This window comes from Gopherus flavomarginatus, chromosome 7, assembly GCF_025201925.1.
Source record: "Gopherus flavomarginatus isolate rGopFla2 chromosome 7, rGopFla2.mat.asm, whole genome shotgun sequence".
NCBI lineage: Eukaryota > Metazoa > Chordata > Testudines > Testudinidae > Gopherus > Gopherus flavomarginatus.
In genome coordinates this window covers 4,990,914-5,132,862 of record NC_066623.1, presented here as the reverse complement: position 1 = coordinate 5,132,862, position 141,949 = coordinate 4,990,914, and the positions used below count along the sequence as shown (strand labels likewise).

Genomic DNA, 141,949 nt, shown 5'->3' with positions numbered 1-141,949 from the left:
ACGTTTTGACTATTAAGGGAGGGCAGATGCCAGATATCTCTGCTGAGAAAAAGGATGCTGGAAAATGGGGGTGAGAGGAGGCCTGAGGGAATGGAATCTGGAAGGCCAGAGGGGACAACAGGGCACCCCCATAATGAAAAGTCCCCTCCCCCCCAACACAACCTAATCCCCTCTGCTGCTTGTCAAATCCCCACACAACAGCAGACAAGCCTCCCACCGCCTCAACCACCCAAATCCTGCTGTTTTCCCCAGCACAATTGGTCCTATCCCCTCAGCCTCAGGGTGCATTTCTTGCCCTCAGCGATCACCCTTCTGCGCCCTTAAGCAAAATCCATGTACTGAAGAGATTCAGACTCCGGGCAACTGCTTGCCAGCTTGGCTCCTCAGTAAGGGGACCACACAGAGCCCAACAGATAATAATTGTTGTGTGTGAATTGCCTGACGCCCTGTCTGGGAAAGGAAACCAGGGGTGCAGCATCATCACCAAGGAGAGGCACAGAATTCAAGAGCCTGCCAAGAGGGTGGCTACCACTGTCCCAAGCCTTTGCACTGAATGCCTGCAGTGCTTACAGAACACCTACCAGGAGTCAGCCAAGGAACAGGGCTAGTGAGAACAAGGGTCACTCTTTCTGGGTATTTGCACATCCCCCCCTGTTTGTGGATTTTGGTTCACAACACACCTGCAAGCTGGGAAGGATCACTACCCCCCTTTTAGAAAGGGGAAACTGAGGCAGAAATACCCTGCAGAATTTACCTGAGGGGAGAGACAGGAACTGAACCTACACCCCACAGTGCTCTCCTGCAGTGTCTTTAGCACAAGACTAGCTATCAGTGAGCAGCTAGTTGCTGCAGTGGGAGTTCACCTGAACCCTCTGGGGGAAATACAGCAGTCATTACTTCCAGGAAGACACATGCTAGTTCATACCAGGAGTCAACCTTCTACTTTAAAGACATTCCTTATACCCTGACTTAATCCATGCAGGCCATAAAGGAGGGAAGTTCCTCCACAGCTAGACTTCAAGTGGACTAGATGCTGGGCTTTGCTTTCCATCCAGACTTCTATTAAGTTACTACAAGAGCTTGAAATGTTTTAAAAAAAGTTGAAAAAAGAAAATGTTATGGGGGGAGGGGGCAGAATCTGTTCCAGCTTAGTGGCTTTGCCTTCACTGAAGTGAAACCAGCCTGCTGGTTCCTTTAATTGGCAAAGAAATCACAACAGCTGTGCTACTTCTGCTCCTTGGAGCAGGCAGAAATGACTTACCAGGACAGAGTTTTCACTTCCATCGTCAAGATGACCCAAGTCCACAAAAGGGGCCTGGCTGGCTATGATGGGTTTATAGACCCTTGCCTGAAGCCTGGCAGACAAAGGGTTACCTCTTTCCCCATGGCTAGAGAAAGGACCACAATTACCTGCCCTGAAGGCAGGGAAGCAAGGCTGGGCCAGCTGTAGCAAATTCACTAAACAACATACACGCTATAAAGGGATGTGCAGTAGGGGAGGAAGGGGCTGAGTTTGGCAGTGAGGATGGGGATGGGGATTTTCATTTTCTCTTCAGCTGGTCAGTGCTGACTGTTACTCTAGCAAAGGGAGCTCCTGGGATGGGCTCTGGAAGGGGCAAGACATTTTTTGCCTTTACTCCCCTGTTCTATCATACAAACCAGCACTTATCTTGCTGTGTGGCCATTCCGTTCTTGCCCCAGCCGCTCTGTCCCCAGGAGCCACTGGGTTTCTTTGTTTGCAGGAAATCCCAGTGCCCCCCACATCCATTCACCCACACTGAGGTACTGCATGCTCCAAACCCAACCGTGCCCCCTCAAGTACCTGCATAGCAGAGCTGGGTGGCAAAGAGCTATTGAAAACTGGCTTTGCTGTTTCTGCTGGTGGTGCACAGAGGTGCTAACAAGGCAAGGGAGCACTCTGCAGGCAGAGGTCTATGCCCCTCTCCACTGTGGTATGTGGGGTTAGAAGCAGAGCAGCAGGCCAGGAGTTGCACCCTGTATACCAGCCCCTGGGGGGTTGTGGCATGTTGGGGTGAACTAAAGCAACCCTGAAGGTGCTCTGACTTCCAGTGTGGGTCAGACAAGCCCCAGGGAACACAAAGGTGCCATATGGTACCTTCCCCTCTCCCCAGCTCTCCTGAGGGCTGGTGCTCCTGGCTGTAATGCCCAACTCAGGGGGCTGTGATGGAAGGGAAATATGGATGGGTTCTTTCTGCTGGAACAGGGGAATAGGGTCTATCAACAAGGGCCTCTTTCCAGCCATTCAAAATTGAGAATCCTGTTGTTTGTATTAGAGCAGCACCCCAGGCCCCAGCTGAGAGCAGGGCCCTATTGTGTGGGGTGCTGTACACACACATAATAAGAAACAGTCCCTGCCCTGAAGAGTTTACAGTCAAAATTCCAGTGGGCTTGCACTTTCTTCAGAGCCGACTTCCTTTATGTTATCTCTGCCCTGCCGCACTGTGCCCTGTCTGACCTAAACGGCAATCCAGGCAGGCCTACTCCTTTCAAAACACGCCTGAGTTCATAACTACCTCAAAGCAGGCACGAGACATGTTGTGCACACAAACCCGTTAAAGCCCCAGGGGGTCTGCCCTGTGCCTTTGATAGGCTCAGGTGCAGGAGAACTTTCTGGAGGTAGGCTCTGCAAACTCTGGATCTGCCACCTTCACTGCTTGCACGCGCGTTACTCTTTGATGGGCCACTCGTCGGGCTAGAAAAGCGGCTGTGTGACTAAGCGGGAAAGAGGTGGGAGGAGAGCAAGAGATGGGAAGAGGGCAAGGGACAGAGCAAGAAGGGAGAAACAGAAAGACTGATGGATGGGGGTGAGGATGAGCAAGAACTAGTCATGTGGATGACATAACCGGTATAAAGAGCTGTGATGGAACTAGCCCCAGAGCCAACAGCTTAACAAGACACAGCAAAGAAGCATTGCATGTACTGAACATCGCACTAATGCCAACAGAGACGGGGGGAACAAATGCAAAGCGCAGCAGCTACTTATAGAGGTTGCAGGGGCTATTTTTCTGATTCTAATGAGCTTTGGTTGCTTCCTCTGAGTATGCAGTTTCCCTTTGGAGGTGCCAATAATGTAATTCTGGAGCAAAACTCTTCTCTGGCTCCCATTGTTAGTGATCCTCGAAGACAAGAAAGCAGTTGCATGCTTACCAGCTCCCCTGGCTTGAAGAAGCTCAGTGCTGAGAACAATACTCATTGTAAATACGGTGCTGAGAGTTGCTGCATTCAGACTGAGCCTTCTCTTGGTAGAAACACAGGGAAGCAGGCTTAAACCCTCTAATTTGTATGGAAGTAAGAAGGTGGTGCCTAGAGATTTTATACCAATCAGCTCTGAAGCAATTAAGCATGATTGGGAAAACATTACAGCTTGTTTAATGGGGTTGTCAGCTCTCCAGCAGAGCCTGGCTTAGAACGATATCTCTTCAATGTGAAGGCTTCCTTCAAGCGATAAAGAGTCAATAGTGTGTTACTTATGAGAATGCCTTGATAGCTAAATTCCATACTAATAACTTACAAGGCATTTACACTACTGAACTACTTTGGCACGTTAACGGCCTTCGGTGACCTTTCTGAAATGAATTGGTCTCACTCCAGTTCCCAGTGGCCATGTGTCCACATGGCTTACGCCTCTTAGGCTCATGACTTGAAAGTATCATAAAGGAACACTCCTTGACTCTGTAGTGCACAACAATCTCAAGGCAGAGTCTTGTTCTCCATGGTGCCCCGTGGATTTCCTGTTTCGCACCTTGGAGTTAAGAATGAGTGAACCTCAAAAAGTCCAACTGGCTTCGAAAGCACCTGAAATCTTGGATGCTTATTTACAGCTTATTTCCACACTCCAGATTTTTCTGAGGTTCTCCCACCTCCATCTTTCCCTATCCAATCCACTCACCTTCAGTGATTTCCAGAGTAGGGAAAAGATCTGGGGCTTTCCTCCCCTGCTGTAGGCGACAGTATACATTGAGGGAGGGGTCTAAAGCTTTACTCTCCCCACTCTGTGGGTGCTGGAAAACATTTGAGTGCCAGTTTTGGCTAAACAAAAGGTGCAGCAGATGAGTCACCATGAAAACTTTCTTATGCCAAGTATCCACTTTCAGCGGTTGCTAAGGGAGAAAGGTGCCCTCCTTTCTGGGCCTGAACCATCACTGAGTGTTGTTCTATTGATGCCATATTCCTCTCTTGTTTCTCATTGGTGGAGGGTCTTGGCCCTGCCAGAATTCTCCTGGAGGGATGGAGTTTTTCTAATGTGGAATGACCTCTCTTCCACTTGCTCCTCCAGTTGCATTTAAGTCTTCAAAAAATAAAGATGATATTTCTGCTCTGGATTCTCACATACTTTTACAGCAAGCACAGTAAAAGGGAAGCCTCTAATTCAGTAGTAAATATCGCAACCTGTCATGTTCAGGACAACATGTGCTCAGAGCACAGCATGTTCCCTTAGGCGCCCCCAAATCAATCTGTTCAAAGAATAGAGGAAGGGAAAACTCTTTCAGCTGTTTTCAGACAGACCTCCTTGTGCGTACCGTCCTTGCCAAAGGCTCCGGAAAAGTTCCCTCGCTTTAATTTGTAACTGCAGTCATAGAGTACTGTATCTTTAAAGTTCAAAGCCGGGAGACCAAGAGGCTGGGAGATGGGAACCGAAGGAAAGATTCAGATGATATAAACTCTTCTTGCTTGTGAACTTAAATAAAAGGCAGCTGTTGAACCAGCTTAATGTGTCCTGCTTCCTTACATAGCAAGGGCCAAACCGTTGTGGTAATTGCTTTCCCAGCAATAAATTCACTATGTACATTTAGGTTTCAATTAATTTGCTTGCTCTAAATGAACTGCCTCCTAGTGCTTTCAGCAATCAAACCTCGTTAACTGAACAGTGTTTGCCCTCTCTGCTTGAAAAAGGCTGGATAAAAGTAGGGCAGTGAAATCCAGTGGGATGGCAGCACAGAACAAAGGAAGCCGAGGGAGAAGAGACACAAAGCACAGACAGCACCCTGCATGCAGGAGACATTCCATTCCTTCCCACGTAGCCAAGGGAGAAACTGGGTGTGGGCCTGATCCAAAACCTATTGGAGCTCTCTGTGGTTCCAGTGGCATTTGGATCAGGTCCTAAATCCTCAGCGGCAGAAGGCAGAGTGGAGCGTGGAGTGGCAAGCCAAGAAGGCCTTCCAGGGCCTCTCCCTCCTGAGCTGGACAGCTCCTTCCAGGAGGGTCTAGGAAGTGGCAGGGATTTAAGGCATATGGTAACTTTGGAATTGCACCACCTCTAAATCCATCTTCTGAAATAAAGATTTACAAAATGTGAACCTAGAGAAGACGGAAAGGAGGTGGGGTGAGGGTACAGCTTCAACTCCAGTGGAGAGGCAGGTGCTGGCTGCTTCAGGATGCAAGCCAGCAGCAGCCAAGCAGAAGAAGAAATCCCCAGGTAATGAATTTGCTGATGTTTCTGAGTCCCCAGACTAGGCAGGGTGGGAGGATCTGGAGAGGGGGAATGAGCCCATCAAAGTACACTTCCCCCCGATGTGCTGGGCACATGCCGACACTCACAAAGGACAGTGCTTGCTCTGAGGAGCTCACAGTCTAAGGACAGATGAGCAGCAAAGGGCTAGGAGAAAGAGAACTGTGGGTAGTTAATAGACAAGGCAGCTAGATTCACTGCAAGCAGCATGGCAGAAGTGAGCCTTTAAGAGGACTTATGTGTGGACAGAGGAGAGATTGTGCCATGCATAGAGGGCCACATGGAAAATAGAGGATGGAATCATGTTGATGCAAAAATCATGTGACACCAGCCTCTTTCTGTCCCTGTTGTCCTTTTTCTTTCTGCAACTCTTCAGGTGTCTGAGGCCTTCCCTGTCACTCCCACCCCTTTCCCAGCACTTGGATCAACTCTTTTTTGGCCAGCACCTTCTCTCTGATGCCAGAAATGTTGCTGTTTCGGCCTGAGATGATGTAACTAGTGTTGGGGTGAAGGAGGGAGGAAGCAGATTACTCTTACTTTCAGCTCTGACATCCAAATCTGGGGGTGCCCTTACCTTACCCTGCCCAGTGAAAACAAGCCCCTCTTAAATGCAGTTCTGACATCTACCCTGGAAGGGAGGGTGCAGGCCCAACTCTGCCATGGTGCTGATATAAGCCAGACCTCTTCGAACCCACCCTTCATAAATGCAGCCAGTCGTCTTTTCTCACTGGGTCTGCTCATCATACAAGAAAGGCTAGATCCCTTTCCATAGCCGATTTCCAACATTGTTTCTATGATACAGTGTGGAAAATGCCCAAGGCCAGTCTAACCTAATACACCATTGCTAGCACTGGCATGGCTGCTCCTATGCTGAAAAACGTTTGTAGGGTAGAGGCACCTTTACAGTCTAATAATCTTCTCATCCCTCCATCTCCTGGCTGAGGCAACGGTTCCAGGGCTCTCTTCAAAGCCAATCAATGACACTTCTTTGTCATCCAAAGAAGAAGACTATGGGTCAGTGTGATTCAAGGCCTACCTCCTGGGCTCTCCCACTCCCTACCACCCCGGAGAGTGAGTGGCAAGGTTTAGGAGTAAAGCCCAGGTTTCCCACAAACCTTGTGGCTGGCATTCTTGTAATGTTTTCCTCTTCCTTTGTATTGTGTGGGACTGATCAGTTAGTGATTCAAGAGGAGAAAAGTACCATTAAACCAAAGGAAGGGAGCCGTCCATGTCCTTCAGTTAGAACAAGCAGCTGTTGGAAATGTGCATATGTGGAGCAATAATGCCAAATGAAACAGAGACTTCTCAATTATGATCATTTAGGCTTCATTTAGCAGGCTGAAAAGAAAGCATAGGGCTTAATTGCATGAGAGAGAGAGAGAGAACCTCTAAAGCAGTCAGGCACAAACAAATGGCCCTGAGGAATAGCGCAGTATCTGCTCTGGGGCAGTTCACTCTGGGTCCAAAATACAGACTGGGCCTCTCCACGCTGGCCGATCTGACTAGTGTGCAGGGTGAGTATTTGAGAACGACAGAGCCCAGAATCATATCCCCTCTCCTCCTGATTTTTAGGTGTCTCTCAGGATCAGGGCTAATAAAGTTCTAGATCGTTTTAGATACCTTTCACCATTGCCAGCATGGAAAGGACAGTCTGGGATTGGGATTCTTTCCCACGGCCATTGGTAATTCATGGTGTTTCCCTCTGGACCTACCTAGAGAGAGAGGGGGTGGAGGACATCAGGAAAGAAAAGGAGAGAGAAAGATGCTAGGAAGAAGAGCAAAGGAGAGAGTGAAGTATCCGAGGGGTGAGGATGAGGGGAACAGAGAGACCCACAAATGGCGTGTGAGTTGGGAAGACCACAAAAAGAGGGAGAGAAGAGGGATGGACAACAGAGCTGGAGTGGCAAATAAGTAAGTGACAAAGCAAATGAAAGGAGATGGGCTGCTGCTCTTCAGTGGAAGTCCAGGAGATATAGTCCAGGGGAGGGAGAGTAACATCAACAGAAGACACAACAATACAGAGACAAGAGACAAGGGGAAGAAGATGGATAGAATAGGCCGGAGCTAGAAGGAGGGAGGAAAGAGGCTAAAGACATGGAAGGAGGAGGGCAAAGGAGCAGAAGACACACAGAACGTTCATTTTAGTGAATTTAGAGTAATTGTGTTCCACTTAATTATTATGAGTTATATTGTGGTCAAGCCTGGAGGACACCAACTGGTGAGGCTCCTTTTTTTCTCGGCTCTGTATAAGCAAGCGGTAAATGGCAGCCCCTTCCCCAGAGAGCTCTCCCAGTCTGTTTGGGTGGGTGATAAACTGCCCTGTGACTGTAGGTTTAGAGGTCAGCCATGGGAAGACTCTCTCATTCTATTAATATTGCGGGGTGCTCTGGAATCTGTAGTTAAGTACTTCAGGGGTGAGGAAGGCAATGAGATAGAGGGGGGGAAATCATACCTCTGGCCCTCCTAAAAGCCCTAAGTCTGGCCTTGCTCCTACCCAGATATCCATCTCCAACTCCCTCCCCTGCACCACAAAGTGGACATGGGCCTTCTCCCAGTGGTCACAACCCCATCAATCCGACCCCTTGTGGCTAGAAGACATTGCATCTCATCTACACATCTCTCCTGTGCCCTTCCCCAAGTAGACCTTTGCACCCCCATAGAGAAGTGCACCCCACACTAGGAAATGCTGGCATAGAGTTTAGGAAGATATTTAGGACCCAAGTTGCAGAGCTACCTTTTCTAAGGTGCCTTCTGAATTTCCCCAGTGGCATTGGCCAACATATATCCATAGGCCCATGGCTGCAGGTACAGGATAGCTCGCTGTACAATAGCTCCCCCAAATTCAGAGTTTTGCGCATACCAACTGGCCAGTTCACAGATGCTGACAGTTTGCAGTTCAGGCGACGCCTGTGAAAATTTGGCCGTAAAAGTTGAAAATCACAAACTAGATTCACTGCACCATACAATGCAATCAATGCAAAAGAGAAGCAGAACCCCCTTCAGTATAAAGCCCCCATTCCCGTCCCTTCCTTCTAAAAGACCCTTTTGTTGGCCATTCAGTTTTGCTGCTTTTTTTAAAAAAAAACCTTCGCCAGCTACGTTTCTCAATGTGAGCATCTAAAAATAAAATGAAAAGCCACCACGTAGGCTGACCAGACAGCAAGTGTGAAAAATCGGGACGGGGTGGGGTAATAGGAGCCTATATAAGAAAAAGACCCCAAAATTGGGACTGTCCCTATAAAATTGGGACATCTGGTCACCCTACCACCACGCCACCTGGCCTTGTTGAAAAGTCCCATGGAAATTATTGTGGTTTCTTGCTGCTGCTACATAATTGTTTAAGAAGTGGAGTGAATTGTTTAAGAGGTGTTTAAAGAGGTGGTTTTGTTGGTTTTTTTCTTTCCTTTGGTCTGATTATTTTAAGCCTTCTGCGAGTCCCCCACTGATTGAACCTAACGTTATCTCATGCACACAGTTGTCGTCTCATTAAGAGGAAATCAGAGAAACTGACTTTAATAAATGTTAACACCCTCTGTGAAAAATCCAGCAATTAAATCTTCCTGACCCTAGACCTTTGAAAATGACACAAGGCAAATCTCTTTTGGTTTTAATAAATCCAGCCCATCAAAGGATGGTAGCCCTGGGGGAGGAGGGAAGAACGTGGGGGAGAGAGAGAAAGGGGGAGATTAATACTTTAAAAGAGTAAAAGACAAAGAATAACTCTGCCATTTTCCATTATCCACACCAAAAAGCAGAACAGAATGAGCATCATTAGAATCAGAATGATAAGATGAGCTCACTCCAAGCAACATGGGTGGGGTAATGGGATGTGGGGGAGAGCAGCATGAGAATGGTGACTAGACCTACCATTGAGGGCACAGCATGCCTCATTAGACAGATTTCCAAGGACGCTTAAAGAATTATATTTACCCTATGGCTATAATTTTGTTTTCATATTAGTCTCAAGCACAGAGGTATTTTGGGCATTGGAAACAACTGAACAGCAGGCGAGGGATTAATTCCACAGAAATGTATTGCCAACTCATAGACAGTAATAATCATAGGACTGGAAGGGACCTCGAGAGGTCATCTAGTCCAGTACCCTGCACTCATGGCAGGACTAAGCATGATCTAGACCATCCCTGACAGGTGTTTGTCTAACCTGCTCTTAAAAATCTCCAATGACGGAGATTCCACAACCTCCCTGGGCAATTTATTCCAGTGCTTAACCACCCTGACTGAAAGTTTTTCCTAATGTCCAACCTGAACCACCCTTGCTGCTATTTAAGGCCATTGCTTTTTGTCCTGTCCTCAGAGGTTAAGGAGAACAATTTTTCTACCTCCTTCTCATAACACCTTTTATGTACTTGAAAATTGTTATCATGTCCCCCTCAGTCTTCTCTTCTTCAGACTAAAAGAACCCAATTCTTCCATTTTTGTTGCTCTGCTCTGGATTTTCTCCAGTTTTTCCACATCTTTCCTGAAATGTGGCACCCAGAATTGGATACAATACTCCATAAGAACATAAGAATGGCCGTACCGGGTCAGACCAAAGGTCCATCTAGTCCAGTATCCTTTCTTCTGACGGTGGCCAATGCTAGGTGCCTCAGAGGGAGTGAAGCTAACAGGCAATGATCAAGTGGTCTCTCTCCTGCCATCCATCTCCATCCTCTGATGAACAGAGCCTCAACTCCAGTTGAGGCTGTATCAGCATGAAGTAGAGTGGAAGAATTACTCCTCGTTTCTTTCTTACAACACTCCTGCCAGTACCTCCCAAAATTATGTTTGCTTTTTTTGCAACAGTGTTACACTGTTGACTCATATTTAGCTTATGATTCACCATGATCCGCAGATCCCTTTCTGTAGTACTCCTTCCTAGGGAGTCATTTCCCATTTCGTATGTGTACAACTGATTGTTCCTTCCTAAGGCCTGGTCTACACTGAGGGCAGGGGGAACAATCTAAGTTAGGCAACTTCAGCTATATGAATAATGTAGCTAAAGTCGACGTATTTAGATCTACTCACTTCAGTGTCTTCATTGTGGTGAGTCTACAGCTGACGCTCCCCTGTTGACTCCGCCTGCTCCTCTCGCTCTGGTGGAGTACCAGAGTCAACGAGAGAGTGCTTGGTGTCGATTTATAGCATCTAGCCTAGATGCGATAAACCAACCCCCGCTGGATCTATCACTTCCTGTCGATCTTGTGGGTAATGCAGACAAGCCCTAAGTGAAGTGTTTTGCATTTGTCCTTATTGAATTTCATCCTGTATACTTCAGACCATTTCTTCAGTTTGTCCAGATCATTTTGAATTTTAAGTCTATCCTCCAAAGCACTTGGAACCTCTCCCAGTTGGTATTGTCCACAAACTTTATAAGTGTACTCTCTATGCTATTGTCTAAATCATTGATTAAGATATTGAACAGAACCGGACCCAGAACCGATCCCTGTGGGACCTCACTCAATATGTCCTTCCAGCTTGACTGTTGACAGGGAAACGTCGGCCTTCCTGTTGTTTTGGGCCTGAGGTTTTTTCCTGTAGGCCTCAGGCCTTTAGCTAACAGCAAAACTTTTTAGCTAAGAGCAAAACTTAGAGCTTCTCTTTAGCTTGTTTGTCTGTACAAAGGGCATGCAGGAATTGAAAGATAAGAACAGGCCCAAAGAAGGGGAAATGAATATGGGAAAGGGAACTGGGTGATAAAACAGAGGGTCCCCATCCATGCCAACTTGCAACAGCTGTTTTTGCATAACCTGGCCGCAAGGAAGGGGTTGTGAGAACAGTCAAACCGCTGACTTGACTGGCAAAGACAATAACAGGAAAAACCAAATATGGGAAAATTAATCAGTCAGCTTACTTTTGATCAGCATTATATTCCAAAAAAAGCAATTAACATGTGTAACCAGCGTGCTACGTTTTGAGGTTTTAACCTTTATAATCATGGTAAAATTTGTAGTAGGCAGAGCAGCCTGCCTCTTGCGTGGGGCTATGCTGTCTCTCCCTGCATATATGCTTGTATCAAAATAAAGGAGCCTCAGGCTGTCTGATCTAAAATCAACCGTGTGGTCAATTTTCCACAAAACTGTGAACCACTGATAACTACTCTCTGGGAACAGTTTTCTAACTAGTTATGCACCTACTTACAGTAGCTCCATCTTGGTTGCATTTCCCTAGTTTTTTTATGAGAAGGTCATGCAAGACAGTATCAAAAGCCTTACTAACATCAAGCTATACCACATCTGCTGCTTCCCCCAGCCACAAGGCTTGTTACCCTCTCACGTGGTCCTTTGGCATGGTTGCTTCCAGTGGGAGATAGAACCTGGGAGAGAGAAATAACCAACTGGTGCTACCTGAAGTCAGAACTCCTCAGAAATGGAGAAATTGGGCCTGATTCAAATTTGATGTAAAGGTGTGGGGAAGCCAGCAATTCCTATTGTGTTTGGACCAGGTCTCTCCTTCTTAGACATGAATCCCTGAGTGGAAGGAAATTGTGTGCAGTGGGGTCAGTAATATTTTGTGAAACCTTTAGAAAGCTGTCGGGAAAGGAAGACAGAAGGAAAGATAATTAACTAAGGGAGGAGGGGAAGCCAGAGGAGGAGGATGCTGAAAAACAGAAGAGGATTAAGCCGAGGCAATATGATTCACTTGTAATCAAATAGGGAGTATCTCAAGAGATCTGTGTTTAAAGCATGGTTCTGCTACCAACTGACTCTGTGACCTTGGACAAGCTGCTTGATCTCTCTGAGCATCACTTTGTCCATCTCTTGTCAAGTGGGGATAATACCCTTTTCTCAGAGGCAAGGGGCTTGATTCATGTTGAGTGTGTGTAGCACACTGTGAGATCCGAGGACAAAAGGCACAAAGTGTCATTCGTGGTTCTGATTTACTCTTGCATCTCTGGCTGTCTATTGCCTGACTGCTGTTATTCTTATTACTTAGACCCGACGTTTCTCTTTTCATTCTAGTCCCATTATCCAGCTCTTCCAGCTATGTAATCTGGAGTGGCTGAATTGGGGCATAACTGGGAAATGTCTGTTTTTCTGCACAGCCAGGTGAGACATTGGCATTGATAAATTGCTGATGCACAGGAACTCATTAGCACAAATGTCTAGACAGCCCGATAAGAGTCCTCCAATAAGCCTGCCCAAGCGATAACAGCACTGGAAGAGGAAGAGAAATGGCCAGCCAGGGACTACAGGTTTGACTGGATTGTAACGAACCTTTAATTCAGATGCACTTTTGCCTGTAATAAAGTTTGTTGGGCCAAAAGAACTTTCCTAAGAGTACACGTGATGGATGAGCGCCTGAGACCCAAGGGCCAGGAAAGCTGAGCTGCCGATGTGCAGGTGGGGTAGGTGTGGGACATAGGAACTGTCTCTGGCTGGACTGGGGAACCCAGAAATGACTACGCCCCATTTATAAAGTCAAATGGAAAAGCAAAAGCTAGAAAAGCCTTGGGCAGGAATTGCCATCTCATTTCTACAGGCGAGACCATCCGGTCAGAGTTAAGGTGCATTGCTCAGCTGCAGCATGGAGACACTCGCTCTGCCTGTGCTGTACGTGCCCTGTGGAGCGATGCTGGAGAGGACTTTCATTTTAGGGACTCCCAGTGCCTTTCGCATCTCCTTGGCACAGCGGGTGCTGGCGGGGATCTCTGCTCAGGCTTCCCTCATATTGACCCTATGGCCTTCATCCCTGTTGGCTAGCTTTTTTTGTTGCCCATGTAGAGTGAAATCCTGGTTCTGTGGCCCCTTCCTTATCTGGGGGGTGGGGTTCTCAATCCATGGGTGGCTTCTGAAATCCAGTCCTAGGACTTAAATAGGCTAGTGCTTTTCAGAGCTGTGGGTGCCATCCAGAGTTCTCTGCTTAGTATCCCCTCCCAGGCCCCTAGACTCACTCCCCTTCCTCTTTTGCCCCCTGTACTCAGTTGATCCTTGCGGTCGTCTGTCCCTTCGATCTTAGGGTAAGATCATTACTGCATCTGTAGATGGTGCTTTGGAGGCTCCACCTACCAAAGCGGGAATCAAACAAGCCAGCATCTTTCGCTAGCACAGACAGGCACAAAATTCAGTGTGCGTATGTGTGTGTGTGCGTGTGCGCGTGCGCACCTTGGGTTTTGCTCCCCACAGGGCCCCTGGCTCCCACCTCAGGCCTTACTAAAACCACACAGAACATGGCTCTCTCTCAGCCCTGAGTTTGCCCAGATTCCGTGTGAGCGGGGCTCAGTGAGCAGTCTCACATCCTACGGGGCTAAGTTATACCAAGGCTACTCAGGGCAGGATTAGGACAGTGTCTAACCTCAGCTTTGGAATTTCTTCAGTGGCTCTTGCTAGCTGAAGTCACCCTGCCTACAGCGACTATTAATGCAAAGAGCCCCTCTGCAGTTAGGGCACGAATCTGAGCCAGTCAGCGGAGTCGCGCCACATCCCAGCATGTTGCAAGCATGGTGGGTCTGTCCTCTTATACAAAAGAACTACAGCGTCCAGGGCATTATGTATCCTGCCACCTACCAATGCTGGATTCTTCTTATCAGAGCTAAAATAGGCCACAGGCTTTTTCTCACAGTGACAAGGTCTGCTTGGGCTCTGAGAACTCCGCTTCCTCTGTGGCAAAGGAGCATTTAATTTCCAAGGAAATTTGGCCTTGGGCTAAAAGCAATCTCAGTGTCTCAGCCTGCCGCAGTGTTATCTGCCACATTCCGCGCTGTCCTGCCACTGAGAAACGGCTCTGCTAATCAGCTGTGCTGGGTAAGATGCAACTTAGAGCCGTGGGGCTGAGGGGCCAAGGGAAGTTGGTTTGGTTGAAGTGTTTGTTTTAGTTATTTATTCAGAGTCTTTCTCCGCTGCAGAGCCTCTGTCTGCTGCTGAGCGATAAGCAGCAAGGAGGCCAGGGTCTTGTCCCCGTGTCTCCAGCCCCAGCTGGCTCTCTCAGCCTCCATTTTCTGTGAGGCTCTGTTGCCACTAGCACGCCGGCTGCACGGAGGAGCCCCCGCGTAAGTCTCTGCCAAGCTGCCTTCCTGCCCCGTATCTGGAAGGCTGCGCTGAGCGCCATGGAAACGCTGTCACCCAGCAGACAGATGGGAGGGAAAACTCATGACTTACTCAAATAGAATCCACCAGAACGACTGTGCTGGGACAGAAATACAGCACTGGGGTTATACACCTGCCAGCAGCCGCCCTACGTGTGGCACGCCATGCAAATTGTTTGACCTCAACGCTAGTTGCCTTGCTAAGCAATTTGCATAGGTACCACTAATGTGCATAAGCCCACATACTTCAGCTCAATGTGCCCTGCCCCAAGCCATGGCAGGGGTTAGGACCTTCATCCTGGGCTGTGGAGGGGGCGTGTGCCATTTGGCAGGACGGACCCAACCTCACCTTGGTTCCCCCTCCCAGTGCCCCATGGCTCCCTCATACAGAGCGATTTCCCTTCTTGTGGGCTCTCCTAAAGCTCAGAGCATTGCAAACCATGTGGTGCTGCCTGGCACAGGGAGGGAAAGGAGATGTCTCCTGGTTCCCTGGAATGTCCTGCTTGGGTGTGGGCAGAATGTGGGGGCTAAAATCCGGTTGGAGGAGAAATGACATCTCTCCCCATCCGTTCTGCCAATGCACCTCATTCCCGCTTTGCAAAACCACAGCTGTCTGTCCATCCAGATATTTGCAACACGCCCATCACCATGGTCTTGGGCCATGAAAAGAACTAAGGAAACAAAATCCAGTCAGCAGAACTGGGATCCTCCACTCCTGCCTTTAATGATGCCACTGGAAGAGAGAAAGTAATGAAAACAGCAAATAAATGTGAGGTTGCTGGGCCATTGTGATATAGCCATTGTGAAAGGCAAATGCAAAGAGCTGGGACTGCTCTTCTGCTCTGAAGCTGGTGAGATCCGGGCTCATTCTAAGCTGTTCCAGCCCTGGCAAACCCCCCCCCCCACGCACACACCTCCACACACACACACAGCACTGCTGATGCACCTCAATCCTGACCTGAAGCATTCCTTGCTCTGCCTCTGGTTTGGCATGGAGGTGCCTATGTAACTGAGCTGTCTATGGGAGTCTGATGGAGGGCCCAGACAGGGGAGCAGAATATACACACGTAATTGTCCCAAGTCCCTAGCCAGAGCAGTGACACTTGCTTTGTGTTCTCTGCCCACCGACTACAAGCATCTCAGTTACAAGTTGCTCTGCGGAAGGAAATGAGCAGAGTCTGAGAATCCCACAGCACTACACAGCCTTCCTGCTCCCCCTCCTGGCACGCTAGAGCTAAACAGCCACATGGAGGTAAGATCACAGGCCTGGGGAGAGAGAAGAAAAAATCATACCAATTGCTCTGTTGTGTCTCCAATCTTGAGCCCCAGCAAACCCCTCTGATGGGCTATTAAATTATCCATCACATCCATCAAAGGAACAGCAGCCCAGAGAAACTACTCAGCAGGATTATATGGATTGATTACTTCCCTAGCTTTGGAAGATCCTTTTAGAAGCGTGTAAATATCATTTTTCTTTCTACTGATTTGTTCTTTATTATTTCTATCACAGTAGCACCCAGAAACGCCCGCTGAGCTGAGGGCCCCAGTGTACTGGGTTTGTACAGACATCCTTTAAGCCGGTGGATGTGCCAAAGAGCTCACAGCCCCAGCAGGAAAGATAGATACAGATGTGGGGGAAACAGAGGCTCAGACAAGGGAACTGACTAAGGCCAGGTCTACACTACAGATTTTGATCTGTATAACTATGTCACTCAGAGGTATGAAAAATCCAGACACACATACACACCTCGAGTGATGCAGTTATACCGACCTAACCCCCTGGTGTAGACAGCGCTACGTCAATGGGAGAGCTTCACCCACTGTCATAGCTACTGCCCCTCAGGGAGGTGGATTAACGGCGCCGATGGGAGAAGCTTTCCTGTCCACATAGGAGCATCTTCAGTCAGGTGCTACAGCTGCACCTCTGTAGCGCTGTACGTGAAGACAAGACCTTGGCCAAGTCACACAGCTAGGCCGTGGCAGGGGCAGGAGCCAAACCAGGTCTCCGGAGTCTTAGCCCAGCATCCTACCTATCCCAGCACTGCCCCTTTAGCACTACATCTTTCCTTAGAATTAAAAATAAAAGGTAGGCAAAGTCAGTCTCTGCTTCATTTATTTTCTTTCTGTCCTCCTGCATTATGAGTCATACTAATAATAATAATCATTAATTAATCATTTGTATTGTGGCAGAGCCTAGGAGTCCTGGCAATGGGCCAGGACCCCACTGTGCTAGGGGATGTTCACACACAACCCCACCGAATCTGGTTTCATTAGCTGCTGTGCATTTCCTTTGGCAGCAACAGAGCACTCAGCTTTTTAAGCTGTGACTATTTGTGTCTTTAAGTTCGTGGGGACCCCACTGTGTATTTGCAAAATGCGGAATTAAAAAAGCCAGTAAGAGTATTTTGCCACTTTAGAGACACAAAGTGTTACATTCTGTACTTGTTCTAGGTAAAAGCCCATCACCTTGCGAAGTGTGAGCTGCACTGCTAATTGTGCAATTATTTTGTTTGGTAGCAAAGAAAAACTTGGAGTGCTTTCAGCAAATTCTGGGGTGGAGCAAATGATGACTTATTTAAAAATGACATACCAAAGTAAGCAGCTCTTTGTGAGATTTGTTTTTAGGCTTCAGGCATATTTTATTGCCAGTCCTCTAAAAAACAAAAGCAGTTTGTCTCATTACACGGTGGCCTCACCAGCCATTCCTGCTGATGCAGGCACCTGCATGCACCAAGAAGATCACTGCCATCCACATCTGGAGTTATTTTGCAGCTAAGTACCCATGAGCAATTTGTATTCACAAATGTCAGAGCTATGGGCAGTCTGGGTGTCCCATGGTCTGGACCTGTTTTTCGTTTGTGTACATTTTATTTCCGAGGCTATCTCAGGTTGAGAGGTGAGTCTAGTGGCTATGGTACTGGATTGAGACTTGGGTTCTGTTCCCTATCCTGCTGCTGCCCTGCCGTGTGACCCCATGTCTGTGCCTCTATTTTCCTTCCCACCTTTATCTCTCTAGACAATCACGGTGGGACCCAAAGTCTATCTGAGCCTCTGTTTGGCAAACATGGTTGTTACAGGATTTGATTCTCTCTGTCTCCTACCGCCATTCCCTCCCACCAAAAAAAAGTATCCCCTGGGTCAGAATGAAGTCTCCTGTCCATCTTGGCCCCAGGCTGAGCGTGTACCTGGCGCCATGAAAGAAAAGCAGAGAATAGATGAGAGAGAACAATCCCCCTTCTAAACTCAGCAAGTGATTACAGATTTTAGAAAACAAAAGATGACTGGGTGGCTGGAGGGGAAGAACCTGATAATCTTCAACTATGTTAAAGGCTATTATGAAGAGGATGGTGATCAACTGTTCTCTGTGTCCACTGAAGGTGGGACAAGAAGTAATGGGCAAAGTCTGCAGCAAGGGAGATTCAGGTGAGATATTAGGAAATAATTTCTAACAGTAAGGCTAGTGAAACTCTGGAACAGGCTTCCAAGGAAGGTTGTGGAATCTCCATCCTTGTGGGTTTCTAAGAACAGGTTGGACAAACACCTGTCAGCGATGCTCTAGGTGTAGCTGGTTCTGCCTCAGAGCAGGGGACTGAGTTTGATGACTTCTCGGGGTCCTTCCCAGCCCTACATTTCTATGATTCTTTGCAATTAATGATCTCAATGTGCAAATAAATGTGTGCATTCGGGACAACTTGCACTGCATCTGACTTTGCAAATTACTTCTCTAACTTATGCTGTTGCACAGGAAGTGCCCGATCCTGCTCCCAGCTGAAATCAAGGGCAAAATCCACACTGGCTCAAAGGAGGCAGGCGCAGACTCTATTTCCTTTGCTAAAAGTTCTCTCACTTTTAAAGTGTCTTAAGGGTCTGATCCAAAGCCGGCAGACTCCAATGCAAAGACTCCCATTGACTTCAATGGGCTTTTGACTAGGCCCAAACTTGTGTTCTTCTAGATGCCTCATGGGAAAATGTTGCATATTTTCCAATGCCAGTGTCAGAGGGGGGTCCTGCTTGGGTTACGTCCTCTCTTTGATTTCAAGCCTTCAGTCCTTCTGGGAGCTGATTCTGAGACCCTGAAGCCGGTATCTCTTCCTCACATGACTAGTCTCAATGATTGCAGTGGGGCTGCTCAAGTCAGCAGTCGTTTCAGGAACAGGCTATAAGTTATAGGCATAAGAAAGCTGATTTTTTTTTCTGAGCTGGTTAGTAAGGGGACCCAGTTGCTCTCCTGCTGCAAGATCTTACTGCATCTTCTGAGTGGCTTCACAGATAGAATTGAAGCTTCTAACCGATTGGCTTTATCCCCAGCTGATCAGTTTCACAGAAACTCTTTTGTTTGTGCAAAAACACCTGTTATCCAACAGACCCAGTGTCCCCATCGTGAAAGCCACCGCAACAATTTGCCCATTGGCAGGCTTGTTGAGACAGGCCGAGGGCTAAACAAAGGAAGAGGACTCCACATTGGGGAAACCCTATATGCAAAAAACTCCAGTGGAGATCAGGTCCATGTGGAAAGCAGCTACGGGATCAGACTCAGCACTTGAACTACCTCCTCAGCCAGGGCTGAGGTGCAGAAGCTTGGTGCGCCTGTGTTGGGGTAAGGGGAGCTTGCGTTGCTCCTGGACTGGGAGAACTCATTCTGAGGAGTCACAGAGGGCATCACGCCCCTGGATGGCCAGGCTGGTACTTCTCAAGAGCATTATTTTTTGCAGCTGGATGGGGCTTTGGCACAGGGCTAGGTTCCAATAGCCAGTGTGAACACCCACTGGTGAAGTGAGCTGCAGTTCGAGAGTTTGCAGCCAGCTGTACAGTTCCTCTGCCCTAGCAATTCTTTGTAATGGGAGAGAGTTCCTAGCAGGCCATTTGTCTCCTGCATCTGTACTGTAGTTCCGGAGGGGCTCTTGTGCTGGAGACTAAAGATTCAGCTTGTGTCCTCTTGAAGTGTCTTAAGGGTCTGATCCAAAGTCCACAGACTCCAATGCAAAGACTCCCATTGACTTTTAAGCCTGCTAACCTCTCCTAACAATTTCCTGGCATCTACCTTCCCTTCAGCCCTCCTTAAGGGGATAATGAGTGCCTCTGGTTTTCGTGTTCAAATTTCACTGTGGCCTTTCCTCTCATTATTTCATCTGCCTTCTTAACCAAACATGAACCCACCCCAAATCTGGATGAATAATTCTGTGCTAGTTTCCAAGGTTTCCAGACATCTGGTGCCTCAGAGCAATTAGCCATAGTCTCTACGGGTCTGCTCCAGTGTGGACTGAGGTGAGGAGAGTTTCTCCATTGGCTTCAGTGGGTTTTGGATCAGGCTCCTAAACAGTGTCATTCAGATGCTAAAACTAGAAACACTAAAGCCACATTTCCAGAGGCGGTGGCAGTGGGTGTGCCCACACAACCTCAGGCCTGTTTGCACAAATAGTACTGTGTAATTACATACCAGGTTTCTGTGCACACAAAATGACCAACTGGCAGCAGACACTACAGTTATCAGAACTTTCAGTATCAGCCCCTTTTTTTCACCTGCTTCTGCTTTTGTCATCCCTCTCCTTCTGGTCAGAAGTGCATTTACCAGATATAGGAATTGGGAAGAAACCAAGCCTTGACTCAGGGCCGGATTCTCCCAGCAGGGCACAAGGGATCAGCCTGCTCAAACACATGATACTTTCCCAAACGCCATGCACCCATTGGCATAGCTATTTTTCAGGTTTGGAAATTGTCTATCTGGATGTCGCCTTGGGAGACTCTAGAGTTGTGAACACGGCTTACTGATGAAAGGAGAGCCAAACAGTGCTCTAACTGGAGAGCTAGGTGAATGCCAATAGACCTGTTCACACATGCTTAGAGACGCCCAGAGAGTGGGGCAAGAGGGGCAATTTGCCCCGGGCCCCGCAGGGACCCCCATGAGAGTTTTTCGAGGCCTCTGGAGCGGGATCCTTCACTTGCTCCGGGGACCCCAGAAAACTCTTGTGGGGCCGGGCCCCCAGAGCTTCTTCCGCTCCGGGTCATCATCAGCAATTCGGCTGCAGGGGGTCCTTCCACTCTAGGACCCGCCACCAAAGTGCCCCGAAGACCCACAGCAGGGGGTCCTTCTGGCACTTCGGCGGTGGGTCTTTGGTGGCAATTTGGCGGTGGGGGGTCCTTCCAGCATCCTGCACTTCGGCAGCAATTTGGGGATCTCCGTAGCCGCCCAAGACCCCAGACCCCCTGAATCCTCTGGGCGGCCTTGCACATGCTTTGAGAGGAAGGATGGTCTTGTGAGTAAAGCACTGGACTGGATCCCATTCTTGGGTCTGCTACGGACCCACTATGTGACCTCGAGAAATCATTTAATCCCTGTGGATCTTAGATCCCTATCTATAAAATGTGACAACAATACTTCCTCTCTCACACCCTTTGTCTTGTCTATGTAAATGGGGCTGGATTTGGGGCAGGGACGGTCTCTCACAATGTGTTTATACAGCACTTACCAAAATGGAGCTGCAGTTTCACTGTCTAGGCATTACTGAAAACTACTCACATGGATATAAAATGAATTGGCTTCAGGTGTGCTCCTGTTTGCCTTCTGCAGGCCTCCACGGGACAGCTGTGTTTGGGTAAACCCTTGCATAAAGCCAATTTTAACAGCTCACAGGTGATCTTTCATGGCAGGTGAATTTTAAACTGACCAATAAATAAGCCAATCAAAGATATGCCTGAACCGTTTGGAATTAGGTCAACACATGCACAAGCAATTACTTTCTGAAAATGGTTATGCTGATGACAGAAATCTCCACCGTGAAATGCCTCATTTTCTAAGTTAAATAAAGACATTTAGGATGAATTTTGGTTTTTGATTAATTATGACTGATTATTTATATTAAAGTAGCATCTAGGGGCCCCAGTCATGGATTGCAGCAGGGTCATATTGTGCTAGGCATTGTACAACCATATAACAGAGAGATGATCCCTGCTTCAAACAGTGTACAGTCTACTGTGTGGCATGACTTTCCCCACCCTCCTTTGGTCTCATATGTGTCAGGAGTAGGGCTATATTGTACGGGTGGGTTGACTGACAATCTACACATACTCCATGCATGAACACAGATTGACATCATGCTATACATCAGGGAGAATCACAAAGGTTCTATATATCTCCTGAGGATCTGGCCTTCAGAGTCAAAGATCTCTAATTATAGCAAAAACTGCCGCACTGACATGGACAGGTAAAGGGCCAAATTCAGTCCTGTGTAAGCAATCGCATCTGTAATTCTGCCTGAAGGGTGAAATCCTGGCCACACTGAAGTCAAAAGGAGTTTTGTCCCTGACTCCTATGGGCCCCAAATTTCATCCTCAATGAATTCATTTAGATTAGAGAATTCTGCATTCTTTCTGCTCCATTCCCTCTCTATGGGGACGTCCAGACTACCCGCCGCATCAGCGGGTAGCGATCTAGTTTATCAGGGATCTATATATCATGTCTCATCTAGACGTGATATATCAATCCCTGAATGCCCTCCCATCGACTCCGGAGCGAGCGGTGGTAGTGGAGTCGACGGAGGAAGCCGCGGCCGTTGATCCCACGCAGTGACGATGGGAGGTAAGTCGAAATAAGATACGTCGACTTCAGCTAGAATATTTCTGTAGCTGAAGTTGTGTATCTCACATCGACGCACACACACACTCCAGTGTAGACTAGGCCTGAATGTATGGGGCTCTCCGCTTTTGGGTGCCTGTCTTCAAATTAAGCCAAGCAGCTGCCGTGGCTTTAGCATCAGCTCACTTTGCTGTAGCTGTAAACTCTCTCTCCATTAACTGGAAAGAGTTAAATGACCCCAAGAGCTCCATGCCTTTGCATGTAGGTGTGTACGAGAGAGAGGGCAGGGCAGGAGAATTAAAGGAAAAACACAGTTCCAAATGTTTCTATAATTACTGAGAGTTGATTTTTATCCTGCTTACATTTAACTTTGCATATTCAGTTCATTTCTATGATGTGCAGCCAAGTGCAAAGCAATACCCAAAATCCTGTTAAGAAGAGAGGCTGGAGAAGTTGGGGAGTATTTTGGAGAGAAGGGAAGGACCTTCTGATGGAATTAACACCTGCAGATTTTTCATCCTTGCTAACAATAAATTGTTTGACAAGAAAATCAGTGGGGACTAACTACTGTCAGTTAATCATGCACTTGAGAAAAATAATTGGAATGCAAAATTCAGTCATTTATAGCAATATCCAAAATGTCCTTGCTTCTTGAGTTCTTATCCAGCAGGATCGGCCTCTCAGCAACTTGGCATCCTTCAAAGGTTTTCTTCTGTTCTCTCTATCTCTCTCTGGTGCTAATTGCTGTGTCTCTCCAGAAACACTCATTAAAATTTCAGGATGAAGGAGTCTCAGGAAGACTGGCTGGACTCACTATTGTGTCTGTGACTTTTCAGCTGTCATCAATTCCAGTAGCGCTTTAAATAAAGGAGTTTGATTTAGGAAGATTTGTTGTTAGAATGGAGACAAAGCCCAGCTGATTATTGGAATCGCTTAGTGAAAGCTACCAGCTAATATGATACTTGGCTCTTATGTGGCACATCTCATCCATAGCTTTACAAAAGGAAATTAAGTTTCATTATCCTGACATTACAGACGGGAAGTCTAGGCCCAGAGAGAAGGGACATGCCCAAGATCACACAACATGTCAGTTGCAGAGTCAGGAATAGAACCCAGGTCTCCTGACTATGTATTTGTTAATTATTATTCTTATTATTATTTGTTCCTGCTGTAATGCCTAGGATCCCCAGTCAGGGACCAGAACCCCATGTGCTAGGGGCTGTACAAACACAGAACAGAAAGACAGTCCCTGCCCCACAGACCTTACTGTCTAGGGCCTGGGCTATACTAGGGGGGGAGTTCGAACTAAGATATTCAACTTCAGCTACGCTATTTGCATAGCTGAAGTCGAAGTATCTTAGTTCGACTCACCTGGCTGTCCTCATGGCGGCAAGTCCACTGCCGCGGCTTCCCCATCGACTGCGCTTACCCCTCCTGCCAAGGTGGAGTACGGGCGTCGATTCGGGGATCAATTTATCATGTCCAGACAAGATGCGATAAATCGATCCCCGATCCAGCGGGTAATATAGACGTACCCGAAGCGTGAAACAAAAGACAACAAATGGACATTGACAGACAGATGGAGGAGCACAAGTTCTGATGAGAATGACAGGCACTGGTCTCAATATATGAGCTACCTAACTGGTGACACTTGACAAAGGAGAGTTTGCAGGAGCACAATGAGTTAGCTTTGCGGATAGTTACAGAAAGCTCCTTGTAAACAAGAGGGGCAGAATGGGTGAAAGCAGGAAGTTGTTTATTTGAAAATTCAACAAGTGGGCAATGAAGCCTGCCTGAGATTCCACCTCCACTGAACACCACGACTATTCGGAATTTCACAGTGATAGAGGAGGCAGAGCTTGGATCATTCTGCCTCATAAGCACAGGCTCCTATTACTTCAGCTACAAGAAAATCTCCATTATGTGTTTGCAGTCTAGGGCCTAAGACACATGGCTAATAAATTCTTCTAATCTGATACCAAGTCTATTGTTGCACCAGGTGGTGCCTGCTGTGGCCATGACTTTTGCTGTGCAAGTCGCTGACCACTAGGCAATGGTAAGAGACCCCCTAGGACATTCCAGGTGGGACATCAGATGGTACCAATTTTAAGCCACAAGCAAACTGAGCCAGAGTCAAAGCAGAGGCTTTGTCCTTTGGAAGCATCTTTGGTGCTTTCCTACCCCTTTAGATATTCAAGGACTCTGCTATCTGCAGGCGCTGGCAGCCATTTTGTGCTGAGGCCAGTGCGGATTTACAGAGAAGACACACGTAGCGTGCTCTCTCAGGGAGACTTTACTTTTGTTCTTCCTTTTTGGTTCTTTTAATCCTGGCTAGAAGGACATGATTGCCCCTTTGGGTATAGAATAACAGGATGCTATTTCTGTGTGTTTGTGATGCACCCATCACCACGGCATCTGGGTGCCATCTCGGTTCTTCATAATCCCAGAAATTGCTAAAGAAAGGAAAACCCTGCTTCTGATAAATTATGTAGCTAACAGTGATGTAAATTAGGGCACCCACTCCGATAGTGAAACAGAACCAAGAAACCTAGGATCTTCCTCCTAATGGCTGCTGCCTCTGAAATGCACTCATTTCAGAGATTAAATGACCACCAAAGCATTGGAATCAGTGGTGGGGTGGAGAGAAAAGGTCAGACTGAATGGAGGGACAGTCGTTCTCGTTCTCCTGCAGTTAGTGCCTTAAAAGAATGATCACTGGGTTTATATGTACCTGTATGTATGTACCTGTATGTATGTTCCTCACCTGTGACGAGCAGAGGCCCCTTCACAAAAGTTTGCTTTCACAAACCAATAGGGTATGGAGGAAGGACAGGCTACGTATGTCCCTCCCATTCCAAAATGGCCACTCACCTTTTCCACACATTCCCGGCACCAAGTGCTAAAAGGATGTGCTTGATTTCTTATACTCCTTACCCCCTTGTGGTTGCTATTGTGTTCCTATTGATCACCCACTTCCCAAACCAGGCATCTGTCTTCTTTCCAGCAGTGATTGTGCAAGCAGTGACATGAACGATGGCAAAACAGTGCGGGGGGGAAGCCTCCTTTTCCATCTATTTTCCTTGTCTGGCTGGATTGGCTCTATGCCTGTCATGTGGAAGTGTGTTTTAATAAGCAGCTGGGGTCCCATAGCCTGCTGCTAGCTCCAGAATCATGTTGCTTCTTGAGCCAAAAGAATCAAATTAGAAGTAGAATCATCCCTGGATCCCAACCCCCGTGACCTGCGGAAAGGGAATGAGGCAGGAGACCAGAATCCAAACCCAGATCTGGAGCTGAATTTATAATGGACCAAACTAGATCCTCAGAATCAAACACTTTGAGGAGTTTGAAGCTGAGCTGTATTGAACTGGTGCCTGATTCTGAAATACCAGTAAGAGAAAACTCTACCCCAAGTGCCTGGGATGATCCCTAACAATATCAGTGCAGCCCCAAAGAAAGTCCTACGGGGATCAAGGCGATAAAATCGGTAGAGTTCCAGCTGAGAGTCTGGCCCCCCTGAGTGAATCAGTTGAGTTTCACTGCAGGATCAATTGAAAATCCATGCCAGACCTGGGGAAGCTGAAGCCGCGATGCTAGCCTGCCTTTCCTCTGCAGTAGGCTCTGTTCCACCCATGTAAGACCCAGGTGCAGAAAGCACAAAGACCTTGGAGGAAATAAAGTGACAAAAGAGAGCTCAGCACTCCGTCAAATGAGGCACAGAGCAATGACAAAGTAGAAAGCGAAGAGATGCCCACAGAGGACTCTGACCTTTATGGGAAATGCTAAATCATTGTGGGTTTATTTGTTCTTTAATATTATTCATTGATTTGTTTCTATCTCCCTGAAGGACAGGATTTGACTAAGAACCTACAAAATACCTTCCTCTAGTCTCTGCTGATGCCCCTCAGTCTTGGCTTCCTGCTTTTCGGCCCTGGGCCCTTCTCCCAGCTCTGCCAATGTAGCTCACTTTTGGCTTCCTGCTTTCCAGCCCTGGCTGGCCATCTCTTGAGCAAAGGTGGCCAAACATACTCCAGTATAGAGGTCAGTGAGCACTGCCAAAGAGTATGTGCGGATATTCCTTTAACTTCCAGGGAACTCCATTGTGCTGCCACGTCTGGTCCTGTCTTTGTTTGCTCCTGCACAAACATTCACAAGCATCAGGTTTTGTTCTCAGGATGCTGGAGAAATAAGCTGTTCTTCATGGGAACTTCCTTTTTCTATGTGCAAATGATATTGTTTGCAATGTTTTGCTCATCCAGTCATGGAGCAGAAACAATACTAGGTGACTCAGGTGACCAATCACGTGCAAGGAATAATAAACAATAACAGCCAGAGACTGGTTTTGTCCTCGTGGACACCTATAAAGCCCCAGTACTTTCACTGGGGTTGCACAGGCATCGGTGATCAGAACTTAGAACATAATTCTGTTGTGGCTGCACAAAGAAGAACAGACTCCAGACCAGCCATTCTCACGTGCGCTGGCTCTGAAGGGCTAACAGGAGCAAAAAGCAGCAACCACGTATATTTGTCAGCAGATCTGAGTGTGAATATGTACAAAAGGAGCCTACGAGAAGCTGCTGTCATCAGCTGGTGCTGATTTATTTCATATAACAGGGTGCATAAGTTATACCCTATAACCATTTTCAGCCATGACTATTGTCAGGGAACCAGGAATAAAGTCCAGGTTTTCCCCCTCACTTTCCTGTACACTCGCTTGGTCTGCTGCACATGCAGAGAACTCTTCAACCCAACCATGCATGGGGACGTCCTCTTCCGCCATTCAGACTCTGAGTGATATCTGTCCTTGCACAGACACACACTTCTGTGTGCCACATCTGTACTACAAGGAGCAGAACTGGTGAGCAAAGAGGCATCCATTTTAGAGCCTGTTTAAGGGCGCAGCTCCACAGAGACACATTTAACAGCAACAAAAATAATAATAATAATAATAATAGTAATAATAATAATAATAATCAATAAAAGGCTCATTTCCCCAAAAGAGCAGCCATGACTGGGCAGATTATCTTGCATGGTTAATAATTGCTTGTTCTCCCGATGCTCTTTCCACAAAACTCTCTCTCTCTCTCTCTTCTTTCTGCTGAGTCATATATAGGCCGATTCCCCCCGATTCCCAGCGTAGTTCTCAGTCTCATCACTGTTTTTAAGGCCTTCATTTCCTGGGCCCTGATGAATGCCTTTGGGGATCTCGCTTATGAATTTAATTTTTTCAAAAACTATTTTAATTACTTCCTAATGTTCCAAATGTGGGACCAGCACTCAGCATCTCTTTGGCACTTTGCTTTGTCACTCAGAGGTGCTGTAGGCAGCATTTGCTAAGTGACAGCTAGGGAATACCATCGCTACCCTTTGCTGGAAGACAGCACAACAGGAGATGAGACTTCTCTGAGAAAAAGCCCTCAGAAGTAATCAAAGGCTTCATCCCACCCCATTTCAGGACTGTGGATAAGTGCGCAGTATCTTGCAATAATGCAGCTGAAAATGAGTGACTGTTATGATTCTTTATTACAGTTGAATCTAAAGGCCTCATGTGAGATCAGGGCCCATTTGTGCTAGGCTTTGTGCATCCATGTAGCAAGAGACTGTTCCAGCCCCGAAGAGATTACAACTGAAGTAGACACATGGTGTGAGGGGATTTGCTCAAAATAGTGGCAGAATTAAGACTGGAAGCCAGACCTCTAGATTGCCAGCCCAAAGCCATAGCCACTAGGTTACACTGCCTATCTCTAAGGCAGCATACTGTCCAGTGCCATGCAAGCCTCTTCTCTCTCTCTCTGGTGCTCGGACCCACCTGCAGCATTTCCTCCTGCTATTCCTGTGTAAAGACCAGCTGATTGAGCAGAAGCTTTGGCAGTATCTGTAAATAGATACAAAGAAAAGACCAGCAGATTCTCTTTACCCTTTGAGCTTTGGCTGTTTATTTGAACCTCCCTCCCTAGAGACTAGTTTATTAACCTCTTTGGCCATTTCCTTTCTCCTTGCTAACATGGAACGCCCCGAAAGGCAGAGCTGGCTTGGGAATCCATAAAGCCTGCAGCCGTCCTCCCCATCCACGTCCCAGGACAGTGATGCTGGGGCTAATCTCAACTTTCACTGTCAAACCAGACAGTGTCTAGTCTTTCTCCTCTGGCAGACAACGTTGGTGTCAAGCGATTGCTGGGTCTGAATGTCCGTTACTGATTTTTCAGCGGGTCGTAGGTTAGTCAGTCACCATCTTCACCTCGCCCACACAGGCCTGGCAGTTTGGTTCCATGCCATGGAGCAGGGCCCCATGCTGCACTAATGCAGAATAAAGAGATGGTCCCTGCCCCCAATTGCTTAAGATCTGGGTGTGTAAGTGGCATGGTTCTCTTGATGGGGCTGTCAGCAAAAGCTGAGTGTGACTTCTATTTGGGCTGGTAACCCAGTCACTTTGGAGTGGGAATACTGGTTAAATCACTCAAGTGTGGATAGCCCCCCAGTGCCCCCCACCCCCATGCCCAGAAGTGCAGACAAGTCCTCCCACAATTCACTGGGCAAGCATCATCAAGCAGCTTAGCTTACTGCAGTGCAAAGAACCAGGTGATATGCCCTAGAAGTCTGAGCAACACACGTGGGGGAACACAGGACCAGTCAGGATGCAGTAACTTGGGTAGGGCTTTGTGGGGGAGGTGCTCACACCCGGGCTATGCTAACCCAAGTGCCCAAACTTGGAGCCAATCACCCCAGTTAAGTCTGTACTGAAGACCTACCCATAAACAAGTCAACCTCCTGTTCACTTGGCACCTGGGAGAGATGAGAAAATTCAGCCCAGCTGAGTGGGGGAAGTCGGCACTTTTGGACAGGCCGAGTTCCTCTCTGTGAGCAAATTTTAGGCTTTCTGTGAATCTGTTATTAGCGGGGAGAATGGAAAGCAACTCCCCCCTGTCCCTCGTCTCCAAAACAAATCACTCTTGGACATTCCCTCCCAGATTGCACTGCTTTCTGCTTTTCAATGATTCATTCCCCCATCATGAGCTTTTCTAAGTAGCCAGCGTTCTCAGGAGGCTGTTACACTTATCTCTTGTGTCTCTCATCCCTGCCTGTTCTATACGTGTTATAATACTGTGTTCATTAACAGGAACCGTCAGTCGGCAAGGTTATAAAGCAGCTTCACTCTCTTATATAAGCTCTTATCAAGTGTAAAGAGTAAAAAGCAGGAGGAGTTGGGAAACTGGAGAGTGTTTATTCTTTTTGTTTTAAGTGAAGTCGTTTTCCATTTTCAGGAGTTAATTTGATCGAGGAGGAATAATAACAGGAGATAATGTATAAATATTGAACTATTAAGAAGCTCCTTCAAAGCAATCTCAGAATATTTTTTTAAAAACCCATGGAAATATCCCTGCTAACTCCCTTATCTTTTTGGGTGCACCTGGCACTGTGAAAGATTTAAACTTGCAAATCCAAAGCTCAAACAGGGTAAATATTCTGGCTTCAATCAAACTGCCCTATAAAAAAAATTACTCACTATATTTGGCCTTTGGATTTGTTGCATGTCTGTAGGAGGGAGGGCTTTGTGGGAGCTTATGGATTTGTTTGGGAGCTGAAAAGCTGGCGCCTGCTTAGTAATCTTCATAGCGATGCATTTAGGGGAGAGAAGCTAGTCTGCTGCTTTAAGTACGGTTTGCTGCTGTTTTCTTCAATGCCCTCTTTAGCGGAGGTAGCACTGGCTCTGACTGTGGATCTGTATTTAAAGGGTCCCTGCTGGCACTGGAATGGTATGAAAGGGCTCCTGCCTGAGTAATTCGTGCCTGTGAAAATTGTCTTCAGGCAGCACTTTTTCCAGTGCAATTCTTGCCTGCCTCCTCCTCTGTCTCCTCTCCCCATTGTCCTCCACTGGCTGCCTCCTGCCCCCTCCTCTGTTTGAGATAATGACTTGAGTCATGTTCTTTACAGCCCTTTGAGCTACTGTAAAGGACAGCATGAGGGCCCATGTTTCTGGGTGCCCAGCACCCAACATTTAAGGACAGGTTTCCCTCCGAGCTCAGCTCCCATTTAGACAGCTCACCAAGGGCCAAGTTTTCAAACGCTCAGCAGCCAGCCCTTAGCTCCATGCCCAGGCTAGCATTAGCCACTTGCTGCTTCACTGGATAGCCCTTGATGTGGGGCAACAGTGAATCAGGCCCTCTTTCTCCCACATTGGTTATTTGAACACTACCATCCCACGCTCCACAGGGATGCTTGCCAGGGAAATTTTGGCTGCAGTCCCTTTGGCTGGAACCTCAGGCTATTTTTGGAAGAGTTAAAAAACAAACTATGGAGGGAGGGGTCACTTTTTACTTTTATGCATAGATTTCTCCCCACCCACCCCCTAGCCCACTCTCCAAAAAAGCTATAACCAGCTCCTACATTTAAAAAACAGAAAGCCGGGTGATTCCAGAATGGGCCAGGAAATCACCCTTGTCATTTGCCCAGTGCAGTCCAGGAATCTGTTCCAAAGAAACCCTGTAATAGGAAGAATTCACCCAAGAGCTGAGGCCGTGGGCCTGAGATGAGGTGCTTGGAGTAAGTGACTAACGTCAGCTGTGGAGCAGAGCCAGAGCTGGTGTAGACTGTCACAGCTCCAGTAAACTGCTATGACAGTTTACACCAGCTGAGGATCTGGCTCTGTGCCTCCCTGAGGTGAGGGGGCAGGTCTGAGGCTGGCTTTCCTCTTGCTTGCACCACTGTGACTCCATTACCTTCAATGGAGTTGCACCAAAATTACACCAGTGGGAGGTGGCAGAGAATTAGACCTGATAAGGTTGGAGTCATCTGGGGCAGGCTGCTTATCCCTCCCCTATTCTGCTACTGGGGGCAAAGATACAGGGTTGGGGAGCACTAACTTGTAACTCCTACTGCCATTGTCCCTAATGGGGAATAGCAGAGGTGCAAGACTGCCTGGGCCTGGCCTTCAAATCCCATTGTGCCCTTTCCTCCTCTGTCCCACTCCTGCTTTGCCCCAGTCCAGCCCTATAGCCCCCTCTGCAGCAGGGCAACTGTGGAGGTGGCACATAGCTGGGTGGGGGGTGTATTGTGTGTTGGGAGGTGATATACCAGAGAGCTGATACACAAAGGGGACATAGCATGGGGGTGGGGGCATGTCTGCAGCCCACCAGGGATGTTTCCCCTACCCAGTTGACCAAGGTTTTCTGCTCATTCCACTACAAGATTAAACCCAGCTCAGTGCCTGAAGGAGAAAGTCAGGGGTGTCAGACAATAGCCTCCCCGGCTAGTGACCAAAGTTCCCCAAAGCTCCTGGCTACCCTCACTTTTTGCAAAACATTCAGGCAGCTTTTGCCACACTGCCAATTTCTGCACGCATTAGCAAAGTGAAAATCCATGCAGATAATAAATCATTCGGCTTCTGAAAGCTGCTCTCCCCAAGGAGCCTCTAGGGTGTCCTTAATGTCCCTATCTCCAGACAGGCAAACTTCAGGGCCCTGAGACAACATTCCCGTCCTCACAGACCACAGTGGCACAGGCCCAGACCATGTTGGCTGACCATGAGATGATCCCTGAGCAAACGTTATCAGCCTCTTGCTGTTAAAAATACACCACCCGAGGGCTCGGCCCAAACAATAACTGTAATGGGAAGCACCTAGCGCAGCAAGATGCAAAGGGACTGTGCCAACTGTCTTTACTGAGGTTAGTGGGACTTTTGCCATTGGATTCAGTGGGGACAGGACTGGGCCTACAGTACCGGAAGCAACCTTGTCTCCATTGTGAATATGACCTATTGCTAATGAGAGGTGTAGCTGAACCAGTGCTGAGCAGAGTTTAACTGCAGGCAAGGACAAGGGCAAACCACAATCAGCTCCATTTCAGAAACTGGGGTCAGACCTGTCCACTGCACCTGTTGTCAGCAATGGTCATTTTCCTAGGCTGAGGGGTCAGGAAGCATCACCATGGCCACTGGATCCATATACCTTGACCCCTGCCATCGCAATGGGACACAGGCCCTTTCGTAACTCATATGAGGGGAGCCAGGAAATGAAAACCAAGGCTGGGATTTTCAAAGTAGCTTGGGAGTTGGGTGTCCAGCTCCCTTGGGCCATGTTTGAAAATGTCATGCAAGCTCTCCTGAGTGTCAAATGGGATTCATGAGGTCTGTGTCTACACAGAGGACCATGCGCAGAGGACCATAAAGCATTCCAGGTACAGCCACCATGTCAGTCATTCCCAGTGGAATGACTCTAATGATTTGATCATCAGTCTCATGACATTTGATTTGTTTCTTACAGCCCCAGCTCCTGGAGTCCTGTGAATATATAGGGATGCCAGCTTTAATTTTGAAAATAAGTAAGTTTCTAGCCCACATTGTTTCACAGATTCTAGGCCAGAAGGGATCATTGTGATCATCTAGTCTGACCTCCTGTACAGTACAGGCCAAAGGACTGCCCCGAATAATTCCCAGAGCAGATCTTTAAAAAAAAAAACCAACCAATCTTGATTTCAAAATTGTCAGTGATGGAGACTCCACCACAACCCTGGGAAAATTGCTCCAGTGCCTAATCACTCTGACTGTTAGGAATGTATGCCTTATTATTGCTGAGAAAAGCTGGGACAAAAGTCATCCAGGTTCATTTTAATGGCCCAGAAACCTGAAGGCAAATAAAAAGAACCCTCCACATAGTGTTTTGTTTGGAGGGGTGGGGGGCTAACTCATGAGTTTTGAATGCATGGGGTTGGCAGTACAGCAGTCTAAACCAATGGCGTGTCGGGGAGAATGAGTGTTTATATCTCAAAGGCGTGGAGTCCACAGGAAGGATAAGGCAGGTCTGGAACTGGATAGGAGAAACAGCTGTTCCTCTGTGGCTCAGAGAATGGAGAGAGAGACAGCTGAATCAGAATCACAGCGTCTACCTGCTGCCTTTCAGTAATTACACAGTTTAGTTTCTGTTACTTTCTCCTTCTTTTTAACATTGAGGTTTATGAGAGGCAATCTGCCCAGATGAATGTGAATGTAACAGACGTCTCCCTGTAGGTAGAAGCTGAACAGATCTATTCCTCCACCTCGTTAGCAGTAAGGAAAAAGAGGAAGGTGGAAGAAATTCAAGGTGGCAAGAGCTTCTAATGCCTCACTCATCATGGCTGAGTGCAGTGCTATTTATGATGCAGTTACTACCAGGATGGAATACTTTATGTTTCAGCTAACAACCTGAGCAGAAACCCCAGCCTCCTCCAGGCTTCCTTATATGTCACCAGGACGCAGGCAACCTCCAGAGAATGGGGTTCTCTTTGGAATCAGACAGTGAAAGAAATGTGCATCTTTGGGGTACCTAGACACTGGAATTCTGACCAGCTGGTTTATGTTATCTCCTGCATTTTAGACTGCAAGCTCTTTAGGGTACTGACTGTCATTTTCTTTAGCTATGTGCAGCACTGAGCACATTGGGGTCAAAATGGAGGCAGCTTCTAGGCACTTCTGCAATATAAATGTTTCTTGATAAAAACAAGGATGCAGAACTACATGGCAGTTCTGGGAGGCCTGGCCCTGTGGGGGAGCTGGTAGAAAGACAAGGAAGGGGAGGTAGCCTTGCTGATGGGTTGGTGTATTGATTATTGATTCATCTCTTAGATTGCAGTGGGTCGATCAAGGTCAGGTCTCCTGAGCAGCTACAGCATCAGGAAGATTTATTACCAATATTATTAAAACAAACGAGAGACCCAAGGAGCACAAGAGAAACAATTGCAATTTCACAAGGTCCTTTATTAACAAATCCATTAAGCAGATAAACAATCCTGCAAAGACTGAAATACAACAGCAGATACAGAGCTAATACACAAGGTTTAACCCGCTGAGTGGCGCCACTCCCATCTCCTGTGGGGAACCCCAGAGTGTCAATTGTCATCTTCCTTATCGTCTTCATCGTCATCATCCTCACGAGTGCTTGACAGTCTGGAGTCTCCCATGGCCTACAGGCCAGGTTATACCTTTTTATAAGGCTATACGCTGATGCCCACTGGTATTCAGACATATTCATGAGAGTTTTAACTCTTTTTTCATAGCTGTACTTCCACACCCTACTAACTTTGGGGTGCCCCATTTTTCATAGGCAGGATGGGGAGAAAGCGTAAAAACACAGCTTCTTTTTCCCTAGCCAGTGTTGCAGAAGGGGAAGCAATGGGCAATGAAGGACACTGAATGCCTTTCACAAGCTCCTCAGCTGCCTTTCCTTAGTTTTTATTGCCCAGCGTTGGAAGGCATCACTTCTCCTATTGCCCCTCAACGGTGTGTTATTCCTGCAGAAAGGAACCAAAAATGATGATTGTTCATAGAGCTCTTTTGCGGTCTGATTGTCACTGATTCCGGCATGTTCACATTCCCAGCACTCCCGCAAAGGGAGGAGGTAAATCTAGGAAACATAATTAACTACCCCAAACATGCCGGCGTAATTGAAAGAAATTAATCAAATTTATTTAGGCTTTTGTGCAATGGCTTCTGTGGATCTCAATTTGTACAAGTCTCCCGCTCAAATGATAATTAATGGGAGGAAACAATGAAGATAAACAGAGAGCAGCTTAGAAAGCTGTCCTTGCTAAAAGTCACATTTGATTTTAATAACATTATATTTATATAAGTCGCCCACTTTTAACGAGTTTCCCATTTTCTCGCCATTTAATCATCTTGTAAATATTTTGCTTCAGCTGAACAGTCTAGTGAAATCAGCAGCAAGGGAGCTCTGGGGGAGAAGAAATGAATAGCTGATGGGTGCCTAATGGTATGTGAGCTGTGGGTTAGGGACTCAGAAAGAGGCAGTGTTAGACAATGGTTAGAGCAGAGTCCTAGCAATCCGCCGTCCTGGATTCTACTCCAGTTGATTTCCTGGGGCAAATCACTAACCTCTTTGGGCTCCTCTTTCCTGCAAAATCAGCCTTAATTAACACTTAATTGCACTCACATGTAGCCTCCCCCTTGCAGCACAGCATGTGACAATTTGCAGGCGAGAGGCCTACTTGCTCACTGAAGGAAGAAAAGGGCAGGAGATGAGGTAGGCTTAGATAAGTGCCTAAAGGGTTAGTGGTCTCCCTGTGTGGGCAAGCAGCTCCATGCAGACTGCTGTGTTCCTCTTGCCTAGAAGGGGCTACGAACAAATGGAAGATATTTTATTGCAGGCAGTGTTCTAGCCTGCAACTGTTATAACGGTGTCTGAAATCAGAGCTGTGCCAAGATGCAGCTTGAGAGCTACTGCTGTGAAGCAAGCTGGTTTCTCTGCTGGTCATGCAGCTGCTTGGATATCTCACTCTTCAAAACCCTTGTTTGCAATTAATAAGGAAACCCAACTGGGTGCTTGGAGAATCTTCAGTGCAGACCAACAGACCTCATTGCTCAGTATTAGTAAAGTCCCCAGCAGTAGAAACCTGAGTCCAGGCTTTCATTGTATTGGTATACTCTTTTGACCCAAGCAGTTAGGTAGTATTTGGTGTCTTGCAAGTTGTTTCTGTTAGGGGAAGAAATTGATGATGGAAACAGGTATTTCTTTGATGAAATCTTCTTTCTCTACAATGAATGTTCACAAAGTTCTGTTTCCCTGAACATCGTGTGAATCAAACGGGAAACCGTTTCCTTGGTCAATACTCGAAGCCTCTTTTTCCAGCCGGCACTCTGCCCCAAAAGCGCTCTCTCTTAGCTTTTTCTCAGAGTCTCAATACAAGTGCTTCTCTGGCTGTCCTCAACTTTCTGCTTGCCTTCCGTCTGCCTCCCCAGTGTGTTTGGCTGCCTCTCCTCATATATGCAGCTCCTCCAAAACAATACACAGCCCTCTGCATTTGTATTCAGTCCCCAGTGAAACTCCTCTGCCTACGTAGCTCCGTTTCTGACTCCCACTCCTAAAGGAGCTTAACTATGTCTTGCATTTATTGTGAATGAAGAGTGGTTATTAACACCTACTCGCTTCAACAAGGTTTCACCTGGCTCCCAGAATAACAACACTGTCAGATGTTGCTCTGTTCTGGCTCTGGACTGAAGCATTAGGTAGGATTTAAATAGGCTCTTTATTTAAGCAGCTGCTCCTAAATCTCAGCTCTTTGGCATTCTGAGCTCTTCCTCTTGTGTTCCCTTCCCAAGGGTCTCTCTGGTGTTCTCTAGCATGTTTTGCCTGTACCCAGTACTCTACTATTCAATGGTATTAGCATAATATCATGGACTGTCTCCCTGCCTCCTGCAGCCAGGAGAAACCTGGCCCTGGAATACTCAGGCCATTCCCTCCTCACCAATACATGGCCTGCAGTTTTGCTTGGTCCAAGGGAGCCGTGAACATTCACGTTATGGGGCCAGACCCTCAGCTGGTGTAAATTCATGGAGATATGTAGATTTACACCAATTGTGGGCCGTAAGATCATGTCATTCTGCTGTCTGTCTTGCCTCTATGCACCACTTATCTCAGGCAAAACCTGATGTAAGCAGCCTGTGCCTCAACTGTCCCTGAGTCCCTGCAGCATCCAGGAGCAATTGAGGGGTGTGTGTATGTGTGTGTCTGGTAAGTCAATAGCCTCCTGGCCCATGGACTAGCCGGGCCCCTGTCTCAGATGCCCAGTAACTGGTCCATTCTGAATCCAGCAGCCAGCTGACTCTTCCATGGCCACCAGAGCAGTCATGGTTCCCTCTTACTGCAAATCTGGATGCAGAGGCACTGAAGCATCATGAGAACACCGAGACCGATTTGTAAAGCTGTCCCACTACATGCCCCTTCCTATCCGTTTTGTTCACGCCCAGCTCAGCACCCTCTGATGAGCCAGGTGACTCTGCAAAGGGACGCCTACTGGTGCAGCAGCTTCGGCTCATTGGCATTTCTTTGATCCTGAGGTTGGCTTGTTATTGTGTAGGTGCTTTGGGCTGCAACCTTTGTCATTGGAAGGTACCATGACACAAGAAAGGAGTGTGAACTAGCTGAGAGGACTAGAAACTCCTCTCTGATACATCCTACTCCTTTAGACCAGTCACTGGCAGCCAGGGGTGCTGGCACTGAAGGAGCTGGGGGTATGGCAGCACACCCTGGCTTGAAGTGGTTTCCATCTCCTACAAGGTTTACAGTTTTTTTCAATGGCTCTCAGCACCCCCCGCTATAAAAACTGTTTCAACACCACAGCCGGAAGTCCCCTGGACTGGTAGGCTTCAAATCAGTTGTTATTGCTATTTATTATTTCTATTGCCATAGCATCCGAAGGACCCAGTCATCTGGGTCCCTCTGTGCTAGGTGTTGTACATACGCCCACACCAAAGAACTTAGTCAGACCTTCCTCGTTCATGCATGTCGTTCCGGGCGTTCGTTCCTTTCTGTGCTCTCGCGGTGCCGATACTGTGTCTATCACCTTGTGTCTGAGGGCTCCCAGCATGGCATCTTATAGAATCGCTTCCCTGTCCAGGACACGAGAAAACAGGAGGAAATGAGATGATCTCTAAGTGCCCCCCTGAGAAAAATCACCTGATCAGAAGCCTCTTCCTGCCCTCTCCAACTCCCCATGTTTTTGCTGTCACCTCAGAAGCCCCTGGCTGTTCCCTTTCCATCTGAAATGCCCAACCGAGGTAATCCATTGGTGTGTGAGCCCAGGAAGGAGAAGGATGCTGTACTGTAATTATAGATAGGCAGCCGAGCATGCCATGCTATTAACAGCTGCCTGGCTCTAATATGGGGAGGGAATGAGAGGCTGGCTTTTTTTAATGCCTCTTACAGGCACTTCTCAAGCCTGTGTTTTGGGGTTTTTTAATCAGCCTTTCTTCAGTCTGTGGTGACCTCAGCGACCAGGGGAGCGCTTTGGCCAAGAAGTTGTGAGAAGCTGAAGCAGAAGAGCAAAGTGGCAGCCCTCGAGTTCAGTCTTTCATGTTCTCCCTGCCCAGGGCTTTCACCCAGCGAGCTGCCGTCTCGTTCTCACACGAAGGAAAGCGCCACAATTGGAGAGCTGGCACAGAGACATGGGCCTTTGATGACAGAGGCAGTGGCTCAAATCTGTAAGGAGGGTTACGGGCGGACACCTCATGCAAACCGAAGCACTTAGGCCATGCAAACAATGGCATCGCATCACTCTGTGGCCTGTGCATAGACTTGCCCTCACACCCTTGAGTCTCACACGTATGCTTTAAATACAAAACAGCAAGTGCCAGAGAACATTATGTGGGATGAGTCAAATTCTGCTCTCTCAGCCACCCCGGGTAGCCCCATCTGACCTCAGTGGTGTAACTTTCGGAGAGTGTTTGCTTTCCACCATCCTCATGGCCCTGGTATAAATAGGCTTCTCCTTTCTTCAGCCCCCTTCTGCCAATGCAAGACTTCCCGTTTGGTTCTGTGATGTGGGCACGTGGTGGGGAGCACCCACTGCAGTGCTTTGATACCTCCACCCTGGGCAAGCCGGAAAGCCGCTAGACAGAAAGAAGCTAGAGATGAAGAATGATCTTATGGTGAAGACATTGAGAATCAGGAGATGTCGGTCACATCTTGGCGCTGGCACAGGCTGACTGTGAGACTTAGGGGAAGTCATGTGAAGCCAGATTTCAAAAGGTATTTAGACAGCTAAATAAACAGATAGGAAAGCGCCTAACTCCCCCAGAAATCAACAGAGTGTGATGCACAGGGACTGGCTTGTGGCTTAAAGAAAATTAGTTCAGCCCCTGCTGGCTTGGCCAAGGTGGGCATTTGTGAATCACCTGCCATGGCAGCTGCCTAAGGACAAGCTGGGGCCTGTTGTAATCTGTAGGATGCCCAGCCCGGCCCCCAGAGCGGGGGCTCTGCACTACCAAGGACTCTAGAAGCACAGGCTCAGAAGAATATGTCATTTTCAGAAGAGGGAGGTTTCATTTGTCAGTGGCCGGCGAGGATCTAGGCTGACGTGTCACACGCACACACTCCTGCACCCACTCTCTCTCACGCACATCTTCAGTGACATTAGCGCCAGAATAAAGCCAGAGCTATTACCGCTGCCCTGTGATAACTGGCGTGCCCGTCAGTGGAGTTACTCCTGATTTACACTGAGCGCAAACGAGGTGAATCAAGATCAGGGAGTGAGCTCCGTTGCACCGAGTCAATGCCAGCATTTTAATACCGCGGACAAAAGGGAGCTGTTTTTTCTCTCTAGCACTGGCAGACAGTTGCCCTGGGAAGGAGGGGCAGGGAGTCTTGCCCTCAAGGACAAAGCCACGGTGTTACAACACTGTGTGGCCGTATTGCCAGGACATCACAGGGCACTTGTTAGCTGCTGACCTGTGACCTCTGGGTGCTGTGAGTGTCCAGGAATCCCACCTCGCTGCATCAGCCCTGGCCCGTCCTGACATCACTCCCAGGAGATGGCATTGCTGGAAGTGTCCTAAAGAGCTGCCAGGTCCCTTCAGTTTGGAACCCCTCATGATACTAAGCAAGGACCCGAGGCTGCAACCACTCACACAGCCAGGAGCACTCAGGCAATGGTCTCATTGAGTGAGGCCTGCTCACGTCTGGTCAGGGTCTGAACAGCGCAGGGCCCCCAGCACATTTCAGCCGCACTCGCTAGACGGATGTGTGTGAGCTCTGGGATGTAGCCAGACCCTGCTGACTTCGGAGCTGCCGCTACATACGTCTCCATGGCCCAGATTTCAAACTGGCGTGCCACAGAGCTTCATGCAACCCACAAGCCGCCTCGCGGCAGCTGCTGCTATTCTCCAGGTGCCTCCGCTGAGCTCTGTGTTTGCTTCTTGGGGGTTAACCCCCTCCTGAAACGTCAGGCAGCGGCAGAGCTAAAGCAAGCCTGAATAAAACCCAATAGAAGGCGGAGGAGGGACGTCTCACTGCGGGACTCCAACCCCAGAGGACAGCAAGCCCCTTTAGTTCAGTGGGGGAAACAATGGGGGACATTTCCCCCGAGGGCCCAGGCAGCTTCTGTTCAAGCAGCCCCAGCAGGGGTTTACATGGCCTTTCTGTGGCTGGTGGTTGCTTGGGTTTGAGTCTATTCCAGGGGTGGGCCTGTTTGGAGTAAAGACACATCCAGTTAATGTTATTTCCTCAAGCCTCCTCCTCTTGCTTACATAAGGTATTTCAGAACATGGAGGCCAAGCTACATCTCACCGCAGAGTGACAAGAGCAGTACGCTCAGTCTTGAGTTATACTCATTTTTTCCCCTATGATACATAGGAAACTAGGTGGTGGTTTGGGTTTGGGTTTGGTTTTCCCTTCTGGTTGCCTTTCTTAACCTTTAAAATGAAATCTGGTTCACTTGAGGCAAAAGCTTGTCTTTACAAGCAGCAGATCTTAACCTGAACAATTGTCTGCTTATTTTCCTCTATCTCAAGAACTGGCCAGTGTAATTAATTGGAAGTCATGCCAAACACTAATGAAACACAAGACCCAGCCTGACACCTGCTGTATTAATTACTCACCTGCTTAGCTAATGTCTCATCCAGCCTCTTAGACTGGGGAAACTGCTATTGAGGTTTCTTCGTGAAAGCAGCTGATGGAAGAAAGATAAAAGTTCCAGTTTCGGTGAGATGGAGAAATCCAGTTGGGGGGTTTTCTAATCTCTTTGTTATTCTGGAGCGAGCAAGATACCTCTACCGGTCCGGTAGCTCATAGCAATAGTGTTGTACCTTCAAATTGCCACCTGGTGGGAGTGTTCCAGAGTTTTGCATGCCAGGGTGTTGCAATTCACATGCAGTTTGTCATTACTGTGATGCAGTGAGGGGACTTGTTTCAGATGTAAAATGCAGGCTGCAGAAGGAACATCTCCCACCAAGATTAGAGGAGGAGAGGAATTGGGTGTGGTGCCAGAGGCAGGCGAAAAGACTCAGGAGATCTGGGTTCTGATCTCAGAGCTGTCACTGGCCTGCTGGGCAATGTAGGGCACCTCTGTGCCTCAGTTTCCCCATCCCCAAAATGGGCAGACTGACACTGACCTCCTTTGTGAAGCTCTTTGAGATCTACTGAAGAAAAGTGCTACCTAGGGATTATTAGGACTATTTTTTTTGCTGGTTAAAGAGGAGCCTCAAATCACCATGAGGAAAAGTCATAGAAGGAAGCAAAGAGAAAGGAAAAATGCTGGAGAAGTTAGACATAAGGCAGGAGACGATGCCTAGAGTGCCAGTCCTCACTACACTAATTAATCTTACTTGGACCTTAAACTCTTCGGGTCAGGGACCATCTCTGTGTTCTGTGTTTATACAGAGCCTGGCACAGGGGGGTCCCCAACACGTAAGAAATAAGAACATGGCTGAGCTGAGTCACTGCTGTGACGGGTGCCCAGATCGGCACTGTCAGCTCTTTGGGGCAGGGAGCTTCTCTTTCCTGAAAAGAGCCGGGTACACGCATAGTGGCCTACACAGAGCCACGGGGCAAAGTGCTTGGTGCTGCCTGTGGCCCTCGTAGGCCTTCCACTAAATCTCTGCAGCTGGGCGTGGGGAGCACATTGAACTGGGATGGCTCGCAGGGCTGTACCCAGCTCCCCAATGACCACACCTCCAACTCCTTGGTGCGGCGGTGTGTGCACCACGCCCATCCACGGCTCCTGATACGGGGGTGAGCATAGCCACTGCTATCTTTAGTGAAGCATGGGCAGCCTGGGGGGGTTGGCCTGTGAGTTGCCCCTTTCCTCCCTGCTGTGCTCCTACTCAGCTGCAGTCTCTGCCTAGGCATATGTACCCGCCCTGACCCCATCACATCTGAGCCCCATGCACCAGATGGGCTGATCGATGCAGGCGTGCAAAACATACCGAGAGCCTTGCGTTCGAGTCAGAAAAGAGTGCGGTAACATGGTTGCAGGTTGCTACTGCCCTCCTTTGCCTTCCCAACCATGCCGGCTCTGTTTGCTGACAAAAACAATTGGCCAGGACGACACCCCAGGCAGGAAAAGGGAGCTTCATTTTCAGATCACATAAAGAATTGAGCCAGCATGTACCATTAATAGCATGTAAAGCGCTGATGTGTGTGTGTCTATTGTGTAAATAGATAAACATGCATAGCTATACACCTATATTTACTGAACAGTATCTATAGTGATGCGTACACGCATAGACATCCGGGAGACTCCTTCATCCTTACTGTGACTGCACTGTTGATTGGCGGATCAGGGGGCACCGATGTTTTAGTGAGACAAGATGCAGAAAATAGGGTGACCAGATGTCCCGATTTTATAGGGACAGTCCCAATATTTGGGGCTTTGTCTTATCTAGGTGGCTATTACCCCCCAGCCCCATCCCGATTTTTCACCCTTGCTGGCCGGTCACCCTAAGAAAGAAGGGAGCAGGCATACACTAGAGTGGCTGAATGAGTGAACCACTTCGTTCCTCTCCCACCCTTCCCTTTGGCCTGTCTTCAGCCCCCTCGTGCCACCTAGTGGAAACAGGGCAGCACTGTCGGGAAACAGGAACTCTGAAATTTGCATCAGGTTTGTTGACACTCACGTTTTCAGCACTGGTTTTGAGGGGAAACCAGGCAGAACATAGTGGAATATTCAGCCCCTCGTGCCAACAAGGACTGCCTGCAGCTGGGGAAGTGGTAGATGAAACTACAGGCACCCCCCCATCTACCTCCCCCTAATGCAAGAGTGAGACTTGAACCCAGGCCCTGCTCCAAAAGATAGAGCCCCCCACCCACGTGTGCTAAAGGAAAATCCCCATCATGGCACACCAGAACATGGCTGAGCCTCCCTCCTCTCTCCCTTGGCTGAGGGAGAAGAGGTGGCTGTGCACACAGAGTGGTTGAGACACTTGGGTTACCTCCGGGCTGATTGTGCTTAGATTCCCACAGCAGGTGGCATACCCAAGGCACAGCGTCCTTGTGCAGGTACGAGAACTTACCCACCTGGCTGCGAGCATTTAAAGGCTCAAACTATGTCATTATTTAACTAATGCCAAAGACTAACTCAACAATGTGCTGAGGGTCGAGGTCAATGTGGGGGCTACTCATGCTAGGCCTTGTTGGGTCGAGGCCTGAGTGAGCTGCCTTTGCTCCTCCTTCCCTACCCCAAAGGGATTCTGCAGCCCTCAAGCCCTTTGAGGAAGATTGCAGAGAGCCTCCTGCAGCGATGAGCCTGATATAGGCCACGCTTGGGGCAGGAGTACCTGTCCCAGGGGACATTTCCTTAGAAACTTGCTGCTGCACAGTGGCTTCTTCCACCCTTTGTGGAGTTTCTTTTGAAGCCTTTAACTGAAAAGCCCACACAAGTTTCCCGCTCTCCTCAATTGCTGAGCGGGAGGCGAGCCCTGGGCTGGCGCTGCTCTCTGCACCAGGCAAGACAGGAATAGGTTTTCTTTTTCCTTTTCATGGTTGGATTTTGTGGGTGGAGGATTCCGAGAACATTGCCCTTGGAGAACGGGTGGGCACCAGGCCACCACATGCCATGATGGCCAGTGTGGCATTCCCCAGAGATGGCATTTCTCCTGCAGCTTTACTAAGGGGGAGGTTGGGGGTGGCCTTTTATCAAGCCACTTCTGAGCACATGATCCGTGATCGCACTGGGCTAGGTGGTGACCCTTGGTCCCATACGGGGCGCTGGGGCACCTAAACCCCGGGAAGGGGCTCACTCCCGCCACAGCAAGGTGCACAGAGGGTGCGTGCAGGCAGGACTGCCAAGTTGTGAGCGCTGGTGGATCTGGATGAAGCTGTCTCCCTCCCACTCCTCTCTGCGCTCTTTGGGGCAACACGTGCCCCAGCATGCATGGACTACCATTGTCTCTGGCCCTTTTGCAGGGCGCCTAAGGTGCAAGGAAGCTTCTTGCACACCCTCCCTCCTGCACTGGGGGCACAAGAGCTGGGGCAGCTGTTTGCAACTGCAGCTCTGGCTTGGGAAGCAATGGGGATGCTGTGGGCACGGGGCTGCCCCCCGTTTCCCAGCAGCCACCTCCCTCAGAGGAGCTGCAGCTGAACTGAGCCCAGGACACAATCAGCTCCAGAGCGTTTATAGCTCTCCCTGTGTACCACTCTTAACACTTCCTCCTTCTTTGAGCCAACCTCCCTTCCTATCCTCCCGCCCGTTCTTCCTCGCTCAGCCTCCCACCCCGATCCTCTCTCCTGCCTCTGCTGTGTCTAACCCAGACTGTGAATGTCAGGGCAGGGGCGTTACCGCTCCATGCATCTGACAAGGGCCCAGCTGCCATCTGAGGGCTTCTGCTCAAGTTTTGGTTGAGAGGGACTCATGGGAAGGAATCAAACCAACCCAGTGTTCAAACAGGCACAACACAAAAAAACCTCCTTTATTTCTTTGACAATTCAGAAAGTTTTGTTCAAAGAGAAAAAATCCTGCTCATAAAAATCCAAATGGAATCCAAGTGAACTGGAGCGATTCCAACGAGTCTCTACCAGATGTGGACGTGGAAGGAGAAGTGGCTCCGGTGGTCTCCCTCCATGGGACTTGCCAATTCCTAAGCTAGATCACTACTGCTAAAGGGCAAATTCTTAGCAGCAACTTACAGACACTGCCCCCGCCATGTCTTACCTGTGCTGCCAGAATAGGCATGACAGCAACCCAGGGGGCGGGGTCCTGGGGGATGAACAAGGTGTAGGGCGAACACGTTGGCCAGTCAAATCTGCAGCTTGAAGCCACAGGAAGGGGCCGGGGTGGCAAATGGAAACCCCAGTGCTTAAGAGACTTCTGATCAGCTTGGCGAACCGATCACACCCGCCACAAATAAAATAAAGGCACTTCCCGAAGGTCAGTGGAGAGAAATCTGTGCGTTTGCCATTGGATTTCAAACCTCCTTCATTATTTCCATTCCCAGCAGGATCAGGAGCAGCCAATCCCTTCAGTAGTACACTGCAGCCCCCCGCTATGGTCACCCCTTCCCTCATCCTACCCAAAACTCTGGGAGTTCCCCCACAGGCCAGGCAGCCAGAGCCCCTCAGTCCCAGTTGTTGCGCCACTACGGTCGCCTTTGGGGATTACCATGGGCCCAGTGCTGTAGTAACAGGTGCAAAGCATGAGAGGGAAAAGCCAAGCCCAGGGGTGAAGACAAAAATCCAGCTTTGACCCATCCTTACCAGCCACTCCATTCTGTCTTTAGCTTCTCAGGAACTGCAGGCCTCAGCTAGTCTGGATTGTCATCCCCCAAGCAAGTCACTTTGTTGGGAAGTAGGGAATCAAAACTCCAATGCTGGAGTGGTGGGGGAAGAAGGGTGCTGAGGGTGAGCAGAGATGCCTGAACTAACTGAGGGGCTCGGGGTGGAGCTGGCAGAGGGGCTGGAGATTCTCAGTCCTTTCCTACATGGTACAAATAATACCAAACACGGTGAGAGATGATCACCTGAACCATTCTAGATCCGAGCTCATATGCCAGATACTCTGCTGGTGTAAATGGGAGTAGCTGAGGATGAGGCCCAAAAAGAGACAAAAAGAAAACAGAGGAAGAGCTCCTCCAGCGCAGAACACCACAGCCCCACCTTGCTCCAGAGATCATGGAGCAACAAGCCAGGCAGCATGGCCTACACTGGCCTCTCACGATAGCACATGGAGCCTCCTGATGGTAATTGGGGCAGATGGGACAGGCAGGGTTAAGATACTAGCAAATCTGTAACCCAGCGACTGATTATTTTTCAAATAAAGAACTAAATAAAATTAAACCCAACTCCATAAAAACAGTGTTGTTGGGAGAGAAAACTACCCAGTCTAGATAATCTGCAGAAAAGCAGCCACAAAGTCCTAGCTCATTTTCTCCACCTTTCATCTCATTCTATTGTATTAAGTGACAAGAGGAAATTAGTCACAGGTACTCAGACTCTTGCTCGCTTGCTACAGAGAAGTTTAGATCCAGATCAACCTTAGCATCACAGGCCCGTCACTAGCCAGATCGGCTCATCCGAACCACTCTGAATTTATGGACATTTAGATGGGAAGCCCCAGACCCAAACCTGTCTCTCGGTTTCCTTTGAAGGTTGCATCCGACACTGGAAGAACCCCATCTTCTGATCTCAGTTCAAACTGCAGTCAAAATCTCAGGACAAAAGATTTCAGCCCAAGATGGCAGAAATATCACAAGAAATGCTGCCTCACAAGATTTCCACCACTCATGATGTCGGAAATCTCATAAAATTATTTATGGGCCAAATTGCCTGAGATTTTGATGCCTTCAAACTCAAAACTTAATGAGCTGGCCCAGAAGCAGAACCTCAGTTTAAACCCAATCCAGATCCAACCGTGGCCTCTTTGGCACCTCTCTCATCTGAGCAAACTCTCCCCGCCTTCCTGTTCCATGGCATTCCTCTTGCAGCAGATAGAAACTACATGGGGAGGTCTCTGAGTCACTACAGAGATTTCTTTCCCAGATATCTGCCTGATGGATCTCACCCACATGCCCAGGGTCTAACTGATGCCATAGTTGGGGTCAGAAAAGAATGTTCCCCCAAGTCAGATTGGCAGAGACCCTGGGAGGGTTTTCGCCTTCCTCTTCAGCATTGGGCATGGGTCACTTGCAGGTTTAACCTAATGTAAGAGGTGGATTCTCTGTAACTTGAAGCCTTTAAACCATGATTTGAGGATGTCAGTAACTCAGAGGTTATGGGTCTATGACAGGAGTGGGAGATTGAGGGTCTATGGCCTGCAATGTGCAGGTCAGACTAGATGATCACGATGGTCCCATCTGACCTTAAAGTCTCTGAGTCCATGAGAAATGGGTGGCTGACCCTTGGGAAAGCAACGCAGCAACGTCTCTTAGCATTGCCAGGCTGAATAAGGGGCAGAAGCTTTCTGCGAATTCAGACACCCAAACAAAAGCACAGAAGGAAGCAAACCTGAAAGATGGAACGTACTGAACTGAGTATATTAAAGTAGCAACGTCTCTTTTTGGATTTTTGGCCATAAGCAGCTGTTAGAAGCTGACCTGAGAAGATCAGATTATTTAATTTAATTTAATTTAATTAATTTAACTTAATTCTCTTTTTTATGGACTATCAGATCAAACTCATGATTAAAGGCACCAACTCTAACTCACAGGAAGCTATGAAACCTCCCCCCTCCTGTTACAACGCTTCCAATGATTTAAAGCCCCTTTTCCTCACCTAGCGTCCAGAGACTGGGACAAGCTAGCGAATGCAAGTCACCCCGAATGTGGAAGAGCCCAAAACAATGCGACATCTTGCATTCATTTCTGGTTGCCCTCGAGAGAGGTTTCTCGATACCAAAATAGCTTGGCATGGGGCTTTGGCTCACAGAGGCAAGTCAGTGTCCTTAGCTTGGCCCCACCTTCAGACCTGTCACCTTCCTCAGACCTAGTGAGGTGCTTCTAAATCCCCTAAGCAGCTTATCAAGACTGCATGGACGGCATGGTATCACTAATGGATCAAGGACTCTAGCTGCCATTGCATCCCTTTCCAGCTCTGTTTGCCGGAGAGGCTCACGCACGGCTGGCTGCTGAGGTCAGTGAGGAAGAAAAGACAATAAAAACACGGAGGCCAAACACAGAAATAAACAGGCGACATCTCCATCCCACCCCTGGCCGGCTCTCCCAAAGTGCTTGTCGAGTTGGCCAAGGCACCGGCAATGCCCCGGATTTTAGATCCTGCCTCTCGGGCGGAGGTCTGCTGGTTGGTGGCCGTAATCACAGGGCTGCAGGATGCCAGTCAGGATGTGCTTCAGCTGAGTGAGGCGGGCCCGCAGCGAGGTGGTGGCAAAGAGCCGGAGCTGCTCAGATGGGTCCAGGGGCAAGATGGAAATAAGCCACCAACACCAAGCTGGTCCATCTTTGGTGGCCTAGGCGAGAGAGAAGAAAGATGAGGTTCAGAAAGAGGGCGGGAGCTTGACACGAGCTCAGGCAGTAGGGCCTGGGACCTGTGGGATATCCTGTAGGAGGCATTATGTCCATGGTTGGCATGATCACCCCGTCAGACCACTGTTAGTCAGGTGTCCACTTGGACATCTTAGTTACCGGTCAAGGGCCAGGCTCATTGCAGAACAGAATCCAGGCTCCAGAACTGAAAGACTCAGATAGATATACCACATGGTGCCGCAGAGTGCAGTTATGGCTAGAAAAGGGGCTGCAAACATGGCAATTCCTTACTCAAAACACCACTTTCTGGGTCTTCAGATAGCTCCTTGCTTTGCTGAGCAGGGGGCCAGATCCTCTCCTCTATAATACCCACACAGCCTCACTGAGGCTAGCCTATAGCAGTGCGCACTGTGTCCAGTGGCTTTTACAGAAAGGAGAGTGTTGCCTATAGCAGTTCTCAGTGGGGAAAACCTTACCCAGGGTATCTTTAGGACCCTGTGTTTGGCCATCTGCACATGAAGCTCCTGGATTTGAATGCAGCACTGCAGGACCTATTCATGCCATTTAGGTGCACGGTTGGGCACCTAAGTAATCTGAAAAACACTCTTTCCGATGTAACCAGGTTTAAGAGAACACACCCCCACTCAGGCGAATGAGGTCACGTCCTGCTTCTAGCTTCAGGCTGTCTAAGGCAGTGTAAGGTCCAGCCACGTTCAGAAGAGAATCTTTGCAGCCAGTAGAAATCTACTTGCTTAAGAAAAGGAAAGTTTGTGTTCTGCAGAGTCTGAATCCATCAGAAGCATGTGACAAGAGGGCCAGATCCAGCCCTTTGGGCACCTCGACCCTAGCCAGAGATGTCATTTCCTTGAAGGAGCAACAAATATTTTTTTTTTATTTTGATTCCAGGAACAGTTTAAAAATGTCTGTGGGCCAACTGTTAGATAGCTGAGGGTCACAAACCGGCACTATGCCGGGCAAGGAAATGATGCCGGGCAAGGAAAATCCTCTCTATATAGCAATAGGAGCAAAAACTAGACAAGGCAGAACACATTGACTTATTTGTCACCTCTAGGGTCCCCACGAAACAGCAAGAGCTTTGTGGGGAATGGTTCGTCCCGCAGCATATACTCTAAAACCAGGCAAATGGGTCTTACAGTTGATATATTCACCAGGACAGTGAAAACTCATGGTCGTGCACGTAGGATTGAGATATAACCACTGAAAGGATCTCCCCCCTCCCCCTCTGCCCGCACTCCAGCTCAGACCCCTTGCAGGGTTTAGCCATGAGATCACAGTAGGTTCCCCAAGCAATTCATCTTGGCATGCAGAGGACCTCAGTTTCCCTTGTGACCATATCACTATTCTCAAACCTGTTCTTGTTTTAACAAGGAGAGAGTAATAATTTGCTCTTTGGGGCAGGGACAAGCTGCAGCACCTAGTGCAATGAAGCTCTGATCCCCAGTTGGGACTCCAGGCACTTTTACAACAAACATTTGGGCAGAAAAGGGCCACCCAAGTATTTTTGGTCAGTAGCGTGGAGTGCAAATTCCGCTCCCTCCAGCTCTGCTAATGTAGGCTGGTGTGACCTGCAGAAAGCCCTGCTGGTCCAGTCCTGGGCTCCCCGAATGCACCTCACTCTCAACCTGCAGCGCCCTTTGCTGCTCCTGCCCTGGGCACCATCCTTTTTATTTTGTAATGGCAGACTACTGCTTGGTGCTGTTAGATTTTGAAAAATCAGAGAGGATTCAGAGTCGATCTGTAAGAGTGGTTCCAGTTTGGGAGAACACTTCACAATGAGAGACTAAAGGAGCCCAGCCAGGAGCGATTTCATGATGTCTCTAAGTGTCTAGACAGGAATATCTCTGCTATGAGAGGTCTTTAATCTAGCAGACAGAGACATCTTGGGATCCAATGAATGCAAGTTGAAGTCAGCTACATTCAAGCTGGAAATCTGATGCAAATTTTTAAACAGTGAGGGTAATTAACCACTGCGCCAGCTCCTCAAGGGACATGGCAGATCCTCTTCCGCTTGGAGATCAGGACTAGATGTCTCTCTAAATGTATGCTCTACTTCTACCACGGGGCTCCAGGTGATGCAGGAGCTGAGATTAGAGATTCACAATGACCCTTTCTGGCCATTGCAGCTGTGAAATCTATATGTGTATTTCTAAGAAGGCAGTCTCCTGTAGGCATCCAGCCAGCAACTCCCTCATTACCTGGATGTCCTCTTCCTTCTCAGGCAGGGGTCCGCGGTGCAATAGAATCTGCCTCAAGGCAGCATCCCCGTGTTCACAAAACTTCTGCGCCTGCTGGTAGGTGCATTCGTGCAGATGCTGCAGCTCAGCCAGCTCTTCCCCTTCCACCTGGCCGGCAGGGAGAAGAAAGCAGCGTGGAAGGAAGAGTGAAGGGGAGCACAGAGGGGCGGGGGTGAGAGATCAGGGGGATGGAGTTGGAAGGAGAGAGTGTAAGAGTGGTGAAGACAGGAGAAGAGAAGAAAGCAATACAGGGATTTTAGGTAGAATCATAGAATATCAGGGTTGGAAGGTACCTCAGGAGCTCATCTAGTCCAACCTCCTGCTCAAAGCAGGACCAATCACCAACTAAATCATCCCAGCCAGAGCTTTGTCAAGCCGGGCCTTAAAAATCTCTAAGGAAGGAGATTCCACCACATCCCTAGGTAACCCATTCCAGTGCTTCACCACCTTTGTAGGGAAAAAGTTTTTCCAAATATCCAACCTAAACCTCCCCCACTGCAACTTGAGACCATTACTCCTTGTTCTGTCATCTGGTACCACTGAGAACAGTCGAGATCCATCATCTTTGGAACCCCCTTTCAGGTAGCTGAAAGCAGCTATCAAATCCCCCCTCATTTTTCTCTTCTGCAGACTAAACAATCCCAGTTCCCTCAGCCTCTCCTCATAAGTCATGTGCTCCAGCCCCCTAATCATTTTCTTTGCCCTCCGCTGGACTCTTTCCAATTTTTCCACATCCTTCTTGTAGTGTGGGTCCCAAAACTGGACACAGTACTCCAGATGAGGCCTCACCAATGTCGAATAGAGGGGAATGATCACGTCCCTCGATCTGCTGGCAATGCCCCTACTCATACAGTCCAAAATGCCGTTAGCCTTCTTGGCAACAAGGGCACACTGTCAACTCATATCCAGCTTCTCGTCCACTCTAACCCCTAGGTCCTTTTCTGCAGAACTGCTGCCTAGCCATTCAGTCAGTCTGTAGCAGTGCATGGAATTCTTCCGTCCTAAGTGCAGAACTCTGCATTTGTCCTTGTTGAACCTCATCAGGTTTCTTTTTGCCCAGTCCTCTAATTTGTCGAGGTCCCTCTGTATCCTATCCCTACCCTCCAGTGTATCTACAACTCCTCCCAGTTTAGTGTCATCTGCAAACTTGCTGAAAGTGCAGTCCACGCCATCCTCCAGATCATTAATGAAGATATTGAACAGATAAACTGGTTCAGTAACATAGTACATGCAGGAGCATCATGAGTACTGGTGACGTTCCTCTCTGCAGCAGGCAGCGCCCACCCAGCATGATACGGCTATCATTCCAGCCGCCCACCCCCACAGCATTTAATGGCTCCTCAAAAAGCAGTTCCTCGTTCACCACCACTGGTGTCACTGGTGAGCTATACAGCCAGTGGGAGGAAGGGATGCCCTCCATGACAAACCTGGCCTGCAGCACAGATGTGGGGGCAGCCAGTTAGGTGTTGGGTGCAAGGAGGCCAACGTGGGTGAATGGCTGAAGTCCATTCTTGGAAACCCCAGCATGCTCTAAGCCTGGGAAGCAGAGATTATAAAGCCGGCAGCAGATGGCTGGAGCGAACGGACATTCTGAGCCCCAGAAATGTGCCTGGAAAGAACATTCCCATGCGCCAGAATTCACCTTCCCTTTGTTCCATTTCAACCGGTGGTTTGCCCTGCTTAATGACTGCTACTGCCCCTGCTGTGTATTTATACAACAGCCCTCCACAGGCTGCTCTCACCTTCTCGTCCTCCAGGTACTCGATATCAGCAGTGTTGTAGCCATCTCTGTGTCCCCGTCTCAGGACCCGGAACCGACGCCTTCCTTTCGTGTCCACGAGGGATCGCCCATCGGCCAAGAACTCTATGCGCTGAATCTCCAGCATGCAGCCGTAGTCCGCGAAACTGGAGTGGATGAGAGGGGAGTGGGGGCAGGGGAGCACAGGCATGAGAGCAATTCGAGAGCATCTTTCCACAAAAAGAAGAAAAAGCCCCAGTAACTGGCTGGATGAAGGCCCCAAAAACAGAGAAGATCCCTGTCAATCTGTAATACCCTCCACTAAGCCAGATACATCTGCAAGGGAGTGATTCTTCCAGTGTCCAGGACACCAAATTATGTCCAAGCTATGCTACCGGCAGGGCCGGCTCCAGGCCCCAGCACGCCAAGCACGTGCTTGGGGCATCATGCCACGAGGGGCGCTCTGCCGCTTGCAGGGAGGGTGGCAGGCGGCTCCGGTGGACCTCTCGCAGGCGTGCCTGCAGAGGGTCTCCTGGTCCCGCGGCTCTGGTGAAGCAGCCGCAGGCACGCCTGCAGGAGGTCCATTGGAGCCGCAAGACCAGCAGACCTTCCGCAGCCACGTCTGCGGGAGGTCTACCGGAGCCACAGGACCAGCGAGCGGCAGAGCACCCCCCGCGGCGTGCCACCGTGCTTGGGGTGGTGAAATGGCTTGAGCCGGCCCTGCCTACTGGTGACTATGGATATATTTTACTCAGGGTTCTTCCACATCATTGCTGGAGCCCTGAGCATCTCTGACCCTTGTGACCCAGGTGGGCAGCCCACAATCTTCCCACCAGTGGGGAGGGGTTTTAACTTTTGGAGTCTGTCAGTGCTGCTCTGAAAGGAACTAGAGAGGCACCTCTTGGAGGATCTGTGGGGCTTCCTTTCCCCACCCTCCAAACTCCCTTCACTGAGGGGTCATTCTCCTAACGGGTTTTCCAAACGATATGCTGGTAGAGCTTTAGATCACAGCTCTGCTGCAACTGGCCCTAATCACTGGACCATCTTTCTTCCAGCACTGACAGTGGCCCCTCGTGGACGTCACAGGGCCTTTAGTCTGACAGCTACTATTTTGGAAGACAAAGACACGGGAATGGACACGGCTACAGCAAAAGATGGGGTAGTCAATAGGTCTGAGAGGATGAAGGGTGGGTAGCAGAGGAGGGAGTTACAGATGGAGGGATGATAAGACAGCTGCAGCTGGTGCCTTTGTCTGTCGCTCACCTCTTCCCAGTCTCATACATACACATGCCAAACATCTTCGTGCCGGTCTCCTGGCACCTCCGCATCATGAGACGGTAGCGAGGTTCAAAGACGTGCAGCGGGCACGAGATGCCCGGGAAAGACATGGTGCACACGAAGATGGGGATGTTCCTGGTCAGGCTGCAGAGAAGGGGACGACAGGAAAGAAATTCTCGGTCACTTTGAAACTTCGCCTCTTTTCCGTGTGGATGTGGCAAGAGCAGCACATGGAAAAGCGGAGGACACCGAGTCTCACCAGTCTCATGGAGTCAATTTATATTTAGCAGGACCTGGCCGTTCTCACAAACCAGCTCTTTAATACTGCATTCCGCCAAGAGGAAACATGAAGAAACAATGCTCTGGCCTCGCAGACTAGTAGATCACCACCTCAGATTATCCAGGGGGGTATAACTCTGCCAATGAAGCAGTCCAGCTGATCTGATATGGAGGCCCAGTGGCGAGAACCCCACCAATCTACCAGGCAGCAGCTTCTCAGCGGGATCCTCTCTGTTCTCTGAAGGCCCCTTTGAGACTGAAGATCTCCCCTGCCCACATTATGGTACATGCACATACACTCGTTCTCCTACCCCCTCTCCTCAGCACACACGCACACATATTGAAGATGTTCTTTGTTTACTTTGAGAGCTCTGCCATCTCAGCCTCATGCACCCGTTTCCTGTCTGCCAGCTGCGAGGGAAAGGTGGCCGCCATGATCTCCACCAGCAGCACGGTGGGATTGTACTTCCCGGCCTTCAAATACTGGAAGAAAGAGAAAGAGAAAGAAGTACAACCTTGGAGAAAAACATTCAGGGAAGTCCTGGGGCCCAACTGAGGCTGGGAACTATCCCCACCCCTCATGGAGCCAAAGGCCATTTCAGATCAAAGAATGGCAAGGAGAGAGTCCAAAATCTTCTCCCAGTGACACGGGCCCCTCCCATTCCAGCTATAGGAGGGTTTCCCACAGATATTATAGGATTAGGTGTTATAGGAAAGGAATTGCCAGAGTGGATCAGACCTATGGTCCATTTAGTCTAGTATCCTGTCTCTGAGAGTGGCCAATATCAGATCCTTCAGAGGAAGGTGCAAGAAACCCCTGAGATAATTTGCTTCATGATGGTCTCCTCTTAATCTGTTAGTTAGAGATTCCCTTAATCCCTAAGGCATGAGGTTTTAATCCCCTTCCATTTTTGTTAGCCTTCACTATTATAACCCTAGATGCATATAAATGTGCAGTTCCTCTGTGAATCTAGCTAAATTCTTGGCCTCAGCTAGTCTTGTGGCGATGAGTTCCACAGTCTAATTGCATGTTGTGTGAAAAAGTATTGTATGATCACACGTGCCTGGGCAGACCCAGTACCCCATGTGGCAGAGAACACTGCTTGCCAACGTACAGCACAGTCCTACTCTTACACCCTCCTAGCTTGGCGGATATTGCCATTGCGAGGGGTGCACCCCCTTCCAGTCCTGCCTCTTTCCCAGCTGGAGCATGCTAACAGCAGTGCTCCAACCCATAGAGTCCCCAGAGGCTGCCTCTTACCTCTCTCAGGCTCTGTTTGCAGAGTGGGCAGTTGGGCCTGTGGTCCAGACAGCGCTCCAGGCACTCCTTGCAAAAGGTGTGGCCGCAGGGTGTGGTCACTGGCTCAAAGAACATCCTGCGGAACAACAGGCACAAGGGTGAGCAAGCCAAAGGAAGGAGGGTGGAACTGGGGTGCATGGAGTTAGAAGAGGTGAAAGCCCAGAAGGAGAGCAGCGGAGAGCAGACCCCCCAGGTAGCTGGGTCCCAGTCTAGTTAAAGTTTCATATTCCAGCAAAACGCATCTGCTCTCTGGGCAGCCAGTGCAAAGGACGCATGGGAGGCTCGCGAATGCACACCTTGAGCGACTGCAGTCTGCACCAGCTGCAAGCGAGGGCACTGCTTTGCTGGCAGCCCACGGCAGATGGAGTTACCACGCCTTGGCTGCCAGTGGACCAAGGTGTTGAGGGGCAGCAGTGCAGCCGCTGCTGGAGAACAGAGATCGAGTTCTATGCCACTCACGAACCCACCAGAGATGCACCTGGGCCACCACTGACTCATCGCTCTCCATAGCCAGAGCTCAGGAAGGACCCACCATGCTCTTAAACGCTCCAGCTGTGCCCTGTGGCACCTAGGACTCACCTGCTATGTGACCTGTCAGGATGCTTTAGTGGGGACCTGGCCGAGGCTGGAGCCAACAGGAGAGGAGACTGTGTTGCTGTGCTTACACCTCAAAAAGGGGACAAGCACTTACAGGGGATCCACTCGTTAGTTTGTTCTATGAATTACTCTCACTGCTGGGGGAGGGAGGGGGGCTCTCAGAGCTAGAGAAGAAGGATGGCCACTGATTAAAGCACTAATGGACACCTGAGTTCAAGTACTGCCCTGCCATCGGCCTCTTGGGTGAGTCACAGAGTCATATAACCTCAGAAGGGACCATTAGATCTAGTCTGACCGCCCCTGTATCACAGGCCATTAACTTGCCCCCAAATCCCCCTATGTCGAGCCCAGTGATTTCACTGAAACTAAAGCATTTCAGTCCCCAGGAGACTAAACTGCTGTGTGCCACAAGTATCGAGTACAAGTGAAACAGAGATCCCACCGATGCCCTGCAATGGCAGGGAACTGAGTAGGTGAGATAGAGCTTCATGATCCCATCAGAGGAACCAGCCTCATGTTGCAGAGGAAGGTGAAAAACTCCCAAGGCCCCAGCCAGCCAGCGGGGGCAGACTTCTTCCTGACCTGGACTATGGCGACCGTTAAACCTTGAGCATATGAGCAAGACCCACCAGCCAGGCATCTAAGACAGACAATTCTCTGTACCAGCTCAGAGCACCGGTCTACCCCAGCCAGTATCGTGTCTCTAGCTGTGGCTCATCTCTGATGCTTCAGAGGAAGTTGGAGTAGGGGGGATATTCAAAGTGTATGTTGAGGATGGGGATTCCTTCCTGACCCCTGCAAGTGACTGGCTGAAGCCCTGAAACGTGAGATTAGACTACAGTCATTAGCACACTGTTAGGAGCATGTTGAACGCAACGCAGACAATCCCGTTCTCTCCACGGTCCATGAAGGAAGGGGCTGAACCAGGGTGTCATAAACAGATAGCTAAGGGTTAATGTGTCTTTCACCTGGAAAGGAGTAACCTGAAACACCTGACCAGAGGACCAATCAGGAAACAAGACTTTTTCAAATCTGGGTGGAGGGAAGTTTGTGTGTGAGTTCTTTGTCTTGTGTCTGACCCTCTCGGCTCTGAGAGTGATCTTTCTAATCTTCTGTTTCCAAGTTGTAAGTACAAGATAGTAAGACCATAAGGTTTATATTGTTTTCTTTTTGTATTTACATGTGTGTAGTTGCTGGAGTGTTTTGAATTGTTTTCTTTTTGAATAAGGCTGTTTATTCATATTTCTTTTAAGCAATTGACCCTGTATTTGTCACCTTAATACAGAGAGACCATTTTTATGTATTTTTCTTTTTTCTTATAAAGTTTTCTTTTTTAGACCTGTTGGAGTTTTTCTTTAGTGGGGACTCCAGGGAATTGAGTCTGCAGCTCACCAGGGAATTGGTGGGAGGAAGAAGTCAGGGGGAAAATCTCTTTGTGTTAGATTTTGAAATTCAGCACATCTCAGAAGCTTCTAACAAAGTAGCTGATGCTCTCTCCCATGAGAGTTTCCCAGAATCCAGTAGTTAAAAAGTGTTCTTAAAATGTAAAAGTCTGTTAGTTATATACTTAGTGGTATATGTAAAGGTGCATGTGTTGTATTAATCTGTTTACTTTAAAGTTCTAGGAGGAAATCGCCGCCAGTGAGGTTCCCCACTGTCTGCAATTTGGGGGGCGTGTCATAAACAGATAGCTACGGGTTAATGTCTCTTTCACCTGGAAAGAAGTAACCTGAAACACCTGACCAGAGGACCAATCAGGAAACAAGACTTTTTCAAATCTAAGTTGAGGGAAGTTTGTGTGTGAGTTCTTTGTCTTGTGTCTGACCCTCTCGGCTCTGAGAGTGATCTTTCTGTCTCCTGCCTTTCTAATCTTCTGTTTCCAAGTTGTAAGTACAAGATAGTAAGACGATAAGGTTTATATTGTTTTCTTTTTGTATTTACATATGTGTAGTTGCTGGAATGTTTTGAATTGTGTTCTTTTTGAATAAGGCTGTTTATTCATATTTCTTTTAAGCAATTGACCCTGTATTTGTCACCTTAATACAGAGAGACCATTTTTATGTATTTTTCTTTCTTCTTATAAAGCTTTCTATTTTAGACCTGTTGGAGTTTTTCTTTAGTGGGGACTCCAGGGAATTGAGTCTGCAGCTCACCAGGGAATTGGTGGGAGGAAGAAGTCGGGGGAAATCTGTGTGTGTTAGATTTACTAGCCTGACTTTGCATTCCCTCTGGGTGAAGAGGGAAGTACTTCTGTTTCCAGGACTGGAAATAGGGAGGGTGGAGTCCCTCTGTTTAGATTCACGGAGCTTGCTTCTGTGTATCTCTCCAGGAACCCAGGGAGGGAACACCTGGAAGGGAGAAGGGGGGGAAATGGTTTATTCCTCTTTGTTGTGAGACTCAAGGAATTTGGGTCTTGGGGTCCCCAGGGAAGGTTGCTGGGGGGACCAGAGTGCCCCAAAACACTCTAATTTTTTTTCTAAAAAAGAAAGCTTTATAAGAAGAAAGAAAAATACATACAAATGGTCTCTCTGTATTAAGGTGACAAATACAGGGTCAATTGCTTAAAAGAAATATGAATAAACAGCCTTATTCAAAAAGAATACAATTCAAAACACTCCAGCAACTACACACATGTAAATACAAAAAGAAAACAATATAAACCTTATCGTCTTACTATCTTGTACTTACACTTGGAAACAGAAGATTAGAAAGGCAGGAGACAGAAAGATCACTCTCAGAGCCGAGAGAGTCAGACACAAGACAAAGAACTCACACACAAACTTCCCTCCACTTAGATTTGAAAAAGTCTTGTTTCCTGATTGGTCCTCTGGTCAGGTGTTTCAGGTTACTCCTTTCCAGGTGAAAGAGACATTAACCCTTAGCTATCTGTTTGTTTATGACACAGGGGAAGCACAGATTCACAGTCAGTCTATCAGCCTCAGCTGCCCATCTGTAAAATTGGACTGACAGCCCTTCCCTCCCTCACAGGGTGCTGGGAGGATACACAGCTGTCAGAGGGTGAAGCAGTCAGGGGCTATGGAGAACAGAGCCAGAGAATTACCACAGACACAGAGAATTCGCCCTCTCACACCTGCACAGCACCTCCATCCTACACTGCAAGCCAGCTCTCCTGCATCTGGTGCTCACGCCCCTATCAGCGTCCTAGCAGGCAACTGACTGTAGAGGAAACATGCAGCTGAGTATGACCAGTGCCTGGAAGACAACTGACCCCATCACGCTCAATGACTTTGCCCCAGAGCCTTACATTTGCATTAAATAACATCACTGAACATCTTCACTTTAATCTTAGTGGCCGTTTCCCCTTCGCCAGGAGCAGCCAGCCCAGCCTGTTATTCTCAGAACTTGCCAGCACTTGACAGTCAATTTGCCAGGAGGCCCGAGCTCCATGCAGCATCTTGGCTCGCACAGACCATTTCCGATGTCTGCCCTAATGGATTAGTCGCATTGTTATTTTTAATCGAGGGAACTCAGGCTTAAAAAATAACCAGCCCTCGAGCTGCAGACCAGGGCTGGGTCGTCCAGAAGGATTAGCGCTTCAAGCCACCGCTCCTGGGTTCAGAGGCTGATCTGAAGTCGGGGGCATGGCTCAGGGACATGTTGCCCATGCTGCAAAAGGGCAATGCGGCCGTTGGTCTCCGCTGAACAGAGGCTCGAGGAGGGAGCAGCAGGTTTAAGGTCAGGACTGAGGAGCCCTGGCAGAGCTGTTTGCTCAGGTCCTGTCTGCTGCTGGCCACCATATCCAAACACAAGGCCTAGTTCTCCTCCCATCCCTGGTGGTGGGCGTTAAGGGTAGCTCCACCGAGCCAGTGCACAGTCAGACCCAAACTGGACAAAAGGCAGCATGTGACCATGGCTGCCTCACATGTACCACTTCTCCTTCTTGCAGGGATGAGCCATGTCCCAGATCTCCTTTCTCACTGCTGGGAGAGGCCAGCCGTTTGGGAGGGAATACACCGACCTTGGCCTGCTGCTTAGTTATCTGAATGCTCCTGTTTGAAGCCTGTCTGTGATGCTGGCTTATGGCTTAATCAGAAGTATAAATCACCCACCCCAGATAGGCAGCCTGGGCTCCGATCGATGGAGTTAAACCACTAAAACCTCAGAGATCAGCCCCACAGCATTCTACTCCAGGTGTGAGCGCTGTTTCCATCCCTGCTGGAGTCCTGGTGATCCCACCTGATGCTGTCTTCTCACTGCACCTGCTTAGAGGTAGGGCAGGGGTTTTCTCTGGAGGCAACTGGGGCGGTCAGCGCTAGGTAATGTAAGAAGCTCCGTCCCACAGAGCGTTCCCAGGGATCTCCTCGTCCAGCACAGCACTAATGACTGGCCGATGTGACTTTCCATAGCAGGCAGCAGGGACTCACTAAATGGCCCCAACAGCCTTCCCCCAGAAGAGAGGAGGATCCACCCAGACATGGAGAGTAACAGATTATTTGGGACAAACCCAGGAGTGCAGGGAAGGGAGGGAGGTCATGGGCCAGCAAGAGAGTAGGGACCAAAGAGGGACATAGAGCAGAGCATCCCTGCTGCTCGAAGAAGATGTTAATGGGCCAGGATGTGCTGCCTAATGGAACCGCCAACCATTGAGCTAACACTTCTCTTCTGGCTTCTCTCTCCATTACAGTTTGGGCTTCTGGACAATTATACATCCCTCGTTCCCCTCCTCAAAAAACAGTCCTCTGAACTGCTCTGAACCCCCATGTAGCTACTCAAAGCAGGGAAAGGATTAGGAGCAGTCTCAGAGCCAGGCTGCAATGTGCAGATCTTTGTCCTCTTGTTGTGTGCACACGAGCTAGCAAAACCCAACACCACCGTTCAGAAGAGGCGAGGAGGACAGCTGTGTAATGGTTTCAGGTACTCCAAGAGTTAAGTGGACAATGAAGTTAATTTTAACACACCCTTTGGCAAGTTTCACTTGGTTTCACTATCAGCTCACTCAGTCATAAGGCCCCAGCCCATTCCCTGCTTTATATTATCCAACACGACAATCTGGTTGCATGCTGTCTTCTGTACCAGTTTCCTCCCCTCTGCGCACACAGCTCTGCCAATGCACCTTGCATTAGACTTGCATTCCTCCTGGAGTTTCTCTCCAACAGGGATGCCCAATGGTCCCCAGTTAGAGAAGGTGCCCCTCACTTCTGAGCCCACAGAAGCCTAGTGTTTTCATTACAGCAAATAACACAGAGTGCACTAGGAAGGCTGACTCATGAACCGGTGGAAACAGACTCTGTTATCGATATCAACCCGGTGGTAACAGACTCTGTTATCGATATCAAAGGAACCAACCACACATTGTTATCCGTGTCCTGCGCGCTTTATTGTGCGTCACTCGTTTAGATTTGCCTGTGCTTTGGCATGCAAAATTTAGCAGCAAGATGTGAGCAAAAGATCTGCCCCTGCTCGGTGTTTATCCGTCACTGCAAAAGCCCTTTGGTGACTCACCGTATGCAGAGGGAGCACTCCAGATCAGACACGCTCAGTAGGTCCCTAAGCTCTAGCTCGTGGTGATGGTTAGATTTTGCTGCTGCTGTGTCTGCTGCTGTTTCCTCCCCAATACCTAGGAGCAGAAGGAGCAGAGGAATGAGTGATGCCCTCTGAGAAGCGCTTGGGGGTTTTCATAGATTTAAGGACAGAAGGAACCTCTATGATCACCTCATCTGCCCTCCGGCAGCAGACAGCCACAGGGTTTCAGCCGGGTGGATTTCAAATAGAACATTTTAGCAGGCAGCATGGCGTGGATCTCAAGTCTAGTGAAGCAAGTGTAAAACCAGGAGCAATAAACTCTGCCCTGCCAGTGAGTCACTGCATGGCCTGAGTGAGTCATTTCTTCCCTCTAGGTCTGTTTGCCCATTTGGAGAATGAAACTAATCCTCCTCCCCCACGGGTGGTGTGAGGTGTAAGTCGTTACTACCCGGACAATGCTCTGAAGAGGAAAAGCCAAAGGGCTAGGTCACGTTATCTAATTGCGTGTACATATTGCAGCAGCCATCATGCCAAATGCTGAGGCTAAGTTCATACTTTGGAAAAACATTTTCCCCCAGTGTGTCTGGGACGGGAAGCGTTTCTCCTTCCGGAACAGAGGCCTGATCCAAAGCCCCTGGAAGACATCGGGAATATTTCCACAGACTTCGCTGGGCTTCTGGTTTGAGAGCAAAGTAGCTGCACTTGTCTGTCTATGCGGAAGACACACTGTGACTGGAGCCGGCGTGAACAGCTGCCATTCTAAGTGAAGCATGCACGGGGAAATCACCCTGCTAAATGCTGGGTGTGTGGGAGCGCAACCACATGCACTAGGAGACAGGAATTCACAGTACAAATGGGATGGGATGGAATTCACAACCACATGATGCTGTACATCCAAATACAACTCCAACCTGAATCCAAATACCAGCCAGTCCCCCCCAGCCTATAAGACCAGGTGGTGGGGGTAGACACTGTCCAGTTCAGGTCATGGCTTGCTCCTCTATACTTACTATGAGGAGGGGATTGCAGCATGTGGCTTTACAGTGGAGTTTGGCCACATACATACAGTCAGAAGTCTCTGGAGTAGACTCCTCTCCACGGCTTGATGAGGGGACACACTCTAGAGGAGACTGACAAAGCCTCATTAAGAAATGTTGGGTTTCGACAACCACTGAGACTCTTCCATTCTCTGTGAATATCAAGCCCCATCCACCGTGGGTCCCAGCACCCATAGAAAGGCTGCAAACTTGCCCTGCAATGGAGGATGGGATGACACACACACTCACAGCATTTAGATGGGCTTTCAGGTGTCTGCAAGGCCACCTACCTAATGATCTCCCCTCTTGCCTCTCTGCCGGAGTCCCTGAGTCTTTCCATCTCCTCGGCCACCAGGCAGGCTCCAGGGGACTTCGAGGCTCCAACTGGTTAAGTTCAGACAAAGCTTCCCCCTTCCCATCCTCCATCTCTTTCTCTGGATCCTAGTTCACAAAAAAATAGAAAGTCAAGCCTGATATCCCTGCCTCCGGTGCATTCCCCATAGACACGTCTGCGCTACTGAGTCACAAGGGGAAGGATTTTCCACACATGCTGGGGATGGGAGCTCCAAGGGTAGGACTTTACACACACACACACACACACACACACACACACACACACCAAATGAGAAACATACACACACACACACTACAGAGGAGAACAGAGATGCTGTCCCCTTGCTATCCAACCTGGGCACCTGCCCTGCACGCAGAGGATGGCCAGTGTTGTGTTCAAAACATGGGCCAACTCTCTCCAAGCTCTGCCCACCCCTTGGGTGTGTTTGAACCCACATTCCCGCATCTCCTCATCCCTCCTCAACTGGCAGGGTCTCTCAGAGAGGGTAAAGTAACACTAGGAGCTGGCCTGGATTTTTCCTCACGTAAAGCTTTTCATCAAAAAATCCCAAGCCTCTTTTTTTCCCTCAAAGAATAAAACTTGGGGAGAGGGAATTGCTGACACGACCCAAATTTGCTGTCACAGCTTTTGTTGCCTGAAATCAGTTTGGAAATATTTTGCTTACCAAAAACACGGCCGGGGGGCCAGGAGGGGAGGGGGAATATATGGAAAATGGGGGAGTTCTCATCCCTGCCCAATCCCTTCACGAGATGGGGGTATCGCTTTCCCTGTGTCCCACCCGCACTGTTCACCACTTTGCGGTGCTGAGTCTTTGCTAGCGGCAACTCCACAGTCTTTCTTTCACCCCTCCCAATCCCAGTGAAAGACACTGTGCACAGGACAGCACTCTTGGTTACACACACACACCCCTCTATGTGACTATCTTTACCTGATCTTTGCTCCTGCACGCATAACCATAGCAGGCCCAACAGGCCCCCTCACCTGCCCATACTCTCCTCCGGAAGAGGGACTTAGAAGAGGGCCTGCTCCTTCCTTTCCTGAGCTGGAGCTTTTAAAGTCCAGGCTGGCTGCACTCAGTAGCTCCACGCCCGTGCCTGGCAGTGGGGAGTCATCCTGTGTGAGGATCTGGAGGCAGAGGAGTCACGTTACATTTTTGGGGCAGGGGAAGCAAACTGTAAGGTGCAATGTGGCTTCTAGATCAGGGTGGAAGAATCTAAGTCCTCAACACCCTCTACTTCCCCAGCCCCAGCCCGATGTAGTCTAGAAGCTAGGCAGGACCAAACTCCAGCCATGCTTGATGGCTACAGTCAGGGTAGAGATGAAAATCCAAGCCCAATTTCTCTTCTTCAAAGCCTCTGGGCAGAATCCTGGTTTCCTGCTGCACTGACCCACCAGTTCTACCCATTGCAACATGAATGCCCGGGCAGTGCAGTGAGCTGAGAAGAAAGGGTGGGAGAAGACAGCCAATATGGCAGTGGTGATTAACAGCTGTGGGGATTTTGCCAACAGAACTGATACAACACGGGCAGGCACAGTGCAAACTGCCCCATCCACAACAATGTTCCTCACCCCGGACTCGGACAGAGGAAACATCTCTGTGCCCACAGAGGCTGCCAGGGTAGCAATCGGTGCTGAAGGTCATGGTGATTTCTGTAATGGGAGGGACGCCGGCCAAACAGGATCTGCACTGAGATCCTCCACACGCCGGGCTGGCTAGACTGCTCTTTCTTAACCAGCCCGGGTGCAGTGTCTCAGCTAAGCACTGCCAAGGCAAGAGACTTGGAGATGCAGCTCGAGAGGCAGTTTTCTGGACAGGAAAACTGCAAGGCTTTTGCCTGGGGAATGTGCGGGGGAGGGAAGGAAGCCTGTTCAGAGTTGCCCTCAGGAACAGGCTAGTTCTCACTCCCATGTTGGCAGGGTTAGCAACTCAGCGGAGCAAGCTGCCCAGTCTCCGGGAGGAAAGGAACGTCTCGTGGCTTTATTTTACAGCCTAATTCAAGGGCACTGAAATCCATGCCCAGATTTCTACCTCCAGGGGCAATGGACAGGGTTAACGCGGAGCCTGGCTCTTGGCTGAAAGGCCCCGGGGCACATTCACCTTTTCCACCTCGTGCTGAGCAGCAGGGAAACTGGGATTCAGCGTAAGGCAGTGGTGGAACTGCAGCAAGGCTTCGGACTTCTCTCCCAACTCCAGCAGCACCTTCCCTTTCCTGAAATAGCCCTGCAGAGGAGCAAAGCAAATAGGACAGAGCCATCTGGATTAGTCACCAGCTGGTTGCTTTCTTTTAAAGGGAACCTCATGCCCCTGAGAGGCACTAGCTTGGCAGCCCTAGAAACTCAAGTCCTCATTGTATCAGCTCATCAGGCAGCTCTAATGCAAGTTTTCCCACCAACTCAGACCTTGCGGAACCCCTAAAAAAAACCCAAATGGCCACCGAGGCTCCCCTCTAAGAAGCCCCATGAGTTGAACTATGAATCCCATGAATGTCCTAGAGAGCCGCGTGTGGTGAAATGTGAACTCTGTACTGCCGCTGCTTCCGAGAATCACAGAAATTAGAAATGGAAAAGACAAGAAGGCGGCTAGTCCTGCTGGGCAGTACAGAATGTTTTTAACACACTGCCAAAAAGGGTATTGCGTGATGTGGGTGGTTTTCTATAGGATAGCAACCTACTACTGCTGCCGGCTCATAACTTTATTCCTTAAGCTTATGTGCTAGTGTTTGTTCTGTGGTGCTAAAGGATCCAGTTTCGAATCCTGTAGACGAACAGTTACACCTTCAGTCAGGTTTTCTCATAATTCACTTCTTGATCTATTTACCCTGCTCCCCACGCTTACCCTTCCTGTGCTTTATCAGCAGACGCGCCAACAAAGGAAACAGATGTCCATAAAGGCTGCTTAAGGCACGGAAGGGGTTTTTATTCCAAAATGCAACATAGCAAAAGCAAATCAAATTAAACTGTATGCTGAGAAGTTGGAAAATCCTTAGCAAAGCAGCAGTAAGTCTTCCCAGTTTCCCATTCCTTCCACTAAGGAACAGACTGCTCTGATATAACTCTAAGATCCAGCCTTTGCTGCCCATCTACACACCTGAAACTGTCATGCAGGCTCTCCTCCTCCTGCCTCTCAGTATCGCACTATCCTTCTCGCTGGCCCTGACAAATGCAACCTTGCCCTGTTCAGCTCTATTCAGAATGCTACTGCAAAGAACATTTTCCTTCTGGCCCATCCCTTTGACCGCCTCACCCCTCTTTGCATCCTTCCACTGGCTCCCGTCCTCCGTCGCACCAAACATAAGCTGCCTGGCTTCACTTTTAAGGCCCTTCATGTCTAGCCCCACCTGACCCGTTCTCTCTCGTTCAGTACTGAAACGTCGACTCCTGCCTCCATCCGGCCCATGATGCCAGCCTGCATCACCCGCCTGTGAAATTTTCAAACAAGCACCTCCATGCTTTCTCTCGTGCTGCCCCTCGTGCTTGGGAGAAGCTCCCCAGGCAGATCCACAAACCCACTTATAGTCCCTCCTTCAAACTCACCTCTTCCAAGATGCCTACAAAAAAACCTTGACAATGGTTAGGCCCCTGGTATGCTCAGACCATTGCCTGTCATCCTGACCAATGTCACCTCATTTCCTTGTACTCCCCGATCTGTATCTATCCATCTGGTGTCTCTTGACTTATACTTGGATTGTAAGCTCTCTGGGGCAGGGACCATCTCTGTGTTCTGCATTTGTAGAGAACCGAACACAACGAGGTCCAAGCCTGTGACTGGAGGTCCGAGGGGCTACAGTAACCCAAATAAATAATCGTGATACTGCAAACCCCCCCGCCTGCAGCCCAAAGCTGTGTCCCCGCTAGCCCACTCCATGATCCATGCACCAGTCCAGCAGGAATCATCATCTCCCTTCCACTCTGCTGGAAACTTTGCCTTCATTACCTGAGTTCTATGCAAGCAATGAGTTTGCTTGAATGAAGATTGCCATTGACAGGATGCCAGACACTTCTGGAGTCTTTCACTTTAGGATTGTTTTTTTTAACCCAACAGAGTTATCTAGGTGCACTGGGCTTAATGAGATATGACAGATGGCCCGATTAGCATCATGGAGTGTTTACATTCAGTAATTGCAACTTGCCACTTAATTTGGTTAGTGTGTTTCCAAGCAAGACACACCCAATGACAGTACAGACAGCAAGCGCGTGAGTTCAGAATTAGCAATGGACCATGATCCTGGCTTGGTAACCAGCTGCACCAGGGCTGCTGGCAAGGTGGTGGCATTGGCATTCAAAGGCTGGATCCTCTGTATAATGAGCACATTTTCCCATCCACTCTCGGGATCTAAAACTCTTGCCACCCTTTGAAAGCTGTCCCTTTCCCAGCCATTCCCCAGGGACACAGGGAACAGCCACCATGTAAGTTTTCCAAACTATAGGCCAAGGGAGGCTAGGAGAAACCCCTTAGTAGCTGCTGCATTTCCCCTGCACTGCCGGGACCTGGCTCCAAATTGAGCTGAGCTGAGGGTAAGATATTTACATTTGGGGGAAATTAGGCAGTTTTGGATTCCGAAGAGAATTTGTGACACCGAAGAGAAAAAAAGTCTCATCTGTCTGTATAATTTGTATTAGTGCCACCATTAAAGACACAGCGCCGGACAGTGTCTCCAGCCAAGCAGTATTCAGTGCAGGAAAGGAGGGGACAAAGACACCTTTGTGCTCAGTCCCTGGTGTAAATTAGAGCAATCTCAAGGCTGTTGTAATTCACACTCTGCTGCCCACAGCCCTCAAACCTCCAGTTCACTCCAGCCAGGCTCTCATATTTCCTTGATGTGCCTCTGGTACACTGGGGGCTGCAAGGGAAGCCGGCACAGAGCCAGCCATGCCTGGTCTTCCCCTGGGGACCCAGGTATGCTGAGAGTATTCCCTCATGGGGAGATCTGGCTGCCTTTGTGTAGCCGGAAAAGTATGAAGGTGCCACAACGCCACAGGGAATCCAGCACACACTGTGCAAACATACACAGAGAAACTAGCTCTCTCTAAAACCTGGGCAAGTGAGCTCAGAAAAATCAAACAGCATTAACATTTGTCACTGTCATATTATCCAAAGTGCAATGCTACTCCCCTGCTCCCAGATGCTGAACGAGGGCCAAAGAAAATGAGGTCAGCTCCACCCGTGGTGAACAGGAGCCTGTGTCATAAAGAAAACATGGGCCCACAGTCTGGCATAATCAGCCAGCTCAGTTTAAGCGCGCAGGCTGGAGACCGAGCTGCCTTTCCCCTTCAAGGTCTGGCCTGAAATCTCTAGCAGGGCACTGGAGGCGGGAGGGAACCAGGTATCCAGCTCCTTTTATAATGGGCTTGTCTAGCAAATGCCCAGTTGTACCTGGCCTGTGGAGGGAATGCCAAGAAGAAAGCACTTAGTGAGCCGCAGGCAATCTCACCATAGAGAAAACAACTCTGTTTTGCTCAGCAGCATACAAGGGAACAACAGCTGTGCCAGAATTAACAAAAAATGGCCTGGTCCCCATATGCCTTTACAACACTAACTATATAAGGGATGAACTTCCTGCCAAAAGCACCTTGGAAAACGCCATCTGATTTCCCAGCAGAAGGGAGGGGAAGGGTTCCCATCTCTGAGCGTTCGTCCTCAAAGGCAGCACCACGACCATGCTGCCTCACTGCATGATGACAGAGTCATCGCATCGTGACAGAGCATTGCGATGCACAAAACAAATCGCATGCGCTTGGTGGTCTAGCAAGTTAAAGCCTGATCCAATGCCCATTAGAGTCAGTGGAAAGAGTCTCAGTTTTTATAACAGGCATTGGATCAGGCCCTAAGACTCATGGGATGCTGACCTGCCCACGAATGTCAGGAAGAGTGACAAAAAGGCAAAGCACCCTGGAGCTGGAGGGAGGAAGAGACTTCATGGAGAAAACCCTCCAAAACTGAAACAGCTGAAATCTGAGTGGGTTCCGAGTCCCAGAGCCAAATCCTGGGGCACCAGCAGATAAGTTGCTAGGTGCACCCTGCTCACTCCTGGCGTGGCTTATGTTTGATAACAGATTCAAATTTTGCTCTTAAATATTTGTAGGGCCCCCCCCCATCTCCTTTGAACAGCTCTAAATCTCTCCAGGGAGGTAGGAGGGTTCGCAGAAGTGTGGCAAAACAAGATCAGGGAGATTCCCAGGGCCAAATGAAGCCCTCTGGGAGAACGGGGAGGAAGAGCCTGCCAGCATTTAGAGTTCTAACAATCTAGGAACAAAATCCCCATCCCTGTGAGCAGATGGCTGCAGTCCCACAGCTCAAGCACAACATTTCGCATCACGTTTCATTTCAAGGAGCCCTTGTAGCCCACAGCATGTGCCCCGTCCACCTTCTTGTAGCAGAACCAACCCACCAGCCACGCACTGACTCACCTCGCACTCTTCTGGCTCACTCCGGCACACTACCTCCAAATCCTCCAGCGCCTCTGAATACTGCTGCAGGGCCACATACGCCTCCGACCGGCACAGCCTCAGCGAAACATCATCAGGAGCTGCACACAGAAGGCCTCAGTGTCATTAATACAAGGTCTACACTCAATATCTCCAATACACAGCAAATTCTGACCTAGTGCAAACAGGTGCAAGTCATGTGGAAATCTGCCTCATAGAATCATAGAATATCTCCTGGACAAATTCAGCTGGGGAGGAGGATTACATCAGAAAACAGGTGTTGGGCTAAAGTAGTGTAACTTGCACTGACTCGGCATTGGATGGACAAGGCAAAATAAGCACAGATTGCACATCAAGAGTGTGCAGAAGAAGGTGTAGAAGGAAAGCCAGCTAACAGGATAAAACAGTTGTGACAATTGTTCTGCACACTCATTGTACGCCAAATCAGTGAGACTTGCACTATTTTATCACATACCCTCGCATTTGCATTTTGATCAGCTTATGCCATGATTTTGTCATCACTAAATTCACACTGTTGGCACTAATTATTTTTCGTTAATGACAATTTCAGGCCAGGATGCAGATGGGACCGTAAGGCAATGAATATGCAGGTTAGTGCTCTCACAATGGAATATCCAAATCAGGCACATGACTAAGAGATCTTATCCAGCTAACTACGTGATCTAGTCTGACACTAGTCATAGATGTCAATATTTTATAACAGGGACTGGTAATGCAAAAGCAGGCTTGGATTAAACTAGAGTTGGTCAACAAAGCTAAAGACTCTATAATTCCAAATCTTAACTCATGACAACTCTAAAATTTTCAAAGCTGATTTCATTCTGCTGGGTTTCAAAATGGGCCCGGTTTTCCACCTTTGATCCCCAGACATTTGCAAGGAATTATTTTATCTACATTACTGTATTCACGTGTTTTGGAAATGTCTCAAAATTATTTTTTTTTCAATTTTGAAATAGACACTTTTCATTTAGGGTGTGCTTCTGATTTTTGTAGAAGCCTGCTGTGTGGGGAATTGGTCTGATACAAACTGGTACAATCATCAAGAGAAAACAAACTGAAAACTTACAAATGAAAAATGAAAATGGTACAGAAAACATGAAGAAAACTTGTTTTTCAACTGAACATTTTTAACCGGTTCTACTTAAAACCACTAGGGGTATCTCAGGTTAACTATCCACCCTTATAATAATGAATCATGTTTATTATGGTAGTGCCTAAGAACCAGCAAAGAATGGGGCCCCACTGTGCCAGGTGCTGTATGAGACAATATCCGTCCCGAAAAGCGTCTGATTGAAATAGATGAGCCAGACACGGGCTATGGGGAAAGGACAGAATGACAAGTAGCAGAATCAGTTACAAATCAGAGACAGGGAATCAGAGCTTCCATTTCATCTAGTCCCTTTCCTTGATAATGCTGAACTGCTCCCTACTTTTTAATCTCAGGTGCTCGGTGGAATAAGGCTGAATCACAGCCAGCATCCCTTCAGAGACTATTCAACAATCTAAAATAACCTAAGGATTCCCCTCTCCTGCCCCAAATATCCAGCCGTAAATTTCCCTTCATTCCAATTTATTCTGATGTACTCAATCTCTTAGCAAGACCTCAGCTGAGTGGAATCTGACAATGCATATTGGAGCTGCCTTTCAAAAACAGAACCTATTGATTCGAAGGTGGGGGTTGGGGGAGCTGTTCTCCAGACATCCAGAACCACAGTCTTTTGGGACAGAGCTGTGCTTCTGTGGCTGGAGAAAGAATAAAAATAGTCCCTGTGGTGTGCTGTTGCCATAGAAGGCCCAGGGGCGTCTGCTGTGAGTCACTGAGCGATGCTGCTATGCGACATTACAAAACAACATTTCAGCTGAGGACCCATAGGCTGCAGTGACACAAGACAGCCTCTCAGTCCGGCTGGCCAAGTGTTTGCCATCTCCGTGTCAAGGAAGATGGATGGAGGAGGAATATGGAACAAAGAGAGGGAATCCGTATCCCTGCTTGGCTCTGTGTTTTCAAGTAGAAATGTAGACTGAGATTCCCGAAAGCCACCTACGGGAGAGAGGAATTCAATTCTCATTGACCGATTAATAGCAGTTGTGCACCTTTGAAGTTCCCCGCTTTAGTACCAACACAAGGTGCCATAGTGGCAGTTCTATGGAGCTCTGCTAGCTCCTGGACAGACAGCACTGCAGAACATTTCCTTACACTGGGCCTCCCACTGACCTGGCGGGATCAGCTCTAAGCTTTGCCTTTCTTCCAGTACTTCCATTGTGGGCGCTAGGGGTATTGCTGGTGTCATATGGCAACTTGTTCACTGACCCCCCCCAATTCTAATTTCATCGAGGTCACTGAACAAGCACAAGATGATATTGCTTTCAGACCCTACTGGGCTAGGTTGGATTTCAGCTGATGACTTCTAACTAAAAGTCTTCCTGGGACAACCTGTCATACCGTACATTAATTTGCAGAGGGGGCCACCTATCTCCCAGTATGCTGGTAATTTTCCTGGCCAAGCAGTCTGTCTATGAATACTTTCTCTCTTTCAGTCTCTCCTCATGAGACTGTTACAGGACTGCTGACGGGCACAAGCTTAATCAATGAGAAAGCCTGGCTGTGAACCTCAGCCCATCTCTGCAATCCACAGCTGGCGACATTAGAGAGAGAAAATTCTCCTGCACTAACTACACTGCTGGCTCTCTGGCACTCCCAGGAAGGCTCATCTCCCCAGCCACTCCACAGTCTAACTTCGGAAAGTGTGGAAAGGCCGGCTGGATAACATCGCCTCTGTGTCTGTGCTGGGGAAGCCATCACCCTGCATGGGGTTTACTCAGATGGGTTTCGTTTGGGCTGCACTGGTGTGTTAAAGTGAGCGACTGACAGCAGCAACCCAAAACCAAGCTATAACAAGGACAGGCACAGTGCCATCCTTCTGAATGAACATAAACACAGTGGCCAGGCATCCACCTCTGGAAATTCATTTGCGGACTAAGAATAGTCTTGAGAAAAGAAGACCGGGGAGCGGGGGAACTGATGACAGTCTTCAAACGTGTGAAGGGCTGTTCTAACAAAGACGGTGATCAATTGTTCTCCATGTCCACAGAAGGCAGGATAAGAAGCAATGTTAATCTGCAGGTTCAGGTTAGGTATTAGGAAAACTTTCCAACTATAAAGGTAGTTAAGTTCTGGAATAGGCATCCAAGAGAGGTTATGAAATTCCCATCACAGCAAGTTTTTAAGAATAGGTTAGACGAGGGATGAGTCTGGGTTTATTTGGCCCTGCCTTAGCACAGGAGGCTGGACTTGACTTCTCAAGGTCCCCTCCAGTCCTACATTTCGATGATTCTATGATTTTATGACTAAGGGGGGCAAAAATCTGCTGCTTGATGTAAGTGTTAAACACCAATGCGGCCCTAAGAAAACTCAGCCAAGGACTGCTCTGTAGCCAAAGGGAAAAAGGGCCTTGGGCTAAAATTAAGCAACAAACTAGAAACGCTTTCCAAGTACTTATAGTTATTTAACTACAGATAGGAGATTCTAGCAAACCCGCTCTGAAGAAGGCATGCTGCTGAAATGTTAGCAGTGCTCTCTCCTCCATAATAAAACAATCGTAAGTGCTTTGAACATATGCTCTGGTGTGTTGCTCTATGTAAGCCTGAGGGTGTTCAGGGTGTGCAGCAGCTTTGGGCTTGGTTTGCTACGGAAGTTTCCCACACATGGAACACTGCCAGTGCACCTGAATCCTCTGCCGTTCCAGACCTGGGCTTTGATGCAGTTCTGCCAATGAGCTGCAGTCCAAGCAGGCAGACAGCTGTGACTATGATGGCCAACGAGACTATTTATTCATGCAAACATACCTGTCTTTACTGTAACCTTGCCCATATCCCCATATGTCTCTTTATCCACCTGTTGTGTCTTGTCATAATCCTGGCGAACGAGCTCTCTGGAGCAGCAGTTGTCTTTCCTTTACTTATCTACATGGTGCCTCACACAGTGGAGCTCCTATCTCTTACTGGGTCTCCTCTCCCTGGTATTACTGCTATCTATATAATAGCAGTAGCTGCAGCCCCTTCTCCCAATGCTAGTCTTTGAGCCAGGACTGCCAACCAAACTGAGCTGTGCAATGCGTTTTGTTAAGCGGAGAAATGGAATTCATGGTGAAATCACAACTCATTTTTCATCTGGGGGCCTGAGCCGAGCTCAGAATCCAGAGGGGAAGAGCTAGGGTGTCACTACTTTGCACTACGTCACCTGTCCCCTTCAAGCGTGTGTAAAGACAGAATGCCATGGCCATTCGTAGTCACAGGTTTAATGATCTCTACGGATCAGGTTTATTTGCCACATGAACTTGAGCTTGTGGGGGAAAGTAAGATACTTCATCTCAAGTTCAAGATCTGGCTAGGTGTTCTTTTTGTGACTGCTCTGTGTTTCAAGTCTGTAGCTGTTGCCTAATGGTATTTCGTTATCTTGATTGCCACTGAAAGTTAAGGAGAGGTCCATTATTCTCACTGATACACGTTCATTGGCAGAAGTGATATTAGGCAACTGATGGATTGACAAAGCACTGCCTTTGGTTAACTGCAAAGTGCTTTTGCATTTCCCTTGAAAATAACACAATGTTTTAAAACTTTGTTTATAGACAGGCAGTATCCATAACCAAGATGGGAAGTTCTTCTGGGCAGGGATTGAGTATTTCTACGTGTTTGTGCAGTGCCCAGCACCAGGAGACTGGTGCAACGGCAATCCAAATGTCATAAGAATAAAGACAAGTTGGGGAGATGGTGAGCTTAGAACCAAAAACCTTTGGAGCACACAAATAGCGTAACAAGGATTTGGAACACTGAACATTTTTTTCAGTATTTCTTTTACAGAAATCCCATGATGTAAAATAAAACAGTAATGAAAATGTTAATAAACACACATGTATTTGCTTCAAGACTGTTGACCAAGCAATCATGATGCTGAAAAGTGATGCATGTCTTATGTTAATATGTTGGATAAAAGGATCTGCTCAGGACACAATGAGGATTTATTAGTCATCAGCAAATCAGTTACATTCCCAAGCTCTGATCCTGCCAGCAAATTTCCCTTGGAGGTCAATCCTGAAACAAGACTGCAGGATCCAGCCCTGGCCCCCAAAGTCCTGGGAGAGTAGAGAATTAGTCAAACTCTGGCTAAGAGTCTTTGCCAGGGCTGCATTCTTCCAAGAGGCAGAGGTGGCTCAGACAGGTGTAACTGTGGGTGGATACACTGTGACAGTCTCATAACCCTGCTGACCATTTTCCATCTTCGTCGCCCTTTTCCACATGGCCAGCTTTGCTGGTCACGGGACAGCGCCACTGTTGCTGAAGCAAAGACCTTCCTCAGGGGCTGACACATCACTGGATGTGAGCACTCTGTGTCACTGAACGTCTAACTTCTAAAACAGCTGTTCCCCTCTCATCCTCTCAGAAACTCACCGTTCCTCCTGCAAATAATGGCTCGAATTCTGCTGCCACTTACACACCTGAAACCCTTCGGATTAGTGGCTGACAGCAGAATTTGCCCCAGCAACTGTACCCCTCAACCTGCTAAAGAAGGTGGTCATGAAGGAAGAGCAATGCTGCTCACATGCATGGAGAGAAACTATATATGTGCAGGTGAACAACTTAAATCGTGCCCAGGACTTGCACAAGAAAATATCAGCAACTGCATGAAAAGGAGAGGGCTGTTACTTGGAGCTGTGGTACAGATGATAATCAAAGTGCCTTTTAAAAGTCCTGGGGGGTGGGGTTTGGAGGAAATCATCTGTGCAAGCGGGTGCAAAAGAGGCGGGGTTGAACTGCCTCCCTTAGTGACCCTGTGAAGTCAGGGCTTCATTCCCCGGCTGTGACGGTGGGGTTCCCCCCTGTCTCCGCGAACAAAGCGGCTCTTTATTAAGAGGAAGCTAATAAGGAGAGAGACGGTGCAGCCCCCGAAGCAGTCGTGCCTGGCGAGAAGTTACATAACCAGGAGCTGGTGGGGGGCTGCTTTGCGTGGGTGGGTGCGTGGATCCAAACACTGACCAGCCTCCCACCCCCACCCCCGAGACCCTGCCACGCTTACCCAGCTCGAGCCCCTTCTGGGCTGCCCTCAGCGCGGCCCTGTAGTCCCGGCTCCGGAGCAGCTCTTGCGCGTGGCTTTGCAGCCGGGCCAGCCGGGGCTCCCGGGCCAGGCACTTCTCCAGCAGGCCGCCCAGCAGGACGTTGCAGCGCACGGCTCTCGAGCCCAGGAGCCTCAGTTTCCCCCGGCACACGAGGCAGCGGGAGGGCAGCGGCTCGCCCAGGCAGCGCTTGCAGAAGGAGTGGCCGCAGGAGACGGTCACCGGCTCCCGCAGGACAAACCGACACGAGGGGCAGAGGAAAACGTCCATCGCTCGGGCCCCAGCCCGCGGGCGGGCGGGCGAGGGGGGATGCGCCCTGGAGTCGGGCTGCCCGGGGCGGGGGGGGGACAGGCTCCGGGCCCCCCAGTGCCAGGGACCCGGGGGGCGCTCCTAGACAAGGCGAGGGGCTGGGAGCCGCGCACCAGAGCGAAGCACCCAAGGGCCCTCCACGCCCCTCAGCCCATCCTCGCCCGGCTGCGCTGCTGCCCCCGGGGGCAGCGGGGCGCGCTCGGGCCCCGCGGGTGACACCCCCGCCGCGCTTTTCCTGTCCCCGGCCCGTGTCGGGGTCACAGTCCCTGTCCCGCTCTGCCGGCGCCGGCTCTCCCCTTTCGCATCCTTCTGCCGCCCTGCCTGGGGAGGCGGCTGCTCCTCCCACCCTCCCCTCCCCTGGGAGGAAGGCGGGGGGCAGGTGGGTGCAGTCACTTCTCCGGGGCTGGAGCAGCCCAGCGCCATCCCCGAGGAGCGATTTGTCGGGGCAAAGGGGGGGGCCTTGGCCCCCCTCCACCCCCCTTGCAATCGCTTTTGTTGCTTGCACAAAACTATATTACGTAAAATCTAGAGCAGCCCCCCCATGTGATGGGGCTCCGGCGCCTGCCCATTGGCGGCCGGCTCAGGCCCGCCCCTGTTGTGAAACAGACCTTGCAGGCTGCGTTTCGTAACCGAGGGGATGGGGATTGCTTGGAGGGAGAGACAGGGAGCCTTGGGGGGATGTGGGGGGCTACATGGCGGGGGAGGCTGGGGGAAAGGAGTCACTGACCCCGCGCCCGCCTGCAGCATCCCCCTTGGGGCGGCGCAGGCTGCCTGGACCGGTTCCTACCAGACCACCTGGGAGGGGACTGGCTGCTTATGCAAGTGCTTGGCTTGCAACGCCGGTGTCCCTGCCTGCGCCCGGGTCCCCCGGCTCGGTGCAAGGCGCTGCCCGCTGGAGCAGGGCTGGGCTCCCTTCGGGGAGTTCACTGGAGCTGAGGAGACGTGTGTACATGCGGGCTGAGGAATGTACAGAATGTACCGAGAGCGCGAGAAAAGCATTATATTAAATAAGGATGAGTGTGCATGTGTTGCTCGTGTTACGCACTGGTGTTGCATATTCTTGTTTGCATCGCAGGAGCTCCTGGAGCTGTAAGCAGTCTCATGCCAGCTCCTGCAAAGACTTATTGTGCTCGGAGGAGGCCATCCCTGCTCCAAAGTTTGCAGTTTAAAGAGACAAGACAGACGGAGGGTGGGAGAAAATAAGCCTTACATTGTCCCTGGTATCCAGAGGAGAAACTTGACACCCAGGGAGATCAAGAGATTTGCTCCAGGCCACACACGAGTCTACACCACAGCTGGGAATTGAATCCAGATCATACCAGTACTTCCCCTCCACTGGAACAGAATTAGAAATGTATAAGTACATAGTCAAATGACATTTTTTCATATATATTCACGTGTCTGTGTGTGGGGCATGAAGGCCATGTGGTGTTCTGTCAAGCCCCAAGAACTATTAATCTAGTGTCCTGTCATTCTGCAGTATAATTGTGTGGCAAAGGCAGTTTTATATAATGCATTCCTGAGGAAATGGCAGAACCATATGAACTTTATTGTCCTCTCTGCAGCTCAGCAAATCGTACATTAGATAAAGTATTTTTGCATATTCAACCTCCTTGGAGGAGGAGGTTTGTCTGTTCCTTGTAGGCTCCCTGAGTTAAAAAAAAATCCAAAAAATAAATACATAAATAGAAATAATGACTAAATGTGCTGAAACCTCCACCCGTTCCCAGGTATTCCAAACGCAGAAAACGGGGGGCTCTATTCACTGGAGAAATTAGAAACAGCCATTGCAGATCAGACCAGACCAACCCTATCAAGACGGCAGAGCGACTTTGTGACAGGCTGTGAGTGCATGGGATTGGCTCACCAGATCTCATCTCCGGGTGCACCTAATGCAAGTGTTTTATAACTGGGTGGACTGTGCCCTTTGGCATTTAAAGTTACACGTGGCGTGGCGCACAAAGGAGCGAGTAGATGTTGTTATAATTTCAACCAGAAGAACGGGGACAATATTCAGTCACCGTGGCAACAGACACCAACACACTGATTCTTTATGCAGATCCAGGGCTAGAACAGCAAGCAGCGCTAGAACGTCAAAGCCTTTATGTAAAGGTGGGATATTAAGTATCTGCTACCCATGCTGTTCCATTTATCGGCTAGCCCTAAGAGCAGGGGTAACTACTGAGAACATAACAAGCTTCATCCCAAGAAATTTTTTTCAGATGCATTTGTTCCTCCCACTAAGCATGTTTGGGGACCGCATGTGGGGTGGGAAATTCATGCAGAGCAAAGGAACTGTCTTCCCTCATATTGACCTACCCCTGGTCAATAGTCCACGCCACTGAATGCATATTCAATGGAAAGGAAATATATCCCTGATCATGATATGGTTGCCAAAAGTGGCAGGTCCTGTTCTCTGGATCCAGGGCTACTTAGTCTCGTCTCTCATGACACTGCTGTTGCAGGAGATGTCATCAGTAGCCCCACACCTATGGCTGTGCCCAGGGTTTGAATGGAAGATCTATTACTAAAGAACCTCCCCTCCTACTGGCTCCTTCATTTAGCAAGAGGGACCGTAGTTCAGCAGTTCTCAACACATGCTCCAGGTAAGGATTGAATTGAGAGGGATCTATGGAGTATGGGAATACTGTGCCCATTGCTGAAATAATTAGTGATGGGCTGGAGAAAGAGGGAAGAGGAGTTCCTTTGATTAACTGTTTGTCCTTCAACCCTGAGCACAGCCACAGGTGTGGGGCTGGTCATGGCTTTGAAGCAGGCCTGCAGGTTGGTTTGGGCTATTTTTTGCTGTTGGTTACAACCTAATACATAGGGTCATGTGCATAAAAGCCACCAAAGCCATAGATTAGCTGGACCTGTCACGCTTGGTTTGTACCCTGTGCAGTCAGTAATACATCCTCTTTCAGGGTGACCTTCTCCATATGGAAAGGGTCCCTTTAAAAATTTCAGAATCTCTGGCCCAGTCTCCTTCACAGCTGATTTATTCCTGCTGGTCACGGATTGGATGGCAGGGCAATCAGCCAGAACTCTGACCATTCATTGCTGAGAAGTTTTGTTTTGGTTTCCCCTAACCCCACACTGGATAGTTTTTTCTTCATATCATAGAAAGCCAAATGCAGGTGCTTTCCTGACATCTAGTTCCTGTTCCTTTCACTGACTTTCTTGGCCTGACACGGTGTAATTTTAAAAACCACCTTAAATATCCAGCAGTGACCATGCCATCATTAACCAACTGAGTGAGGAATTCTTGTTTTGCAAAGTGGGGTTACACAATACAAATTACATTGATTTACTAGGTGATACCTGCAAAGCACAGTAGGAATTTTTATATGGGGCACAGTCCAGAACCAGTTTAGGGTAGAGAACTCCCGTAATCATTACCATCTTAACTGACTCCTTTCTCCCCAGATGTTGTCTACGCAATCAGTGTATGTGCATGCTATTATCCTGGATAACATGGTCCAGATTGTTCCCTGGTGCTGCATTGGATTTAGTGGAGTGACACCAGGGATGAATTTGGCCCCTATGCATGTACGTGAAATCTGATATCACAACTGACAGTAGATAATTTAACAAGCTCATGATTAAGAGGAATGAGGGCAGAGGTGAATTTAACAGCACAAAGCTAAAGGCAATGCCTGTGAAGGTAGCAGTCCTAGGAAGTCTTCAGTGAGCACCTTGGACAGCTAAATAGGTAGATACTGAACTGCAATAGATAATACAGAAATAAATTTTCAGTCACTTTTTAGGAAAGCAGATCCCTGTTTCTGTATCTCTAGTCAGCAAATAAGCTATAGGCTCTATCTACCAATCTATCTATCTATCTATCCACACACACTCCTCTACCTATCTACCTAAATATCTAGCTAGCCCCCTCACACACCCCATCTATCTACCTATCATCTTGTGTGATCCACATCACCATCATATCTGAGTACCTCATGGCATCTATTTTGTCTATGACATTTCCTGGGAGTAAGCTGGATTGAAGATATTGTGCAGCAATGAAAGAAGTGTCTTCCCCCTATTGAAGGCACTGGAAATCAGAAAACTTCAGTGTCTGTAACCATTGTTTTTTAAGGGATAATTAATTATTTTAAACCCATTCCCTGCAAATAATTGGCATGATTCATTTAGCCCTTTTCTCCACTGCCAGGGTGTCTCCAAGTGGCTCTCGTCCCCGGAGTGTATTCGTTTCTTGTGCAACGATACATTTACTTGCAGTATAGAATTCAACCACTGGATTTCTCTGATTGCCATATAGAGATCCAGAAAAGCCCTGGTAAACAAAGACCACTTGCGTGGAAGCCTGTGTGCTTGTGTCTATAGTTGCAGTAGTTTTATTAATAAAAGCCTCCTCTTTGTGGCGGGCTGGCATTCCATGTATCAGGACAATTTGAAAGCACTTGAATTTTGATGTGAATGTTATTCTCTCTTGGGCTGATCACAGACAGTTTGCTGCAAGTGTTTGATATTCCAAATTTGAGCTGTTGATTAGCTGTGAATAGTCATGTATGTTCAGTGGTATTGTTTCAAGTCCCTGAATGTCTTATGATCTGGAGAAGAACTCAGAGAAGCCACTGCAGCTCTGACCTTGTCAGTAAGAGGGATCGGACAAATAGGATTAGGGAATTAAAGAAAATTTTAATCTTTTTCCTTGCTAAATCGCATGGACTTTGCCTGAAGTGACATCATTCCTAGAAAAAACATCAGATTTCATCTCCTCCCAACCACACAGAAGAACTGTGCATTCATCCAAGGTCCTGGCAACATGGCTCGGATCTACATCTGGCTCCTTTAGCTGCCTCTGTGCCAGGGATCTGGTGAAGGGCTTGAAGGAATTCCGTCCTTTGAAGCAGCTTCCCATCTATTATTAAACTCTCTGGGTGTGAATACTCCAGCTTGCAAGCTTAGCATGTGCTTTCTGTGGGCATTCATGAGAATAAAAATGTGACCTCTTGAGAGTTCCTGGAAAGTGAACACAGCAGGGCTACAGGCAAGGCCACAGCTGACTCAATAGTCACTTCAGGGAGATTGTTATGAAATGTATTTGCAGTATTTGCCTGCTCTGACACTTCAGATGTTTCTAGTGGTTCTTTCTTCTTCGTAATTGGCTAGTGATTAGAGCCAGGTTTCAGAGTGGTAGCCGTATTAGTCTGTATCAGCAAAAAGAATGAGGAGTCCTTGTGGGCACAAGGACTCCTCGTTCTTTTTAGTGATTACAGCAGCATTTCTCAAATGCGGCCACAGCTTCCTGGGCAGTGATGGGTGGGGGGGAAGCAGCGGCCCCCTCCCCAGGGGCCACCAGAGTGGTTGGGCCCCACCCTCCTCTGGGGGGATGTAAGCTGCAGGAGCAGGCAGTCAGTGAGTTCCCCACCTTCCTGGGGGTGGTGGGATTAGACTCATCCCGGGGTGACAGGTGACAGGCTCCAGCCATGGAGCTTCAGGCTCTATCCCCAGGCTCTTTCCCTGGGGTGTGGGGCTTTGGGCTCTGTTCCGTGGCTGCCTGGTGGCTGGCTCTGGCCCGAGCTCACCCCATGATCACGTCTAGTCCCCACTGTCTCCCCCAGCGCCCCAGCGCCCATGCCCCCACTGCCTCTGCACCCACCTCCCCATCCAGGGCTTCATTTGTCCCTGAGCTTGCCAGGGCTGAGTAAGTCTGCTGTGAAAAGTGATGTTAACAAACATACATATATCACTTTTTGCAGCAGACTTCTTTATAGCTAGCAAGTCTTTAAAAAAAACCAACCCAAAAGAAACAACAAGAAAAAAAGACAAGAACGTTCAAAGCACCTTATTTGTGTTTCTATTCTGTTTAGGTCCAGTAAAGAATAGAGACAATTGTACATTATTTTTATTATTGAGTCTGCAAAAAAACCAACAACCCTACGTAGACAAATTACAATGATTTGGGTATGTGTATGTGCATATTTATTTGTTTTTCCTAAAGTTAATTAAGTATTTTAGGAAAAATTGTCAGAGCGGCCACCAGCAAGAGTTGGTGGCTGCATTCTGAGGCCACCAAAATATTTGTAGTGAGAACCCTTGGATTAGAACATCTTGTGTATGTCATTGGCATTTCCCCTTCACACAGTGAAGCCCAGTTAGTTCATCATTCCATAATCATCATGGTTTGTATCGTAGTGTCGAGAGGGCCTAGCTGTGATCGGGGCCCACGGTGCCAGGGGCTGTACGTACACATAATCGGAGACAATTCCTCAGCTCCTGTTCCAGCTGCACTAATGGGGCTTGATATAAATCACTGGATCTCCACTGAAGTCAGCAGCTGAGGCTCTGGCCCATGAATCTCAGTGGCATTTTCCTGTCTGCACAGAGATCGGCTGAGTGGGTGTTTTGCCATCACTTCGCTGTGTTTCTGGGCAGGTTTGGCTCAATACATAGTCAGTGGGCCTAGCCCAGAGCTGCCATCTCCACATGGGACTCTGGAAGGCAGGGGGTGAGAGGGGCTCTCCAGCACCCCGAATGTTGAGCTCCTACAATATTTGGAGGATGCTTTTAGCTAAGAGATCGTTCGGAGCAGGTCACTGTGCCACAGCAGCACAACCCAGCAGGATCAGGGAGGCCTATGGATGGTCCAACTCTGCTCCCCTCATCCTGGCAGGATCAGCACCAGTGAGCAAGTGCTCAGTGCTGTGAACAGAAGTGCCTGTTAAGTTTGATTAGCAAGACAGCCTACGCCCCTGCAAATCACAAATTAAGTACTAAAACAAGGGCCCTCTTCTGCTCTGCTTCCACACTGGTGGGACTCCACTGATTTTGGAGGAGCTACTCGTGATTTACACCAGTGTGACAACAGAATCAGGCAAAGTCACTTAATCTCTCGCTGTGTGCCTCAGTTTCCTACCTGTAGATTGGGGGCGATAGCACTTCACTGCCTCACAGGGCTGTTGAAAGACTCTCTCCATTCAGAGAGGCTGCAGGCATGGGATCTGTGTAAGAGCCCAAGGAGATTATGGAGCATCCCAGGGGATCAGGACGAGGTAAATCTAATTGCACATAAATGCCTCCAGGATTAGCAAAGGCAACGACACCCCCTACCTGCGCAGATTGCTCTAGCAGGACTAATCTGTGTGGGAAGTCCAGGGAAGGGTGTGTGCTGAACACAGATGCCCAGCAATGCCTCTTGTATGCTGGGCTTGGGTTTGGCTGGATGACAATCTTACCACAGCTGACTGAATAAACAGAGGGCTGCCTGAGGCATCGAATCCAGTGATCCTTAATGTCTTTGGTCCGTGACTCAGCTGAGGGTCAATAGACTCATTCCCCACTCTACAGAACCCATACTCCTCCTCAGCTGGAAAACACAGCATGTGAATAAAGCCGGAGAGGTTCTTAGGCACAGTCGAATCAAGAGATGGGGTGGGGGGTGAGGTTGCTGGGACGGTGCTAGCCATTTCTGCTGGGCTCCCACTCACCTGTTAAAGGCCTCATGATTCCCAGCAAGGTACACATCAGCAGCTCTCATATGGGTTCCCTCCCCACCTGCCTTTGGCTTTGTGTAGCGAAATTGTGAACTGTGGGTGGGTGGAGCATGTGTTGGGGAGACTGAACAGATGGCCAAGTCTTTGTCTGGAGTGATGTCTCCATTAAAACAACCTGCTTCAATTGCCAAGGAAGAGCTCATTTACCAGGCGAGCCATTAAATACAAAGGGCCAGTGCCTTTGCTCCCACTAAGCTATGCACAGGGCAGGATGAGGTGGAGGAGCAAAATGTCTTTAAGCCACCTCTGTGATCCCCTCAGCCAGGAGCTGACAGGAGCAGGCTGGTCCCCAGAATAAGGTGAAGCAACCCATACGTCTCCATCACATGCCAAATGTATGTGTGTAGTCAGAGGTATGTATACATAATGGGCCAAACGTGGCTCTTAGTTCACTCAGGTGTAAATCTGCAGTAGCCTGTTGAAGTCAACAGAGTCACTGTGGTGAATTTGGCCCAGGAAGAGCTAGATTGCCTAAGCCTTACTCCCATTGGTGGGCCCTCCGTGCAAAGGAAACGTTCCAACGGTAACCGCTGTCTCGCTTCTGCGTCTGTGCAGAATTCCACACACAGGTGGCTTCTTGTGCTTTTGCATGATTCGGGGGGAGGGGGAAAACACATTAGTTGGGCTGAAATTTCATGGAAAAGCAACATTTCCAGGTAGAGATTGGAGATATGATTTGCTTGAGATGGCATGAAAAAAAAACAACCCCAAACCCTTCACTTTCTCCCAACTCTAGTATTAACATTCACACCAGAGTGACGGTGAACTACATGAGACCTCACTGGAGGCCCAAATCCCCTGTGTGGACAAGCTAGGCTCCTCTTTGTCCCTGCTCAGACCATAAATGCCCACCTGCATAGTGTGTGGCTAGGAATGTGGGAGGCAGCCAGTGCAGAGTCCTCAGGCTTTGGAAGCCCGGATGTGCCTTAGCAATACATTCCAGATTCTGCAGCCCTGGGTTCTGGTTCCTTTTCCTTTGGGACTTTGCCTTTTTGCCCATTTTATTTGCATGTTCCTCTTCCTGTACTTTAGACTTCAGGTGAATCATGCTTGTATAAGTGACTCATGGCTATCTTCAATCAGATCGCTAACCAGCACGCCGGCTTTCATAATGCACCAAGGAGTCGCCTTTTAAAGGGGACCCGGTTGTTTTTTTCCACTGAGGTGACTCCATCTGGATCTTGTTGTAGTGAAACCTCTCCCAGCAAATCCCCTGGAACAGAACACGAACCCTCCTGGATATTTCCACAAAGGGGACAAACCTGCCGTCATTCCCTGGTGGATTTTAAAAATGTGGTATTCAGCTTTAGAAATCATGAGATGTCTCCATTCTTCCGAGAGACCAAATTCAGGAATCCAGTAAAGAACTCTAGGAAAAAGACAATTTGTTAAACAGTATTTCAGATTCTCCTAGAAAAGTTGACAAAAACAAGCCCTGGGCACAGTGCAGTGGAGAAAAACTAGGGGACATCTTATCATTGGTATTTAACAAAAAAAAGAGTGTTATAACCACATGCAAAAACCTTAGAAAGATATATTACGCGGGGGACGGGAGAGCACCACAAGGTATGACTGACATTCTGGGAGCGAAAAAGGCAGCAGAAATTTCAGCTACAAGAAGTGAGTTCTGTTTTCTCTTATTGTTTAGCTCAGACAATAAAAAAGACTTTGGTGTTTCCTAGCGAGAGGGAACAAATGACCTATCGAATTAAACAGAGTTAATAGTGGTGCCGTTGAGGTGTGTGAGTAACGGGAACACTAGAGCAAAATGACCTCACTCGCTACCACCCAAGCAAAGATGATCTGTGTATAGCAAGAGGGAGCCAAACTCAGCAGTTGTTCAGCTGCATAAAATCTGGAGCAGGGAGCCAGGCCAGGTGCTTTTGCTGTTGAGTTAGTTCGATGTATTGAACACCTTCATAGATCAGGACTCTCAGGCTGACCTCTCCTTTCCCCCTTGAAATAATCCTACCCCTCCTTCTTGAATTGCCAGGGCTGTAAAATGTATCCAACCCCCAGCACTGGCATTGCAAGACTATGGAGCGCAGGACACGGTAAACAAGTGTCCTCTCCTCGTAAACACCAAGCAGTCAAAGCACACAGCAAATTCTCCTGAAGCACACTGTGCACTGGGAAGATGGTAACGTGGGAAGCCCTTGCAGGGTTGAAATGTGGCTCAGATAAACATTCCAAAGTTTAGATGCTCATCCTAAATTAGCCATGTCCCAGGAGATCCCCACGCCATGCTCCTTGATCCACCATCCACAGGTCCTGCAGCAGTCAGTCCCCTCCGACTTGGTTTTGTCCTGTACCTGTGGAAGACTCCATCATCCACAGCCTATCCTGAGATGCCCAGCACTCTTCTCACTGAGCTGGCAGATTCGATGGCATCTCTCCCTGCTCCCTTGTAGAACCCAGAGCTTTTTATTACAGGTAAGAGGAAATAATGGACTGTTGGCTGAGGTGAACTAGCCATGTGCTCTATGTTCAGGGATGCAGATACCTCTGGCGGCTGAGACTTTACTGTGTTTAGCAAAAGAACAAAGCCTTCCCTGCCTGTTATGGCTTAGTCCACATAGAAAAGAACTCTTAGAATCGGCTACCAGAGAAGGTAGCAGGGACACGTAGTCTCTCTCCCATTCCAAGCCCAAGCTCTGCCTCTCTAGCAACCTCCAGATGCAACTATGGCCTGCACTGGATTCTGAAGCCCCAGTTCCATGCAGTTGCAATCGCTTGCTTGTTGCTTCTCAGCTGGAACCAGCCTCTACCCCATGCTGAGGGCACCTGGGCCCTGGCTCCATAGCTCAGGAATTAGAGCGCTGGTCTTTGCAATGATATGGGAGAGCTCTGTCACAAACTTTCTGTGACCTTGGGCAAGTCTCTTAGCATCACTAGACCTCCGTTCCCCAGCTATAATATGGAGATAATAGCCCTGCCCCATGCATCGGGGTGTTGTGAGGAGAAATACATTGGAGACTGTGAGGTGCTCAGGTACTCCAGTGATGGGCCATCTAAGTACCCTAGAGAGATAGATGAAAAGCAGAGCATGGGAGATCACTTGAACGTACACAATGGTTCCTCTTTACACACAGTCTAGTACGGGGGATTTTCCTGCAGGGCTACTTCAAGACATGGCACTATCCAGCTGCACCCAGGAGCCCGCTAGGACTTCCCAGCTGGAGATATCTCACAGGGTAGCTGCTGCCTGTGGACAGACTGAGCCCAGTGCCCCTGGACCAAGCCAGATCACCTCAATCCTGCTAATTAAAGAGGGCAGGGCTATCCCCAGGCCTATAAATGGTTGCTGTTGGGCAGCTGGAGGAGGAAGGACCAACATGGGCTGGGCCCTGGGGAGGGAAAGCCTTGCTGGGGTGGAGTGAGCTCCTGTTGTGAGTCCCTGGAGCCGGGGCTCTGGAAAGCTGCCAGGAGCTGGCATGCCAGAGACCCCTGGGGCTGGGAAGGGCGGCTGTGAAGCCTGGGGCCAAGGACAGAGTTCAGACTGGTTTCTGTTTGTGTGAGAACCTTGGTTAAAGAGAAAAACCTCCTTGGCTGACCCTGGGTGTGGCAGCGCATGCATTGAGGCTGGAGAGAGGCCTAGCCCAGTGACAGGCCCATATCCTAAAGAGAGCCTAGTGCGATAACACTAGTGTTATATAAATATGAGTGAACATATGTAAACAGCATGGGACTTACATAACTATGGCTCTGCTGGTTTCTTTTGTTGTTCTCCTTCCTACACCCCACTCAGGAGCCTTACATAACGTGGTTTTTTGGTTGCTATAATCATTCTTTTTCACAAAGTTCCTTCTCTATAAGGCCTGGAGCCAGTAGAGCACTTTGAGGCATCCCAGGGGGACCACTCAGGCACTTCGACACCTGATTAAGTGCATTGATGAATGAGGCAGTGTTGCCTAAAGGATGGAGCCCTGGATTGGGACTCAGGCGTCATGGGTTCAATTCCCTGGTCTGCTGTGGCAGCCAAGTCCTTCTCTCTCTCTCTCTTAGTTTTCCCATCTGTAAAAAGGGGCTAATGATACTGACCGTCTTTGCAAAGCACAATATAAGAGCTGGGTGTTAAATGAAGGCCTTAATAAAAGCTTAACCTTTCTTGATCAGAGATCTACAGGGCATTAGCTGAGTTTACCAAATGGTTGGGGAGAGGCGGGTTTTATCCACACACTGCAGTCTGATCGTACAAAACTACATGCAAGACTCAGTACCATTCACAAAATCATCAAGGCAAATGGCGTTTTGCAAGAGCAAAATGTTTTGCATGGTTTTTGCATATTCAGGCCCCAATTCAGTTAAACCTCTTTATCCAGCAAAACTCTGATGTGCATCGTTAACTCTAAGCAAGTGTTTAAATCCATTGGCTTCAGCTGGATTCCAGCATGGGTTTACTCACATGGGTGAACCGGGACGTCAATTAATTTTAAATATTATCCCTCATGTTTGCAAATCACTGAAGAAATCCTTCTCATTTGAACCAAATGCATGAGTCATGCCCGGTATTCCAGGGGCCCAGAAATAATGGAACTGGCTACTTCCACAGCAATCCTTGGAATATGGGGGAAGAGGGAATCTGTCATTGCCTGGAGAAATGTTTTCTGAATGAAAGCAAATTAACTGAATGATTTTGCTCCTTCCCTGTGCAATGCTAATCTGGGCTGGAGATGCTGTGTCTGTACAGCTAGGGTGACCAGATGTCCCGATTTTATAGTGACAGTCCTGATTTTTGGGGCTTTTTCTTATATAGGCTCCTATTTCCCCCCACCCCGTTCCAATTTTTCACACGTGCTATCTGGTCACACTACCACAATGAGGCCCTGGTCTGTAACAGGGGCTCCAAGGAGCAAATAATGCCTGGTAATACAGTGTGGACAGTATTCTGCCCTTGCCATGGTCTAGCCAAGGCCATTGGGCTGCTGGGGATTTGGGACAGGTTCAGCTTCTGAGGCAGACAAACATGTACAGCAATGGCTCCCGGAGAAAGTTCTCACTCACATGACAGTGCCTGGGTCCAGGAAACCTTACACTGCTTGCCAGAGCAAAAGCCTTTAGTCGCAGAAATTATATAGCATGCCGAACGTGAGGTGAGAGACCTTTGAACTGTGCTGGGTTTGTCAAAGCAAAACAAAGTAAGCACCCGGTCCTGCTTTCCCCACAGCAGTGATGTTTGTACACATGTAGCAGTGGGTTTTGGCAGATTTTCGGCACAGCTGGAATTAAGGGAGGGGGGAGAAGCTGAACAGCCCCAAGGGCAGGGGGGAAGGGGGGACTCTGCCTCCTAAGTCCTTACTCATGTTGCACCATGGGGCAAGGGAAAATAATCTGCAGCTGGGCCCGCTGCTGGCTGGGAGATGCGGTGCAGAGCTGTGGCGCAACCTGCTGCCCACGCCACACCCCGTTGTCCCCAGAGGGACTTATCAGAGGAGCAGCCCCTGCACTCTCTGGACACAGGGTCTGTGCTGCTCGAGAATCCATCACCAAAGGGGCAGGGGCATCCTCATGGCTGCATGAAGCAAAGGCACACTGAAGCCAGCAAGTATCCCCGCAGACGCCCATTGACCTTGAGTAAGGCCTCAGCTGAGCATAAAATGCTCTGATGTATCAGATATTTGGCTTTAGGCCAGACTTCTGCCACACGTCCTGCATGTTAGAAAGGAAAGCCGAAGTGGAAGCAGAGAATGCTGAGTAACGGTCTTTTCTATTGAGGGCTCCATGTTAATCTGAAAAAATAGAACTAGGCTTGGGAGAAGGCGGTTGTTTTCGTAATAATATTGACACCTAACATCAGTTTATTTTTCAGCATTTGTTTTTGTTTTTATCAATGTACATGTTCATAGTTGTGCAGAATTACGGAAGGATCAGACATTGGGGCCGGGGGGAGGCAGACAATAATCATTTCATGACAGTAGCTGCTGCAGGTCAGAAAGTTAAAGTTTTATAACCAGTAAACCACAAATTGTCAGCACCACGTGTCAAAATATACCCAGTAAGTTTTCTTCAATCGAACACTGCGTTCTCCAAGCAGCATTTCACTTACTTTGCCTCTCAGTATGGGCTGATTAACACCAGTGGAAATATTTTTCCATCCATTTGTGTGTGTATGGTGAAATTGACATTTACCAGTTAGAAATCGACTCCATCCAAGCCTAAATATAACTAAAGCACAATCTTTAGATCTTGGTGTTTGCTTAGTAAACCACAGCTACTTGACGTGCATTGAGAAAGCAATTCCGCTCCTCCTCCCCCCACCCCTCTAGAATATTTTTTTTCACCAAAGTCTATAATTAGTACAGTATTTTGTAACTTATTTCCTGCTGTTTGTGGTGACTGTTTCAGATTCTGCCATATACATTGTTACATGGAAACACTATTTGAAGCTGTGTTCTTTGGTTTAAATAAAACCTCAGTGATCCTGGCTTTTAAACACTTGTTTGTCTGAAATCCACTTTAGCACCAAATTCTTTTTTCCCCCTTTGCTGAGCAAAGTAAATGTAAAATATACTTTTTATTGTAAAACAAGCAAATGGATAGTCCACATTTGGAGATCATTTGCTTTATTTTGAAAAAATGGTGTTTCTTCAATTCATGATGATTAGTACAATTTATTTGTATTGCAGTCATGTCTATAGACACCGATAATGAATCATGACCCCATGGTGCTAGCAGCTGTACAAATGCATGACAAAAGTATGCTCTTTTCCCCTAAGATTTCATAGTCTAAAAACTGCAACCAGTATTAAAACCTAAGGCCTAGTTCTCTTACTCTAAGGCCTCCTTACAACACTAGAAAGGCTCCTCGTGGAGAATATCCCTGCCTGGCACAGCAATGGCACAGTGGTGCTACACTGAATCCCCTCAGCATAGGGTTGGTCTGGGAATGGAAGGGGGGGAGGAGGGGATCTGGCACATTTGATACCCCTGCTGCTCCTGGATGCCCACCACTATAAGGGGCTGTGGCCAGCCCTAAAGTAAGGGCTTATCGACACAAGGAAGTAAGGTAGGTTGTGAAGTCAAAGTGCAGTGGCTATTCGGGGTTAGCTTGTGGAACAGTTTATTCCACAATAGCTTTCCAGTCAATTTCCCCAGGTAGACAAGCCCGTAGTCAGTGCAGTGTCAGTTAAGCAGGTGCATAAGACTTTGTAGTATCAGGGCCTTCACATAGATGGGTTGGAGGGGGAAGGAGCCTAGCTCAGGCTGCTCCTGCTGAACAAACTTGCTCCTGCCACTAGTGGTCTTTAAACGTGCCAGCTGCCAAATTGCAAAGCCAGCAGAGATTGGTGCCGGTGTTCCCCATTCGAAACTGTCTGTGGTGTGTTAGGTAAGATCTCTGCAGTATCTCATACCGCATATTATACAGTGTTTACATAATGTACTAAACTACATACATACATAATGTACTAACTGCATGGAGATCCACTATCAAAGCGTAAACAATTAGAGCACAGGAAAAAAACTCACCAAGTGCCAGCAGCCTGCTCGGGTTTTTTATGGTCTCTCAGAGACAGTGCAGCCATGTGGCTCCCCAGGGAAGCCTTACGAAACAGCCCTGGGGTGATGGTTATGGAACATTTAGATTAGCTGCAAGAAACCCACTTCACCAGTAGATGGAGGTGATGCCTCATTTTTAATAGCAGTTCCCTCGCCATGGGTGGTGGTTATATGAATATGGCCGGATTGCCATAAATAAATCCAATGCTGTCAGGAGTGGGGCGGGTGAGCTGTCAGCTGTGTGGGGCACCTTGGGCTGAAGATTGCCCTATAATCTAGATAATCACCTCGGTGCTGAGCCCGTGTTCAAGTTTTCAAAAGCAAAACATTCAAAATTTACCCATTTTTCACTTTTAACATAAAAAAGCAAATTTCAAAGCAGATTTGGTTTTAACAGCCTGGTAGCCTTGAATGTTCTGAGCCCTTTTGAAATACCTGGCTTGTGCTTGTGCTTGGGTGTCTCTGACTGACAGCTCCATAACAGACCATGATGTCTGGATTTCCAAAGGAGTTGCCCACGCTGGCTGTTTCCTTTGGCGCTGTGTGAGTGCTGGAAGGAGGAGGAACCAGTTAATGAACAGGGGAAAAGGGAACACATGCAAAATCAAAAGCAGCCTAGTCCAGTGGGCTAAGCACAGCACTGGGCAGCAGGATCACCTGGGTGAATCCCTGGATCCTTCCATGGTCTCAGGTGAGCACCCAGCTATATACATTGCGGATAACAATATTCACCCATCCCATACCTTTCAGGGACAGTGCACAGTCATTCCATCTGCACAGAAACCCAGGGAAGGTCTGCGCTGCAGAAGTACATGGGCTAAATTCAGTTTTGGTGTAATTGGTGATACTCCCTTGGCTCTGATGGAGCTTACGCCATTATTATTTGTATGATGGTAGAGGCCCTGGCTGAGATCAGGGCCCCATTGTGCTAGGTGCTGTACGTGCAATAACAATAGACAATTGCAGCCCTGAAGAGCTAACAAGCAGACAAAGGGTGGGAGGGGAATCAGAGGCATACGGATGTAAGGTGACATGACCAAGGTCACACAGTAGGTCAGAGCCAGGGACAGAATATAGATCACCTGGATCCCGGTCCAGTGCCCAGTCCAGTGGCCTGCATTAAATTTGCTCCACTATTAGTACAGAGCTTAGAAAATGTTGCAAGCTAAAAGGAGGGAAGTGACAGCTCCGTGCAGATGGTGGTGGGGAGGAGGCAGCTTGACTGTGGTCAATAAACAGAGTCTGTTTTTTTAGTACTAAAACAACTTTATTTGGATGAAACATCCTCAGCACCAGGTGCATTTTTTCACAATTGATCCCCTTCTCCTTCACACTACCCAGCACCTGGGCGAAGGCAGGAAACACAAATGTGGCCTCCATTGGCTCCTCAGAAGTTATTCTTTATCCTTTTCTTTTTTCTTCTTGTCGCCATGGTGACCCTAGGGGATAAGTCAAAGAGAAACAAGAGGGTGTGTCAGAGCCTAGGCAGCTGATGTGTATTTCCTCGTCCCTCTCTCTTGCTCACACTCATGGGATCTGCACAGATAAACACTGAACTACAGTCATCCTCGGCTAGAACCAATGGGCTTGCATCACCCACTAGCCAAATTGTACCCTGATACAGACACATGACTTCCAAGGACACACAACTTCGATGTGAGTGGCATGGATGAGTCCAGTGGCAGAACTGAGCCCACTGCAGTTATGACGGGAAGAATGATTGTGGCACATCATCTTTTGATGGCTATGTTACCCAGACCACAAGGTTTCCTGTGAAGTTGGATGGGCTTCTGAGACCAGTGGGTAGCTGTTTACATGGCATGGCTAGCTGTCATTCAGGCATCCTTTATAGCCAGAGGCTTTTGGGGATGCCATTCTCCAGGGCTTCTAAGATCAAAAAACATTACATAATTCAGGAGAGTGTCTGGTGCATTGTGGGGGAAGTGGATCACCGATCTGGCAGCCAGTCAGAAAACCTCAGGGGCGGAGCCTCTTTTCCTGCGGCTCACAAGATTCCGAGATTGCAGATGTGTTGTTAGCATTTGCACTGGGTACCAGAGGCAGAACGGGGCTCGCAAGCTCTAGGCTTGCGCTCGGAGCTGATTCTCAGCAGCTCCTATAGCATATCTGACTTACCCATGGGGGTATTTTCAAAGTCACCTCACTCTGAACTCTTCTCATGCCCTTTAGTGGCTGCCCCATGCACAGCACTCCTCCAGGAAAAGAAAGAAAAAAGCCCCCAGAACCACCTGCAAACTCCGGCTGTAGCACTAACATCAGAGCAGTGGGGCTTCCTTAAGGTACACCCATGCGATTTTGTGACTCCTTCCCTTGACTGGCAGGGGCCAGCAGAGGCTGATCTCTCAGAAGGCGTGAGGAGGAAAGGAAAGAATTTACACTGCCACAGCAGTGACCAGACCCAGGCTGGACAAGGATATTCTGCTCTAAAGCAAGGGAAAAACAAACCCGCCCAGTAGATCTGCTAGGCACTGATCAGTTCCTGGTTACCTCTTCAGAATCACTGTCAGAGCTGCTGCTGCTGTCGCTGCTGTCACCTTCCTCGCCCTCTCCCTAAGGGGCAAAGAAGAAAGGGTTCACGACTACAATGGTGATAGCACCACTGCACTGGGAACGAAGCTTCCCAGCCAGGGTCAATGTCTATCCGGAGGCATCCTGGCTCATCTGCTGCTGGCAGCTTGGATGGAGGAAGAGAGATCACTTGCATTTTGTTTTGCTGCTTTTACAACATAGGACAATGTTAACTCTCACTTCCTCTGTTCCTGGTGAGCGCCTCGGCAGGGAGGAGATGGGGCAATGATCAGACAGCCTGTCTGACTCTCCCCTCTCCTCTGTGAGAAAAAGTTTTCATGCTCAGTACTAGCTGCAACACACACACAGGGCCACCATGCTAGGAGGTGGGAAATCAAACACGCACAGAGATTCAGAGCACATAAGGCCCAAAGGGACTCTCATGGCCACACAGTCTGCTCATAGAATTGCACCCGGGACTATCACAGCATCCAATTGCCCAATGAGAACCAGGGACGTGCAACAGCCTGAATGCTGGGCTGACGGAACCTTTGTCGCGCACGAACCCAACCCGCAATGGCACTCAGCTGTGTTTGGAGGGGACGCTGGAGGAGGAGAACTTTCCAAAATTGAGTCAAAGAGGCTGGAATTTGTTATTCCTTAATGGTTCTGAGGGACTGAAAAGGCAGCTTTAGTCACGCCGCAGCGATGGGGAATCCAAAATGCCCGGACAACACACGGAACGTGGGAATTCTCCACTACTTCCTCACCTTTTTTTCCTTCTTCTTCTTTTTCTTGTCTTTCTTGTCTCCGTCTTTCTTGTCTTTCTCCTTCTCTTCTTTCTTGTCTTTCTCCTTCTCTTTTCCCTGATCCTTCTTGTCTTCTCTTCCGAACACTGAGGAGGAGAATGAGTGGACAGATCAGTTGGCACTCCCCACCGGCTCTAGAGGGAGCTTATCCCACACCGCCTGCGTGCCAAGTGTAACACATCGAAGCACAAGGTGGAAAGGGATGAAAAGACAAGAAGCGCAAGGGACCCCCAATCCTGTACCACTGACAGCACGGTGCCTGGCTTCCATGTGACTCCAGCCCAGTAAAGACCAAGAGGGGATACAGGCCTCATTACCATGCAGAGGGATTGTGTTTAAGAAGGTCATCGAGTTGATCAGTATAGCACAGGCCGCCAACATGACCCAACACCCTCCCACTAAACCCAGCAACCAGAATGAGGCCATAGAATTACAGCCAGCAGGAGACAAGGCTATGGCAGGCCACAGGCAGAGAACAGGAGGGACTGAGGCCCACCAGTGCTCAAGGCCCCTGCAATGGCAAGGAAATGATTGAGATAAACCCAGATGATCCTGGCAAGTGACCGCACCCACATGCTGCAGAGGAAGGTGAAAACCCTCCAAGGTCACTGACAATATGACCTGGGGGAAAATTCCTTCCTGAACCCACACATGGTGATCAGTTAGACCCTGGGCATGTGAGCAAGAACCAGCCAGCCAAGCTCCTGGGAGACAGAATGCCTGGTACCACCTTAGAGCCTTGGCACACCCCATCAATGTCCCATTTCCAGTCATGCCTGGCCCTGCTGCTTCAGAAGAAGATGATTAAAAAAAACCCACCAACCCTTCCAGAATACACTAAGGGGTTAAAAAAAATCCCTTCCTGACCCCTGCGGTAGCTGGCTGAAACCCAGAAGCATGATCTTTTAGGACCATGAGACATAAACTGGAAGTAAGCCCTGCCCCCCACCATCCCAACAACCTCACACACCCCTTCTCTGTGCACACTCTCCTAGCGTATTCACAAAGAAGGGAGAGGGCAGGCAGAGAACTGAGCCTTGTAGCCATTCACCGCAGAGGCCAGTGCCGAGCATTTGAGCTTCCTTCTGCAACACCTCTATCTGCACCAGAACACGATCCCCTCTGCAGTGCGCAAGCCCTCAGAGGAGCAAGATGTTCCGCTCACCCTCCCCACATAATCACTATGGCAAGAGGGTTGGGAAGCCCATAGGGAGTGTAGAGAGAGTAGAGATGTAGGTGAAATGTTCCAAGCCTGGGCAACAGGGAGGAGAGTGGAATATTTCCGGGAGAAGGACAAGGGGAGAGCTTGGGGGGATGGAAAGAGGAACTGGCAATGGGTCTTCCCAAACGAGATTTCAGATAGCCACCTAGCTGCTTCCTTCGGTGACTACAGCATAGGGTTCCATGCAGTTAGCAATGTGACGTGAGGAGTGTCTAGCACCGTGTGAGTGTGAGGACTGATGGGACTCTGGGCCTGAAGCAGGTAGAATGGAGAGAGAGAGTTCGCTTCCACAACACCCCTTTATCCCACATCATGCTCACGACTCAATTCTGCTGTGGTTTCCCTGCCTGGATGCAAAGCCACTCACTCTTTAAGATGGAAGACATCCTGCAGCAGCTACCTGGATCTCACAGGTCGATTCAGAACACCTAGAAAAGAGACATCCCCAGACAAGGATAGGGTTAGAGAGAGAAGTTACAATATTATGCGATTTTCAGTATTGATCTGAGCTTTGCAGCATTAAAATGACTGTTTCTGGGTCCCAAACACTCACCTTTCTGCTTTCCTTTAACCTGCAGGTTAAGGATGAGCCCTGAATGTTTTAACACCTTCCAGAATGGTTATTTTTCTGGGTTAATGGAATCTCTCTGCATACAGCGTTAATGAGACCATTCCTGTTTCAACAATGAGGGTAAATTAACTAGTGGAACAACTCACCTAGGGCTGTGGCAGATTCTTCATCACTGAAAGTCTTTAAATCACGTTTGGATGGCCTTCTAAAAGATCTGCTCCAGCCCAGACAGAAGGCATGGCCTTAATGCAGGAATTAGCACTCTGGGGAGGTTCTCTAGCCTGTGTTATGCAGGATGTCAGACTAGGTGATCACAACAGTCCCTTCTGGCCTTAAAATCAATAAGTCTCTGAGTGTTAAGGGTGAGACTAGTTGTTTGGAGGTCCCCAAGGGGTACAGCATTACAACATCACTCTGAGTGAGTTACTGTCATATCAGTCCCCTGGGAAGTGGATGCAGCGAGCAGACTGAGCCAGTCACAGAGTCCTCCCTTTCTCACACCTCCGGACAGCCGCATATTGTATCAGCAGAGAATGGAAACCGCTCTTGGTGATCAAACAGGAAAGGCCCAAAGTTGCTGCGCTGAGCATGTACACCTGGGAGTCACCCATATCGCATCTCACAAGTCTCCACTTGCTTGGGAAAGGTCAGTGCTGCTAGATCTCCAGGAGCGGGGTATGCCCCCCTCGCCCTGGTGAACATGATCTGATCTCAGCATCACGCATTCAGCCGGGCTTGTTTGCTCTCATGCTTGATTGCCGTGCACTTGACTGTGTGCATGCAGGCTGAGATGAAAGCAACAGACATTCTAACCCATTTCCAAAGCCAGGTCCGGCTTGGCTGGTTCTAGCCCGAGCTCATTCTCGTACTCAGCCCACTTGCTGCAAAATCAGTTTTAAAAAAGCTGCAGTCGCATCGCCAGACTATTGGGTTATACAGTGGGTGTGCAGACAGCGACAATAAGCATGTAATTGGCAAACTGCAGTTTTCCCTTGAGGCTGAACGAACCAAAGTAAAAGGCCAAACCAGAATGCCCTATAGACCAAATAAAACAAAGCTGCATATTCATAAAGCCTATGCAAATATGCTAATCTGTATTTAGCTATTTCCTGTGGGCACAAAGAATTTACAACTGATAACAGCCACCCCTGCTATAGCCTTGTCCAGATGGACTGCTTTCTGAACTGCAATTTCCCCCCTCCGGGAGTACTGCAGAACAGAATTCAAAGCAAAAATGTCTGTGTCTCAGTTCCTGAAATCAAACAGAGTGGGACCTGTTACTAGATCACTCCCCACATTTTCCCACTGCTCAGAGTTCCCATGTAACAAAGCCAGGCTGTAAATCCCCAGAAGGAGAAGAAAGTGGCCTTACCTGGCAGTGAAAAAGGCAAGCGGCCTCCCAAGTTTCTAGTTGGTAGCAGTAGCTCTGCAGTTCCTGTCTTGTCATCTTGTACTGTCTCCTCCCCAGTTCCACTGCCAGAGCAGAAAAACTGGTTCCACCATCCTCCTCTGGCATCCTAGGATCCCAGGAAACACAAGTGACCCAGCCCAGGTGCAGAGTAACCTATCTGCCTGGCTAACGCTGACTCATTCAAGAACTTCTGACCCACGCTAGGCAGGCCATGGCTGCTATGTTGGAAAACGCCCACCACATTAGGGTGACCAGACAGCAAATGTGAAAAATCGGGACGGGGTGAAGGGTAATAGAAACCTATATAAGAAAGACCCCAAAATCAGGACTGTCCCTATAAAATCGGGATATCTGGTCACCCTACACCACGTGGACATTGAGTGTTCGATCCTGCCATGCTGCGCACAATGGAAGCTGAGCCATTGACTTCAGAGGAAGCAGGAACAGGGTCCCAAACCTCAGTCGGACTCCCCCTGCTTGGAACACTATGGCAGCAGCTGGTCATCCAGGATACTTGTAGAGCCATTAAGACAGGAATCTCTCTCTCTCCTACTTACGTCATATTTGCCCTCACATATGCAATCATCAGGCCAACAGCTACTCCAGGAAGGCTGTGTACTTGACACATGGGACACTACAACAGACAGATGAATATCTTAAGAGTGGACAGTTAGTTCCCTTTCATGTATGGCAGCCTCTAACGTCTGCCTCTTCAGCGATCTTTCACTCCAAGTTCTAACTAGCTAAATACCTAACTACAGTAGTTAGCCAATAATGTTAAAGTATTAGTTCTAAACATTGTCTGGATATGCTCCTCCCTGCTTTTCCTCTTCCAAGCAACACGCTCATTTCCAACAATATTGATACAATGAAAGAACAGTGACAATATGTTGAGATCCTGAGGGGCTGTGGAACTGCAAAGCACTTTACAAGAACTAATGAATTCAGCCTTGCAGCACCCCTGGGAAGTGGGAATAACCTTTGCCATTTTGAATGAGTAAAATTGGTTGGGGAAAATTCATAGACTCATAGACTTTAAGGCCAGAAGAGACCATCATGATCATCTAGTCCGACCTACTGCGCATCGCAGGCCACAGCACCTCACCCACCCACCCACCCGTCATAGGCCCATAACCTCTGGCTGCATTACTGAAGTCCTCAAATCTTGATTTAAAGACTTCAAGTTACAAAGAATCCACCATTTAATCTAGTTCAAACCAGCAAATGACCCCTGCCCCACACTGCAGAGGAAGGCAAAACACACCAGGGACTCTGCCAATCTGACCTAGGAGAAAATTCCTTCCTGACTCCAGATACGGCGATCAGTTAGACCCTGAGCATGTGGGCAAGACCCAAGAGCCAGACACCTGGGAAAGAATTCTCTGTAGTGACTTGGAGCCCTCCCCTCGAAGGTCACAACTCCAGCTATTGGAGATATTTGCTAATAGCAGTCACGGATGGTCTATAAGCCATTGTAGTCAATCTCATCAGATCATCCTCTCTGTAAATTCATCAAGCTCAGTCTTAAAAAGATTTTAGGTTTCTTTGCCCCCACTGCTGCCCCTGAATTCACACACACAGGATTCAGTTCAAGTAAATAATTCATTGCAAGTGGTGGCCCCAATTCAGAGTGCAGGCAGCTAAAATAGGGAAGCTTGGGCATATCCTTGTGCCTCCTGGATTCTGCAGGCAGCAGGACACCCTATAGCCAGACCACATTGCACTCCAGCCCAATCCATTGCCAGTATGTCCCTACATGGGGTGGGCAGAGTAGAGGCATTCAGCTGACCTTTAACTTCAGGAGCATGGCCTTTATGCTGAGGAGATACCCCCAGCTGACTGGCTGGGCTGCCCCTGCAGAGCTTGGTTCTAATTTGCAAAGTTAATTCTCTTAAACGATCAAGCCCAGCTACACCAGATATGCCTCTGGAATTGAACTGTTCTCCCTTCAGGCAGACTCCCTCAAACACTTACTGCCCAGCAGGATTCACTCTCCGAAGCATTATAAAGAATGCATTGCTCTAATGTAATTAACTCTGCTTTGCATGTTGTTATTCCTGGCCATTGACCAGGAGCATCTCTTACAACTACCAGTACAGACTAGAGATGAAATATAAAAAAAGCCCATCCTGCTATGGCACAAGACCAGGGCCCAGGGAGATTGGGGTGTTGTAAGCACAACAAACTTGAGTCTCTCGAAAAGGCAAAGAAGGCTATAGGGAAATCAAGTGATCTGCTGTGAGCATTTATGGCATGGAGTTGGTGGGTTCCAGAGGTGCACCTAAAATTTCTCAGCTGAAAGAAGAGAGCCTGGGGATTCAGTCTGCAATCTCAGCATCTCATGGAATCCAACCCCGTTCGTTGCAATTCTCAGGTGACAGCAGTGGCTTAACATGCATTCTGACGTAGAGATCGCGACTTTTCCTTTCTGCTGGTGACCTCATCATGGTGGTCATGCCTTTGCCAGCTCCAGGCTGGACTCTAAAACTGTTCAACTTGGGGTTACACTTGAGGTCCACTCAGAAGCTTCAGCTAGTGCAGAATATCAGTCACTGCTGTTTAAACCATCAACATGAGCCCATAAAGGCCTGCGAGCTGACTGTGTCAGAGACCGCCTCTCTATCTAGGCCAGACTGTAGCAGTACGGTTGGCTGAAACACCTTCTTGTTGGTTTGCTCCCAGGGTTGAACTATGCTTGACTCTGGTCAGCGTGACACTCATCACTTTCATGTGTGCTGAACTTAACAGAGCACTGAAGACCAAGCAAAGCAGGAGGGGAAGGTAGTCACGCAGTCAACGTACTTATCCCTAGCGAGAGTTAAATATCACCTATAAAGTTAGTTTTGAGACATTTCGGCCAGGTGGAATGTCTAGTTTGGCTATTAACATGCACGCAAGTACCCACCTTTCCTTCTGGGAGACTGTGATTGTTGACTTGAAGCAGTGCCATGGGAGATGTGTACAAACAGCTGGCCAGCTCCCAAATGACAGGTGCCCCTTGTTACAGTCTGCTGCATTCAGCCTCTGCCAGGATAAGATGGAGGATGGATGGGTTGATTATAGGAGTCTATTAATATTTCCAAAGGGGATTAATTGATACAGAGTAAGATGCCAGATAGTTCAAAAAAGGAACTTTCAGTGTGTGGATTCAAGGTAGTTTTCTCTCCCCCCCCCTTACCCCCCCAAAAAACCCTAAATGTATTCCAAACAAAAACTTTTCCCATGTAGATAAGATCTGAGAGACTGTTTTGAGTCACGTCCATAAACAGGGTGCAGTTGTTCACTCTTGAGCACATCCTTCCATGGACAACACTACCACCAAACTCAAGACACTGCCATGTTGTGTAGATAAGCTGGTTTATTTAGCACTTGGGCACCTTTGAGAAAGATTTCAGTTTCACTATGCCCCACATCTGCTGGTTGATCTCCTCTCTTTAGTTCTGAGTCATGCCATTTCATTGTTTATCTGAGCCACTCAGGACAGCCCGGCTCCTCACTCACTCGAGGTTTTGGTCAGGTTTACTTTGTTTCTTCCTTTGCAAGCCAGCTGAAAATTGACTGCATTCCCCAGGCGCGTAAAACATTTTTCTGATTATCCACATTTGTATCTTAATAATAAAACAAATGAACAAGCGGTGATATAGCTGGGCAAGCGCTGGGAGGAAATATCCATAATTCCATCCAGCGCAGACTATAGATTTTTTTTTTTTTTACATTAGCACAGCAGCTGGTGGAAGGCTGTTTTCTAAGTGCACATGTAACAGAATCTCATTGAATGAAAGAAAATTACATTTTTCCCATTTCACTCTTCATTGCCTCCATTTTATCTGACCCTTATCTAGTCTAGAAAGCCTCTCACCTCCTCAAAGAACAAGCTCCAGGAGCTCTCACCTTACTTCCAGCTCTCATCAAGTTCAGGCATGAGCTAGGGCTGAGTAATACGATCTCTATTCATGTGAAAACAGTGCAGTCAGACAAAGCCTTTGAGTAAGCACTTGCATTGACTCTATAGCTGTTTTCTTTGGTAAATTAGATTGACTACTTGTATGAGCAAGAATGAGGCTATTCTAGCATTGGTTATTTGTTACTGTAGTGAATTCCTGTTGACTATCTAGCCTGACAGTCCTGCCATCTTATTCCTTAGAGAAATGTAGCTGTTTGGGGTGTTTCTGACTAGAACGCTGGATGCGTTTGAAAAGCTGCTGCTTCTGCCCCATCAAAACCCATTCTCCTTAATTCACTCTGCTTGTCTATCATTTTCTCTATTTCTCAACCTGTAGGCTTTATCAGTGAGGCTGGCAGTTTGCAAAGACTCAAGGATTGTTTCTAAATAGCTTGTTTGCTATCGCTGCTTATTTCCCACTTGACGTCCTGGATTTAAACAATCCCACACAATTACGCTGGTACTAGCAACCTGAGTTCAGCTAATCCTGCTTCTGTACAGAGATTGATTCTGCCACCCATTTGATTTCAATGGGATTGCCTGTGGAGAAAGGCATTAAACATGCAGACTACTTGCTAAAATCTCATGCCCTGTGAACAGGGGTAGTGAAACCTGACCAGTGGCAGCACTCGAAGAGGGAAGTGAAGACAGACCCATCTCATTCTGACTGTCTTCTTGCATTTCTCTTATTGCCGTAGGAACTACTCAGTCGGCTTCATGGTACTAAGCCAGATTCTCGGTCAGTGTTTGGTGGGTTTGGAACAGTGGCATCAGAACAAAAAGTGTTCAGCCAGTTAGTGCAGAAACTTCCTTTTAATCATGAGCTTATAAAGTCTACATCATTGAACCAGTAGCGTATCTCAGAGAATTTACAACATCCACCAAGGAGCCTGTCTCTCTCTGGCTGACTGTGTGGTGACCAATGTAAGACCTGGTAAACATGGGGCTCAAAACCACACCCAGAGGCTGGGAAAGGGCGCTTAATAGAAAACAATGCTACTTTAAGCATCAATGCACTTTCCTTGATAGCATCAGTGGCAACTGTTGCCCCAGGCTGAGAATGGAGCTCTGGCCTCTCTCCTATATACATATATAAAAACGCTGCTTAGCCACAGGGCAGGGGAGAAGAAAGATAGAGTGAGGCCACAACTGCAATACTACCAGATAAGTTATTGCCAGCTCATGATACGTGAAACAGCATTGGCATTTAACTCAGCTCCTGGCCACAGAACAAGTGGCCCACAGCTATTCAGACACTACGGTGATGAGCACAGTATAAGAACATATACAGAATAGAATGGCCTGGTGAAAGATAAGAGCACAGAGTGTGTGTGTAGGGGGGCGTGTTGTTCTTTCCTCCCCATCCCTTTGATTCTCCACCCCCCAAATATGATGTAGGATTCTCATGGCAATGACTGAACACTTATTCCACGTATGGTTTTATTATTCGAAAAGTCAATCCATCCACAGATCTGATCATTCAAACAAAACTGAAGCAAGGATTTTCCCAGCTATACAAAATGGGAGACGCTATTTGCCAAAAGGTGTTTCTATAGTAAAAAATAACTCTCTCTGCTTGGCAACAAGCTGCATCAATGGAGCAGAGCACAGGGAAGCACGAAACCCAAGAGTAGAGATTTGCAAGACCCACTAAAACCTGGAGAGGTCGAAGGCTGGGACTAGAGATTCATCATTACTGATGAGCCAATACTGAGGAACACAGGTATGACAGTCTACTCTCATTAGTTGCCTAGACTCCTTTTTTATTCTGTTTAAGCCACCTTTTTCTTTCCATGTTGGTGCAGCAGAGGCTGTTCCCTTCCAGTGAAGAAGCTCAAAAGCTACAAAGTGCCAAAAGTAACAAAATAAGGACGTTTTTAAAGCACAAAGAAAAAGATGCCCTATGTGGAACAGCAGCGTGTGGAGCAGATGAGGAGTCTCAGTGCCATTGTCAAGCTGTTTCCTCACTGACGTATTCTAATCGCCTCTTACTGAGACATGAAATAGTGCAGTGCGTCACTTTTATACAGTAGCCTAAGAAAGTCCTTCTGTGGTACAACACAGACAGTGACTCCTGGGTCAAGTTGTACTGAAAGGAAATGAGAAATTCTCGGCTCTGTTGTCTTAATCACTTGAACAAGAACCCATCCCTTCTGGTTGCCCTTCATTTATTGCTACAGGGCCACTCACCCCGTTATGCTGGACAAATCAGCCCTGTTACAGCTTTCTGCTCACTAACGGGCCTACGTGTAACCCTGCGTGCAACACTTGCCTTCTTGAAGCAAACATCTTGCAGGAAAGAGAAACACGTCAAAATCCCCAAGCCCCATCCAAGACCACAGTACGTAAGTAAGAGATCGGCACCCTTCAGCAAGCTGCTGCTTTTGTATATACAGAGCATCAGGGACCTTAGATTCTGTTCTTTCAAAGCTGAAATCATTCCTGAGACTCTGAACGTTGCCATATCTTGTATCCAGCACACACTTAGCAGGAACATAAATACGTGCCTTGAAATTCAAACTCAGCTGGAAAGTTTGGTTAAATACTCATTAAGCGGTTACCCTAGTCTTTTCTCTAGAGTGATTTAGCTTCAGTCATCCTCAAAATAGTCTTTCCCAAAAGAGCTCATTAACATACCCAGCTACGGGAGCGCAGAGCGAAGAGTGATAAACAGTCAGCCAAACTAAGGACTGGTCTACACTGGGTATTTACATCAGCACTGCTATGTCTTTCGGGGGTGTGAAAAATCTACACCACTGAGAGAGACAGCTAGGTCGACGGAAGAATTCTTCATTGACCTAGCTACTGTGTCTTGGGGAGGTGGATTACCTACACTGATGGGAGAACCCCTTTGGTTAGCGTAGGTAGTATCTACGCTCAAGTACTACAGAGGCACAGCTGTAGCGGTTTAAGCATAGCCATACCCTAAGAAACAACCTGCATTTTTAACCTGCCAGATTGCCCAGATGCCTAGATTCTGCTAATTGCATCCTTCATGTCTCCTGACAAATTGTACAGCGAAGACCTGACCAGTCAGCATTTTATCATCACCACTGTAGTACCAGTGATTAAAGCTTCGATTATTTTCTGTCCCTACCCCATTCCCAGGCAAGGGAACGATCAAGTGGGCAGATGTGCTTTCTGCTCGACTAGCAGGATTAATTCACTGCTGTGATAATTCGGTTCGAGTCTGGACCAGAGAGATCTGTAGCACAGGCAGGAGTAGCTGGAAGGCATCTTGGATATACGAAGCACTGTTTGAAGCCTACAAGACAAAACAAATTACATTAGAGCCATTCATGCTACCAGTCTTCATTTCTGCTTGACGTGTGTATACTATACGGTCACTGATGAGTAATATACATAAGCAATATCAGACTACTGCTCTCAGATGCAGCAACTTCTTTTCAGTTAAGTCTACTTTTTAAACTCCAGTTTAGCCCACTGGGCAAAAGGTGGCCAACTGACTCAGGAGAATGGCCATATCATTTCCAAGCTGATCCATCTAGTTCAGTCTCCTGTCTCTGAGGATACTTAGTACCAGCTGTTCCAGGGGAAGGCATAAGAAACCCTGCAGCAGAAAGGAAGCACGCACCAACACGGAACGTTTCTTCCTAACCCCCTCAATTAGCAGCTACCCACTTTGGGAATCAGTTGAGAAGCATATGGATTGTCACACACTGAATGATGTGACTTGTCCAAGGTATGAACACAGCAGTTTCTAAGTTTCTAGCCCTTTGCTGTAACCGCTAGAGCTGTGGCAAAGTCTACCATTTTGAGCCACAGGGATTCCCAAAACATTTCAGGTTGGAAGCTCACACTCAAAGCAATCAATCATCAGCTGAAACAAAGTTTCATGCCAAATCACACAAGTCATCCATGGTCCAGTTAGAAGCTTTACAGGCTTTCAACAGACTTGGGCTGAGTTTCTAACAGAAAACAGGATGAGTTTCCTATTGGTAGGTCTGCACAGCTCTAGCAGTTCCTAGAGCCCCACAGCCTCCTGGACTGTGAAATCTGCTGTGCATTCAGGCGATACCCCTGAACAGCATGAACAGCTTCAGATCCTGAGGGAAAAGCGAGCTGCAAAAACAGAAACCAGTCATTTCTGCTAATAATAAATCCTTGGCTTTCAAGCATAAGAACCCCTACTCGGGCACTCCGAGCAAATGGGAATAGCTATTCAGAACTAAACTTTCAGTGGGAAAGTTTGAAATTTCTAATGCAACATTTCACACCACATGTGACTATCTGAAAGCTGCAGCCCTTTGCCCATCCGCACAATGGACATGGATTTTTCATCACATCAATTTAGAATGAGCTCTCTCTCGAAAAGTTAAACAGAACAGTACGAGCCTGATGAAAAGTTTCAGCTCAGTCTCATTAGTAGGCCAGGATTAACATGTAAGGACTGGCTTTAATATTTTAGCACCTTTGTTTGTTTATTGGTAGTGTGCAAATATTCCAATTCTACCCTGCTTCTATCTGAGAAATAGTTATTGTTTATTTAACTGGAGGAAAGAGGCATGTTGAAAAAAATCCATCAGAATCAAGTTTTCCTGGCAAGACTACTTCTGAAAATATTATTAAATTACAGTGTTTAGAAAGACAAGCCAATTGGTTTTGTCTGAATATGGAGAATTTCTTATGTTTCCCAGCTGAAATTTGGGAGTTGTTTGAAGAAGAATTGCCAATTAGCTGACAGGAAAGGCAGACATTTCTCAAAATGACATTCCCTTCTGCTCCATCTTCTCTAGACTGTTCTGAAGTGATCGTGTTTATACTTTACCAAATACATTGCACATCTGGCACAGATGATAGTAGCAATGTTTCCTTGGCTATCTATTAAGACTTGTAAATTACCAGTCTTAAGCCATGGTTTAGAAAACTGGATAATGAAGTGAGGATTGACTAGCCTGTCCACATTTCAACATTCGAAGCTGTAAGTGTATCATAACTGACCTCCAAAAACACTCCCGTGATTAATGGGTTCAGCACATCTGCCTTCTCTTTGACCTGAAAAGATTAGAGATATCTCATCCTGCTTGACAATCTGATTGCATTTCCTTTAAGCAAAACACAGGGCCAGATCCTCAGCTACTTTAGAAATCGGCACAGCCCTCTCACCGTCAGTGAAACTGCACTGATTTACAACAGCTGAGGATGTGGACCACAATATGAAAATACAGACTTGCACAAGTCCCAGCATGTACCAAAAGCGGCTATATACAGCGATGTGCACTCAACTTCCATGTGAACTGGGGAAAGCTTCCTGAATTAAAGCAAGCTAATGGGACACATTTCTAACAAAAGCAGCTGTGGGCTGGTATGAACCAGGTCTAGGACAATGGAAGGGTCTCGTGTACAAGTTGAGCACTGTGCATATATGCAAACAGCAGGTTCCTTTCAGAGACCGCTCTCTGTCTCTGCAGAGAACACCATGAAGGAGAACATCACAAACCAGAGAAACATAAAACAGAATTTCCCCACCATTTCCGCTACCAACGTGTGAGGGGGTACAAAATACCCTACAATAATTACACCTTCATCATTGCAGGTATAAGCTACTTAGTCTCCTCAAAGCATGGTAAGAAATTGTCTGAGCTGGATGACTTTACTTCAGTAAAGTTCACTTTGAACGCCAATCCAGGCTGAAAAGCTGCTAGCTTTACAGGGTGATAATGTGAAAAATCTGAAGGTCATAATGAATTAGGATGCAGCAAAGCTCATCAATAACACACCTGTGTATTTTAAAAATACAGAAGCTGAGACAGCGTGAGAAGCTGTGCAGCTGAACAAAGGCACGAGAGCATTTCAGGGACACTACAGTCTGTTCTGAATGCAGCATGACGTTGAGCGGGACCAGCCAATCTCATTCCTGTTAAACAAGAAGTAAGTCTTACCCCTGCAGTTGTTAAGCATGTAGTGAACTCTTTAGATAGCGAAGACAATTCTTTACACAGCACAGTAGTCATTCTGGGAAAGGAAAAAGGGAAATTATGTAGTAAAGCACTTTAAAAAAAATCCTCTTTACTTTGCCATTGTCATCTGTAAAACAAAATCACCCACCTCCACATATAAATTTTTCTTTAAAAACAAAAAGATAGATATAAATGTTTAAGTGTCCAATAACACAGCATATGAAGAATGAGAAGTTCCAAATAATATCTGAAAAAAGAACAAGGCTGACAATTGGAAGCAGATTTCAGAGAACAGGAATGCCTGGTCCGAAGGGAACACGACTAACTTGCTTTTTTAGTTACAAGCAGGAAGTGTCATCTTGTTTGTAAGAGAGAAATAGTTATTTTACATGGACACCAACTGCCTCTTAATAAAACAAGTCCCTGCTTGTCTTAAGCAGTATCGGTGATAAATCTGCTCAGGATGATTTTAATATTAGGCATCTAATGTGCCAACAGGATAGCAAAACGTTACTGAATAATCATTTTACATAAAGAGAATGGCTCTCTTTACACTACTTTAAACAGAATATTTTGTGGGCTCCATTTTTTCCTTTTTAAATGCCTGTCTACTAAACTAGCACAAGTTTAGGAAAAATTCCTGTCTCCGAGCTGCATGAAAGCTGTCACATAATATTTTCCTTTCTCCATGTGTTCTTGTCAAGAAATTTTTGTATGTACAAAAGACAGTCGAGTTCTGTTTAGTGAAGACAAAACTGCCCTTAGCAATTTCTAACATAAATGCAATCAGACGTAAACTGCCTGCTGAGGACTGTGGAGAGAAGCTGCACAGTAATGCCTACGCCAACAGTAGGATGCCAACCTAACCAGGTACTATAGCAAAATTCAAAGGACTTACTGTGAAAGGGCTTTGGCTCGGCCTGTGGCTGACACCTCTTGCTTCTGACCATGTAGGACCAATGCTGCAGTTTTGTGGAACATTTCAATGGAGTAGGCGGTCAGTTCAGCCAGACTTCTAATGGCGAATGCGTGAATATCCTGCAGGAGTTACAAAGAGCTCATTCCAAAAGGTATGCTATTATTTTAAAATAAGACTTCTCTCCACTCTGCTCCTCCCCCTATTCCCCCATCTCTAGGAGTTAATGTAAAATTCTAACTCTGGGTTGAAAGCCATAAGCAACCAGTTGTCAATATAGGATAATGTGCCAGCCACTCCACAGTTAGATTTCATTTTCTCTCTCTCCTTTGCCCAGTTACCTCTACGGATGTTTGAACATCTTGGTCAGTATCCCCTGAATCCAGCTGTTGGTTTTCTTCGCTCATTTTCCCCTCTTTTGGAGCTTCCACGTTGCATCTTTCAATCCATTCATGAGTCGATTTCCTTGCCTGTGTAAAAGGAGGCACAGACACATCAGCATGGCACTTAATGATTCGGATGAGATCCTCTTGCACTCTGCAGAAGGTGACAGACTGGATCTTTTTGTAAGAAGCAGTTACTAACCCTGCGTTGGTGGAAAATGGGACAAGCAAGTCAGTTACCTGCTGAACTTTGCAGCGGGGTGAGTGAAATCTAAGAGAACTGGCTACTGTGAACATATACTTTTGGCACTTGTTTTTCTTTCTTACAAGATGTACCCATGACATGTGCTGCTTTAACAGCACGAGTGAGATCAAGAGGTTTTATTAGGGTTTCCAACAGATGTTAGTGCCACTCAGTGGACCACAATGGTATTGTAAGAGGGTAAGAAAAGGAGACATTCCTCTAAATTTACTAACTGGTCTGACAGAGAGGAAGTTGTCTAAAGAGGGGTTCAGACACTGGGTTATGGGATCGTGAAACTGATCAGCAGTAACCCAATGTGTGAACTACACGTAAGATACATCCCTTGCTCCTTTTCCGTAGCTTCAACTGAATGGGCCATTGCTACAGATATAATCTTCTGAGGAAGGCACACTTTTAAAGATAGGAAATGATTTTAAAGCCAGATGTTGTGAATGGGCAACAGGGGATGGATCACTTGATGATTACAAGTTCTGTTCATTGGCCACTGTCGGAAGACAAAGATACTGGACTAGGTGGACCATTGGCCTGACCCAGTATGGCTGTTCTTATGAGATCAAGAAAGTCCATCTTATCAAGGGCTCCAACATTTAAATGCTCCTTATCGTTTTGTAATCCCCGGGGGGAAGAGGGCGGATGAATGGTGCTTTATACTTTTAACACCTTCACCAGGAGTTCAGGACCTGGTCTCCTGAGATATATCCACCAGCCATCAGAGGACACAAAGCTAACTCACCGCAGCTAGTTTGTCTGGCTTGGCAGAGATGTGCAGTTCGAAGAAAAGCGCAGTTATTTCCTTTGTGAAATCTTCGTCTCCTGAAGGAAACAAAGCAGGTTTGCAAGACTCGGTAGAGTAAGATAGTCTGTACTACACAAATAAGTGATAATCAGGAAATATACATTGTATAACCATGCAGCTTGTTTCTGCCCACATGCCTCCAGGGTTCAGCTACTGCTGACAACCAATGGCTACATATAATTCATTTTTAAATCACATATTCAACAAAGGATTCAAACCCCTCAAACTTGGTCTTTTTTAATGCAATTTATTGGGCATTATTTGGTTTTGAGGGCCTATAGATATGTCACTAGGACTCACTAGCCTTTGGCCAAGGTAATTCTATTTTTACAGCTAGCATCCAACCCCAGACAACATAAATTCTGCATTTCAGAAGACATCTGCTTGCACAGCACCTTAGAGAATTTTTAAGGCCATTTAAAGCCAATGGTTTTTCTATTATACATGCAGGGCCAGATGTTGACAAAACAGGAAAAAAAGCTGTTGGAGCCATCATGTACAAAGATAAAAATTATAAATAAGTCTCTAGAGTACCTAACACTGAATGCGCCAGCCCTCTTTGCTCGGCCCCTTTGGTAAAATCGAAACAAGAAAAGCGTTTATGTTCAAATTAGTGAAAGCTTCAACAACTGGATGCTCCCTGCTGTGCAGGTTGTTTCAGAGCTTTACGATGTCCCTCCAAACTGTGTGGCCAACACTAGTAGAAACTTTTACCTTTAAAAAAAAGTGCCTTTTTTGAAGCCAGATACTGCCACTAATAGGTTTCCCTTAGCTCCAGGAAAGGAGGCAGTTGGGATGAAGTTATTTTCTTGGGATTTCCTACACGGCCTCTCCCTTCATGCCCTTCCGCCCGGGTCCTCCCCTCATTTTCTTCTCTCACAAGACTCTGCATCAGAGGGACCTCCTTTCTTCTGCCCAAGGTGCACTGGAATGGCTCCCTGCAGAGGAGAGTTCTCCCCATCCTTCCAGAGATTAAGGGCACTGCCTTTCAACAGCGTTCCCAACTGCTGATAGGTTGAGGATCAAGGGACCAGCTGAATAACCACTGGCCCTGGGCCTTTCACACATTGCTGTGGAAGGCTAGTTGGTTTTAAATTGGAGTTTAAAAATTACCCCCCCCCGCCTGTAAACGCAGATCCTCTTTATTACCCTTTTTCTCTTCCTCTTCATCATCATAAAATTCAGCTAATGAAAATGCTTCTTTGAGCTGTTCCAACTCCACTTTTAACATGTCTAACTCTTCTCCAGAGAGGGCGTTTATAACCGACTTCACCTAGTTAAGAGCGAGACAGCCATAAAAAGAGTCATTAATGCAACAGGAAAGAGAAACAAGATGGAAATGATACAGTGCAGCAATATTAATGACATGCTGACACCAAATGCAGCCATCCCTTTAGGACAGAGTTCTCTGCCAGGCCCCATTAAGGAGTAATTGATTCTTTACCAGGCTTCCTGATGTTTCATGTTTCAATTGATATTTGCCAAAAATTGAATAGCTGGGATACAATTTGTATTAACCTAGCAGGATCATCAAGGTTGCAAAATCTCTCAGTACCACACATCAGGAAAGCTAGGAAAAATAGAATTGTGTCCCCCAGGAAGAGAATGTGTGACCCAGTAGCCAATCAAGTGTCAGGTCTATGGAATCAGGGGTCAAAGTGAAGCTAGAGAGCTGTATCTGCCGCTAACTACTTGAGCACAGGCGTTCGCTGCCAATGAAGAAGCACCGGCTTGTTGGCCAGAGGACAAATGACATCCAGGGAAAATTCTTATTTAAAGAAAACAAAAACCAGAGAGTGGCTCCTTTGTTACTGCTAAACTACAACATACTCTGCTTGGCTTAGTGCTCACCATTTTCCATTTCCTGTCCATGTGTTCAGCTCGGCCTGAAGGCACCAGTCACTAGACTTATTTTTTATGTAACATATATAATGTAGATGAGGTTCGTAGCACTAGTATTAAGATTGCCTAACGCTTCCCATAAGAAGACCCTGTTTTCAGTTGCTTAGCCATTTGGACTGAAGTTTTCCACGCCAAGTTGTCCGCCTCAGGATGAATTTTTCTGGGAAGATTTCAGCTAGAATGGTTCAGCCATTCTAGGGAAAAGATACATTCTGCCCATGTTCACTAGTTCCTGGTGATTTAAAAAAAAAAATATGCTCTAGCACCCCAATTCTTTGGAGCAGAGACTTGAAATTTGGCAGAGGGCAGGGGTATCCCTTGTATCCAGAGAGTGCCTCCTGCCACCCCTCTGAAAATTCACCCCATTTGGACAATTATAAGCCTTTATTTTTTATTACGCTTTACTAATGCTCACTGGAGACTTCTTAGATATTAGCAGCTCAATTCTAGCTGAAGATTACGTCTACAAAAGCATGCTCTAGCCCCAAGGCCGAGCAGGACTTTCCCTGCTATTGCAGCTCTGGGCTGGGCTGGATCTGGGCATGTGTACTGAGAGGAGGAAGACTGTCTGTTCCGTGCTCTCAGGGCAGGTGGGGAGACAAAGTAATGTGAGACAAGGAGTCTGAAGGATGCAAAAACTGGTACTGGCTGGGAAAGCACATCGACTCTGGGAGTTGGGGGAAATGAAAGTGGGCGAAGAGAGAGAGAGGAGATGGAGTTACTTACGTGTGATCGTGCAATCAGACAATATCATAATGCATACACACAAGGGAGCCAAATTAGGTTGCACAGCTAACCTTAGTTCTGGCATTGCCAAAATTTTGAGTGCTTGACATTGCAACCATAATAATGTTCTTTAAACAGGTTTTTGTGCATAAATAAAATCTTTTCCCTCTTCAGCTGCAGATATAAAATAGAAAGGAAACTGCTCAAAGCCATTACCTTTGAATCACTCTCTCTGGAAAGCATCTCCAAGGCTTCCAGATGTGAAAGACCCTGAAACTCATCAAAGAGTAACCCATAATGGGCTTTCTTCTCGGTAGCCATGGTAACCTCAGTAGCTGTCCGCTGCTCTTCTTTCTCCTTTGCCTCTCGCAAGACCTGAAAAGGAAAAGCAGAGGCATCAAACCAGCGGTAGAGAAATTGGATAAGGAAGGCGAAGGCCCCAGTGAACAATTTTAGGAAGCGTTCACTTGATGCTAATACTGAAGGTTCTTTAAAAGGAAAACATAGAGAAGAAAAAAATAAAAGAGAGAAACTGCTGAGAATCTCACTGTCGGGGTTGAAGAGAAACCAGTACCTGTGACAGTGTAGAATTCCTGTTCATTAAGCCCTTTGTCTTCTTGAATCCAGGATCTCCTTCAGCTATCACGTCCATTGTCTTCTTTCCAATGAATTCCAAGGCATCCAAACCTCCACTAATAACACTCTTCCCCTAGAAAGCAGATTTGCAAATTGAGAGAATGCATGTGAATGATACTTCTGTTTGTCTAGCTACAGTTAGTTTAAATTTATTATTGAAATATGATTTATACCAGAAGTGATGTGGGCCAAATGCTTGTGTTCAAGAGCCCCCCCATCCCCATGTACAGTAAAGAGCATGAAAACCAAGAAAGAAACACTAGCAGCCAATGTTTTAATGGGAGTGCTCAGCTGGGGCATATGGCCCTCCATCACAGTTGTAACAGCCATCCTGAATTTATAAAATGCACAAATTAAAATCCTTCAGTCAGAAGAAACTTGACTATGTTCATTTATCCATTTTTAAAGTATGTTAAAACTTAAAAGAAAGAAGCAGCCTTTGCATTTTGCTCTGCTAGTAGAGAAGCTTCTCTTCCAGAGTCATGGGCCAGTGCCCAGGAAAGCTCTGCCTCCTGGACTCCAGAGTTTTACCCCTCAGGCTAAAGTGTCCCATTGGAACTGGCTATGATCAGTAGGACAAGTTGCCCCCCACTCCAAGTAATTTGGGTCAATCCCACAGAGGACTATGAAGAGGAAGGCTGGAGTCATTCCTAGAAACTCCAATGATGTTAATGGAGTTACGCCAGGAACGAACCTGTCCTTGAATTTGGCCTGTTATTCTACAGGGAACCAGAAAAGGCAGCTGAGCATTGGGGTGACACACACTATGCTGCAGATCTGAAGGCCAGGATAACCCGTTCAGACTTTCATAAAGAAAAACCAGATAAAATAAAGAGTAGAATCAAGGTTTGTTGATATGAGGCTTCAAAGACAAGGAAAAATAAGTTATTTTAGCCTATTTCCCAGCCTCCCCACCCATCCACTCACTGTGCTTTGAACAGCTGTAGAAAGAGTGGATAAAACTCCGAAAGCTCCACTGATGGGCGAGGAACTGCTGTCATCAACTCCACCTGTACTGCTTGCTTCAGAACTATGGCTTCCTGCATTGGAGTGCGGGGGAAAAGATGTTTTATTTTTCAAAACTCGCAAACAATGACAACAAAGTTCAGATTGTAAACAGATATTGTCCATTTCAGGCAGGCAAATGCACAAATCTCAGACGGACGAGAGGGCCGCAGCACATGAGACAGAAAGAGATAAGATCACTCTGCTATAATGCTAAGACTTTGCAGAGCTAACAGAAATAAGCACTGAAACATTATTGTAGTAAACGATGTCAATCTCAATACACACAGAGCAGATCTGTTGAGTGTAAGATGGTGCTATTTTTAGACCACGCTTGGAGAAATTCAAAAATTACATTTCTTAATTTTAATAATAAAAACTGACCTCCTTTAACAACTTTGGCCTCTGATGAGATCTCACTAGGGCTGGGGATCCCAAGGGACGTCTCTGCTTTTTCAATGACATTCGAAATACCTTGTCCTAGAGAAGGCAATGCTATTATTTCAACTCTAAGACAGAACTGTATTCACTTTAGCCACCAAGAAAGCAGTGATTGAATCAGAAATAAGATTAACCACCAGGGGCTGTACACTGGAGATACAGCTACAGATACATAAGCACTAACCACACACACACAAAATGTGTTACCCAGTCAATACTAAAAGCAATGGCAGTCTGGCTTGCTCACTGACCAGCATAAAGAATTCATCTTACATTGAAGCCTTTATGCTGTATCCCACTGATGGAAAAGTCTCAGCTGGCCATTGTTTGTGCCAGCTCCTTAAAAGCCTGAAAGCTATTCTGCTGTACATGTCTCCCTACCTCTCATTTTGCTTTTGACTTTTTCCCCTGTATTTTGAACAGAGTGCTTGACTTTTGCCAACTCTTGCTTCCGAATCTGAAATCTTGTACTTTATAGACAAGCAACACAGCATAAGCCAGGGACATTCGTGAAAACTGAAGCCTGATTTTAGACTGCAAAAAGAGTTACTGTAAGAACAGCCACACTGTGTCAGACCAAAGGTCCATCTAGCCCAGCATCCTGTCCTCCGACAGCGGCCAAGTGCCCCAGAGGGACTGAACAGAACAGGGAATCATCAACTGATCCAATTATATCAAATTAGCAAAATACCAGCAGTCCTTACCTACTGTAGCTACTGTGGCTGAGGCAGTGGAGAGAAGCGACTTTCCCCAGCTCCCCCAGTATCCCCATCCTGTCTGAGATGCATCAGTGGAATCAGATACCTTTATTTAGAGAAACAGAGATGGAATACAGCAAAGTGACTGACTGATCTCTGAACTGTATCTTTATGAACCTCTTTTTTAACAGTAGTAATGACACTGAATTTCAGCCAACATGAACACATATTGCATATCGATCTGTGACCTCCTTGATCTTCAATAAGTATCAATTATTCAGTTAGGGTTAAGTTCACCCTCCTGCAACAAGGCCAGAATAAGTGAACAGAGCAATTGCTACATTGTATCAGACTTGTGGTCCATCTTGTCCAGCATCCTATCTCAGACAGTGGCCAGCACCAGATGCTTCGGAGGAAGGTACAAATGTGGGGTAGTCTTCCTCAGTTTCCAATGAAGGTCTCTTCCTAAACCCTAAATAGAGCTTAGGTGGGGCATTATTTCAGAGTTGAGAGGGAAGGAATTTGGACATTACTGTACTAGAGATAAAAATGGAGGAAGAAAAAGGGAGAGCAGGAATGAACAGCAGAAGCGTCAGTGTTGGTACCCTGTAACCTTCCTCTTCTGCATGCAACCCTCTCTCAGGAATGATGTGCAATACCAAAGTTTAATGCTGAGCTATCCGATGTGTATTTGATCACAAAGTAACTTCATTCTACTTTAAGGAAAAACAAACGGGGTTGCAAAATGCAGGAAGGTTGGGGTACGGAAGCGGTAAGGAAGGTAGGAAAGAGGAAGTTGGGTTTTTTTTTTTTAAAAAGCTTCATAGTTCGTTCCCCCCATCCCGTACCTTTCTAGTGCAGTCAATGTTCTAACGTCATTTGTTCCACCCTTATCTAACCCCCCATGGGAAGAAGCCAGTTCTTAGCTACCCTATCTATGCAGTTCTAAAATAGCGCCATGACTTTCTGCCACTCATGGGGTACATTCAGAGACCCAATTGCCAGGTTTGATGCAAAACCCATTCAAACCAATGACATTTAAAATAATGCATTTTCAGCATAGTTCAGTGCAAAACTCTATTCAGCCACAACTTTACAGGAAAGGACTTCATCGTTGTTTCCAACACAACCAGGATTCTGCTGTGTTTAAAGTTTGTGCAATTTACCAATCAGCATGTTCAAAGAGTCAGCACAGAAACATACTTTCAGGGCTTGATCCACTGGCTCTTCTGCAACAATTGGCTCGTTAGAGGGTTTGGCTTCAGGTCTTTTCCGAGTCAGAGCCACAGGTTCAGGTTCATCCTCTTCCCTACCACTGCTCTCAATGGACCCAGCTTCCTCCGCTCTCTGTCCATTCTCATCCTTCTGGGAGGCACCTGCTTTCAGACTTTCACTGCCAGCTTTTTCAGACATGACTAGAACATCTCCTAGAAAATAAAGCGATTCTAAGAATAACAGCAACCCACTAGGATATTTTTGACATTCCTTTAAAATGCTACAGTGCTCTCCTGAATAGCTAAACGAGAAGACAGTTATTCTCTTCCTCTCCCCATATATACGCTCCCATTCACCTTCTATACGTCAATGGATTTTTTGAGAAACAAGGTGGGTGAGGCAATATCTTTTATTGGACCAGCTTCTGTTGGTGGAAGGGACAAGTTTCCAAGCTACACCGAGCTCTTCTTCAAGTCTGGGGAAGGAAGCAGAATTCTCTCTCAGTCTGAACTATGCGTGACTGACAGGAAACAGTATGACAGACTTTAAACTTCCAAATACAACAGGTCACTCTATCTAAGAGCTATACCCTCCCAGCAGGAAAGGAACTGAGCAATATCTGTAAGTGCTGCACTTACAAAGGGTGTGCAGATAATTTAATCTATGGCTTGTCTCACTAACCCAGACAGCTTTGGTGGACTGTTTTTGAAAAGCGTTTGCCAAATATGAAAGGACAGCATTATTAGAACTTGGGCAGTTCAGTAAGTTGCAGCGTGTTTATTTGAGTGTTGTGAATTTATGGCAGAGCTTTTTTAAAGTGTACAAACAATCTGGAAATCCATCGTAACTGACAACTTGCATTTGAAGTCACAAGCTGCCATACAAATCCAACTGCAGGATAAGGACCTATAAACCACCATTTGTAAATGAGATTTTTTTCCCTGTCATTGATGGGCCAAACAGTCATAATTTCATTAACTCCAACTCCAAGACATTGTAATGAAGCTCGTTATATGAGCAAAAGGATGCCAACTTATGGCTGCTGTGGGAATCTGACTTTAAATAGCCTGACTTAAGTGTACTAAAATATCTCTGGTGAATCAGTACAGTAACATTCCATTTCACATTTATATATAAATCCCAGAAAGTCTGCTGGTGATGCAATCAGATCAGCTTGTTACATTGTAATGCACTGGATACCTTTCTCTTAGTAAAAAAGAAGAGACAAATCACCACTCTGTCAATTTAAGATGACATTTCCAAAATCCTAGGTGCACGTACCCCATTTCCCCCTCTGTCTCTTCATCCTCCACCTACACGTCCCAGAGACATTTCTACACTGCTGGTATTTTACAAACACATACGCAGGCTCAAGCCCTTGCCCGCAGGATTTAGACACACGTTTTCCATCAGATACAGGATGTAAAAAACTTGACAAGTGCAATAGGGCTCCAACTCCCTCCCAGGGTTCAACGTTCATGCTCCCAGTTAGTCACCCACCCAGATGAAGGTGCATGACTCCAAAGTGACTAGAAGATGGACTAGTTTGAGAAATCATGTTCACTGTTAGCTACCTTCTCAAACACGGCCTCCTGCCCTCGTCCCCCCCCCCAACACACCCCTCCCGGCCCCCTAGCCCTCGTCCTCCAGATCCCCCCTAGCACCTATGCCCTGCCCCCCTCTTCCAGGGTCTCCTCTAGCACCCCCCACCCCTGCCCCCCAGGATCAACCCTGGTACCCCTCTCCCTCCGTCCCCCCTCCAAGATCTCCCCCAGCACGCCCCACCCCTGCCCCCCAGGATCAACCCTGGTACCCCTCTCCCTCTGTCCCCCCTCCAAGATCTCCTCTAACACCCCCCACCCCTGCCCCCCAGGATCACCACTAGCACCTACGCCCTCACCCCAGGGTCTCCTCTAACACCCCCCACCCCTGCCCCCCAGGATCACCCCAGCACCCTTCTCCCTCCAAAATCTTCCCCGCCCCGCCCCCCAGCACCCTCTCCCTGTCCCCCCTCCAAGATGTCCCCCAGCACGTCCCCCCCGCATCACCCCGCCCCCCCGGCGCTCACCTGCACGGCAGGCTCCGGCCCGGCCGCCTCCGCCTCTGTCAGTGACAGCCCCCGCCACGTCTCAGCCGTGCCCCCCCCCGACACACACCGCTGGAGGACCGGCACCATAGAGACTGCAGGGCAAACGGGACCCCCCCCCGCTGACCCCGGAAGGGCACGCTGACCCGGAAGCCGCCTCGCCCTGACACAGAGGCACTTCCGGGTTGGCAGTGGGGAGGAAAGGTCCGTTGCCTTCTCTACAGCGTAGGGGTGCGAGCGGACCCGGGCCTCCGGCCAAACCCACCTCCCACCAGCTTCAGCCTATCGGTAAGTTGCCGTGCCGTGACGACAGAGCGTGTCACCGCGGTGACGTCGCAGTGATGTCAGGGGGCATCTCGGCGAAGCCTTGTTCAGTCCTAGGCGGAGGCTGCAGTGCCCTGGCCTGACGTCATGCTGCCCCCGGGCAGTCAGGTCATGACGTCACTGCGCTGACGTGTGCTCTGTAGTGACGCTGCAGTACAGGGAGATTGCACTGTGTTCCCCTAGAGATCTGCTGGGGGCAGACAGGGTTAATTCAGGGATGCCCGGTGGCCGGTGTCATGCAGGGGGTTGGGCTAGACGATCCAGGCACCCCCTCTCACCTGGGCTCTGTATCACAGTGACTCAATGCAGGGCTCTGTCATGACATCACGGCGCTTCAGCCTGGCAGGGCCCCGCTGCATCACAGCAAGCCCTCGATACCTCGGCCGCCCTGTGTTCTGGGATGGTACTCTTGACACTTTGGGATGCCCTGGGCACGGAGTTTTGGTCTGAGGATTTGTTTGGGTTTTTTTTTTCATTTTTATTACAATTTAAAATGTCATTTGAGCCATTAAAAGCAGCAAAGAGTCCTGTGGCACCTTATAAACTAACAGATGTTTTGGAGCATGAGCTTTCGTGGGTGAATACCCACTTTGTCAGATGCATGTATTCACCCACGAAAGCTCATGCTCCAAAACGTCTGTTAGTCTATAAGGTGCCACAGGACTCTTTGCTGCGTTTACAGATCCAGACTAACACAGCTACCCCTCTGATATTTGAGCCATTGATGCGCTTTTAAATCAGAGTGAAATTTGCAGCTGCTATCAGATTTGTTTTAAATTGCAATATTTTTTTTAAAAATCATGAAATGTATCTTTATTTCACACTCTACCACTATGGTTGTTATCAGTGACATGGGCACTAGGACACCATACAGTCTCTAGAGCTGGCTGCCCCTCTTATAAAATGTACAAGGGGAGAAATATAATGGTTAAGTCTTAGGCCTCAATCCTGTAAACTGATCTGGGCAAACAGGCCCTTGTCATCCTGCAGAGCCCCATTGCCATCAGTACGGCTCTGCCCTGGATGGAAGGGTCTGCCCACATGAATCAGCATGCTCAATTGAAGCCTTAATCTTTGATTCAGGAAAGCAACCAAACACATGCTTCAAATTAAGCATGGATTTAAGTGCCTCCCTGAATTGAGATGAATTTAATAATGTATTTAAGGGCTTTTTTGAATTGGGGCTTTAGGTCTAATTCAAAGCACATTGAAATCAATGGGCCTAATGATCAGGATTTTATACTTCAAACTATGCATCTTGTTGTGAGAAGTCACACTGATTTCAGTAGGACTACTCACATGAATAGAATTAAGCAAATGCATAAATACATGCAGCTGTGAGGCCCTCGAGAGACTCAATTTTCAGTTTACTTATTTTGAAATCCTATGTAGATTCTAATATATTATCACATTTATCATGTGGGAAAAAATGTCTATTGTCATACACTAATTTCAACTTTATTTTTTTTGAATATATATTATAACAAACTACTTGACAGGCCACGCAAAGATTATATATACAGTAAGATAATATTTTCTAGTCATGAAAAAGTAGGTTTGTGATTGAAGTGAAAATTAATTATTGTTGTTGTAGACGATTATAGAAGGATCTTTAAAGATAGGGAAATTCAGAGTTCAGGCCTACAGTCTGATAGTCCCAATGCTGGTTATTAGGGAGTTGGTATATTTTAAAATTGATATCCCAATTAGTTTGGACAGTCTAGGGATTGGGAAGTGTATCTTGGTTTTTTGATTCCAGTTTATCTAGATATATGAAATGATGTTACACCCAATGATGTAGAGCTATATAACTTACTATTTCTCAGGTCTCCATCGTACAAAGACTTATGCATGCGTGTAACTTTAAGTAGTATGAGTAATCTCATTGACAGTTAAAGTTAAACTGTCAGTTTCACAGGTGATAGCCAAAGATTTGACTCATATAACTACATGCATCTTGAATATTTATCCCTCCACAACTCTTTGTTGTTAAGTATGGCTGGAAGCTGAGAATGAGCAACAGGGGATGGATCACTTGATTCCCTGTTCTGTTCATTCCCTCTGGGGAACCTGGAATTGGCCACTGTTGGAAGACAGGATACTGGGCTAGATGGATCTTTGGTCTGACCCAGTATGGCCATTCTTATGGCTCAGTAAAGGTTAAATATGTTGAGCTTAAGTTCAGGTTCAGACATAAACAATTCCAATTACAACTGTGAATGCTTTCTCTTGCCTTGGTTTTAATACTTTCTTGAAGAATGTGATGTTTGCACTTGTCATGTTTTATCCTCTTTTTGACTCTATCATCAGCTTCAGCAGCTGTTTTGCAGAAATGTGATGATGGTTGAGTAATATGGATTTAGCAAAACATTCTCTTCCAGCAGTTGACAATGAAAGATGATTGTCTGCTTAATAATAATAGGTTTGCAAAAAGGGAAATGTGACAAACAATTTATAATAAATCAGACCTTGAAGAATTTAATGGTAAAATTAAATGACCCATCACTCCTGATGTTTTATACATTATGCAAATTCATTGCACGTATAGGGGTTAGCATATGCAATTACTGAAGATAATTAGCTCACTCTACTGAGGGAAAATGTTGCTAGATATTTCCGGTGTTGAAATAATTGACTTAGGTTTCTAAAGCCAGTTTAGAAATAGAGTTAAAAAAACTTGAAAATCTAATAACTTAATTTCTTCATTTTGATTTATTAAAATTATCACAAGAAAAGCACTGGAGATATTGGAATTATCTCCACTGACTCTAAAACATCATTAGTCAGGAGATTACAGCGATTCAGTATAATAAGCTACTCTGTGTCTGATTCAGTAAGGAAAATAAGAACTTGTTTTCACTGCAGAGTTAACTTGCATGTTTCCCTTAACTCATATCCCAACCACATAAAATGGTTAATCCAAGTGTGCTGGTGCTTTTATCTTCAGTGAGTTTAGACCAGTGGTTCTTAAACTAGGGCTGCGTTTGTGCAGGGAAAGCCCCTGGCGGGCCGGGCCAGTTTATTTACCTGCTGCGTCCACAGGTTCGGCGGATTGCAGCTGCGGGAAGTGGCACAGGCCAAGGGACATGCTGGCCGCCCTTCCTGCAGCCCCCATTGGCCTGGAGCAGCAAACTGCGGCCAATGGGAGCTGCAATCAGCCGAACCTGTGGTCACAGCAGGTAAACAAACCTGCCTGGCCCGCCAGGGGCTTTCCCTGAACAAGCAGCGGCCCTAGTTTGAGAACCACTGGTTTAGACTACAGCTCAAGTTAGCGCAACTCTTCAGCTGCTGACACAACCCCTCTGTGCAGCTGCAATGTTATTTTGCAGTGTGACTGCTCTCACTGGAGCTGGGCTAATTTAAGAGGAGTTAAGTCAATCACTCAACTCTGGAGTGAGGATATACCCTAAATCTGCTATCTAACTATATTGTACAGACTGCAGAAATGTATGTTAAGGAAGGAAGCTTGGGTGAAAGTGATTATAAAATGATAGAGTTTGCAGTTCTAAGGAAGGGTAGAAGGGAGTACAGCAAAATAGAGACAATGGATTTCAGAAAGGCGGATTTTGGTAAGCTCTGAGAGCTGATAGGTAAAGTCCTATGGGAATCAAGACTGAGGGGAAAAACAACTGAGGAGAGTTGGCAGTTTTTCAAAGGGACACTATTAAGGGCCTAAAAGCAAGCTATTCCGATGGGTAGGAAAGATAGAAAATGTGGCAAAAGACCACCTTGGCTTAACCACGAGATCTTGCATGACCTACAAAATAAAAAGGAGTCATATAAAAAATGGAAACTAGGTCAAATTACAAAGGATGAATATAGGCAAATAACACAGGAATGCAGGGGCAAGATTAGAAAGGCAAAGGCACAAAATGAGCTCAAACTAGCTATGGGAATAAAGGGAAACAAGAAGACTTTTTATCAATACATTAGAAGCAAGAGGAAGACCAAGGACAGAGTAGGCCCACTGCTCAGTGAGGAGTGGGAAACAGTAACGGGAGACTTGGAAATGGCAGAGATGCTTAATGACTTTGTTTCAGTCTTCACTGAGAAGTCTGAAGGAATGTCTAGTATAGTGAATGCTTACGGGAAGAGGGTAGGTTTAGAAGAGAAAATAAAAAAAAGAGCAAGTTAAAAATCAGTTAGAAAAGTTAGATGCCTGCAAGTCACCAGGGCCTGATGAAATGCATCCTAGAATACTCAAGGAGTTAATAGAGGAGGTATCTGAGCCTCTAGCTATTATCTTTGAAAAGTCCTGGGAGACGGGAGATATTCCAGAAGACTGGAAAAGGGCAAATATAGTGCCCATCTATAAAAAGGGAAATAAAAACAACCCAGGAAACTACAGACCAGTTAGTTTAACTTCTGTGCCAGGGAAGATAATAGAGCAAGTAATTAAGGAAATCATCTGCAAACACTTGGAAGGTGGTAAGGTGATAGGGAATAGCCAGCATGGATTTGTAAAGAACAAATCATGTCAAACCAATCTGATAGCTTTCTTTGATAGGGCAGGGGACTGGACTCGATGACCTCTCGAGGTCCCTTCCAGTCCTAGAGTCTATGAATCTATGAATGTTGCATTAAGATTAGCATTTTAGACTTTTATCCTTCAGGCATAGGGATGTCCACCTGCACATGCAGCTGTAGGATTGGGACTTGAAACACTCTGAACTGAGGAAATATAGAACTTGATTGTCATGTAGTAATTGCAACATGCTCCCTTTGCACCTATCAGAACCAAAATTGCCCTCAGATACACCTTTGTAACTCCCATTCAAGTCAAGTGGAGCTATGTGTATGTATCTGGTGGCAGGTTTGGGCCCATTGTATATTCAAGTTACATTTAACAGTATAACTAACAGTCACTGAACAGTAAAACATTAATCACTCAACAGCTTGTGCTGTGTATTTCCAGTTTCATAGCCAAGCACTTAGTCAGTTTTGTAACTACACATAGCAAAAGCAGCTGAAAAACCACACGTATGAAGTTAAAATTGATATTTATATTTATTATATGATTCCATAGTCATATAAATAATACCCACTGAAAACTTAATGGGAATATTTGTGCTATTCATGTTCCAACACACACCCCCTTTTGTTTGCTTGTTTGTTTTTTCATTTCTTATCCTTTATTTTTCTTTCTGGGCTTCGGTCATACAAAAGTTTATGCAGCACATGTTTAACTTCATGCACTGTGAGTAATTCTGTTAAAGTCAGTGAGATTGCTCACAGGATCCCATCCTGCCCCAATTGTAGTCAGTGTCAAAACTCTCACAGATGTTAGTGATACAGAATCTGGCCTACAGTGTGTAAAGATAAACACGTGTAAGTCTGTGCAGGACCAGAGCCCTAGTTACTGTTTTTCAGGAAGGAGCATACACCTCCTGTAGTGTTCGGATATTTTTCAATTGTACTTGCATAGAAAACAGATCGTAAAATCTTTTAAAATAGAAATGTTTTGTTCCTAACTGAAAAATAAGTGTCCTGATTTTGCTCATACTTTCCAAAAACATTCACTCCTGGAGCGTTTTTATCGGAAACTGCTCTAGCTATAATTTTTATAAGCCACTCCTAAGATGACTGTAATTAAAAAAAGAGAAAAGAAAAACATAATTTCTTTTTTTTTCAGTGTGTTTACTTTGAGCATTTGACTGCACTTGTTTATAGTCAATTTCTCTGTTTCCCCTATATTGGCAGTTTTCTTACCCTGTTAGAATGGTCTTTCACACAACAATAATAAAACGAGGGAAATCTTTTTTTAAAAATAGAAAAAATAAGATAAGACCACAAAAATTGGCAGCAGGGACATGTGGAAACACGTGTAGTATCTGAAACTATATTTAACACCTTTTTTTAAATGAACTAGATTTCCACAACTTTTATTGAATCAGATCTCATCTGACAAAACTAGGACCGATGCTATAAAACTTTAATCACATGAATAATGCTTACTCATGATTGCATCCTACTCATATCAGTAAGGGTTTGTAGGCTGCAACCCCTAAGTTGAAATAACATTTAAATTGTGACATTAAAGACAAAGGGTAGGTTAACACCTTGGCCTTAATTCATATTATTGTTCTGTCTTCACCTCCATCAAAAAAAAATGAGTGAAAGATTGTGTGTCAATATAAACTTTGAATCTTCTTGCTCTTTGTTGTTTCTTTTATACAGAACTGTTTATTGCACTTTGTTTCCTGTGGGTTAGGGGGAAGTTTAAAGAAAAAGCAGAACCTCTATGTTATAAAATAGTGTCTCATATATATACAAGAAATGAGAACAGACGTCATGTCACTTGATTAAGTGTGTGGGGAAAATATCCTTCTGAAACTTTGCATTTGTCTTGTGCGTATTAAACTTTTTTTATTAATGTCCCCAGAATATCTCCCTGGACAGCCTGCTCTAGCTCCAGCAGAACTGGATCAGCCCCTGTTTCTTTGCATTTCTTTGTGCTTTCCCAGAGATGCCCCTGGTGGAATGCAGCTAACTAGGCAACTCCATTCCTTATCAGCTTGCCTGTGGGAAATGGGTTCTGCTCAGTAGCATGGCACTAATCGAGTTCCTTCCACAGCTGCTGGCCTCATCCTAAAGGAAGAAACAAGAAATGAGACATGCAGAAAAAAGAATGGGGGGAGAGACAGGCTCGGTGCCATTCAGTGGGTTTACACAGAAACAACAGTTGGGGCCTACTCTTAACTCCACCTCAGGTTTAGACGTGCCTGTCAGTTGAACCTTGAAGGAGAGCCAAACAACAATACTGTTTTTTATAATTAACTGATTTTTGACAACAGCAACCAATAATGGGACAAAGTTATCTTGTCAGACTAGAAATCCAGATCGTCCTTGGGCAAATAACCTTTAATAAAAAATTCTGAGCCTGCATAGTATATGGTAAATGAATTTCCTAATTCCTGGATGTGATTGATTAATCTAGCCTATAAAGGAGCTAAAGAGCAAAAAATAGGTGCCTTCATTTGTAGAGTAATCCTTTGTGCAGTGATCCTGTTCCTCTGTGATATGTTAAAGTACTATAAGCAGCTTTAACTAGTAATGTCAAAATGATGAGAAAAACTTATCAAGTGCCTGCTGCCTCATTTATATAAAGCATATAGATGAATCACTTAATCCTTTGTACTGTCATAGTTATGAAATACAACCCTACTGGCATTTGTTATTGGTAGAAGAACAGATGATAAAGATTGAAGTCAGATATTCATTAAGATACCAGGGTATTTTAGTTTGTGTTTTTCCCATCATAAATTGGTTTTCATTGCCATGGGACAGTCTGGAAGGAATGATGAACAGCATGTCCTTGTTGTCAAGAAGGCTAACGGCATTTTGGGCTGTATGAGTGGGGGCATTGCCAGCAGATCGAGGGACGTGATCATTTCCCCTCTATTTGACATTGGTGAGGCCTCATCTGGAGTATTGTGTCCAATTTGGGGCCTCACACTACAAGAAGGATGTGGAAAAATTGGAAAGAATCCAGCGGAGGGCAACAAAAATGATTAGGGGGCTGGAGCACATGACTTATGAGGAGAGGCTGAGGGAACTGAGGTTGTTTAGTCTGCAGAAGAGAAGAATGAGGGGGGATTTGATAGCTGCTTTCAGCTACCTGAAAGAGGGTTCCAAAGAGGATGGATCTCGACTATTCTCAGTGATACTAGATGACAGAACAAGGGGTAATGGTCTCAAGTTGCAGTGGGGGAGGTTTAGGTTGGATATTAGGAAAAACTTTTTCACTAGGGGGGTGGTGAAGCACTGGAATGGGTTACCTAGGGAGGTGGTGGAATCTCCTTCCTCAGAGGTTTTTAAGGTCAGGCTTGACAGAGCCCTGGATGGGATGATTTAGTTGGTGATTGGTCCTGCTTTGAGCAGGAGGTTGGACTGGATGACCTCCTGAGGTCTCTTCCAACCCTCACATTCTATGATTCTGTGAGTCTGAGGAACATTTATTAGATCAGAAATATCTGGTCAGGTTTCATGAAAATTATATACAAATGTAAACCTTCCTCGTGCCAATTCATTCTTGGAGTTCAGTGTATTTACTGAAATGTTTTGCTTCTTGATTGTCAGTGGAAAAAAACTGATATATACCAGAAGCATTTATATTGATCTTTTGTTCTAATGCCATCCGTTATCTTGTGCACACCTTCATTTTGAAAATTGTGGGTCCTGTCCTTAGTCAAAATACCCCCTGACATCACTAGGAGATGCAGAGCATAATTTGGCACTCGTAGCTTTTAGAGCACTTTGGAGATGAAAAACGTACTGTAAGTGCTAAATAGTAGTAGCCATTAGTGCAATATTTTCAGCATCAGATTACGGTAAAAATGTGGAGTCTGATAATGTGGAAGTAAGAAAAGTTGTCATGAGGAAGAACATTTAGACATTAATGGCCAGATTTCAGAAGTGACTTTCCATTTTGTGCCCACAAATAATTGCAGATACAGTTTTCCAAGCACAAAAAATTGTGGGTGCACTTTATAGTACCTAGGCATCTAACTACTGATTGTACCTGCAAATCAGGTAATTAATTGTCTCAGGGCTATGAAATGCATCCACAGTTATCTGTAAGTACAGGACAAGAGGCTGAGTGGATACCCTTTGGAAAATCAGGACTTGAAATCACTTGGAAAAAAAATTACATTTTCATCCTTCGTCTTCCCCCTGTTGTGAAAACTGTTTTTCTTTGTCTGCCATACACACAATCCACATTTTGATCCCAATGGGAGCTACGCATTTCCAATCTATTAACACTTTGGCCCTTTTCTTACATTCTTTTTGCCCCTAATGCCTAGCCTCCCTGAGATGTCTTATTTTGGATGGGAGGACAAGTATACATCTGAAGTGACTGGAGTACTGATCATGCTAATACCATCTTACCCTCATCCCTTTGCCATGCCCTGAGCTCATCTCTGATGCCAAACCTCTCGGCTGACAGTTTAAATTATTTTAGTCTGAAATCTGTTTACTGGAAATGAGATTTGGAAACCACATAAGCTTGGTATTATTAACAATCCTAATTCTCTCTCTTTTTTTTTCCAGTTGGATTTCCCATTTCCACTGTTAACATTGATGGTCTTGAAAGTGCACTAGGATTCAGATATTTCCAGGAAGCTCTCTATCAATGAACAACTCAAGACCCTCCTCACTGATCTCGGTTTAATGCAGACAGCTTGATATTACACATCCTGCTCCTTACTTCAAGTTAAATGAAAAAACAATTTTCTCTAATCTTCCATGAAGCTCCGTTGTTGCCTGTTAGCTTTGATTGTTAGTGCTGGTCTGCCTGCTGCTTTTGCACTGGAAAATGTAGCTTCTAACAGGACAATTACACCTGGGTCAAGATCCATTTCTCTGACTGCTTCACTTCATCCAGTCTTCCGAGTCTTGGCAAACTCTCCACCACATCATGATATCATAGCAAAGGAGGGGGCCAGTGCTTTAATTGAATGTAAACTGAACATCAGCCAGTATGAATTTATCCTTTGGTACAATTCAAAAGCACAGCTGCTCAATGAAAGAGATGAAGGTAAGCTCTGCTCCTCTCTTAGATAGATAGTATCTGAACACTTCACCATCTTTAACATATTTGTCTTCACAACCCTCGTGAGAGGTTTATCCTCATTTTACACATGGGGAACTGAGGCACAGAGAGATGAAGTGTTTTGCCCAAGGTCACACAGGAAACCTGTGGTGTAGCAGGGAATTGAACCAAGTCCCAGGCTAGTGACCGACCACTGGCCAACCCTTTCTGCAGTGATGCTTAATCTTGTACAGCTGAACTGTCTTGCTTCAAAGGTACAGAATTAAAAAGCCATCGTGTCAGCTCCATAACTGATTTTTTATTTTTCCCTGCTCTTTATAAGAACATAAGAATGGCCATACCGGGTCAGATCAAAGGTCCATCCAGCCCATTATCCTGTCTACTGACAGTGGCCAATGCCAGGTGTCCCAGAGGGAGTGAACCTAATAGGTAATGATCAAGTGTTCTCTCTCCTGCCATCCATCTCCACCCTCTGACCAGCAGAGACTAGGGACACCATAACATCTTAGGTGCATACATTAAAAATAATTTCGCTCAAATTGTGACCTTTTCTAGCTGGCAAACTATTCTCATGTTTTCTTGTCCTTTCTGAAGGAGAGAGACTATCTGATTACATTTACTTCCTGATTTATGTGCCAGCAACTCTCTGGAAATCAACAGGATGTTTAACTGCTCAGGGAATGGTTTTGCTGGTTAACCATTGCTACAGAGGGAGATGCACTCTCTTAGCCATTCAGTGTTTAATTTAAAAAAAGAAAAAAAGTAATACTGTTTATAGAATCTGGAAAACATTCCTCATTAGATAACGAGTTTTAAGCTAGGTCAAATTGTGAACCTGAGCTACTCGACAGTATCCTCTTAATGCTGTGCCTGTTAATTTGGAGTATTATCCAGCTTATGTGCAGCTAAAATAATCTTTAGGTGCCATCTGGAAATGTAATTGAAAGCAGAGTAAATGAAGAGAATGAGTTATGAAAGCAAATGTGTCATCCCTAATTTAGTAAATATGTAGGAAATAGCTTGGGAAACCAGTATTATTATTATTTTATTTTACTTTATTTTTTACGAAGAGTTTTGTCAGTCAGTAGAAGAAGCACGGTTGTGTAGTAGTTAAAGCAAAAGACTGGGTCTCCAGGGATGGGTTTTAACACCAGCTGAACTACTTAGGATATGTCTACACTGCGCACTAAACACAGGCTCTGACTTGAGTTTGAGCCCAAGCCCCTCTCCTGTCCACACGCAATTCAGTCTGACTCTGGTCAGCAGGACCCAGGTGCTAGGACCTTGCTGTGGAGAGTCAGAGCCCAAGTGCAAGCCCCACTGGGACTTGGATCCAAGGCCTGTCATTTTGCAGTCAGGATGCAGGTCAAGTCACAGACCCAAGTCAGAAGATCTGCGCAGTGCAGTATGGAGGTGTTAGTATGGCTGTGAGAGACAGGCCAGCAATTGTTAACCCAGATATACAGTGCAGTCTGGATGCTCAGGTATGGGCTTGGAAACACCAAATCCACAAGCCCGGGTCCCACAGACCTGGGCTTAGTGTGCAGTGAATAACCATACCCTTACTGACTATGTGACTTTTTCCATGTCTCACTTAACTTTTGCTGTAGTCAACCCACATGGAAAATTGGACGTTATAATTATGTAGAGCAGTAAATAAACACAGCACTGTACAGTGGGCAAAATGTGCTACACAAATACTGGAATCCATGCCGCAAGAGCTGTCAGTCTAAAGGCACAGCACGGAACAATACGAAATGGAATAAAGGGTGGGATTTGAGCAAAATCTTATGGTAGAAAAGTACTTGTAGCACCTGAGTTGTAAATTCTCACTAAACAGGCTACAGAACAAAATCTCCACCACATTCGGAATGATCATTGATGAATCTTTGTGTTATGTAAGAGATGCAGTACTTAGTGCCAAGGCCTGTATCTCGATAAAGGAGTAAGCATAATTTGTTACATTTTCGTAATTCTCTTTGTCTCATTACTGTACTTGTTTCTTTTGGGTCTTTAGGTGGAAGATGGTTGATCACTGACAGAATCCTTAACATTACCAGTGTAACTTTTGGTGACCGCGGGCGGTACACCTGTGCAGCCACTAATCGTAATGGCACCTCCTACTACACTGTCACTCTGAGGGTTGTCTTCACATCGGGGGACATGAGCATCTACTACATGATTGTGTGTCTGGTTGCCTTCACAATCATCCTCATTTTAAACATCACCCGTCTGTGTATGATGAGCAGCCACCTCCGCAAGACAGAGAAGGCCATCAATGAGTTCTTCAGGACAGAAGGGGCTGAGAAGCTTCAGAAAGCCTTTGAGATTGCCAAGCGCATTCCTATCATCACATCTGCCAAAACCTTAGAGCTGGCCAAAGTTACCCAGTTTAAGACCATGGAATTTGCTCGATACATTGAAGAGCTTGCTAGAAGCATCCCTCTCCCACCTTTGATCCTCAACTGTAGGGCATTCATGGAGGAGATCTTTGAAGCAGTGCGAGTTGATGATCCTGATGAAGTTGGTGACACCAAACAGACCCAGGCCCTTACTACCCAAGATGCAATCTACCCCATCAACCCAGAGCTCAAGCGCAGTAATTCACCAGCAGGGGACTCGGATGATGGCTCCATGAATGAGCAGGGTCAAGAAATAGCAGTCCAGGTATCGGTCCACCTTCAGTCAGAAATACAAAGCATTGACACTGTTTCCCATGACAGCTGCCATTCTTTACCATCTGAAGAAGAGGCCTGCTGAATCCTGCAAGGTGGGATTATTAAAGGTGCATCTGATTTTTGTAGGGCGTCGTGAGAAAAGGAACCATAGTCAAATGTGCACAAGAAATAATGAATTTTTTTCCAGAATTTGAGGTGCCAAAACTATTACCTAAGTTGGGCATTTCCTCATCTATGTTTCTCAGTGCTGATCTATAGATGTAAAGCCTGCTTAGATGAGGCCATTTGGAATACTCCTTCGCAACAATTTTGTAAAGCAAACATACTCCACTGGAAGCATTTCACAAAAGGGATGATTCACACTCAATTTCTTGGTCTCCTCAGTTACTATATCAGAGGTGGCTAAATTGAGCTAAACACCTGCCATAGGATCCTTTCCTTTGTGAACTGTTTCTTCATCTACACAAAGAAATCTGAATTCTTTCAGATTCAAGTCTGCCTGCATTATTGTCATGACGATTTGAGAGGTGTGCTCTTCTTGAATTGCCTCTTGATGTGTGCAGCCCATCAAAACCATGGGCTTTGGCAAATCTGCTTTGTGTATTTTGCTTCTGTCTTTCCAGCAAAATGTACTGTACTTAGAATAAGGAATAGTGCCAGACTGTGCATCTGGATTAAATTGTCGTTGTTTCAAAGCAGTTTATGGAATAACCAGGGCTCTCAGGTTTTGATGATTCTGCAGAAACTTACCAAAATGCCGTTGTAGTATATGGAAAATTAAATCTTGATTTTGACATAATCAGCACCACGGTTAAATGACCAGTATTGCCAGATGCCTTCTCTGTTTCTGTTTTACATGGCAGGACAGGAAGGCAGCACTGCTAGTATTATCTGCCCCCGAACCTTATTGACTTTACTCACTGCAGAAAATCCAAAGGATTGTGGTGGATTTGACATTGCCGTGAGCAAGGGATGACGAGCTGGTAGTTGGTTGTCCTAAAAAACAAAAAAAATCTACAGATCAAGTGTCTCAGGCAGTTGTTTCTAAACAACATTAACAAGAAAAGTGGGGGGAACTTAAATCCAGTTTCTTAGCTGTGGCTAGTTATGTCTCGCTGATTCTGCTATCTGCAGTAACCCTCTGGCCACGCCCTCTTTCATTTCTAGCAAGCCCCGTGGTAAGAGCTGCAAGAAGATCTAGCACCGGAGCTGACCATACATTGCCCTGTGCTAGTAAGAGACTCTCCTGTGCCAGGAGATTCCTCAGATGAGGAGATCCAAGCCCTAGGAACTGGAATGTAGAAGAGAAGCTGACCCCTGGTTTCGCTTTTTGGTGCTGATCTTTTCCTTTTTTTTATTTAACATTTACAAGTGTGTCACTTAAATTGCATTGAGATTTAAATATATGTAAGGCTTGTAAGCACTCCACAAATTAATTTCTTACAACTGCTGGAAGCATATTGCCATATAATTTTAACAACTTGGCAACAGGAGCACCGCTTAGCTTCCCACATCTCTTTCTTTGCTTCCTATGTTTGAAAGGTGACTTGAGCGAGTGGTTTCCAGAGGGAACAGTCAAGATTCTTCAGAGATTTTAAGGTTACGTTTACAGGTGTGGAGGTGGATGACAAACAGATACAGGAGTGCCATTCTGAAAAGCACAGTCATCTGCGGTAATACATCCTTGTAATAAATGGCATGACTAAATCCTATTTATGTGTCAGTGTTAGAGAACTAGAGGTTGAAGCGTTTTTAAGTTCTTTCCCTAGAAGCTTCTGAAGCCAAACCCAAGTAATGCAGGGCTAGCAGAGCTTGTCTTGACTGAGAGGCCTGTGTTTATCAGGAACAAAGGAGTTGCTGACTGGATCAGCCCAGTAATCCATCTATTCCAGTCTCCTGTTTCTGACAGGTGGCTGTGCTTCAGAGGAATAGATCTGGAATAACTTGCCCTTAGTGAGAGATTCTTCCTCACCCTCATATAGCTAGAGGTTGTTTATGCTCCTCTTCATCTTAAGGGTTTATATTCCTTTCTCAGCTCTTTATTTATTCTTTAATAGTCATGGTTCTAGCTCTGGATATTCTTGTTGTTCAGATAAATGGCCAATCCTTTTTTGCATCCTGCTAAACTGCTGGCCTCAGTGATTCCTGGTGGCAGTGATTCTGCAGGCTAACTGTGCATTCTGGTGAAAAGAATTTCCTTTGATTGAGTTTGAATGTCATAGCTCAAAGATGTTAAGGCCAGAAGGGATGACCGTGTAGTCTAAACTTGTAGGGTCCCCAGGCCATAGGGTTTCCACTTCACCATGCCTGTCTTTCAGAGAAGCTGCTGTGCCCCTCTTTCAAACTGTCACACTACATATGGTGGCAGCATCCTTAATGTTTTTGTCCCGATGTTATAAATGCAATTTGGAGATGGAACTGTAAAATCAAGGCTCCTTTTAAATACTTCCAAACCAGCAGATGTGCAATAATGATTGACAGATGTCTCATCAAAAATGGCAGCTTGCGTGCAACAAAATGACACTGGAGCTATGTGAGATCAGTGTAAGAGAACAGCTCCCTATTTAACTGAATCTGTTCTTTAATTTGTATAGTTTATGTAGATAACACTGCGTTCTTACTAAACCGAGTCTGTGTTTGCCTATCGATCTGTTTCATCTGGTGTCTGAGTAGTAGAGAGAAAGGACTTGTTCCATTAGGCCAGAAAATACAGAAATGATGTGCTGGATAGTAACTTTTAAAAAAAAAAAATCCAAAATCAAATGGCCAGTTTACCATAGTAATAAGTCATTTCACTTCTGGGAGAGAGGCAGTTTTATAGGATTTTCAGTATATAAGTAGCATTTATGAAGTGTAGAGCCCAATCTTGTTTCCACTGAACTTAATCAGAGCAGGGTTGGAACCTAATATGACATCAGCGAGTGTATTGAACAGATTCCTATGACACTGTGAGCCGGGATGATGATGATGATGTGTAGAACCCATAATTTCCAGATAATGGACCCTAACATAGTGGTTTCCAAACAAGTTGACCTATTACTCCAAGGTTAGTGATATCTGTTACTGCTTGGATTTTTTTGATACATCTAACTAAAATTTATTTTGGAAAGATTACTTAAACCTCGTACGTGGGAGTTTTTTTAAACTCCTTGTAAAAGATGCATGCTTTTTCTTAGCTTCAATTAATGTCTCTGACAATCACATGGCTGTTTTATCTTTTCTTCCTAACCTCAATTTTACTTTTTGTACTGTAAACTCTACTTGTTAGCCAAGATTGTATCTAAAAGTAACTTTGTCTTGGTTATTTGTATTCTATAGAGTGCAATGTGACTGTGTTATGTAACAGCATATGATTCATACTTTCATAAAATTAATTGGTAGATTGGCAGAATAAATTTAGCAAAAAAAACCCATGAGTTTTATGATCTATTTTAATTCTCTTGCATCAGAAAGGGGGAAAGAAGGGTTCTCCATAAAGAGTTAATAAACAGCTGTCTTTAGCTAATGCCAGCAAAGCTGTTAGGCAAACTGGTAAAGGTTGCCTGTGTATCTGATTATCTGCAAGAAAATTTGTGCCATAACATCTTTGATTTGTCATTTTATAATATCCTAAAGTCCCCATGGCCATCTGTAATGACTCCTACCAGCTGCGTAAACAGATGGCTACAGAACAGCAGCCCTGACTGATTTCAATAGAGTCTTTGGTTTCTTTATTGCTTCTTATAGCAAGCTACAAGAGTGGTTACAAATTGGAGTCTTTGCCTCCTCAAACCTACATTTGCTGACCCACGCCTATAGAGACAATTGTTCTGTTCTTCTGTCTTTATTCTAATCTTAGATTTTGGGAGCCTTTTTCCTATGGTTTGACACAGCTTCCCTTCCACAGAAGGAGACACGTAACTAATACAACACAAAGCTACAGCTGGACTAATTAAAACTTCAAGGGACAGATTCTGCCTCGCCATGCTGGTGAGCAATGCGGGTGTATAAAAAGTCTTCCACTCACTTGCTCAGCTCACATAGGGCCTGGCAGACTCCCAGTTCCTGCACTGAGAGAAGCGCAGAGGCTGCTTCCTCCCTACATTTCTTCAGACGGAGAGGAAGCGGGACTATGACTCCGCCCTCCCTATTTGCGGGCCACTGTGCGGGGTGGGAAGTTATCTGCATCCATAAAGTGATGTGGCAGCGTGCACACAGTTTCTGCATGCCCTGAAGTTTTGGGTGCTCCCTGCGGGGTAACGTAGCGTGAACTGTACAATCCAGCACCGAGTAGCAGCGCAGTCAGATCTATCATCGAAGTTTTAAATGCAATCTGCAGAGTAAATCCCACTTGAAGACACTGGGGCAACCTTATTAAAGTTAGTGAAGTTGCACAAGTGTAAATGAGAGCAGAATTTGACCATCTGTTTTGATCACAATGTTCTTAAAAGTTTGGTTCCAGTTGTCAATTTCTGCATGTGTAGAACAGTGGAATTCAATCCAAATCCTTCTCCACCTGCAATGTGGATTTTACTGCATGGCTGTGGCAGCTGAAGGAGTAACAAATCCACACTAATCAGGGCTGGGGTCAGTGTTCAGTCAGTAACTGGCTTCTAGCCCTGTATTTGGGGTTACACTTAAATGTATGTTGCTGGTTCAAGACACAGTGTACTAGCAGTCAAACACAAAAGATTTTGTTGCTTTTAATCTGGGTCTGTGCAGAGTATAAGATTCAGAGATCCTAAGTGGGGCTAACATATTCATGGTTTTGTATCTATGTGAAACAAATTTCTGTTTTTGCTGGATGAACACGGTAACAATAGGGAATTGAAAACAAAAGATCGTTCCATGGTGGATTATGCATCATACAAAGCCACCTATTGCCTGAGCTAGATCATCATCCAAGTTCCAGATGAAGGTAGGACTAAAAGAAGTCCATTTATTTCAATTAAGCTATGACAATTAACACTAGCTGAGAATCTGCCCTTGATTTTCTGCAGTTACATGGCATCTCACTCCCACACATCACAACATGAACAATGTCTTCATTTGTGCTCAAAAACAGTATAACTCACCATTTGGTTTATGCCAGATATATGCAATATCAAAAAAAAACAAAAAACCTCGCCTATTTCTAAGTTAGGAGATGCCTGTGCTTTGCTGATTCTTCTCTGACAATGATCATCATAATACCGAGCAATATGATGCAGCCCCTTCCTTTTTCAAAACCCTGTGGAAACAACTAATTAGCCTAATGAAAAGGCATAGGATTATGCTTATCTCAAGATACTAACATTTATTTTATTTATTTTATGGAACTAAAAATTCTTCAGTGTCCCAAATTCAAAGCATGTACTTGAGGGCTAATACTTGCATTGGGACACTTACTTCAGCAGATAGAGATGTAGATTTATACATTTGTGCATCCATCTGCCCAGAGGTTCCAGATGGGATCCAAGGAGGCGGCTACATTTCAAGGGGTTGGAATTATTTTTTCACTCACACTAGTATGCATGACATCTGCTGTCACGAGGTACGCTGCAAACAGTATACTGTATTGTAGTAGCACTTAGAGGCCAGGACACTGTTGTGCTAGGCAGCTTACAAATATGTAACAAAGAAATGTTTCAGCCCTGAAGAGCTTGCAGTCTAAGTAAATCAAAATCAAGTACAGCATTAATCAGTATTCCAAGGATAGAAGTGTCCATCAAAGCCAATGTTTCTGCTCTTCATGGCAGGGACTATGTCTACCAACATGTTTTTATAGGCTATAGCCTGACTGGCACCTCTGCTTGCTACCATAATATTAAATAATATATACATGTAAGTCATGCCTGTGAAATCCAGCCTGTCGGACAGTCATTTAAGTGGGATCCGATAGGAGAGATTTAGCCCCAGTTTGAAAATGGTTTTCACGCTTTGGACCTGATTTTTAAACAAGTTAGCTTCACATATATCGGGCCAGACTCTCTAGTACTCTAAGGACACTGCAACCCGTGGACAGAGAACCTTAGGACAGAAATAGCCAGTGGGGGAACTCTCCTTGTTCTGCTATGCCTGATCCTCTGGTGTAAGCTCTGTTATGGACTTTACACCAGTGAGCAAAGTCAAAATAGGCCTCCTGCTACTTTAACTGTCAGTGAAGTAAGGCAGCTGAAACTGACTGCCTGTATCTGCCACTGGCTGCTATGTCCAAGCACAAAATTGCAGCAGCTGTGATCGTCAGAGGTGCAGCTAGCCCACTGCAAGCCCTCGTGAGGAATATTTTCTCCCCAATACACACACACACACACAACACAAACTAATAATAGGGGGCTCCCTTGAGCTGCTTGGGCCCTAAGCAATTGCTTAGTCTGCTTATGCCTAGCACCGGGTTTGGTGATGGTACTGGTAAATAGGGTGACTGCACAAGCCAATGGCCATATTTGGCCACTTGTGTCTATATTTATCTGATCACAGTCATTCAGTGTGCAAACTAAGCATGCATTTGTCCTCCTAACTTGTCTGAAACTCAGCCTCGTTGAGAATCTACAGAGTGCCTCTGCTAACTAGCCTAACTTAACAGGGAAATCTGCTCAGTGAAAACATCGTCTAGGGAACTTATTTAAGCCCACTGGTACTTAATGATAATGTCTAATTCTTAATGGGCACAGCAATTCCACTTCATGGGGATGCCTTTGGTCATTTAATAGTGCTTAGGTCTCTCTCATCCTGCTTCTGTGTGTTTGCACCTCTGACCTTTCAGCCCCGCCCCCCGCACATGTGGTACGCTGGGTACGTGTTACGAATTGCTTCACTGCTGCTTGTTCGGAGATGTTCTCTCCTCCCCGAGCTGAGCTGCCATGTTGGGGCTTGCAGCTGCCGCTGGCACCAGTGCTAGGTAGACAGCAGGTTCAGTCCCTGCCCCTCTGCGGATAACATCTCCTCCAGCTCCAATAACAACGGGTTCTGCAGCTCCTCAGGCCGCAGCATTCCTTGTGCAAAGATGTCTTCTCTGTCTGAAATTCCTCTTAGTGGGGTGAAAGATATCCACTGGGGTGTCCAGTGAAGAGACTTATACTGCATTCTCTAGAACCATTCAATATTTCACCACATATTTGCCATCAATGGTGCCCACATCTGCATAAATTATCTGCATTTTAAAGGGATTTGGTTCATCTGTGCCTTTGTGGCACAGTCTAAAATTTCCTATTTTCATTTTTTGACAACTTAACTTTCAAGGGTAATAAATGGGGGGAGGGGGTTGATAAGAAGAGATGGAACTATTTCCTTCAGCCATCTGAGATTAGAACATGGCTTTCTTACAGGAACTGTCCACGCATCACCTCCCCGTTGCTGATTGTTGGTTTTGACAGCCACTCTTTCACAGCATGGGGCCAGGGCAGTTCCCTTTCTAGATCTGAATTGCTTTATTATTTGATGACCTTTCAGACATGCTGCAAAAGCCATTTATTTAACCCAGGCTTGGGGGAAGGTGGGAGTATGGTCCTGAAGGTTAAAGGAGCCGTTTTGCTGCTTGGATTTCTTGGCTAGCAGAGTTAATTCATTATTTGCAAATGATTCTCTTTTGCTTCTGGACAGTGGCTCTTTGATCATAAACCTAATTAACGGTCAGATCCCTTCGAGCTTTTCTTTATGGCTGGGATTTTGTTATTCACAGCTAAAGAAATAGCATCATGGGCTATTGGGTGTAATAAAGGACAGAGACAGGGTGGGGTTGAAGTGAGCTTGCATCACCAAGAAAACAAGGCCGAGGGCAGACACAGCAGGTTTGCTGGGCCGTGCACCTCACAGGTGGGGAGCAGACAGCAGGAGAAAGGAAGCTGTCGAAAGGGAGAAAGAGAGAGAGCAACCCAAGTGTCATGATGAAGCAATGGGCTGGAGAGGAGCTGGTGTACAGCGTGTGGAAGTTCTTTGGGGCAGGGACTATCTTCTTTGTTCTGTGTTTGTACAGCACCTAGCACACCAGGGAAAATAATCCCTGAATTATGGATCGTAAGCACAGAGTTACCATAAGCCATCTCCTGATCCTATACCACAGTGTCACAGAAGTGTAGGGCTAGAGAGGTTAGCAAGTCCATCCCCTGCACTGGGGCAGGACCACATATACTTGTCCAGCCTGTTCTTAAAAGCTTCCAGTATGCCCCTCCGTACTACATTATCTGAGCATCTCACAACCTTAACCATGGATAGGCAGGGTAGTGCAGTTATCCCCACTGAACAGATGAGGGCTAAGGCACAAGGGATAGGCTACGGCAGTGTGTCAGGTGCTTCCCAGTGTGGGAAGACAGACGCGCTATCTGTGCTCGAGCGAGCATGCTATAAACAGCAGTGTGGCTGCAGCGGGTCAGACTAGTCACCCGGGGAATGCACCCAGTGTGTCGGGCAGGTTTGTTCTCAGGCAGCTAGCTCAAGCCGCCACCCAGGCTGTTGCGGGCACACTGCTGTTTTTAGTGTGCGCGTGCTCGAGGTGAGCTAGCACATCTGTCTACCCATGCGGGGAAACCAGCTGCAGAGATGTATCCAAAAGGCCCAGCTCCTCAAAGGTATTTCAGTGCCTAACTCCCATGCTTCTGCCCGTCAATTATTTTTGTCCTTCCTTGAAAAGAAAGACCGGCATGACTTCTAGACTGGAAAGCATTCTCCTTGCATTGCCTCTGCCCTTCAGAAAAGGAAGGAGGGCAGCTGCGCCTATCCACCCAGCTGTCCAGCATTTGTAGCCTGTCATTAGTCCCTCTAAACGCTTGTCTAACTCAGTTAAGAGCAGGTTTGCAGTGGCTGCACTTCACAGTCTGCTCTGTACAGTCAGTCACACCGGGTGCCACTCACCTTGCCAGGGGGAGTATCAGCCCAGCCGTTTGCACCAGTGGCAAGGAGCACCGCAAGCAAAGCAGCCTGCAGGCTGTGTCCAGCCAGGAGAGCCGCTCTGCACTGCCTCCAGCAGGTCAGCGTCCAGAGGGAGGCTGGAGGCACGAACTCCATAGCTCGGGGACCCAGTGAACCAGATCCCTCACTGGTAGGGTTCAGAAAAATAGCACCCACCATTCCAGCTCTGAGGTGGGCAGCCAGAGAGACGCTGATCTGCAGCCCCGTTGCCTGCCCTCGAGCTATGAGATGGATTGTACAGGCTTCCGCTCCGTGCTCTGATGGCTCTGCTTTTGGGAGGAGGGGCAGGGATGGATTTTACACCCCGCTCACCCCATTAAAAACTCTCCCTTTAAGGCCCCCAGTGCCAGCTACAGTCCCTCCCCTTTGGTTGATTGGCTTGTTTTTTAATCTCTGTTCATAGTTTGTAGTCTCTGCATGACTGAAAAAGCGCCATGCCTTCTGGGATACAGCACAGGGTTTGCCACGCTGGCTCCGCCTTGCCCAGGATCCTGTCTCCGGCAGCAGCCAAAAGCTGACACTCGAGAGGAAGGCAGGCAAATAAAACCACTCAATGGGGTGCACCCAGCCAGTTGCACAACCCTGCGTGTCAGCTGCCTGGGGCACAGATTGTCTCCTTTGTTCCTTCTCTGTACAGCACCGAGCATAGGGTGACCAGACAGCAAGTGTGAAAAATCGGGATGGGGGAGTAATAGGAGCCTATATAAGAAAAAGACCCAAAAATTGGGACTCTCCCTATGAAACTGGGGCATCTGGTCACCTTAATCAAGCACAATGAAGCCCTGCTTCTTGACTGGGGGGCTTAGGTGCTGCTGTGATAGAGAGAATAAATATTAATAACATACAGCACAAGGCAAAGAGGAATCTCTGCCTGATTCCTGCAGGCTCCTCATCTATATTAAAGCGTGACAGCTTGATTACCCTTATCACTGTCTTAAAGTGCAGAGCTGCAAATGTCATTAGTGGGCATAAAAAGATCAATTCCTTATGAGAAAAAAGGCTCCCACAATCTGGCTGTAATCTCAGATGGCAGGTAAGCTATAAATCGAGTTCTTTCACTGCCTTTTCAGTTCATTGTGTGCTTGTACTCAGAGACGCGGTAAATGTTTCCACTCCGGTTCAATCAAATCTCATTTCCAAGCTGGGTCGTCACGGTGTCTTGTCATAGACGTCCACGTCTTTTGCCCTTTTCTGAAGTTTTTCCTGTGCTGTGCCTCTTTAAAAGTGAGATGACCTAGGCCCTATCCTTCAGACAGGTGTGGATCTGCTTCACTTCAGGCACATAATTAGTCCCATCACAGTCAATGGATCTACTCCCTAGCTTAAAGTTAAGCACGTGCATAGCTGTTTGCAGCAGTAGGGCCCCAAACTGTGCCCTGTACTCAAGAGGAGGGAATACGATGCTACCACATTTTCAGTGATGCTTGGGTCCTAACTGCATGCAAGTTTCTATGGCTGCATCAGAGATTATTTTGTGCTCCAGATCAGAGGTGGACAATTGCTTTCCCTGCTTTCTGTGCCCTTTAGAAACTCTGGTCCATAGCATCGTTATAGTCTTGCCTTTAATCTCCTGCACTGATATAAGCGGACAGGCATTTACAGTGCAGCCCCAAAGAGAGGCAAAGTGCAACTGGAGTAGCCAACTCATTGCCTGTGAGCCCCAGCTGATGTCACCTGATTTACTGCATTGGCGTGCGAACCTTTTGCTTCAAATCCAAATGCCCTTGAACTGGTAAAACACGGAGCCGGCCAGGTGTCTGTTTCTAGTCTAATCGTACAAGGCTGCTGATCACATACAGATTGTTGTCACTGACGATGAGCCCAAGCCACAGTTTAAATGCTAAAACCTGGTTCCAAATTTCACAGAGGTTCAGGGGTGTTTGGAGTTCAAGTTTTAGCCAGTCTTAAGCTGTGATTAACACTGGTGTGACAGTGAGTAAAACTATGAAAGATATTCAGGTAGGGTGACCAGATGTCCCGATTTTATAGGGACAGTCCTGATTTTGGGGTCTTTTTCTTATACAGGCTCCTATTACCGCCCCCATCCCCGGTCCCAATTTTTCACACTTGCTGTCTGGTCCCTACCCTCAAGGACCACAGTCCGCCAAGACCTGTTGGGAGAAGAGAGAGGGAGCTCCCTGCCTGTGTATTCAGCATAGCAGCCTGCAGTAACTGTATGGACCGATGGAAGCCAATTTGCTTCTGTAACTGTCATAAGCGGCTGCTGCTGCAGGTAGGTGTAGTAAAGATGTGATCAGCTGCAGCCTCGCGTTCTGCATTGGTGTAACACGGCCCCACAAACGCACCCTGGAAGCAGCTTCCTCCACCCCAGGGCAAGCGCCGGGGTTTGAACCGTCGTTAGCTCCAGCCGACGCTAGAGGCAGCTCTCGGATTGAACATGGCATGGACACAAAGGGAATCGCAATTCAACAGAAATTCATGCAGACTGATCGTTTCCAGGCAGGGAGTAGGAGCTGCTGGCAATCATAATCTCTGTGGGCAGGGGTTACCGGCCGAGCAGTAGCAAGTGCTCCTCCGGGAGATCGTAGCACACGCTCTTTCTAAAACAAAACTTGCCTGGTGCAAGGAGCCAGCTGCACCCAATCTTACATGAGGTGTTGCATCAAATGCAGAAAAGAATAGGACAGCGAGCTGAGCCAGAGCCCCAAAGTTCCCATTGGGATGTGAGTGTTCTCTAAAAGGGGCCCCACTGCTCCTCTGAGCCCTGCAAGCCCCTCAGCAGTTGGGCTGGGTTGCCTAAATGTTCCCTGTTGGGCTTGGAGCTGAGCAGGGAGGGGTTAAGTGGCTGTGCGGCGGATACAGCTGGGGTTCATCAAGCTGCCAGGTCCAGCTGACCTGTATGGAAGGCGGGAGGGAGCAGCCAGTTCTTTGGGAGGGGAGGGTAGATGCAGGATTTGGCTCTCTGCTGGGCCAATGGTATTTGGTCCCTGTATATGCCTTGGGGAGGGATTAGGTCTCCTGCTCTGTTCTGGGAGTGTGCTGAGAGGAAGAGCAAATCCCACAACATCCCTGGGGCCTGGAGGGCGTTTGACTGTAGTTACTGGCAGGGGCCCATTCCTAAGGGGGAATGGTTTTCATTCAAAGGAGCCTTTT

At 47.1% G+C, this 141,949-nt stretch overlaps 4 protein-coding genes and 1 long non-coding RNA gene across 14 annotated transcripts; 1 reads left to right on the top strand and 4 right to left on the bottom strand.

Moving 5' to 3' along the window:
• Window positions 1-44,199: 44,199 nt before the first annotated feature.
• On the bottom strand, window positions 44,200-74,925 carry LOC127055021 (LON peptidase N-terminal domain and RING finger protein 1-like). Of its 3 annotated transcripts, XM_050961550.1 has the most exons (12): window positions 74,578-74,924; window positions 68,466-68,584; window positions 64,156-64,278; window positions 63,039-63,182; window positions 61,993-62,143; window positions 60,645-60,759; window positions 54,546-54,660; window positions 53,646-53,767; window positions 52,991-53,149; window positions 51,732-51,894; window positions 49,951-50,097; window positions 44,200-47,718 (listed from the first exon to the last, which is right to left on the bottom strand). In XM_050961550.1, the coding sequence occupies exons 1-12, from the start codon at window positions 74,882-74,884 to the stop codon at window positions 47,521-47,523; spliced, it is 1,863 nt and encodes a 620-aa protein (XP_050817507.1). In that variant the 5' UTR covers window positions 74,885-74,924; the 3' UTR covers window positions 44,200-47,520. The 3 variants fall into 3 exon arrangements, with proteins under 3 accessions (XP_050817507.1, XP_050817508.1, XP_050817509.1); XM_050961551.1 differs by lacking the exon at window positions 63,039-63,182 and having other exon boundaries at window positions 74,578-74,925; XM_050961552.1 differs by lacking the exons at window positions 63,039-63,182; window positions 64,156-64,278 and having other exon boundaries at window positions 74,578-74,925.
• A 5,855-nt stretch (window positions 74,926-80,780) lies between these two features.
• Window positions 80,781-89,971, bottom strand: LOC127055071 (uncharacterized). The gene is made up of 2 exons (XR_007775394.1): window positions 89,911-89,971; window positions 80,781-83,812 (listed from the first exon to the last, which is right to left on the bottom strand). It is a non-coding gene; the product is annotated as an uncharacterized LOC127055071 (long non-coding RNA).
• Window positions 89,972-91,192: 1,221 nt separating this feature from the next.
• LOC127055063 (protein FAM133-like) lies at window positions 91,193-99,997 on the bottom strand. Of its 6 annotated transcripts, none has more exons than XM_050961645.1 (6): window positions 99,388-99,997; window positions 96,444-96,588; window positions 94,868-94,928; window positions 93,240-93,364; window positions 92,449-92,511; window positions 91,193-91,379 (listed from the first exon to the last, which is right to left on the bottom strand). In XM_050961645.1, the coding sequence occupies exons 3-6, from the start codon at window positions 94,884-94,886 to the stop codon at window positions 91,335-91,337; spliced, it is 252 nt and encodes an 83-aa protein (XP_050817602.1). In that variant the 5' UTR covers window positions 94,887-94,928; window positions 96,444-96,588; window positions 99,388-99,997; the 3' UTR covers window positions 91,193-91,334. The 6 variants fall into 6 exon arrangements, with proteins under 6 accessions (XP_050817602.1, XP_050817603.1, XP_050817605.1 ...); XM_050961646.1 differs by having other exon boundaries at window positions 96,444-96,544; XM_050961648.1 differs by lacking the exon at window positions 99,388-99,997 and adding an exon at window positions 95,054-95,174 and having other exon boundaries at window positions 96,444-99,376.
• Window positions 99,998-101,848: 1,851 nt separating this feature from the next.
• Window positions 101,849-117,474, bottom strand: FAM114A2 (family with sequence similarity 114 member A2). Of its 2 annotated transcripts, XM_050961588.1 has the most exons (15): window positions 117,398-117,473; window positions 115,686-115,804; window positions 115,318-115,541; window positions 114,121-114,220; window positions 113,360-113,455; window positions 112,898-113,010; window positions 111,909-112,043; window positions 111,551-111,709; window positions 109,856-109,979; window positions 108,644-108,723; window positions 107,604-107,732; window positions 107,245-107,384; window positions 106,329-106,401; window positions 105,388-105,441; window positions 101,849-103,690 (listed from the first exon to the last, which is right to left on the bottom strand). In XM_050961588.1, exons 3-15 carry the CDS (start codon window positions 115,525-115,527, stop codon window positions 103,589-103,591), a joined length of 1,515 nt encoding a protein of 504 aa, XP_050817545.1. In that variant the 5' UTR covers window positions 115,528-115,541; window positions 115,686-115,804; window positions 117,398-117,473; the 3' UTR covers window positions 101,849-103,588. The 2 variants fall into 2 exon arrangements, with proteins under 2 accessions (XP_050817545.1, XP_050817546.1); XM_050961589.1 differs by lacking the exon at window positions 115,686-115,804 and having other exon boundaries at window positions 117,398-117,474.
• A 116-nt stretch (window positions 117,475-117,590) lies between these two features.
• MFAP3 (microfibril associated protein 3) lies at window positions 117,591-133,381 on the top strand. 2 transcript variants are annotated; one of them, XM_050961622.1, is made up of 4 exons: window positions 117,591-117,703; window positions 126,791-127,277; window positions 129,310-130,062; window positions 131,138-133,381. In XM_050961622.1, the coding sequence occupies exons 2-3, from the start codon at window positions 126,986-126,988 to the stop codon at window positions 130,050-130,052; spliced, it is 1,035 nt and encodes a 344-aa protein (XP_050817579.1). In that variant the 5' UTR covers window positions 117,591-117,703; window positions 126,791-126,985; the 3' UTR covers window positions 130,053-130,062; window positions 131,138-133,381. The 2 variants fall into 2 exon arrangements, with proteins under 2 accessions (XP_050817579.1, XP_050817578.1); XM_050961621.1 differs by having other exon boundaries at window positions 129,310-133,381.
• The last annotated feature ends 8,568 nt before the right edge of the window (window positions 133,382-141,949 follow it).

Coding starts and splice junctions, on each gene's coding strand:
- MFAP3 (XM_050961622.1), top strand. CDS start 126,986: ATGAAGCTCCGTTGTTGCCTGTTAGCTTTGATTGTTAGTGCTGGTCTG. Junction 127,278..129,309: donor GCTCAATGAAAGAGATGAAG/GTAAGCTCTGCT, acceptor TTGGGTCTTTAG/GTGGAAGATGGTTGATCACT.
- LOC127055021 (XM_050961550.1), bottom strand. CDS start 74,884: ATGGACGTTTTCCTCTGCCCCTCGTGTCGGTTTGTCCTGCGGGAGCCG. Junction 54,661..60,644: donor GAGTGCTCCCTCTGCATACG/GTGAGTCACCAA, acceptor GTTGTTCCGCAG/GATGTTCTTTGAGCCAGTGA. Junction 53,768..54,545: donor GCAAACAGAGCCTGAGAGAG/GTAAGAGGCAGC, acceptor TCTTTCTTCCAG/TATTTGAAGGCCGGGAAGTA.
- FAM114A2 (XM_050961589.1), bottom strand. CDS start 115,527: ATGTCTGAAAAAGCTGGCAGTGAAAGTCTGAAAGCAGGTGCCTCCCAG. Junction 112,044..112,897: donor CTACAGCTGTTCAAAGCACA/GTGAGTGGATGG, acceptor TCTGCTTTCTAG/GGGAAGAGTGTTATTAGTGG. Junction 109,980..111,550: donor CCAGAGAGAGTGATTCAAAG/GTAATGGCTTTG, acceptor GCTCTTAACTAG/GTGAAGTCGGTTATAAACGC.
- LOC127055063 (XM_050961645.1), bottom strand. Junction 92,512..93,239: donor AGAAGAAGAAGGAAAAAAAG/GTGAGGAAGTAG, acceptor TTTGCCCCTTAG/GGAGAGGGCGAGGAAGGTGA. Junction 91,380..92,448: donor CTGACAGTGATTCTGAAGAG/GTAACCAGGAAC, acceptor CTTATCCCCTAG/GGTCACCATGGCGACAAGAA.